The following is a 144,179-nucleotide window of genomic DNA, read 5'->3' on the forward strand; positions in this document are numbered from 1 at the left end:
AATAACTGGAGCCCGTACTTTCTATACTGATGCAAATAAATCAGGGAAAGCAGGTTACAAGTCAGATGAATTGAGTAAGGTGGAACAAAGCCCTTATAATTCTGTCCAGAAGGCAGAATTATATGCCATTCTTATGGTGCTAAGGGATTTTAAAGAACCTCTTAATATAGTTACAGATTCACAATATGCAGAAAGAGTTATCTTGCATATTGAGACAGCTGAATTTATACCAGATGACACAGAGTTGACTTCATTGTTTATCCAGGTACAAGACATAATCAGGAACAGGCTTTGTCCGATGTACATAACACACATCCGGTCCCATACAGGTCTGCCTGGTCCTCTAGCCCAAGGCAATGCTGAGATTGATCAATTATTGATTGGAAGTGTGTTGCAGGCCTCAGAATTTCATAAGAAGCATCATGTCAATAGTAAAGGCCTAAAGAAAGAATTTTCCATTACTTGGCAACAAGCTAAGGACATTATAAAGAGATGTCCTAATTGTTCTTTCTATAATCAAACACCGTTGCCTGCAGGGAGTAACCCAAAGGGCACTAAGAGAAATGAAATCTGGCAGATGGATGTGTTCCACTTTATGGAATTTGGTAAATTAAAATATGTACACCACACCATAGACACGTATTCAGGTTTTCAATGGGCTACTGCCCTGAGCTCAGAAAAGGCTGATTCAGTAATCACACATTTATTGGAAGTTATGGCCATCATGGGTATACCTGCACAAATAAAGACAGATAATGGTCCAGCATATGTATCTAAGAAAATGAAATGCTTTTTTGATTATTATAATATAAAACACATTATAGGTATACCAAACAATCCTACAGGTCAGGCAGTTATAGAAAGATCAAATCGTACTATAAAGGATATGCTGAACAAACAGAAAGGGACTGAAAATACCCCCAGAAATAGATTACATAATGCTTTATTAACCTTGAATTTTCTTAATGCTAATGAGAAAGGAACGACAGCAGCAGAGAGACATTGGATAATGGAAAAGTCTGCTGAATTAAATCAACCGATTTATTTCAAAGATGTGCTGACTTCTCAATGGAAGCCAGGAGATGTGCTACGTTGGGGAAGGGGTTTTGCTCTTGTTTCCACAGGAGAAGAAAAATTGTGGATACCATCAAAATTAATAAAGTTTCGATTTGAAGAGGAGAAACCTCTTGGAAAGGAGAAATGACAACTCATCCACAATGATGATATTCATACAGGTGGTAAGAAAAACATATAGAATGGGGGCAGGGTTCTGTTCTTATCTCCACAGGAAAACACTCATCTTTGAGAAATTCAAGGGACCCTGGATGTTTGGATACTGACAGATGGAAAAATACCTGCCCAATAGGAAATATCAAGAAAACTGAAAGGGTTGTGTAAGTAATATTAAACCATATTTCTAAATTTATAAAGCTGGTTTTGAAGTTGGACTCTGGCTCAGTCCTTCTCCAATTCCAAGCCTGTTAGTAAGAGAAAAACCCAGAGTTTCTGAAGTTTCTGTCTCATGTCAAGAGCCATGATATGGGACAGAAAGAAATATGAGTTTAGAAAACATCTTTGCTTTTCTTCATATCTATCATACTTTTCATTGAACATATCTATCATGCCTTTCAGTGAATATGTATATATATATGTCTATATATGTCTATATGATTAATGTTTAAGTTTTTCACAATGAACAATGAGTTTTTCCTGAAGTGACATTTGAAGTTTCCAGGAAGAAGATGGGGCCCCATAACAACAACTCCACCTGGTTGATATGACGTCATGATACTGATAGCGCTACAACAAGACCTGCTTTGGGTACCAGCTGCACAAGACAGTTCCAACTTGGTTAGCTGAAATGGTGCACATCTTATACAACATTTTGGCCAGACCTGCACAAAATACTCAGAGACTATTGGCAATTTTAAAAGACATTGATCTTGAAATTTAACCATCATTTTACTTTCACAGGATCCCCCAGAAAGAACGTCGCCCCTATGACAGCTGGAAGTAATTTTAGAGGACGACGTCCCCTCTCCCAGTAAAGTTGCCCTTGGGTTTAGGGACATCATTTAGGGGTTGATTATAATTAGTATACGATTGAGGGTTGGGGGAGGAATTTTATAAGCTCAGGGATCATTTTGAAAAAAAAAAAGAGGGATGATGGGATAATAGATTTGTAATTGTGAGTTACTGTTTTTAGACAAATATATTGGTATAGATTCTTGTATATTGATACAAAGTTAAATTATATTGACTATTGTATGCATGCATGTTTCTACCTCTGTTTAAAACATTCTTATGTATTGACATATATTGTATTGATATATATATTGTATATATTTACCATATTGCAGTGTACATTTCTACCTCTGATTAAGATACTTATATAATGTTTGTGTATTGATATATATTTACCTACTGCAATGTATATTTGTACATTGTTTATCTTTGGAGGTCATTGTCCTCATTTGTTTCACAGTCGTTTATTGTCTTAGTCTTTAAGTTAGATAGATATTGAGAATTATATAGACTAATAGTCATCTAAGTTTGTCATTTATAATTAGACTAATCAGGTTCTTTAGATATATAGAGATTATACTCAGTATAGATAGATAATCTTCAACTTCTTCAAAGAGCTGTAGAAAATGGCCTTTAATCTAACTCAGAGTTTTGTGGTAGTGAGACACAATTGCTCCTGGCAACACCACTCTATTCCCGAGAGAATGTTGAGCACCAAAGACACTCCACCTGGAGCATTTCTTTTTGGCAGAACTGGCCTTGGGGCAAAGAAATGCCCATACCTCAACCACTGACAAAGATACAGAGCGTGCATCAATGGATAAAACAGGGCTGTCTTATCCTGCCAAGACAGGGTAAGATAGTTTTGAAAGTTGCTTGCCTTTGAAAATGGTGTGTCAGTTATGTTAGGCCTTAGCCAAAGTTGGTTGCTTCAACGCTGCTAATGTGACTTTGGGTGATTGCCTAGGTAGCTAGTTGTCTCTGTGATTTGTTGCATGTTTTGGAAGTTGTTTTACTGAACTTCCTAATTAACCAGGTAACATTATTTCCCTTCTCAGATCTTCGATGGGGTTGAAGACTATATAGATGTAGTTACTTTTCTCTCATGACTTGGCCAAGTTATTTATTATACAAGACCTAAGCAATTAGAATAGGATATTTGTACTTATTGTATATAATTTCATAGTAGGTTTAGAACTCTCTTATTTAAACAGAAGGGGGAGGTGTTGCGGGAGGTCCTCCCACTCCTCCAGCCTATCGCGGCTGAGATACCAGCCCCTTGGGGCGTGGTCTCTCTCCCTTTAAAAAAGCGGCCACTTCCCTCTCCTCTCTCTCTTCACTTCCTGCTCCGCCGGCGACTAGACTCCTGGTTGCGTTGCGTAGAGGGCCGTTGCCTGGGACAGTGATCTGTAAGTTTTTTCCCCTTTAAATAAATATCACCCTATTAATCATAATCCCACATTGGTGTGGCATTGTTTGTGACTTACGCCTTCAATACCAGGCGAATATACCACCAGTCGCTAATAGCCTCCAATGTCACTGATGAAAACGTCACAGCTTTTTAAATAAGACATGTCTTTTGTGATAAATCTACCACCTCAAGTGTATGGAGGGGATTGGCCAACTTTTCAATACGTGGTCTTGGGATTTTCGGCTATTCCTGTATACAAATGAGGTTTCCTCCTCTCTCACTGTTTTCACACACATGAAAAATCAATTCCATGCTCACTTCAAAGAAGTCATGGTAGATCAATTCATCTCATACTGCACTAGTATTAGAGAAAGCCCAAGAGACAGGAGGACTTCAATGGCTCTGAGAGTAGAGAATGAACATCAGAAACAGGCATTGGCATAACATGAAACAGCAGAATACTGTTGGTCAGTGACCTGTATCCTAAGAGTGGATTTACACTTTCATTTTCTGCTTATCGACAGAGATATTGGCGAGAAGCTTTTCTGATCTCTTCAGGCTGGGCCAACATTTCGAAACAAAGGTCGATTTTGTTCTGGTTCACTTCAGGAAATTAGGAAGGCAGACAAACAAGTGTCCGCATACTTTCTCCTCACACACTCATCTCTCTCTTTCATATACCCCTTCCAGTGAATAAAGTCTGAGAACCAGTGTCTGGCCCACCTGGGATCTCCTGCCTTGACTTTCTGGTCCTTTTCCTAATCATAGAGCTGAGACTGAGTAGTTGCCGGATCCTAGGACATGAACCGTGAATGTGCCATCTTGGGTGTTTCTTAGTTTCCTGTATCTATTGCCTCCTTCATATGGTTAAACACTGAGGGCCCAGGTTGCCTCCTGACCTCACAATGATCAGGATGACTAGGAGGGATGACTAAATCATGGGTAACATCTTAGTTGCTCTGTGACTTGGGAGCTACTTATTCAGCCTCTCTGGGCCTTTCGTTTCTTGTGTACAATGTGGATGGCAACAATACTTATGATAGGGAATCACACTAATAGTGAAGTAAATATATAAATGTACAGATATGTGGAGAATATGTTTGTGTGTGTTTATGTGAGTGAGTGTGTGTGTGCGTGTGTATGTCTTGCTATTTAACATGGGCTTAATAGCTCAGGGTGGCCTCACATTACAGATGGCTCTTAGTAGGTTCTGCAAACCGAACTCAGGTCCTATGACTAAGAGCACTATAGAAATCAATAGTTGTATCATATTATTTCAGGTTTTGTTTATTTTAATTTTATGTGTAGGGATATTTTATCTCTGTGTCTTTGTGGATTTGCCCACATAGGTCATAAGATGGTGTCAGATTGCTTGGAACTAGATAACAGGCAATTGTGAGTCACCATTTGGTGTCTGCAACTGAAGTCAGGTCTTTTGCAAGAGCCATCCCCTCAGACTTGCCTCAAAATATATATTTTACTTTTCATTTTTCCTTATTTTTAAATTTTTCATTCATTTTTATCATATTTTCTCCCTTCCCTAACTTTTCCCAACTTAACCTTATGCTCTTTCTTTTGCTTAAAACAAACAAAAGAGTCTTTTTATAAGTCAAAAACAAAACCATGGCATCCTAGTTATACTGGAAGCAACTGGGCATGGGGCCTGTTCTGTGCTGTGTTTGCTATACCCAGTGTCACTTCATTGAGAAAATTGTTTTCCTTCTCCAAGCAGCTATCAATCACAAATAGCTACTTGGCTAGGTCTAGGGCTTCATGGCCACTTCCCACTTCCATGTTGGGATTTTATCTAGCTTGAGCTCCTTCAGATCTCGTGAGTGATCTCACAGTCTCTGTGAGGTCCTATGTGAATCAGTTCTGTTGGGTCTGGAGAACGTTGTTACTTTGGAGTCATCCACCACCTCCAGAGATTCAGATAGATGCAGACTCTGTGTGTCCTCAACCATGAGAGAGTGGGCTTTTAGTGATACAAGTGCTTTAGAATCACCCCTGTTTCTATAAACTCCTCACCCACAATTTGGTCTGACATGGGTTCCCTACCCAGGAAAAGTGTCACCAATGTCACAATGTCACCAGGAATTGAACCCAGATCCTCTGGAAGAGCAGTCAGTGATGCTGACTGCTGAGCTATCCTCCCAGCCCTCAAACACACTTCTTAATCTCTCTATCTTACTGATAAGGTATTACTGTTCTTGCTTTTGTAACTGTACAGAAAATATTTATCCTTTATTTGTAGTGTTTGATGCATTAATAGCTAATGTATCTGTGGTTATGTTCTATTCTTTATCATTTGCAATCGTATCCCCCATATTTTGTTTCTGTAATTCTTATTTTTAATATTTTAGCTTTAGAGCATTCTCATTTCTCATCAGCCTTTCTGATATGTTTTAGTGATTATAAATTACATGTCCTTACTATTTTATAGTCTACACAGTATTGCTTTTTGCCCCCTTTCTCCAGAAAGTAAATCCTGATGTTAGGTTTGGTGCCTCACACCTGTAATCCCAGGGCTCAGAAAGTGGAAGCAAAGGGTTTGACATGAGTTTGAGCCCAGCCAGGGACACATGGTGAAGTTCAGTACAGTATGGGTTTCAGGGTGAAATCTTATTTTAAAAGTAAAATATTTAACAATAGAAACACTTTTGCCGTTTTTTGAGCTCTTTATTCTACAAAAACCTATAGATAATCTACGTGCATATGTGTTAAGCATACATAAAATATCATCGTTTGCTTTTTAGCATTCACATATATTTTACATTTTGTCCACATGTATTCATGCATGTGTGTCACAATATACACGTGGAGTTAGTAGGCTACTTTTAGGAGTCACTTCTTTCTTTTCACTGTACCCAGGAAGGCAAACTCAGGCTATTGTGCTTGGCGCAAGCATCTATAGGCACAGGGCCATCTTGCCAGGCACTGTGTGTATTATAAAGAAAAACGTGGAAATAGGGAACTTGGTATTAAGATGACATTCATGCGTTCTGATGGTCTTTATTTGCACCAAAGGATATTGTTGTTTCTGGTCTTTTTCTTCAACCAGAAGAATTTCTGATTATTTATATTTGTGTATTTGTGCTTGCTCCCAGGACTCTTACTTTTCTTTCATTCTGAAAACATCTCTGTCACCTTCAGGCATGGAGAATGTTATCAATGGATAAGAGACTGAGTTAACATTTTCTGTCACCACCTTTTAGAGGAAGTTGCCCTCTTGATAGGGTAGCTCGGCCAATCACTTTTGGCTAGGGTGTGGCTGCCTGCTGCCAGGGAAGAAAACCTGGGAGTCCAGCTGCCCTTCCCCTCTTTTGCACTCTTCTTGCCGCATTGGCCAGACCGGTTTTGGACGTGAGAAACTTTACCTGGTCGCGTGAGTTAATCCTTTTCAATTATTGAATTATATCTGTTTTTTTTCAGCTGGTCTGCTTAATTCTAGCTTATTGGTAAAATATGCCCTCCCTCTCGTCTAGGGTCCAAGATCACTGATGAGAAAGTCACAGCGTTTTGAATAAAACACATCATACTAGATGTGCTAGCACCTCAAGTGGATGGATGGGAGTGGCCATCTTTTCAATACGTGAACTTGGAATTTTTGGCTATCCATGTATACAAATGAGGCTTTTTCCCTCACTTTTTCCACTCACACGAAAAATCAATTCCATGGTACCTTTAAAGGAAGTCATCGTATATCAATTCATCTCATACCTGCAGTAGTATTAGAAAGCCCAAGAGACAGGAGGACATTGGTGGCACTGAGAGGAGAGAATGAACATTAGAGACAGGCATTGGCATACCATTACACAGCAGAATACTGTTGTTCAGCAACCTGTATTCCTGAGTGGATTTACACTTTCATTTTGTGGTTATCACTATTGTTTTGGGTTTAGTTTTTGATTCAATGTTTCATTATGTAGCCCAGACCAGTCTGGAATGTGCCTTTCCTTGCCCGTGCCTGCCAACAGGGTGGGCCACAGTAGCAGTTTCTGGTGCTGTTATAAAACACTCCAACACAAAATCAGCTTAGAGAAGGAAGGGTTTTTTTGCACAGGCTTCCAAGTCACAGTTCATCACTGGGGAAATGCAGGCAAGAACTCAAGGCAGGAACCTCGAGGAGGGAAGCCTGGAAGGAAGAGCGCTGTTTCTTTGTCTTTTCTCTGGCTTGCTCATAGGCTAATGCTTCCCTGGTACTTTTATCTAACCCAGAGCCTCCTCCCTAGGAATGGTATTGCCTACAGTGGTCGGGACCTCTTATGTGAGTTAATAATCAAGGAAACCACACACAGATGTGCTTAAAGACCAACCTCCTAATCTGATGTAGGCAGTTTCTCATTAGAGGATTCCCTCTCAGTAGATACTGTGGTAGGTCGACAAATAACTAGGACAGCCACCATGTCTGTGAGGCTTCCAATTCTGGAGGGAGCTTTTATAAAATGAACAATATACAATATGAAGAACTTGATGTTCTCTGCAACCTTGACTGAGGTGATCTACTTCACAGAAGAACTTCTTATGGAAGCCTCATCAAGGTGTAATGTGCGCATGCTCTTCCCAATGGTGACTCCATTGAGATAAAGACAGGAGGGAAGGATGCAACACACTAACGTTTCAATTTACCCTAGAAGTCTAAGAAATGATTCCTCAGCACAAACTACACACACACACACACACACACACACACACACACACACACACAACATGGTCTTACAGGAAAGCCATGTGAACCACTGTTGTATGAATTAGGCTATTCGCAGGATTTTGTAATGGACAATGGTAACGAGTAATGGTAAAACGTAAGGAAATCTCAATAAACCATGGATTCAGTAATTAAGAATGCCTTGATTGGCTCAGTTTTGATACATCTACTCAAAGTAGTAACAAAATAATCAACCAGCTGCATGGCATTTGTGAATATTCTGTCTTTTTTTGCAACTTTTCCGTTAAATATAAATCTCTAAAATTAAAAAAAATTCTTAAAAGGACGTGGCCTTATGCTGGTTAGAGGCTCTGAATGCAGGGTATGTGACACACTGAAGATTATGGATGGCTCAAATGTGAGGTTTAAGGTGTCTGATTTATCTCCCACTAGGGAATATGCTGTCTTAGTTTTAAATTGTAATCACTGTGTTCAAAGTCAAGTTGAAAAGATTTATTTAAGTTTACAGTTGTAGTCCTTTGTGAAAGGAACTCAAGGAAGGAATCTCGAAGCAGGAATCAAAGCAGAGGTGTAACAGAATTATACAAACCCAGAGATAAGTATTGGGGTCCAAGCTGAAGATCAAAAAAGCAAAGCAGCAAACCACTAGAGGGACCTCTTACCCTACCAAGTGTTCAGACTCAAAGGGCGAGGTCCTGATTCCACGAATCCTCAGACTCCACACTCGAGTGAGTGCCTGTCTCTTCTCCTTTATATTCCTCTCTCTGCTCAGCATATTGCTCCTGTCTCCAACTCCCTCTTGCTGGGATTAAAAGTGTGTGACTCCCAAACACTGAGATTAAAGGTGTAAACCAACACCACCTGTATCTGTTTCTGTACAAATCTTGTATATTCCAGGATAGCCTGGAACTCACAGAAATTTGCCTGCCTCTGTATTCCCAGTTCTAGGATTATAGGTGTGTGCCACCCCACCCCCCGCCCTGTCCCGTATAGCTGAGGGGTGTGGCTGCTTTGCCCCCTGATCTTCAGGCAAGCTTTATTCATTTAAACATAAATATACCAGTATACAGAGGCCATGGCGGGAATGCTGCTTACTGCCTTGCTGTCCATGGATTACTCAGCTTCCCTGTTATACACCCTACCACCAACTGCCTCCTGAAGTTTCTTTATACAAGACTTGGGGCCAGATTCATTAGACCATTACCTGAGATTCCCGCCTCTCCTTGAAGTATCTCCTTTTCAGCTGTGTGAGATTCTATCCCAGTTACACGTGGTTCTGAAGCGTCTGGAGACTCTAGAGTACCGAGAGTGTGGAAGGTCAATTGATGGGGCAGGCACTTCCATCTATCCAGCTACAGAGAAGGAATCCTTCTTCCACGCCACAGTCAGTCGCTGCTCTGCACCTCTAAGTAATCCCTCATTCGTTAGCTGTAAGTTTTAAACTTTTGGCTCACCAAGTTGGGTTTTGGTGGAATAATACCTTGGTCTGTTGGAGGCCTAGCTGATTTGGGAAACACTTAACTCTCAGGTTCTAAGTTAATGTTTCAGAATATAGCCACTTTTTTTTTAGTACATCCACTTTTTTAAAAACTACATGTCTGATTATCTTGTATCCCAAATAAAACTTCATCCTAGCATCTGAAGGATAGCTCAGTTAGCAAGGTGCTCTCTTTGCAAGCACGAGGACACAAATTCCACCCCCAGAATCTAAGTAAAAATTCCAGTTCTGGTAGTCTGTACTTAAAATCCAGCACAAAACTGTGCAGTCGTAACGATCCTTGGGTTTACCAGTCAGACCACTTACCCCATTTTGTCAGCTTCAGGCCAATAAAGACCCTGTCTCAGAAAAAAAGAGACAGTACCTGCGATAACACACCCATACATTTCCTTAGGCATCTACTAGAAGTGTGCACAGAAACCCACACCCACCCACGCACACCACTGCCACACACACACCTATATTTGATCACCCGGTGTGGTTATTCTCTTCCCTGGATACGCTGTGACATCATACTAGGAGCTTACATATCCCACACATCACTACAACATCACAACAACCTCCCGCCAACACGCAGAGGATAGAGATGGAGAGAGAGAGAGAGAGAGAGAGAGAGAGAGAGAGAGAGAGAGAGAGAGAGAATGAATTATGTACCTTATGCCCAAGGTCTAATTTGATTAGCCTGAAAGGAGGTCCAGGTATCAGTGCTAAGAAATCAGGTGACACTACTCAACCTAATTCCGGTCTCCTGACTCCTACTTCCAGTTGCCTTGCGGGTTTTCTTATTAAGTGGAGAGGATCTCTCTTTTTCTCTGGTCTTGATCTTAGCAGCAGCCTCTTCCTTTCTCTCTTCTTTCCTTTCTTCTTTCTGTCTCCCTTTCATTCATTTGTTCATTCGATCCCTCTTGTTCTCAAAAGAGAAGAATTATGATAGGATGCAGTAGTTGGTCAAGTACTCAAGAGTGTAAGCACAGCAATGAAGGAGGCAAAGCAAACTATCCAAGTTGAGATGCAGCAACCTGGATTCTAGTGGGCACATAGCCTAAATTTATATTCTCACTGTCCATCTCTCCGTTGTGCTCCCCCTAGGATGGATACTTCTAGAAAAACATTGTGTTTTTCTGAGAAGTCCAGCTTACTTAAAATTCTATCTGTTATAAGTAAGTAGGTGTATAAGATGCAAGAATATGTAAAGAAGTTTAAGAAACAGCTGAAGTTTGTCAGTTATTGTGGTACACGCCATTAATCCTAGCACTCTGAAGGCAGAGACACATGAATCTCTGAGTTCTTGTCCAGTCTGGTTCATAGAGAAAGTTCCAGAACAGCCATGGCTACATAGAGAAACTCAGAAAAAAAAGAAGGAAGGTAGAAATCAAAAAATGAAGAAAGGAAGGAAGGGAGAGAGAGACAAAGAGACACACACACAGAGAGAGAGAGAGAGAGAGAGAGAGAGAGAGAGAGAGAGAGAGAGAACAAAGCTAAGTTGAAAGTTTACTAGGGGATGTGGTTAGAACACTCTGCATGCCACCCTGCAGAGGAAGTCTTGAGACTACTTTGTAGTAATATGGAGCAGCAGCGGGGCTACGTCCCCAAAACCCCAGCCACCTGGCTCAGCTAGCTTATGCCCCGAAATAATTACACAGACACTATATTCTTTTAATCACTGCTTTGGCCCTTTAGCTCCGGCCCTTACTGGCTAATTCTGATATCCCAATCAATCCATCTCTAACAATCTGTGAGCACCGGTCTTACCGGGAAGATTCTAGTTCAGAGCTTCATTGCGTGTGTCTGCCCAGGAGCCGGTAGCATGGCGTCTGCTCCGGAGAGGAGAGCTGCCGAGTCTGACCTCACTTCCTCTTCCTCCCAGCGTTCTGTTCTGTTTACTCCACCCACCTAAGGGTGGGCCTATCCAATGGGCCTAGCAGTTTCTTTTTTTGCTTAGCCAATGAAATCAACAGATTGATATATGACACTCCCACATCCCTTCCCCTTTTTCTGTTTAAACAAAAAAAGGAAGGCTTTAACCTTAACATAGCAAAATTACATATAACAAACAGTTATCAAGTAAAAGTTACATCAGAAACATTTATACATATAACAAAATTGACCGTAAATCTCTATCAATAAAGCAAAATCTGTACTAATGCAAATTATTCATGTCTATATCATATCCCCCTTTAAATGTAAAAGAACATTTATAAACTATATTTGGGAACATGGGCGCAGTTTTTTCTCTCCAAACTGCTTCCTGCTGAATGGGGGCGTCGTTAATTAGGCCTTTCATGGTATAACCTGTTTGCCAGGGTCATCTCAGTTGGCAGTTGAGCAAAGCAATTTTCTGAAGATGTTCACAGCAAACCTTCAGGAGGACGTGGTCCATCATACCAAAATGGAATAGAAGAAATCCATAGAGTCTCATCCTCTGTGAAAACAAAAGAAGACTCTCTCCAAAGCATCATATCCTTAGACCCAAATTCTGGAATTGTAATACCCTTATATCCATTCTGGTTTAGCTTGGCAGCCCATGTAATGAAATGTCTCTCTGTACTTAGCTCCTTCACAGTCAAAAATTTTAAAGAAAACACAATGTACATAATCCAGACTCTCTGTGAATTTTTCATTTTTACGCGGCTTATTTTTATTTATATCTATAACTATCTATACTCTGTCTCTTTAAAGACTTTACTTTTACTTTTTTAACATTAACTTTATTTTCTATATTCTTTTTCTTCTCTCTCCCAAGCCTACGTATATTCATCCAACAGTGTGACTCATTTAGTGGTCTGAATCTGTCCTATTGTGAATCTACAATTTTTTACTATCCAGGAGCACTTTTGATTTGCGCCTTTAAATCACTAGGCGCTTAAGAATCTAAGCTGTGACATTCCTAGGTTAACTTTTTGCTTTTTGAGCGTATATCTGTAGACCAGGCTGTCTTTGAACTCTCGGAGATCCGCCTGTCTCTGCCTCCCAGGCATTGGGATTAAAGGCGTACACTACTACACCTTGAACTCACAGAGATCTGTTTGTCTCTGCCTTCTAGGCACTGGGATTAAAGGCGTGTGCCACCACACCTTGAAGTCACAGAGGTTTACTTTAAGAATTTTAACTTTTAGTCTGCATATATTTTTAACACACAGTAAACCATTCAGAAATTTTCTATCTTTGAATCTCTCTTTACTGTATATCTCTCTTTTTCTGACCACAAGAGCCTTTAATTTACCAAGCAATATCAGTAGGACTAAAGCTGTGGCTTTAACGGCTGGATCCTTAGCTTTCCAGCCTCATGGCTGAGGTACTGGCTGTAGCCGTGTTTATAGCCACAACTGGCTTTTCAAGGTCCCTGCCAGCCAGCAAGCTACAACAGACAACACTCAAGTCCTCTCTCAGTAGCCGGCCCTCCTGCCTCAAACAGTCAGAGTTTGCCCTGGCAGGATGGCCCAGAAAGCCGGCATTTTTAAACGGGCAGCTTTTTTCCTGCTACGGCTAAAAACAGAAAAGCATGCGTTCAGCTTTTTGTAAACACCTTTTAAGTGTTTCGTGGCAGGACCTCTTAATGAGCTACAGGCTTTGCAGCTAAAGCTGAGTCAGGAAGCCTCTCTTAGATGAGGTGCTTGCTTGCCTCTGGCAAGCAGAGTAGACCAGAGAAATTGTCACAATCAAGAAAATATGTTTTACTCTTTCCCAAGCTTTCTCAGGCTTTCAGTGGGTTCAGTTAGCCACACGTCTGGGCGTCATTTGTAGTAATATGGAGCAGCAGCGGGGCTACGTCCCCAAAACCCCAGCCACCTGGCTCAGCTAGCTTATGCCCCGAAATAATTACACAGACACTATATTCTTTTAATCACTGCTTTGGCCCTTTAGCTCCGGCCCTTACTGGCTAATTCTGATATCCCAATCAACCCATCTCTAACAATCTGTGAGCACCGGTCTTACCGGGAAGATTCTAGTTCAGAGCTTCATCGCCTGTGTCTGCCCAGGAGCCAGTAGCATGGCGTCTGCTCCGGAGAGGAGAGCTGCCGAGTATGACCTCACTTTCTCTTCCTCCCAGCGTTCTGTTCTGTTTACTCCACCCACCTAAGGGTGGGCCTATCCAATGGGCCTAGCAGTTTCTTTATTGCTTAGCCAATGAAATCAACAGATTGATATATGACACTCCCACATCACTACTTTAATCTGATCCAGCTATTATGGACCACCACACCCATTGTTGGTCACATCCTGTTTGGAAGGACCTGAGCTGGGCCATCCCTAGTCTCCCACTGCCACTCTCCCACTCTCCTGACCCCAGATAGGCCACCCCATTAACTTTATATCACTTAGGACCCTAGGCTGCCTACCCATTGTTCTATGGCATGTCTTTTGAGGTCTGTTGGTCCTCCCAGAGCTCACGTTATGCCTAATAGCTTCACTGTCAACTGCCATCATACTCAAATCCTAGGTCTTTTTAGTCTTTTTCCTTCAGTACAATGGACACAGGCTGGTGTCCGGACATCTGGCTCAGATCTTGGTTATTCCTCAGCTCATTTGTGGCAGTGCAGCAGCTCTCAGAGAAGAAAGCTGCCAGCGACAGCCAGCAGAGGCTTCCCAGAATCATGCTGAGACAAAAGAGAAGATGATGAAACTGTACAACAGTCAGGGTGAGTCTAGCCATCTGGAAGTTACTTTCTTGCTCATGTTTCAGGCCTGACCAACAAAAGCATTTTAAGCAAGAGTGGGCAACACAGCCTACCTAGGACCATTGGGACAGAACGAGTTGGTCTGGCTGTGGTCGGGAAGGGCACTGAAGCTGACTGCAGTAGTAGATGGACGGCTTCAGCCTGGGAAGGAGGCAGAATCCTCAGACCTTAAACCTGGAAGGTAAGAATGAGGGATTAGTCAGGCCTGAGAAAGGCCCCAGGGATGCCGAACAGAGGGGAGAGCAGCAGGCTGTACTACCAGTTCCTGCTGGCCAAGGAAAGGAGATGGTCCCTACAGAGCAGGTCCTGTAAGATTCTCTGACTCCCAGGGGTGCCCATCTCTAGCCCGGAAGCCCTCCAGAATAGAAAGCAGGAAGCACAGGGCTAAGGCCCTTTCTGTGGTTCCTATCTTCACAAGACCAAGGCTAGATGGGTGGAGACTTTGTCTCTACCTGGAACACATGAATTCATGACTCCAGCTCTAGTTTCAGAAGCTTTGTGACATCAGTTTTCTGTAACATAGCACCCACTGTGGATAACGTGACAACAGTTGCCAGGAAACGCATCAGAGCAGGCCTCCCAGTGACTGGCTGTGTCTTGTTCTCACAGCCCTGTGGCTCTTCTCCCCTTCTGCTCATGGTCCTTCCTGTCCTCACTGTTGGGACCCACAGGAACTTTTTGCGTGAGGTGTCAAACCCATCTACAACCACTAGATGTCCACAGAGATACTGGTGAGAAGCTTTTCTGTTCTTTTCAGGCTGGGCCATTATATCCAATCACAGGTAGATTTTGTTCTGGTCCACCGCAGGAAATTAGGAAGACTGACAAACAAGTGTCCGCGTACTTTCCCCTCACACACATCTCTCTCTTTCATATACCCCTTCCAGTGAATAAAGTCTGAGAACCAGTATCTTGCCCACCTGGGATTCCCTGCCTTGACTCTCTGATCCTTTTCCCAATCATAGAGCTGAGAGTGAGTAGTTGCCAGAGTCTAGGAAATGAGCCATGAATGTGCCATTTTGGGTGTTTCTCAGTCTCCTGTATCTACTGCTTCCTTCATATGGTTATATAGTGTCGGCCCATGTTGCCTCCTGACCTCACAATGTTCAGGATGACTAGGAGGCATGACTAAATCATGGGTAACATCTTAGTTGCTCTGTGACTTGGGAGCTACTTATTTAGCCTCTCTGGGCATTTCGCTTCTTGTGTACAATGTAAATGGCAACAATAGTTATGATATCGAGTCACTCTAATGGTGAAGTAATTGTATAAATGTACAGACTATGTGGAGAAAGCGCGCGCGCGCGCGCTCGCGCGCGCGTGTGTGTGTGTGTGTGTCTTGCTATGTAACATGGGTTGAATAGCCCAGGGTGGCCTCACTGTCACAGATGGCTGTTAGTAGTTTCTGCAAACTGATCTCAGGTCCTCTGGCTAAGAGCACTATCCAGAATCACCCCTGTTTGTGTAAACTCTTCATTCACAATTTGATTTGGCATGGGTTCCCTACCCAGTAATAATGCCACACAATGCCACGACAGTGCTGTTAATGGTGACCGTGGCACATGGTAGAGACTGCTCATGTGGCAGTAGACAGGATGCAAAGCTTACAGATCAGATTCAGTGAGTGGTAAGTGTAACAGCCTTAAAGCTACATGCCTGGGATGCTCCACACAGTCCTCCAACAGTGCCACCTGCTTGGGGCTAAGTGCTCAAACAGCAAACTTGCAAACCCCACCAACAATCTATGTAGACTAAACTGAACTGAGGACAGAAGCTGTTCCTAGCAACCAGCCCTGACTAAATGAGCAGTAAATGATTCTAAAGGCTGTGACAGCATCACCACTGTCGCCAGCATATTTTTCTTCAACTTTAAAGAGAATTACTTATTTTTTTTACAAGTGTGAATTTTTTTCTTGCATGATATAGGCATTTGTGGGAATATTCTGTCGTATATTTGCAACTTCTCCGTAAAATATAAATTTCTAAAATTTAAAAAAATTTTAAAAGCAAGTGGCCTTATGTTGGTTAGGGGCTCTGAATGCAGGGCTTGTGTTACTCTGAATATTATGGATGGCTCAAATGTGAGGTTTAAGGTGTCTGGTTTATCCCACACTTGGGAATATGCTGTTTAAGTTTTAAATTGTAATCACTGTGTTCAAAAGCAAGTTGAAAGGGTTCTTTTAAGTTTACAGCTTTAGTCCATCGTGACAGGAACTCAAGAAAGGAATCTGAAGCAGGAGTCAAAGCAGAGGTGTAGCAGAATAATACAAACCCAGAAACAGGTATTAGGGTCGAATCTGAAGATCAGAAAAGCAAAGCTGCCAACCGCTAGAGAGACCTTTTACCCTACACCAAGCCTTCAGACCAAAAGGGCGAGATCCTATCTCCACAAATCCTAAGACTCCACACTCCTGAGTTCCTGTCTCTTCTCCTTTATATTCCTCCTTCTACTCAGAATATTGCTCCTGTCTGCACCTCCCTAGTGCTGGGATTAAAAGGGTGTGACCCCCAAACCCTGAGATTAAAGGTGTGAACCACCACCACCTGGACCTGTTTCTGGATCAATCTTGTACAGCCCAGGGTAGCCTTGAACTCACAGAGTTTTGCATGCCTCTGTCTCCTGAGTCCTGGGATTAAAGTCATGTACTACCACCATGCTGTCCTGTATAGCTGACGAGCGTGGCTGCTTTGCCCGCTCATCAAACTTTATTCATTTAAACACAAATATACCAGTATACAGTGGCCATGGCGGGAATGCTGCTTACTGGCTTGCTGTCCATGGATCACTCACCATCCTTGTTACACACCCTACCACCACCTGCCTGCTGAAGTTTCTTATAACAAGGGTGTTGGGATTGGGGCAGGTGTTATAGAACTTTCACCTGTGATTCCAGCCTCTCTTTTTTGCATCACCTTTACAGCTGTGTGTCATTCTCTCCCAGTTGCATGTGGTTTCCTCGCCTCTGGAGACTCTAGAGTACCAAGAGTGTGGATGGTCCACTGACATGGCAAGCACTTTCCTCTATCCAGCTACAGAAAAGGAATCCTTCTTCCACACAGCAGTCAGTTGCTGCTTTGCTCCTGTAAGTAATCCCTCATCCATTAGCTGTGAGTTTTAAACTCTTTGGCCCACCAAGTTGGGTTTTGGTGGAATAATACCTTGGTCTTTTGGAGCCTTACCTGATTTGCAAAACACTTAGCACTCACAATCTAAGTAAATGTTTTCAGAATGCACCCCCTCCTCTTTTTAAAAAGTACACCCACGTTTAAAAAACCACATTTCTAACTGATTATCTTGTTCCCCAATTAAAAACTTCATCCTAGGATTTGAGGGGATGGCCCAGTTAACAAGGTGCTTGTTTTGCAATGCCCAGAACCTACATAAAACTCTAGTTGTGGAATCCCAGCACAAAACTGTGGAGACGTAATGTTCCTGGGGTTTACCGGTCGGACAGCTTACACTATTTTGTGAGCTTCAGGCCAATGAAAGACTCTGTCTCAGAAAAAAGTGGACAGACCTGAGAAAACACACCCAAAGCTGTTCTTTGGCATCCACCAAAATTGTGTACAGACACCTGTGTGCGTTCGTGCATGCACACACACACACACACACACACTAACACACCCCTACATTTGACCATCTGGTGTGGAGGTTCTCCTCCCTGGATACCTCACGAAATCATACTAGGAGTTTATATACCACACACACCAATACTACCTCACAACATACCCCCCCTCCCACAAACACAAAGGGTGGGAGAGAGAGTGAGTGAATTTTGGACCTTATGCCCCAAGGCTAATTTGATTTGCATGAACGGAGGTCCATGTATCAATGCTAAGAAATCAGGTGATATTACCCTATCTAATTCCGGCCTTCTGAATCCTACTTCCAGTTACCTCACTGGTTTTTCTTATTTAGTGGAGAGGATCTCTCTTTTTCTCTGGCCTTGATCTTAGCAGCAGTTTCTTTCTTTCTCTCTTTCTTCTTTCATCTTTCTTTGTCTTTCTTTCATTCATTTGTTCATTTGATCCTTCTTGTTTTCAAAAAAGAAGAATTCTGATAGGATGCAGTAGTTGGTCAAGTACTCAAGACTATAAGCAGAGCAATCAAGGAGGCAAAGCAACCTGGCCAAGTCGAGATGCAGCAACCTAGATTCTAGTGGGCACAGGACCTAAATTTCTCTTCTCACTGTCCATCTCTCCTTTGTCCTCCCCCAAGAATGAATACTTCCAGGAAAAGTGTGTCCTTTTCTCAGGAGCCCAGCTTATCTAGAATTCATTCTGTTATAAGTAAGTAGGTGTATAAGATGCAAGAATATGTAAAGCAGTTAAGAAACAGCTGAAGTTTTTCAGGTATGGTGCTGCATGCCTTTAATCCCAGTACTCTGGAGGCAGAGGCAAATGAATCTGAGTTCTTGGTCAGTATGGTTTATAGAGAAAGTTCCAGGACAGCCATGGCTACACAGAGAAACTCAGATAAACAAAAAGGAAGGAAGGAACGAAGGAACGAAAGAAGGAAGGAATGAAGGAAAGAAGGAAAGAAAGAAAGAAAGAAGGAAGGAAGGTGCCATGGACCGGCCCAGTGGAGCCACTCAGACCGTGGGAGAAGCAGTGTCTTGGTAACAGGAAGGCACAAGTTAGGCAAGTGACAGACAGACACAACACACAAGAGAGTGGTTGGAATCTGCTGCAATTTTACTGAATTCAGGTTTTCATTTTATAGTACTCAAACAACGGACAAATCAGAAGGTCATGTATCATTGGGTGGCACAGTATGAAAGCTTCTTTTAGTCATATCAGCGATATTTAAGAAAATTGTACTATCAGGAACAGGTGTTAGACATAAAGCATCCTTAGAAGAGGAAATCTTTTTCTTGGGAATGTAAACCTTAGGCAAGTGGTTTCTTCTTATGAATAGAAAGTTTCTGTCTCATTATCGCTATCATGGCCCTTCCACTTCCTAACCATTTATTTCATTTAGTGACCAAATATACCTAATCATTTCTCTGCACCTGTTGAAATATACTTTTTAGTACCTCCTTATGCAGCAGACACTATGGGGGTTGGGATCTAGGAAGCCTATCCATAAAGTTTAAAGTATAACATAACAGTCTTTGTCTATCAACATGAACCCATCTATTCCCTAGATCATCATACACCCTGTGTATGACAAAGGTTCTGCTGTATTCTTATACATCCCCATATTCTGCTTCCCAATCCCAGAGTTGTTACTGAAGAGATATTCCTTGTCTTGTAGATATAATGAATATCATTATTATATAAGAAATTGTGCAAAGCCCATATCTCGCATAGCCAGCTAATCGAGAAACCCGTCTATGCCTCAAGGCCAGCCTATACCGAGGGTCTGCCATTGACCTCCAGGAAGCCTAGTCCCATAGGACATGTAGCTCTAGTCCGGGATAATGACAGATGTCATGTCACACAGACGACACTGGAGTTGGTGTGGCAGGAAGGACGAAAAAGAAGAAAGGAAGGAAAAAAGAAAGAAAGAGAGAGAGAAAGAAAGATAGAAAGAAAGAAAGAAAGAAAGAAAGAAAGGACAAACCTAAGTTGAAAGTTTACTGGGGAAAGGGTTAGAGCACTCTGCATGCCACCCTGCAGAGGAAGTCTTGAGGCTGTTTTTATCTGATCCAGCTAATATGGACCACCATTCCGCATTGTTGTTCACATCTTGTTTGGAAGGTCCTGAGCTGGCTCTTCCAGAGTCTCTCACTGCCATTATCCTTTTCGCTTGACCCCAGGTAGGCTACCATTATCATCTTAATGCCACATCAGGAACTTAGGCTGCCTACCCATTGTTCTATGGCCTTTCTTTTGTGGTCTGTTGGTCCCTCCCAGAGCCTACCTTATGCCTAATAGCTTCACTGTCAACTGCCATCATACTCAAATCCTAGGTCTTTTTAGTGTTTTTCCTTCAGCACAAAGGAGACAGTCTGGTTTCCGGACATCTGGCTCAGATCTTGGTTATTCCTCAGCTCATTTGGAGCAGTGCACCATCTCTCAGTGAAGAAAGAAGCCAGCAATAGCCAGCACAGGCTTCCCAGAATAATGCTGAGTGGAAAGAGAAGATGATGAAACTGTACAGCAGTCAGGGTAAGTTTAGCCATCTGGAAGTTTCTTTCTTGCTCATGTTTCAGGCCTGACCAACAATAAAGCCTTTTAAGCAAGAATGGGCAACTCAGCCTACCTGGGACCATGGACACAGAATGAGTTGTTCTGGCCTTGGTCGGGAAGGGAACTGAAGCCGCCTGCAGTAGTAGATGGAGGGCTTCAGCCTGGGCAGGAGGCAGAATCCTCAGATCTTAAACCTGGAAGGTAAGAATGAGGGGTTTGTCAGGCCTGAGAAAGAACACAGGGACAATGAGCAGAGGGGAGAGCCGCAGGCTGTACCGCCAGTCCCTTCTGGCTAAGCAAAGGAGATGATCCCAACAGAGCAGGTCCTGTAAGATTCTCTGACTCCCAGGGTGTCCATCTAGCACCAGGAAGCCCTCCAGAATAGAAAGCAAGGAGCACAAGGCTAAGGCCCTGCCTGTGGTTCCTATCTCCACAAGAATAAGTCTAGATGGCTGAAGACTTAGTCTTTACTCAGAACGTATGAATTCATGGTTCCAGCTGTGATTTCAGGAGCTTCCAGACATCAGTTTCATGCATCATGTGCCCAATGTGGGTAACGTGCCAACATTTGCCAAGAAACGTATCAGAGCAGCTCCTCACAGTGACTGGGTGTCTTGTTCTCACAGCCCTGGCTCTTCTCCCCTTCTGACATGGTCCTTCCTGTCCTCACTGCTGGGCTCCACAGGAACATTTTGTGTGAAGTGTCATTCACATCCTTGACTACTATATGTTGAGAGAGATACTGGCGAGAAGATTTTCTGTTCTTTTCAGGCTGGGGCAACATTTCCAATCACAGGTAGATTTTTGTTCCGGTCCACTGCAAGAAATTAGGGAGGCAGACAAACAAGTGTCTGCGTACTTTCTCCACACACTCCTCTCTCTTCTTCATATACCCCTTCCAGTGAATAAAGTCTGAGAACCAAAACTGGCCCACCTGGGATCCCCTGCCTTGACTTTCTGATCTTTTTCCAAATCATAGAGAGGAGAGCGAATACTTGCCAGACCCTAGGACATGAGCCATGAATGTGCCATCTTGGGGTGTTTCTCAGTTTCCTGTATCTACTGCCTCCTTCATATGGTTACATACTGAGTGCCCAGGTTGCCTCCTGACCTCACAATGATCAGGATGACTAGGAGGCATGACTTAATCATGGGTAACATCTTAGTTGCTCTGTGACTTGGAAGCTACTTATTCAGTCTCTCTGGGCCTTTCGTTTCTTGTGTACAATGAGGATGGCAACAATGCTTATGATATGGAGTCACAATAATAGTGAAGTAAATATATAAATGTACAGATATGTGGAGAACGTGTGTGTGTGTGTGACTTTGTATGTATGTCTTGCTATGTAACATGGGCTAAAAAAACATGAACTAAATCGCCCAGGGTGGCCTCACATTACAGATGGCTGTTAGTAGTTACTGAAAACTGAACTCAGTTCCTATGACTAAGAGCACTATCGAAATCAATAGTTGTATCATATTATTTCAGGTTTTGTTTATTTTAATTTTATGTTTTTTTTTTTTTTTTTTTTTTTTTGTTTTTCGAGACAGGGTTTCTCTGTGGTTTTGGAGCCTGTCCTGGAACTAGCTCTTGTAGACCAGGCTGGTCTATTTTAATTTTATGTGCATGGGTATTTTATCTCCGTGTGTTTTTGTGGATTTGCCCACATAAATCATAAGATGGTGTCAGTTTGCTTGGAACTAGATAACAGGCCATTGTTAGTCACCATTTGGGATCTGAGAACTGAAGTCAGGTCTTTTGCAAGAGCCATCCCTTCAACCCCACATCAACATATATATTTTAATTTTCATTTTTCTTTATTTTTAAATTTTTCATTCATTTTTAGCATATTTTCTCCCTTCCCTAACTTTTCCCAACTTAACATTATGCTCTTTCTCATGCTTAAAACAAACAAAACAGTCTGTTTATAAGTTAAAGACAAAACCATGGAGTCCTAGTTATTCTGGAAACTACTGGGCATGGGTCCTGTTCTGTGCTGTGTTTGCTATACCCAGTGTTACTTCGTTGAGAAAACTTTTTTCCCTCTCCAAGCAGCTATCAATCACAAATAGCTACTTGGCTAGCAGTAGGGCTTTGTGGCCACTTCCCCTCCTCCATGCTGGGATTTTATCTGGCTTGAGCTCCTGCAGATCTCGTGAGTGATGTCACAGTCTATGTGAGGTCATATGTGCATCAGCTCTGTTTGGTCTGGAGATTGATGCTGCTCTGTAGCCATCCACCACCTCCGGAGAATCAGATAGATGCAGCATTCGTGGGTCCTCAATAGAGAGAGAGTGGGCTTTTAGTGATGCAAGTGCTTTAGAATCACCCCTGTTTCTATAAACTCCTTACCCACAATTTGTTCTGACATGGGTTCCCTACCCAGGAAAAGTGTCACACAATGCCATCACGGTGCTGTTAATGGGGACCCCGGCACATGGTGGAGACTCCTCATGTGGCAATGGACAGGATGCAAAGCTTACAGATCAGATTCAGTGAGTGCTAAGTGTAAAAGCCTTCAAAGGCCCTGACCTCATGCTACAGGCCTGGGATGCTCCCCACACTCCTCCAACAGTGCCACCTGCTGGGGGCTAAGTGCTCAAACAGCAGACTTGCAAACCCCACCAACAGTCTAAGTAGACTAACCTAAACTGAGAACAGAAACTGTTCCCAGCAACTAGCAGTAAATGATTCTAAAGCCAGTGACATGTTCACAACTGTTGACAGCATCTTTTTCTTCAATTTAAAGAGAATTGCTTATTTTTATTTTACGTGTGTTACTGTTTGACCTGCATGATATAGGCCTGTGTACGGGTGCCAGGTCCCCTGGAATTTTAGTGACAGCCAGCTGCGAGCTGCCATGTTGGTGCTGGGAATTGAACCCTGGTCCTCTGGAAGTGCAGTCAGTGATGCTGACTCCTGAGCCATCCTCCCAGCCCTCAAACACACTTCTTAATCTCTCTATCTTACTGATAAGGTATTACTGTTCTTGTTTTTGTAACTGTTCAGAAAATATTTATCCTTTATTTCTAGTGTTTGATGCATTAATAGCTAATGTATCTGTTGTTATGTTCTATTCTTTATCATTTGCAATCGTATCCCCCTCATATTTTGTTTCTCTAATTCTTATTTTTAATATTTTAGCTTTAGAGCATTCTCATTTCTCATCAGTCTTTCTGATAATTTTTAGTGATTATAACTTATATGTCCTTACTATTTTATAGTCTACACAGTATTGCTTTTTGTCGCCTTTCCCCAGAAAGTAAATCTTGATGTTAGGTGTGGTGCCTCACACCTGTAATCCCAGGGCTCAGAAAGTGGAAGCAAAGGGTTTGACATGAGTTTGAGGCTAGCCGGGGAAACATGGTGAGGTTCAGTAAAGTATGGGTTTCACTGTGAAATCATATTTTAAAAGTAAAATATTTAACCATAGTAATACATTTGCCATTTTCTAGTGCTCTTTATTCTACAATACACTGTGGTTAGTTCATGTGCATATATATTAAACATACCTAAAATATCATTATTTGCTTTTTAGAATTCACATATATTTTATATTTTGTCCACATGTATTTATGCATGTGTGTCAAAATACACACGTGGAGTTAGCAGGTTACTTGTAGGAGTCACTTCTTTCTTTTCACTGTACCCAGGAAGGCAAACTCAGGCCATTGTACTTGGTGCAAGCATCTGTAGGCACAGAGACACCTTGCCAGGCACTGTGTGTATTATAAAGAAAAATGTGGAAATAGGGAACTTGCTATTAAGATGACATTCATACGTTCTGGTTTTCTTTATTTGCATCAAAGGATATTGTTGTTTCTGGTCTTTTTCTTCAACCAGAAGAATTTCTGATTGTTTATATTTGTGTATTCCTCTTGTTCCCAGGACTCTTACTTTTCTTTCTTTCTGAACACATCCCTGTCACCTTCAGGCATGGAAAATGTTATCAATGGATAAGAGACTGAGTTAACTTTTTCTGTCACCACCTTTTAGAGGAAGTTGCTCTCTTTTTTTTAAATTTTTTTTATTGATAAAAGGAGAATAAAGAAAAGAAAGAAAAAAAAAACAAATTTCCACCTCCTCCCAGCCTCCCATTTCCCTCCTCCTCCTCCCATTTTTCTCCCCCTCCTCCCACCCCTCTCCCTTTCCCCCCACTTTTCTCCCCCTCCCTCTCCAGTCCAAAGAGCAGTCAGGGTTCCCTGCCCTGTGGTAAGTCCTAGGTCCTCCCCCCTCCGTCCATATCTAGGAAGGTGAACATCCAAACTGGCTAGGCTCCCACCAAGCCAGTACATTGCGTTGGATCAAAACCGTGTGCCATTGTCCTTGGCGTCTCATCAGCCCTCATTGTTCGTCATGTTCACAGAGTCCAGTTTTATCCCATGCTTTTTTTGGTAACAGTCCAGCTGGCCTTGGTGAGCTCCCAGTAGATCAGCTCCACTGTCTCAGTGGGTGGGTGCACCCCTCGTGGTCCCAACTTCTTTGCTCATGTTCTCCCTCCTTCTCCTCTTCCTTGGGACCTTGGGAGCTCTATCCAGTGTTCCAGTGTGGGTCTCTGTCTCTATCTCCATCCATCGCCAGATGAAAGTTCTAAAATGATATGCATGATATTTGTCAGTATTGCTCTAGGATAGGGTCATTTCAGGTTCCCTATCCTCAGCTGCCCAGGGAAATAACTGGGGACCTCAGCTTGGGCACCTGGGAGCCCCTCTAGGGTCAAGTCTCCTGCCCATCCTAAAGTGGGTCCTTTATCTAAGAAATGGGGTTCCGTGCTCCTCTATCCAACCTTCCTTTATCCCGATCCTCCTGTTTCCCCAAGTCCACCCTCCTTTCCTTCTACCTTTTCTCTCCCCATCTCCCCTTACCCCCATCCCACCCCACCCCCAACATCCCACTTTTCTCCCCGGCAATTTTGTCTACTTCCCTTATCCAGGAGGATAACTATATGTTTTTCCTTGGGTTCACCTTCTTACTTAGCTTCTTTAGATTCGCCTATTGTAGACTCTGTGACCCCTATTTATGGCTAGAAACCAATTATGAGTGAGTACATCCCATGTTCATCTTTTTGGGTCTGGGATACCTCACTCAGGATAGTGTTTTCTATTTCCATCCATTTGCATGCAAAATTCGAGAAGTCATTGTTTTTTACCGCAGCGTAGTACTCTAATGTGTATATATTCCATACTTTCTTCATCCATTCTTCCATTGAAGGGCATCTAGGTTGTTTCCAGGTTCTGGCTATTACAAATAATACTGCTATGAACATAGTTGTACAAATGCTTTTGACATATGATAGAGCATCTCTTGGGTAAATTCCCAAGAGTGTTATTGCTGGGTCGAGGGGTAGGTTGATCCCGAATTTCCTGAGAAACCGAAACACTGACTTCCACAGTGGTTGCATAAGATTGCATTCCCACCAGCAATGGATGAGGGTACCCCTTCCTCCACAGACTCTCCAGCAAAGGCTATCCTTGGTGTTTTTGACTTTAGCCATTCTGACAGGTGTAAGATGATATCTCAAAGTTGTTTTGATTTGCATTTCCCTGATCGCTAAGGAGATTGAGCATGACCTTAAGTGTCTTTTGGCCATTTGAACTTCTTCTGTTGAGAATTCTCTGTTCAGTTCAGTGCCCCATTTTTTAATTGTGTTAATTAGCCTTTTAAAGTCTACTTTCTTGAGTTCTCTATATATTTTGGAGATCAGACCTTTGTCTGTTGTGGGGTTGGTGAAGATCTTCTCCCAGTCAGTAGGTTGCCTTTGTGTCTTAGTGACAGTGTCCTTTGCTTTACAGAAGCTTCTCAGTTTTAGTAGGTCCCATTTATTCAATGTTGCCCTTAATGTCTGTGCTTCTGGGGTTATACCTAAGAAGCGATCACCTGTGCCCATCTGTTGTAGGGTATTTCCCAATTTCTCTTCTATCAGGTTCAGTGTTTTCGGGCTGATATTGAGGTCTTTAATCCATTTGGACTTGAGTTTTGGCACGGTGATAGATATGGGTCTATTTTCATTCTTCTACAGGTTGACATCCAGTTGTGCCAGCACCATTTGTTGAAGACGCTTTCTTTCTTCCATTGTATACTTTTAGCTCCTTTATCGAAAATGAGGTGTTCATAGGTTTGTGGGATTAAATCCGGGTCTTCTATATGATTCCATTGGTCGACTTCTCTGTTTTTATGCCAGTACCACCCTGTTTTCATTACTGTAGCTCGGTAATAGAGTTTGAAGTCAGGGATGGTAATGCCTCCAGAAGATCCTTTATTGTATAGGATTGTTTTGGCTATCCTGGGTTTTTTGTTTTTCCATATAAAGTTGATTATTGTCCTCTCCAGATCTGTGAAGAATTTTGATGGGATCTTGATGGGGATTGCATTGAATCTATAAATTGCCTTTGGTAGAATTGCCATTTTTACTATGTTGATCCTCCCAATCCAAGAGCAAGGGATGTCCATCCATTTTTTGGTATCCTCCTCAATTTCTTTCTTCAATGCCTTAAAGTTCTTGTCAAATAGATCTTTCACTTCCTTGGTTAGATTTACCCCAAGGTATTTTATGCTGTTTGTGGCTATCGTGAATGGAGAAGCTTCCCTGATTTCCCTCTCTGCTTCCATATCCTTTGTGTATAAGAGGGTGACTGATTTTTTGGAGTTGATCTTGTATCCTGCCACATTACTAAAGCTGTTTATCAGCTGTAAAAGTTCTTTGGTGGAGTTTTGGGGGTCGCTTATGTACACTATCATATCATCTGCGAATAACGAAAGTTTAACTTCTTCCTTTCCAATTCGAATCCCCTTGATCCCATTGTGTTGTCTTATTGCTATTGCTAGAACTTCCAGCACTATATTGAAGAGGTATGGCGAAAGTGGACAGCCTTGTCGTGGTCCTGAGTTAAGCGGGATGGCTTTGAGTTTCTCTCCGTTTAATTTGATGTTAGCTGTCGGTTTGCTGTATATAGCTTTTATTATATTTTGGTATGACCTTTGTATCCCTAATCTCTCCAAGACTTTTAACATAAATGGATGTTGAATTTTGTCAAATGCTTTTTCAGCATCTAATGAAATGATCATATGGTTTTTTTTCTTTAAGTTTATTTATATGCTGGATTACATTGATAGATTTTCGTATGTTGAACCAGCCCTGCATCTCAGGAATGAAGCCTACTTGATCATAATGTATAATTTTTCGGATGTGTTCTTGGATTCGGTTTGCCAGTATTTTGTTGAGGATTTTTGTGTTGATATTCATGAGTGAGATCAGCCTGTAATTCTCTTTCCTGGTTGAGTCTTTGTGTGGTTTTGGTATCAGAGTAACTGTAGCTTCATAAAAGGAATTTGGTAATGACCCTTCTGTTTCTATATTGTGGAATACATTGAGGAGTATAGGAATTAGGTCTTCTTGGAAATTCTGGTAGAATTCCGCATTGAACCCATCTGGCCCTGGGCTTTTTTTGGTAGGGAGGTTTTTGATAACAGCTTCTAATTCTTCGTGACTTACAGATCTGTTTAGATTGTTCACCTAATCCTGGTTTAATTTTGGTAAATGGTATTTATCTAAAAAAGTGTCCATTTCTTTCACATTTCCCAGTTTAGTGGCATACAGGCTTTTGTAGTAAGATCTAATGACTCTCTGAATTTCCTCTGTGTTTGTGGTTATGTCCCCCTTTTCATTCCTGATCTTATTAATTTGCGTGTTTTCTCTCTGCCGTTTGATTAGTTTGGATAGGGGTTTATCAATCTTGTTGATTTTCTCCAGGAACCAGCTTTTTGTTTCATTGATTCTTTGGACTGTTTTCTGTGTTTCTATTTTGTTGATTTCAGCCCTCAGTTTGATTATTTCCAATCTTCTACTCCTCCTAGGTGAGTCTGCTTCTTTTTTTTTCCTAGAGCTTTCAGGTGGGCTGTTAAGTCTTCAATATGTGCTTTCTCTGTTTTCTTTAAGTGGGCACTTAGTGCGATGAACTTTCCTCTTAGCACTGCTTTCATAGTGTCCCATAAGTTTGAGTATGTTGTTTCTTTATTTTCATTGAATTCAAGGAAGACTTTAATTTCTTTCTTTATTTCTTCCTTAATCCAGGTATGGTTCAGTAGTTGACTGTTCAGTTTCCATGAGTTTGTAGGCTTTCTGGGGGTAGCATTGTTGTTGAATTCTAACTTTAATCCATGGTGATCTGATAAGACGCAGGTGGTTACTAATATTTTTTTGTAACTGTGTAAGTTAGCTTTGCTACCGAGTATGTGGTCAATTTTCGAGAAGGTTCCATGAGCTGCAGAGAAGAAGGTATATTTTTTCCTGTTCGGGTGGAATAATCTATAGATGTCTGTTAAGTCCATTTGCTTCATTACCTCCATTAATTCTCTAATTTCTCTGTTAGGTTTCTGTTTGATTGACCTGTCCATTGGTGAGAGAGGAGTGTTGAAGTCTCCTACTATTAGTGTGTGTGGTTTGATGGCTGCCTTGAGTTTTAGTAATGTTTCTTTTACAAATGTGGGTGCTTTTATATTAGGGGCGTAGATATTCAGAATTGAGACTTCATCCTGATGAATTGTTCCTGTTATGAGTATAAAATGTCCCTCTCCATCTCTTCTGATTGATTTAAGTTTGAAGTCAACTTTGTTAGAAATTAGAATGGCCACACCTGCTTGTTTCTTAGGTCCATTTGCTTGATAGGCCTTTTCCCAGCCCTTTACTCTGAGTAGGTGCCTGTCTTTGTGGTTGAGGTGTGTTTCTTGTTGACAGCAGAATGTTGGATCCTGTTTTCGTATCCAATCCCTTAGTCTGTGCCTTTTTATAGGTGAGTTGAGCCCATTGACATTAAGTGATATTAATGACCAGTGGTTGTTAACTCCGGTCACTTTTGTAGTAGTAGGGTTTGTGTGTTTCCCTTCTTTGAGATGCGCTGGTGAAAGGTCTCTAGATGACTGAGTTATTGTGGGCATTGTTGGACTCCTTGGTTAATGATTTTCCTTCTATAATTTTCTGTAAGGCTGGATTTGTGGCTATGTATTGTTTAAATTTGTTTTTATCCTGGAAAATTTTGTTTTCTCCATTTATAGTGAACGAAAGCTTGGCTGGATATAGTAGTCTGGGCTTGCATCCATGATCTCTTAGTTTTTGCAGTACATCTATCCAGGACCTTCTGGCTTTCATGGTTTCCATAGAGAAGTCAGGTGTAAGTCTGATAGGTTTACCTTTATAAGTAACTTGGCCTTTTTCCTTTGTGGCTCTTAATATTCTTTCTTTATTCTGTATATTTTGTGTTTTGATTATTATATGGCGAGGGGATGTTTTCTTTTGATCCAGCCTATTTGGTGTTCTGTATGCTTCTTGAACCTTCATAGGTACCTCTTTCTTCAGGTTGGGGAAGTTTTCTTCTATAATTTTATTAAGTATATTTTCTGTACCGTTGAGCTGCACTTCTTCTCCTTCTTCTACTCCAATTATTCTTAGGTTTGGTCTTTTTATTGTGTCCCAGATTTCCTGAATGTTTTGTGATGAGAATTTGTTGGTTTTGCTGTTTTCTTTGATCAGTGTGTTTATTTTCTCTATGGTATCTTCAGTGTCTGATATTCTCTCTTCTATCTCTTGTAATCTGTTGTTATTACCTGTCTCTGTCATTCCTGTTCGTTTACCCAGATTTCCATCTTCATTCTTCCCTCGGTTTGTGCTTTCTTCATTGCTTCCATTTCATTCTTCATGTCTTGAACCGCTTCCCTAACCTGTTTGATTGCTTTTTCTTGTTTCTGTTGGTTTTCTTGCGTGTCTTTGAGCGATTTATTCATTTCCTCTACCTTTTTGTTTGTAATCTCTAATTGTGATAAAAGACTGAGTTAACTTTTTCTGTCACCACCTTTTAGAGGAAGTTGCGCTCTTGATAGGGAAGCTCAGACTATCACTTTTGGCTAGGTTTTGGATGCCTGCTGCCAGGGAAGAAAATCTGGGAATCCAGCTGCCCTTGCTCTCTTTTGCACTCTTCTTGCTGCATTAGCCACACTGGTTTGGGACGTGTGAAACTTTACCTGGTCATGTGAGTTAATCCTTTTCAATTATTAAATTATATCTGTTTTTTTCAGCTGCTCTGCTTAATTCTAGCTTATCGGTAAAATATGCCCTCCCTCTCTTCTAGGGTCCAAGGTCAGTGATGAGAAAGTCACAGCTTTTTGAATAAAACACATCATACTTGATGTCCTAGCACCTGAAGTGGATGGAGGGGAGTGGCCATCTTTTCAATACGTGGTCTTGGGATTTCCAGCTATCCATGTATACAAATGAGGCTTTTTTCACTCACTATTTCCACTCACACGAAAAATCAATTCCATGGTACCTTTAAAGGAAGTAATGGTAGATCAATTCATCTCATACCTGCAGTAGTATTAGAAAGCCCAACAACAGGAGGACTTCGATGACTCTAAGAGGAAAGAATGAACATTAGAGACAGACATTGGCCTACCATGACACAGCAGAATACTGTTGTTCAGCGACCTGTATTCCTAAGAGTGGATTTACACTTTCATTTTGTCGTTATCACTACGGTTTTGGTTTTAATTTTGGTTCAATGTTTCATTATGTAGCCCATATTAGTCTGGAATGTGCCTTCCCTTGCCTGTGCCTGCCAATAGGGTGGGCCACAGTAGCAGTTTCTGGGACTGTTCTAGAACACTCCAACACAAAATCAGCTTTGAGAAGAAAGGGTTTATTTGGCACAAGCTTCCAAGTCACAGTTCATCCCTAGGGATATCAGGGCAGGAACTCAAGGCAGGCACCTGCCAGAAGGAAGCCTGGAAGGAGGAGCGCTGTTAGCTTGTCCCTTCTCTAGCTTGGTAATAGCCTCATGATTCCCTAGGCTAGAAGGATCGAGACTTGGTCTCTCCCGAGAACACATGAATTCATGGCTCCAGCTCTGGTATCAGGAGCTTTGTGACATCACTTTTATGCATTATAATGCCCACTGTGGATAACGTGACAACAATTGCTGGGAAACGCATCAGAGCAGCTCCTCCCAGTGACTGGGTGTCTTGTTCTCACAGCCCTGGCTCTTCTCCTCTTCTGTTCAGGGTCCTTACTGTCTTCATTGCTGGCCCCCACATCCTTGACCACTGGATGTCGACAGAGATCCTGATGAGAAGCTTTTCTGTTCTGTTCAGGCTGGGCCAACATTTCTAAGTACAGGTAGAATTTGTACTGGCAACAATACTTGTGATATGGAATCACTATAATGGTGAAGGAAATATATAAATGTATAGACTGTGTAGACAATGTGTTGTTTGTATGTATGTATGTATGTATGTATGTGTGTGTGTCCTGCTATGTACCATGGTCTAAATAAACATGGGCTAAATAGCCTCTCACAGTTATAGATGGCTGTCAGTAGGTATTGCAAACTGAACTCAGGTCCTCTGGCTAAGAGCACTATCCAGAACAACTGGTATATCTTATTATTATTTCAGGTTTTGTTTATTTTAATTTCATGTGTATGGGTATTTTACTTGCGTATGTACCTGTTGATTTGCCCACGGAGCTCATAAGATGGTGTCAGATCCCTTGGAAACGGAATAACAGGCAGTTGTGAGACGCCATTTGGGTTCTGGGGACTGAAGTCAGGGCCTCTGGAAGAGCCATCCCCTCAGCTTCGCCGAAACATAGATATTTCACTTTTAATGTTTTCTGTATTTTTAAATTTTTCATTTATTTTTATCATATTTCACTCTTCCCTAACTATCCCTAACTCTACGTCATGCTCTTTCACTTGCTTAAAACAAACGAAACAGTCTGTTTATATGTCAAAAACAAAACCATGAAGTCCTATTTATACTGGAAACTACTGGGCATTCTGGAGAGTGTTTTCTGTACTCAGTGTCACTCCATTAAGAAAGCAGCAATCCATCACATATAGCTACTTGGCTAGGTGTAGGGCTTTGTGGCCACTTCCCCTCCTCCATTCAGGGATTTTATCTGGCTTGACCTCCTGCCGATCTTGTGAGTGATCTCACAGTCTCTGTGAAGTCCTATGTGCATCAGCCTTGTTGGGTCTGGACAATGATGTTACTTTGGAGTCAACCACCACCTCCAGAGATTCAGATAGATGCAGACTCCATGAGTCATCACCCATGACCGAGTGAGCTTTTACTGATGCAAGTGCTTTAGAATCACCCCTGTTTCTATAAACTCCTTACCCACAATTTGGTCTGACATGGGTTCCCTACCCAGGAAAAGTGTCACCAATGCCATCAAGGTGCTGTTAATGGGAACCGCGGCACATGGTGGAGACTCCTCATGTGGCAATGGACAGGATGCAAAGCTTACATATCAGATTCAGTGAGTGCTAAGTGTAACAGCTTTCAAAGGCCCTGCCCTCATGCTACAGGCCTGGGATGCTCCCCACACTCCTCCAACAGTGCCACCTGATGGGTGCTAAGTGCTCAAATAGCAAACTTGCAAACCCCACCAACAATCTAAGTAGACTACACTGAACTGAGGGCAAAAGATATTCCCAGCAACCAGCTCTGACTAAATGAGCAGTAAATGATCCTAAAGGCAGTGACAGCATCACCACTGTCGCCAGCATCTTTTTCTTCAACTTTAAAGAGAATTACTTATTTTTATTTTACGTCTGTTAGTGTTTGGCCTGCATGATATAGGCATGTGTGAGGGTGCCCGGTCCCCTAGAATTGTAGTGACAGCCAGCTGTGAGGTGCCATGTGGGTTCTGGGAATTGAACCCGGATCCTCTGGAAGAGCAGACAGTGATGCTAACTGCTGTGCCATCCTCCCAGCCCTCACACACTTCTTAAACTCTCTAGCTTAAGGACAAGGTATTAATGTTCTTGCTTTTGCATGTGTTCAGAAAATATTGATCCTCTATTTGCAATGTTTGATGCATTAATAGCTAATGTATCTGTTGTGACGTTCTACTCTGTGTCATTTGTACTCTTACCCCCTCATATTTTGTTTCTCTAATTCTTATTTTTAATGTTTTAGCTTTAGAACTCTATAATTTCTCATCAGGCTTTCTGATATGTTATAGAGATTATAAATTATATGTCCTTACTATTTTATAGTCTACACAGTATTGCTTTATGTCCCTTCTCCAGACAATAAATCCTAATGGTAGTTGTGGTGCCTCACACCTGTAATCCCAGGACTCAAGAAGTGGAAGCAAAGGGTTTGACATGAGTTTGCGGCCAGCTGGGGCTACATAGTGAGGTTCAGGCCAGTATGGGTTACACGGTAAGATCGTATTTCAAAAGTAAAACTTTTTAACAATAGAAACTCTTTTGCCTTTTTCTAGTGCTCTTTTTTCTATAATACACTGTAGTTAATTCATGTGCATATATGTTAAAAATACCTAAAATATCATTATTTGCCTTTAAGCATTTAATATATTTTACATTTTGTGCACATGTGTTTATGCATGTGTGTCTCAGTATACACGTGGAAGTAGCAGGCAACTTTTAGGAGTCAGTTTTTTCTTCAGTATACACAGGGAGGCAAACTGAGTCCATCATGGTGGGCACATGCACGTGTAGGCACTGGGCCATCTTGCCACGCCCTGTGTGTATTTTAAAGGAAAAAGTGTAAATAGGGAACTTAATATTAAGTTGACATTCAAGCCTTCTGATGGGCTTAATTTGCACAAAAAGATGTTGTCATCTGTGGTATTCTTTTTCTGCAACCTGAATAACCTCTGATTGTTTATATTTGCATACTTCTACTTGTTCCCAGGACTCTTTCTTTTTTTCTTTTTGAAATCATCTACATCACCTTCAGGCAGGAAGAATGTTATCAACGGATAAAGACTGAGTTAACTTTTTCTGTCACCACCTTTTAAAGGAAGTTGCTCTCTTGGTGGGAAGCTCAGACAATCACATTTGGCTAGGGTGTGGCTGCCTGGTAACAGGGAAGAAAACCTGGGAATCCAGGTGCCCTTGCTCCCTTTGGCTCTCTTAGTGCAGTGTTCACAGTGTTCACAGACTGGTTTTGGACATGGGAACCTTTACCACGGTAGTGTTGACTTTCTCCGTTTTCAATTATTAAATTATATCTGTTGTTTTGAGCTGTTCTGATTAATCCTAGCATACCAGGCGAATACACCACCAGTCGCTAAGAGTCTCCAATGTCACTGATGAGAACGTCACAGCTTTTTAAATAAGACATGTCTTGTGTGATAAATCTACCACCTCAAGTGTATGGAGGGGATTGGCCAACTTTTCAATACGTGGTCTTGGGATTTCCGGCTATTCCTGTATACAAATGAGGTTTCCTCCTCTCTCACTGTTTCCACACACATGACAAATCAATTCCATGGTCCCTTTAAAGAAAGTCATGGTAGATCAATTCATCTCATACTGCACTAGTATTAGAGAAAGCCCAAGAGACGGGAGGACTTCAATGGCTCTGAGAGTAGAGAACGAACATCAGAAACAGGCATTTGCATAACATGAAACAGCAGAATACTATTGGTCAGCGACCTGTAATCCTAAGAGTGGATTTACACTTTCATTTTCTGCTTATCGACAGAGATACTGGAGAGAAGCTTTTCTGTTCTTTTCAGGCTGGGCCAAGATTTCCAAACAAATGTCGATTTTGTTATGGTTCACTACAGGAAATTAGGAAGGCAGACAAACAAGTGTCCGCATACTTTCTCCTCACACACACATATCTCTCTTTCATATACCCCTTCCAGTGAATAAAGTCTGACAACCAGTGTCTGGCCCACCTGGGATCTCCTGCCTTGACTTTCTGGTCCTTTTCCAAATCATAGAGCTGAGAGTGAGTAGTTGCCAGATCCTAGGACATGAGCCGTGAATGTTCCATCTTGGGTGTTTCTTAGTTTCCTGTATCTATTGCCTCCTTCATATAGTTAAACCCTGAGGGCCCAGGTTGCCTCCTGACCTCACAATGATCAGGATGACTAGGAGGGATGACTAAATCATGGGTAACATCTTAGTTGCTCTGTGACTTGGGTGCTAATTATTCAGCCTCTCTGAGCCTTTCGTTTCTTGTGTACAATGTCGATGGCAACAATACTTATGATAGGGAATCACACTAATAGTGAAGTAAATATATAAATGTACAGATATATGCAGAATGTGTGTGTGTGTGTTTATGTTTGTGTGTGTGTGTGTGTGTGTGTGTGTGTGTGTGTGTGTGTGTATGTCTTGCTATTTTACATGGGCTTAATAGCCCAGGGTGGCCTCACATTACAGATGGCTGTTAGTAGGTTCTGCAAACTGAACTCAGGTCCTATGACTAAGCGCAGTATCGAAACCAATAGTTGTATCTTATTATTTCAGGGTTTGTTCATTTTAATTTTATCTCCATGTGTCTTTGTGGATTTGCCCACATAGGTCATAAGATAGTGTCAAATTGCTTGGAACTAGGTAACAGGCAATTTTGAGTCACCATTTAGCATCTGGTAAACTAAGTCAGGTCTTTGCAAGAGCCATCCCCTCAGCCTTGCCACAACATATATATTTTACTTTTAATTTTTCCTTATTTTTAAATTTTTCATTCATTTTTATCATATTTTCTTCCTTCCCTAACTTTTCCCAACTTAACCTTATGCTCTTTCTTTTGCTTAAAACCAACAAAACAGTCCTTTTATAAGTCAAAAACAAAACCATGGTATCCTAGTTATGCTGGAAGCAACTGGGCATGGGGCCTGTTCTGGGCTGTGTTTGCTATACCCAGTGTCACTTCGTTGAGAAAATTGTTTTCCGTCTCCAAGCTGCTATCAATCACAAATAGCTACTTGGCTAGGTGTAGGGCTTTGTGACCACTTCCCACTTCCATGTTGGGATTTTTTCTAGCTTGAGCTCCTGCAGATCTTATGACTGTTGTCACAGTCTCTGTGAGGTCCTATGTGCATCAGTTCTGTTAGGTCTGGAGAACGATGTTACTTTGGAGTCATCCACCACCTCCGGAGACTCAGATAGATGCAGCCTCCATGAGTCCTCACCCGTGAGAGAGTGGGCTTTTATTGATAGAAGTGCTTTAGAATCACCCCAGTTTTTTAAACTCCTCACCCACAATTTGGTCTGACATGGGTTCCCTACCCAGGAAAAGTGTCACCAATGTCACAATGTCACCAGGAATTGAACCCGGATCCTCTGGAAGAGCAGTGAGATATGCTGACTGCTGAGCCATCCTCCCAGCCCTCAAACACACTTCTTAATCTCTCTATCTTACTGATAAGGTATTACTGTTCTTGCTTTTGTAACTGTTCAGAAAATATTTATTCTTTATTTGTAGTGTTTGATGTATTAATAGCTAATGTATCTGTTGTTATGTTCTGTTCTTTATCATTTGCAATCGTATCCCCCCATATTTTGTTTCTGTAATTCTTATTTTTAATATTTTAGCTTTAGAGCATTCTCATTTCTCATCAGCCTTTCTGATATGTTTTAGTGATTATAAATTACAAGTCCTTACTATTTTATAGTTTACACAGTATTGCTTTTTGCCCCCTTTCTCCAGAAAGTAAATCCTGATGTTAGGTGTGGTGCCTCACACCTGTAATCCCAGGGCTCAGGAAGTGGAAGAAAAGGGTTTGACATGAGTTTGAGGCCAGCCAGGGACACATGGTGAAGTTCAGTACAGTATGGATTTCAGGGCGAAATCATATTTTAAAAGTAAAATATTTAACAATAGAAACACTTTTGCCGTTTTTTAGAGCTCTTTATTCTACAAAACCCTATAGATAATCCACGTGCATATGTGTTAAACACACATAAAATATCATCGTTTGCTTTTTAGCATTCACATATATTTTACATTTTGTCCACATGTATTTATGCATGTGTGTCACAATATACACATGGAGTTCGCAGGCTACTTTTAGGAGTCACTTCTTTCTTTACACTGTACCCAGGAAGGCAAACTCAGGCCATTGTGCTTGGCACAAGCATCTGTAGGCACAAGACCATCTTGCCAGGCACTGTGTGTATTATAAAGAAAAACGTGGAAATAGGGAACTTGGTATTAAGATGACATTCATGCGTTCTGATTGTCTTTATTTGCACCAAAGGATATTGTTGTTTCTGGTCCTTTTCTTCAACCAGAAGAATTTTTGATTGTTTATATTTGTGTATTTGTGCTTGTTCCCAGGACTCTTACTTTTCTTTCTTTCTGAAAACATCTCTGTCACCTTCAGGCATGGAGAATGTAATCAATGGATAAGAGGCTGAGTTAACATTTTCTGTCACCACCTTTTAGAGGAAGCTGCTCTCTTGATAGGGTAGCTGGGCCAATCACTTTTGGCTAGGGTGTGGCTGCCTGGGGCGAGGGAAGAAATCCTGGGAATCCAGCTGCCCTTGCTTTCTTTTGCACTCTTCTTGCTGCATTGTCCAGACGGGTTTTGGACTTGAGAAACTTTACTTGGTCGGGTGAGTTAAACCTTTTCAACTATTAAATTATATCTGTTTTTTTCTGCTGGTCTGCTTAATTCTAGCTTATTGGTAAAATACACCCTCACTCTCTTCTAGGGTCCAAGGTCACTGATGAGAAAATCACAGCTTTTTGAATAAAACACATCATACTGGATGTGCTAGCACCTCAAGTGGATGGAGGGGAGTGGCCATCTTTTCAATACGTGGTCTTGGGATTTCCAGCTATCCATGAATACAAATGAGGTTTCCTCTTCTCTCACTTTTCCACACACATGAAAAATCAATTCCTTATTCCCTTTAAAGGAAATCATGGTAGATCAATTCATCTCATACTGCACTAGTATTAGAGAAAGCCCAAGAGACAGGAGGACTTCGATGACTCTGAGAGGAGAGAATGAACATCAGAGACAGGCATTGGCATAACATGACACAGCAGAATACTGTTGTTCAGCGACCTGTATTCCTAAGAGTGGATTTACACTTTCATTTTGTTGTTATCACTACGGTTTGGGTTTTAGTTTTTGATTCAATGTTTCATTATGTAGCCAACACTAGTCTGGAATGTGCCTTCCCTTGCCTCTCTCCTCCTCTCTCTCCCTTCTTCTCTCCTCCTCCTCCTCTCTCTCTCCTTCTTTCCCTCTCTTTCTTCTTCTTCTCTCTCTCTCCCTTCTTCTCTCCCCCCTTTATTAATAAACATTTATAACTATTTCCTGTGTTTATATGTCTGAACCGCCGCCACAGCCGCCGACTGTAGCCGCTTGTTCAGGTGCACTGGTGCCTGGCACTGCTGGGACGAGCCGAGTTTGCTATTGTGCGGCCTGACCCCAGGGATATTTTTTAAGAATAAGACTCTGGAAGAGCCATCCCCTCAGCCTCCCCGCAACATATATATTTTATTTTAATTTTTTTCTGTATTTTTAAATTTTTTATTTATTTTTTATCATATTTCACTCTTCCCTAACTATCCCTAACTCAACGTCGTGCTCTTTCTCTTGATTAAAACAAACAAAACAGCCTGTGTATAAGTCAATAACAAAACCATGGAGTCCTATTTATACTGGAAACTACTGGGCATGGTGCCTGTTCTGAGGTGTGTTTGCTATTCGAGTGTCACTCCATTGAGAAAGCAGCTATCCATCACATATAGCTACTTGGCTAGTTGTAGGGCTTTGTGGCCACTTCCCCTCCTCCATGCAGGGATTTTATCTGGCTTGAGCTCCTGCCGATCTTGTGAGTGATCTCACAGTCTCTGTGAGTTCCTATGTGCATCAGCTCTGTTGGGTCTGGAGAACGATGTTACTTTGGAGTCATCCACCACCTCCGGAGATTCAGATAGATGCATAATCCATGAGTCATCACCAGTGACCGAGTGGGCTTTTAGTGATGCAAGTGCTTTAGAATCACCCCTGTTGTGTAAAGTCCACACCCACAATTTGGTCTGGCATGGGTTCTCTGCCCAGGAAAAGTGTGACCAATGCCATCAAGGTGCTGTTAATGGGGACCGCGGCACATGGTGGAGACTCCTCATGTGGCAATGGACAGGATGCAAAGCTTACAGATCAGATTCAGTGAGTGCTAAGTGTAAAGGCCTTCAAAGGCCCTGCCCTCCTACTACAGGCTGGAGATGCTCCCCACAGTCCTCCAACAGTGCCACCAGCTGGGGGCTAAGTGCTCAAACAGCAAAAATGCAAACCCCACCAACAATCTAAGTAGACTAAACTGAACTGAGGGAAGCAGCTATTCCCAGTAACTAGCCCTTCCTAAATGAGCAGTAAATGATTCTAAAGGCAGTGACAGGTTCACAACTGTCGCCAGCATATTTTTTTTTTACTTTAAAGATAATTACTTATTTTTATTTTACGTGTGTGAAGGATTGGCCTGCATGATATAGGCCTGTGTGAGGGTTCCAGGTTCCCTGGAGTTGTAGTGACAGCCAGTTGTGAGCTGCCATGTGGGTGCTGGGAGTTGAACCCTGGTACTCTGGAAGAGCAGTCAGTGATGCTAACTGCTGTGCCATCCTCCCAGCCCTCAAACACACTTCTAAACTCTCCATCTTACTGATAAGGTATTACTGTTCTTGCTTCTGTATCTGTTCAGAAAATATTTATCCTCTATTTGCAGTGTTTGATCCATTAATTGCTAATGTATCTGTTGTTACGTTCTACACTGTGTCATTTGTACTTACCCCCTCATATTTTGTTTCTCTAATTCTTATTTTTAATGTTCTAGCTTTAGAACTCTATAATTTCTCATCAGTCATTCTGATATGTTTTAGTGATTATAAAGTATATGTCCTTACTATTTTATAGTCTACCTGCTGGGGGCTAAGTGCTCAAACAGCACACTGACAAACCCCACCAACAATCTAAGTAGACTAAACTGAACTGAGGGCAGCAGCTATTCCCAGCAATCAGCCCTCAGTAAATGAGAAGTAAATGATTCTAAAGGCAGTGACAGCATCACCACTGTCGCCAGCATCTTTTTCTTCTACTTTAAAGAGAATTACTTATTTTTATTTTACGTGCGTGAGTGTTTGGCCTGCATGATACAGGCCTGTGTAAGGTTGCCAGGTCCCCTGGAATTGTAGTGACAGCCAGGTGTGAGCTGCCATTTGGGTTCTGGGAATTGAACCTGGGTTCTCTGGAAGAGCAGTCAGTGATGCTGACTGCTGAGCCATCCTCTTAGCCCTCAAAAACACTTATTAAACTCTCTAGCTTACGGACAAGGTATTACTGTTCTTGCTTTTGTATCTGTTCAGAAAATATTTATCCTTTATTTGCAGTGTTTGATCCATTAACAGCTAATGTATCTGTTGTGACGTTATACTCTTTATCATTTGCACTCTTATCCCCCTCATATTTTGTTTCTCTAATTCTTATTTTTAATGTTTTAGCTTTAGAACATTCTCATTTCTCATCAGCCTTTCTGATATGTTTTAGTGATTACAAATTGTATGTCCTTACTATTTTATAGTCTACACAGTATTGCTTTTTGACCACTTTCTCCAGAAAGTAAATCCTGATGTTAGGTGTGTTGCCTCATTCCTGTAATCCCAGGACTCAAGAAGTGGAAGCAAAGGGTTTGACATGAATTTGAGGCCAGTGGGGGACACATGGTGAGATTAAGGCCAATATGGGTTACAGAGTGAGATCGCATTTCAAAAGTAAAACCTTTTAACAGTAGAAACCCCTTGCAATTTTTTTAGTCTTCCATATTCTACAATACACGTGCATATGTGTTAAACACACATAAAGTATCATTACTTGCTTTTAAGCATTCACATATATTTTATGTTTTATCTGTGTTTATGTGTTGATGCATGTGTGTCACAATATACACATGAATGTAGCGGGCTACTTTTAAGAGTCACTTCTTTCTTTTTGCTGTATCCAGTGAGGCAAAATCAGGCCATCATGCTCGGTGCAAGCATCTGTATGCACTGAGCCATCTTGCCAGGCACTGTCCATATTTTATTTTTTTTAAATTTATTTGTTTATTAAGGATTTCTGCCTCCTCCCCGCCACCGCCTCCCATTTCCCTCCCCCTCCCCCCACTGTACATATTTTAAAGGAAAAAAAGTGGAAATAGGAAACTTAGCATTAAGATGACATTTAAGCCTCCTGATGTTCTTTCTTTGCAGCAAAGGATGTTTTTATTTCTAGTATTCTTTTTCTTCAACCTGAAAAATTTCTGATGCATCAGAGACAGGCATTGGAATTCCATGACACAGCTAATAATGTTGGTCAGTGACTAGTATTCCTAAAAGTGGAATTACACTTTTATTTTGGGGTTATCACTATGGTTTTGGTTTTACTTTTTGATTCAGTGTTTCGTTATGTAGCCCAGACTAGTTCGGGATGTGCCTTCCCTTGCCCGTGCCTGACAACAGAGTCGGTTACAGTAGCAGTTTCTGGGGCTGTTATAAAACACTCCAACACAAAGTCAGCTTAGGGAAGAAAGGGTTTATTTGCACAGGCTTCCAAGTCACAGTTCATCACTGGGGAAATGCGGGCAGGAACTCAAGGCAGGAACCTGGAGGAGGGAAGCCTGGAAGGAAGAGCGCTGTTTCCTAGTCCTTTCTCTAGCTTGGTCATAGGCTCATGCTTCTCTGGTACTTTTATGTAATTCAGAGCTTCCTGCCTAAGAATGGTATTGCCTACAGCAGACCGGGAACTCTTATGTGACTTAATAATCAAGGAAACGACACACAGATGTGCCCAAAGACCAACCTCCTCATCTGATGTAGGCAGTTTCTCATTAGTCGCTTTCCTCTCAGTTGACTCTGTGTTAGGTAGACAATAAAACTAGGACTGCCACCATGTCTGTGAGGCTTGCATTTGTGGAGGGAGCTTTTATAAAATGAACAATATACACCATGAAGAACTTGATGTTTTCTGCAACCTTGACGGAGGTGATCTACTTCAGAAAAGAACTTCTTATGGAAGCCTCATCATGGTCTAGTGTGCACATGACTTCCCAAAGTTGACTCCATTGAGATAAAGACAGGATGGAAGGATGCAACACACTAATCATGTCAGAAGATCATTGGTTAAATAATAAAGAAACTGCTTCGTCTGATAGGTCAGAACATAGGTGGGTGGTGTAAATAGAACAGAATGCTGGGAGGAAGAGGCAGTAAGGTAAGACATCTCAGACACACGCCATAGCTCTCCTCTCTGAGGGAGAAGCAATGAAGCTCTGACCCAAGATGGCCGTAGGCTAGAATCTTCCCAGTAAGCACACCTCGTGGTGCTACACACATTAATAGAAATAGGACAGGCAGTATTTAAATGAATACACTTTGTCTGTTGTTATTTCGGGGTATAAGCTAGCCAGGCAGTCAGGAGCTGGGTGGCAGGAATGCAGCCCGCTGCCCCTTCCATACACTAACATTTCATTTTACCATAGAAGTATAATAAATGATTCCTCAGCACAAACTACCTATATTAGATAATGGTGGTAGCCTACCTGGGTTCAAGAGAGAAGGGGAATGGCAGTGGGATATTCAGGAAGGGCCAGCTCAGGACATTCCAAACAAGATGTGATCAACAATGGGGGACGGTGGCTCATATTAGTTGGATCAGATTAAAACATCCTCAATACTTCCTCTGTAGGGTAGTATGCAGAGTGCTCTAACCCTTTCCCTAAAACGTTCCTTTGTCTCTTTTTGTCCTTTCTTTCTTACTTTTTCTTTCTTTCTTTCTTTCTTTCTTTCTTTCTTTCTTTCTCTTTCCTTCCTTCCTTCCTTCCATCCTTCCTTCCTTCTTCCTTCTTGTGTATCTGAGTATCTCTGTGTAGCCCTGGCTGTTCTGGAACTTTCTCTATAAACCAGACTGTCCAAGAACTCAGAGATTTATCTACCTCTGCCTCCAGAGTAGTGGGATTAAAGACATGCACCACCATGCCTGGTGAACTTCAGCTGTTTCTTAAACTTCTTTACATATTCTTGCATCTTATACACCTACTTACTTATAACAGATTGAATTCTAGATAAGCTGGGCTTGTGAGAAAAGCACAGCCTTTTCCCAGAAGTATCCATTCTAGGGGGAGGACAAAGGAGAGATGGACAGTTAGAGGAGCAATTTAGGCCCTGTGCCTACCAGGATCTAGTTTGTTGCATCTCGACTCGGCCAGTTTGCTTTGCCTCCTCGATTGTTCTACTTACACTCTTAAGTACTTGACCAGCTACTGCATCCTATCAGAATTATTCCCTTTTGAGAACAAAAAAGATCAAATGAACAAATGAATGAAACAAAGACAGACAGAAAGATGAAAGGAATGAAGAAAGGAGGGAAACTGCTGTTAAGGTCAAGACCAGAGAAAAATAGAGATCCTCTGCACTTGGTAAGAAAACCAGTGAGGTAACTAAAAGTAGGAATCAGAAGGCCGGAATTAGGTTGGGTAGTGTCCCTGATTTCTTGTTTGTTTGTTTTTTTTTTTTGATTTTTCGAGACAGGGTTTCTCTGTGGTTTTGGGGCCTGTCCTGGAACTAGCTCTGTAGACCAGGCTGGTCTCAATCTCACAGAGATCCGCCTGTAACCTCATTTCTTAACACTGATACCTGGACCTCTTTTCAGGCTAATCAAATTATACCTTGGGCTTAAGGTACATAATTCACTCTCTCTCTCTCCATCCCTCTGTGTGTGGTGGCAGAGGGTGTTGTCAGGTTGTAGTGGTGTGTGTGGTATGTAAGCTCCTAATATGATTTCATCGGGTATCCAGGGATGAGAATATCCATACCAGGTGATCAAATGTAGGTGTGTGTTTGATTGTGTGTGTGGGGGGGGAAGTCGGTGGGTTGGTGTTGGTCTGGGTATCTGTGCACACTTGTGGTAGATGCCTAAGGACAGCTTTGAGTGTGTATTCTCAGCTGCGGTCCTCTTTTTTTTTCTGAGACAGTCTTTCATTGGCCTGAAGCTCACAAAATAGGGTAAGCCTTCTCACCAGTAAACCCCAGGAACATTACATCTGCACAGTTTTTTGCTGTGATTTCAAGTGCAGGCTACCAGAATAAGAGTTTTAATTTAGATTCTGGCGGTTGAATTAGTGTCCTCGTGCTAGCAAAGCAAGCACCTTGCTAACTGAGCTATCCCCTCAGATCTAGGATGAAGTGTGTAGCTGGGATACAAGATAATCAGAAACGTAGTTTTTTTTTAAGTAGCTGTACTGAAAAAGAAGGTGGGTATAGTCTGAAAACATTGACTTAGACGCTGAGAAAGAAAGTATGAGAGAGAGAGAGATAAAAAAAGAAAGAAAGAAAGATAAATAGATAGAAAGAAAGAAAGAGATAAAGAAAGAAATAAAGGACAAACCTAAGTTTAAAGTTTACTGGGGAAAGGGTTAGAGCACTGTGCATGCCACCCTGCAGAGGACGTCTTGAGGCTGTTTTTATCTGATCCAGCTAATATGGACCACCATCCCCCATTGTTGGTCACATCTTGTTTGGAAGGTACTGAGCTGGCTCTTCCAGAGTCTCTCACTGCCATTATCCTTTTCTCTTGACGCCAGGTAGGCCACCATCATTATCTTAAAGTCACATCAGGACCTTAGGCTGCCTACCCATTGTTCTATGGCCTTTCTTTTGTGGTCTGTTGGTCCCTCCCAGAGCTCACGTTATGCCTAATAGCTTCACTGGCAAATGCCATCATACTCCAAATCCTAGGTCTTTTTAGTCTCTTTCCTTCAGCACAATGGAGACAGTCTGGTTTCCGGACATCTGGCTCAGATCTTGGTTATACTTCAGCTCATATGGGGCAGTGCACCATCTCTCAGAGAAGAAAACAGCCAGCAACAGCCAGCACAGTTTTTCCAGAATCTTGCTGAGTGGAAAGAGAAGATGATGAAACTGTACACCAGTCAGGGTGAGTCTAGCCATCTGGAAGTTTCTTTCTTGCTCATGTTTCAGGCCTGACCAACAATAAAGCCATTTAAGCAAGAATGGGCAACTCAGCCTACCTGGGACCATGAACACAGAATGATTTGTTCTTGCCTTGGTCAGGAAGGGCACTGAAGCCGCCTGCAGTAGTAGATGGACGCCTTCAGCCTGGGGAGGAGGCAGAATCCTCAGATCTTAAACCTGGGAGGTAAGAATGAGGGGTTTGTCAGGCCTGAGAAAGAACACAGGGACAATGAGCAGAGGGGAGAGCTGCAGGGTGTACCGACAGTCCCTTCTAGCCAAGCAAAGGAGATGATCCCAACAGAGCAGGTCCTCTAAGATTCTGTGACTCCCAGTGTGTCCATCTAGCACCAGGAAGCCCTCTAGAATAGAAAGCAAGAAGCACAAGGCTAAGGCCCTGCCTGTGATTCCTATCTCCACAAGAGCAAGTCTAGATGGCTGAAGACTTAGTCTTTACCCAGAACGTGAATTCATGGCTCCAGCTGTGATTTCAGGAGCTTCGTGACATCAGTTTCATGCATCATGTGCCCAATGTGGGTAACGTGCCAACATTTGCCAAGAAACGTATCAGAGCAGCTCCTCACAGTGACTGGGTGTCTTGTTCTCACAGCCCTGGCTCTTCCCCCCTTCTGTTCATGGTCCTTCCTGTCCTCACTGCTGGGCTCCACAGGAACATTTTGTGTGAAGTGTCATTCACATCTTTGACTCCTAGATGTTGAGAGAGATACTGGCGAGAAGATATTCTGTTCTTTTCAGGCTGGGGCAACATTTCCAATCACAGGTAGTCATTGTTCTGGTCCACCACAGGAAATTAGGGAAACAGAAAAACAAGTGTCTGCGTACTTTCTCCTCACACACTCATATCTCTCTTTCATATACCCCTTCCAGTGAATAAAGTCTGAGAACCAGTGTCTGGCCCACCTCCGATCCCCTGCCTTGACTTTCTGATCCTTTTCCAAATCATTGAGAGGAGAGCGAGTACTTGCCAGACCCTAGGACATGAGCCATGAATGTGCCATCTTGGGGTGTTTCTCAGTTTCCTGTATCTACTGCCTCCTTCATATGGTTACATCCTGAGTGCCCAGGTTGCCTCCTGACCTCGCAATGATCAGGATGACTGGGAGGCATGACTAAATCATGGGTAACATCTTAGTTGCTCTGTGACTTGGAAGCTACTTATTCAGTCTCTCTGGGCCTTTCGTTTCTTGTGTACAATGAGGATGGCAACAATGCTTATGATATGGAGTCACAATAATAGTGAAGTAAATATATAAATGTACAGATATGTGGAGAACGTGTGTGTGTGTGTGAGTGTGTATGTATATCTTGCTATGTAACATGGGCTAAAAAAACATGAACTAAATAGCCCAGCGTGGCCTCACATTACAGATGGTTGTTAGTAGTTACTGTGAACTTAACTCAGTTCCTATGACTAAGAGCACTATCGAAATCAATAGTTGTATCACATTATTTCAGGTTTTGTTTATTTTAATTTTATGTCTATGGGTATTTTATCTCCGTGTGTTTTTGTGGATTTGCCCACATAAATCATAAGATGGTGTCAGTTTGCTTGGAACTAGATAACAGGAGATTTTGAGTCACCATTTGGCGTCTGGGCACTGAAGTCAGGTCTTTTGCAAGAGCCATCCCCTCAGCCCCACCTCAACATATATATTTTACTTTTCATTTTTCCTTATTTTTAAATTTTTCATTCATTTTTATCATATTTTCTCCCTTCCCTAACTTTTCCAACTTAACAGTATGATCTTGCTCTTGCTTAAAACAAACAAAACTGTCTGTTTATAAGTTAAAGACAAAACCATGGAGTCCTATTTATCCTGGAAACGACTGGGCAGGGGGCCTGTTCTGGGGTGTGTTTGCTATACCTAATGTCACTCCATTGAGAAAATGTTTTCATTCTCCAAGCAGCTATCAATCACAAATAGCTACTTGGCTAGGTGTAGGGCTTTGTGGCCACTTCCCACTTCCATGTTGGGATTTTATCTAGCTTGAGCTCCTGCAGATCTTATGACTGTTGTCACAGTCTCTGTGAGGTCCTATGTGCATCAGTTCTGTTGGGTCTGGAGAACGATGTTACTTTGGAGTCATCCACCACCTCTGGAGATTCAGATAGATGCTGAATCCGTTGGTCCTCAACCGAGAGAGAGTGGGCTTTTAGTGACGCAAGTGCTTTAGAATCACCCCTGTTTCTATAAACTCCTTACCCACAAATTGGTCTGACATGGGTTCCCTACCCAGGAAAAGTGTCACAATACCATCAGGGTACTGTTAATGGGGACCCCGGAACATGGTGGAGACTCCTCATGCGGCAATGGACAGGATGCAAAGTTTACAGATCAGATTCAGTGAGTGCTAAGTGTAAAAGTCTTCAAAGGCCCTGCCCTCATGCTACAGGCCTGGGATGCTCCACAGAGTCGTCCAACAGTGCCACCTGCTGGGGGCTAAGTGCTCAAACAGCAAACTTGCAAACCACACCAGCAGTCTAAGTAGACTAACCTAAAATGAGAACAGAAACTGTTCCCAGCAACTAGCAGTAAATGATTCTAAAGGCAGTGACAGGTTCACCACTGTCGCCAGCATCTTTTTCTTCTACTTTAAAAAGAATTGCACATTTTTTATTTTATGTGTGTTACTGTTTGACCTGCATGATATAGGCCTGTGTACGGGTGCCAGGTCCCCTGGAATTTTAGTGACAGCCAGCTGCGAGCTGCCATGTGGGTGCTGGGAATTGAACCAGGATCCTGTGGAAGAGCAGTCAGTGATTCTGACTGCTGAGCCATCCTCCCAGCCCTCAAACATACTTCTTAATCTCTCTATCTTACTTATAAGGTATTACTGTTCTTGCTTTTGTAACTGTTCAGAAAATATTTATCCTTTATTTGTAGTGTTTGATGCATTAATAGCTAATGTATCTGTTGTGACGTTCAACTCTTTATCATTTGCACTCTTAGCCCCTCATATTTTGTTTCTCTAATTCTTATTTTTAATATTTTAGCTTTAGAGCGTTATCATTTCTCATCAGCCTTTCTGATATGTTTTAGTGATTATAACTTATATGTCCTTACTATTTTATAGTCTACACAGTATTGCTTTTTGTCACCTTTTCCCAGAAAATAAATCCTGATGTTAGGTGTGGTGCCTCACACCTGTAATCCCAGGGCTCAGGAAGTGGAAGCAAAGGGTTTGACATGAGTTTGAGGCCAGCCGGGGACACATGGTGAGGTTCAGTAAAGTATGGGTTTCAGGGTGAAATCATATTTTAAAAGTAAAATATTTAACAATAGTAATACATTTGCCATTATCTAGTGCTCTTTATCTACAATACACTGTGGTTAGTTCATGTGCATATATGTTAAACATACCTAAAATATCATTATTTGCTTTTTAGCATTCACATATATTTTACATTTAGTCCACATGTATTTATGCATGTGTGTCACAATATACACGTGGAGTTAGCAGGCTACTTTTAGGAGTCACTTCTTTCTATTCACTGTACCCATGGATTCAAACTCAGGCCATTGTGCTTGGCACAAGCATCTGTAGGCACTGGGCCATCTTACCAAGCACTCTGTGTACTATAAAGAAAAACGTGGAAATAGGGAACTTGGTATTAAGATGACATTCATGCGTTCTGATGGTCTTTATTTGCACCAAAGGATATTGCTGTTTCTGGTCTTTTTCTTCAACCAGAAGAATTTCTGATTGTTTATATTTGTGTATTCCTCTTGTTCCCAGGACTCTTACTTTCTTTCTTTGTGAAAACATCTCTGTCACCTTCAGGCACGGAGAATGTTATCAATGGATAAGAGACTGAGTTAACTTTTTCTGTCACCACCTTTTAGAGGAAGTTGCTCTCTTGATAGGGAAGCTTGGCCAATCACTTTTGGCTAGGTTGTGGCTGCCTGCGGCCAGGGAAGCAAACCTGGGAATCCAGCTGCCCTTGCCCTCTTTTGCACTCTTCTTGCTGAATTAGCCAGACCGGTTTTGGACGTGTGAAACTTTACCTGGTCGTGTGAGTTAATCCTTTTCAATTATTAAATTATATCAGTTTATTTCAGCTGGTCTGCTTAATTCTAGCTTATTGGTAAAATATGCCATCCCTCTCTTCTAGGGTCCAAGGTCACTGATGAGAAAGTCACAGCGTTTTGAATAAAACACATCATACTAGATGTGCTAGAACCTCAAGTGGATGGAGGGGAGTGGCCATCTTTTCAATACGTGGTCTTGGGATTTCCGGCTATCCATGTATACAAATGAGGCTTTTTTCACTCACTCTTTCCACTCAGACGAAAAATCAATTCCATGGTACATTTAAAGGAAGTCATGGTAGATCAATTCATCTCATATCTGTCGTAGTATTAGAAAGCCCAAGAGACGGGAGGATTTGGTCGCTTTGAGATAAGAGAATGAACATTAGAGACAGGCATTGGCCTACCATGACACAGCAGAATACTGTTGTTCAGCGACCTGTATTCCTAAGAGTGGATTCACAGTTTCATTTTGTGGTTATCACTACGGTATTGGTTTTAGTTTTTGATTCAGTGTTTCATTATGTAGCCCATATTAGTCTGGAATGTGTCTTTCCTTGCCCTTGCCTGCCAACAGGGTGGGCCACAGTAGCAGTTTCTGGTGCTGTTATAAAACACTCCAACACAAAATCAGCTTAGAGAAGAAAGGGTTTATTTGCACAGGCTTCCAAGTCACAGTTCATCACTGGGGAAATGCGGGCAGGAACTCAAGGCAGGAACCTCGAGGAGGGAAGCCTGGAAGGAAGAGCGCTGTTTCTTTGTCCCTTCTCTGGCTTGCTCATAGGCTCATGCTTCGCTGGTACTTTTATCTAACCCAGAGCCTCCTCCCTAGGAATGGTATTGCCTACAGTGGTCGGGACCTCTTATGTGAGTTAATAATCAAGGAAAGCACACACTGATGTGTCCAAAGACCAACCTCCTAATCTGATGTAAGCAGTTTCTCATTAGTGGATTCCCTCTCAGTAGACACTGCGGTAGGTCAACAAATAACTAGGACTTCCACCATGTCTGTGAGGCTTCCATTTCTGGAGGGAGCTTTTATGAAATGAACAATATACACCATGAAGAACATGATGTTCTCTGCAACCTTGATGGAGGAGATCTACTTCAGAGAAGAACTTCTTATGGAAGCCTCATCAAGGTGTAGTGTGTGCATGCTCTTCCCAAAGTTGACTCCATTGAGATAAAGACAGGAGGGAAGGATGCAACACACTAACGTTTCAATTTACCCTAGAAGTCTAAGAAATGATTTCTCAGCACAAACTACACACACACACACACACACACACACACACACACACACACGACATGGTCTTACAGGAAAGCCATATGAACCACTGTTGTATGAATTAGGCTCCTCGCAGAATTTTGTAATGGACAATGGTAAAGAGTAATGGTAAAAGGTAAGGAAATCTCAATAAACCATGGATTCAGTAATTAAGAATGCCTTGATTGGCTCAGTTTTGACACATCTACTCAAATTAGTAACAAAAGAAATAACCAGCTGCATAGCATTTGTGAATATTCTGTCTTTTTTTTTGCAACTTTTCCGTAAAATATAAATCTCTAAAATTAAAAAAATTTCCTAAAAAGAATTGGCCTTATGGTGGTTAGAGGCTCTGCATGCTGGGTATGTGACACACTGAAGATTATGCATGGCTCAAATGTAAGGTTTAAGGTGTCTGGTTTATCCCCCACTTGGGAATATGCTGTCTTAGTTTTAAATTGTAATCACTGTGTTCAAAGTCAAGTTGAAAAGATTTATTTAAGTTTACACTTGTAGTCTTTTGTGAAAAGAACTCAAGGAAGGAATCTCGAAGCAGGAATCAAAGGAGAGGTGTAGCAGAATAATACAAACCCAGAGACAAGTATTGGGGTCCAAGCTGAAGATCAGAAAAGCAAAGTAGCAAACCACTAGAGAGACATTTTACCCTACGAAGTGTTCATACTCAAAGGGCGGGGTCCTGACTTCACGAATCCTTGGACTCCACACTCCAGTGAGTGCCTGTCTCTTCTCCTTTATATTTCTCTCTCTGCTCAGCATATTGCTCCCGTCTCCAACTCCCTCTTGCTGGGATTAAAAGTGTGTGACACCCAAACACTGAGATTAAAGGTTTAGAACAACACCACCTGTATCTGTTTCTGTATTAATCTTTTATATTCCAGGATAGCCTGGAACTCACAGAAATTTGCTTGCCTCTGTATTCCCAGTTCTAGGATTATAGGTGTGTGCCACCCCATCCCCTGCCCTGTCCCGTATAGCTGAGGTGTGTGGCTGCTTTGCCCGCTGATCTTCAGGCAAGCTTTATACATTTAAACACAAATATACCAGTATACAGAGGCCATGGCGGGAATGCTGCTTACTGCCTTGCTTTCCATGGCTTACTCAGCTTCCCTGTTATACACCCTACCACCACCTGCCTGCTGAAGTTTCTTTATACAAGTCTTGGGGCAGGTGTCATTAGACTCTCACGTGAGATTCCAGCCTCTCCTTGAAGCATCTCCTTTTCAGCTGTGTGAGATTCTGTCCCAGTTACATGTGGTTCTGTAGCCTCTGGAGACTCCAGAGTACCGAGAATGTGGAAGGTTGATTGACAGGGCAGGCACTTCTATCTATCCAGCTACAGAGAAGGAAACCTTCTTCCACGCCACAGTCAGTCGCTGCTCTGCACCTGTAAGTAATCCCTCATCTGTTAGCTGTAAGTTTTAAACTCTTTGCTTCACCAAGTTGGGTTTTGGTGAAATAATACCTTGGTCTGTTGGAGGCCTAGCTGATTTGGGAAACACTTAACTCTCAGGGTCTAAGTTAAAGTTTTTAGAATATAGCCACTTTTTTTTAATACATTCACTTTTTAAAAACTACATCTGATTATCTTGTATCCCAAATAAAACTTCATCCTAGCATCTGAAGAATAGCTCAGTTAGCAAGGGGCTCTCTGTTCAAGCACGAGGAGAGAAATTCCACCCCCAGAATCTAAGTAAAAACTCCAGTTCTGGTAGTCTGTACGTAAAATCCAGCACAAAACTGTGCAGTCGTAATATTCTTTGGGTTTACTAGTCAGACCACTCACCCCATTTTGTCAGCTTCAGTCCAATAAAGGCCCTGTCTCAAAAAAAAGTGGACAGCACCTGCGAAAACACACCCATACCTTTCCCGAGGCATCTACCAGAAGTGTGCACAGAAACCCACACCCACCCACGCACACCACTGCCACACACACACCTATATTTGATTAAACGGTGTGTTTATTCTCTTCCCTGGATATGCTGTGACATCATACTAGGAGCTTACATATCCCACACATCACTACAACCTCACAACAACCTCCCCCAACACGCAGAGGATGGAGAGAGAGAGACGGAGGTAAGAAGGGAGGAAGGGAGAGAGAGATAGAGGAAGGGAGGGAGAAAAGGAAGGAGAGGGAGGAAGAGAGAGAGAGAGAGAGAGAGAGAGAGAGAGAGAGAGAATGAATTATGGACCTTATGCCCAAGGTCTAATTTGATTAGCCTGAAAGGAGGTCCATGTATCAGTGCGAAGAAATCAGGTGACACCGCTCAACCTAATTCTGGCCTCCTGACTCTTAATTCCAGTTTCCTTGCAGGTTTTCTTACTAAGTGGAGAGTATCTCTCTTTTTCTCTTCTCTTGACCTTACCATCAGTCTCTCCCTTCCTTTCTCTCTTTCTTCCTTTAATCTTTCTGTGTCTTTCTTTCATTCATTTGTTCATTTGATCCTTCTTGTTCTCAAAAGAGAAGAATTATGATAGGATGCAGTAGTTGGTCAAGTACTCAAGAGTGTACGCTCAGCAATGAAGGAGGTAAAGCATACTGGCCAAGTTGACATACAGCATCCTAGATTCTAATGTGCACATGACCTAAAATTGTCTTCTTACTGTCCATCTCTCTGTTGTGCTCCCCCTAGGATGGATACTTCTAGAAAAACGTTGTGCTTTTCTGAGAAGTCCAGCTTACTTAAAATTCTATCTGTTATAAGTAAGTAGGTTTATAAGATGCAAGAATATGTAAAGAAGTTTAAGAAACAGCTGAAGTTTGTCAGTTATGGTGGTACACGCCATTAATCCTAGCACTCTGAAGGCAGAGACACATGAATCTCCGAGTTCTTGGCCAGTCTGGTTTATAGAGAATGTTCCAGGATATTTAGGGCTACACAGAGAAACTCAGAAACAAAAGAAGGAAGGTAGAAATTAAAAAATGAAGAAAGGAAGGAAGGGCGAGAGAGGCATAGAGAGACAGAGAGAGAGAGAGAGAGAGAGAGAGAGAGACAGAGAGAGAGAGAGAGAGATAGAGAGAGAGAGAACAAAGCTGAGTTGAAAGTTTACTAGGGGATGTGGTTAGAACACTCTGCATGCCACCCTGCAGAGGAAGTCTTGAGACTACTTTAATCTGATCCAGCTATTATGGACCACCGCACCCATTGTTGGTCACATCCTGTTTGGAAGGACCTGAGCTGGGCCATACCTAGACTCCCACTGCCATTCTCCTACTCTCCTGACCTCAGGTAGGCCACCACATTAACTTTATGTCACTTAGGACCCTAGGCTGCCTACCCATTGTTCTATGGCATGTCTTTTGTGGTGTGTCGGTCCTCCCAGAGATCACATTATGACTAATAGCTTCACTGTCAACTGCCATCATACTAAAAATCCTAGGTCTTTTTGTGTTTTTCCTTCAGCACAATGGGGAGAGTCTGGTGTCCAAACATCTGGCTCAAACCTTGTTATTCCTTAGATCATTGGGGCAGTGCACCAGCTCTCAGAGAAGAAAGCAGCCAGCAACAGCCAACGCAGGCTTCCCAGAATCATGCTGAGTGGAAAGAGAAGATGATGAAACTGTACACCAGTCAGGGTGAGTCTAGCCATCTGGAAGTTACTTTCTTGCTCATGTTTCAGGCCTGACCAACAAAAGCATTTTAAGCAAGAGTGGGCAACACAGCCTACCTAGATCCAGTGGGACCAAATGAGTTGTTCTGGCCGTGGTCGGGAAGGGCACTGAAGCCGACTGCAGTAGTTGATGGACGGCTTCAGCCTGGGGAGGAGGCAGAATCCTCAGACCTTCAACCTGGAAGGTAAGAATGAGGGGTTAGTCAGGCCTGAGAAAGGCCCCAGGGATGCTGAACAGAAGGGAGAGCAGCAGGTTGTACTACCAGTTCCTGCTGGCCAAGGAACGAGATGGTCCCTACAGAGCAGGTCCTGTAAGATTCTCTGACACCCAGGGGTGCCCATCTCGAGCCCAGAAGCCCTCCAGAATAGAAAGCAGGAAGCACAGGGCTAAGGCCCTTTCTGTGGTTCCTATCTTCACAAGACCAAGGCTAGATGGGTGGAGACTTGGTCTCTACCTGGAACACATGAATTCATGACTCCAGCTCTAGTTTCAGGAGCTTTGTGACATCAGTTTTCTGCAACATAGCGCCCACTGTGGATAACATGACAACAGTTGCCAGGAAACGCTTCACAGAAGCTCATCACAGTGACTGGCTGTGTCTTGTTCTTACAGCCCTGCCTCTTCTCCCCTTCTGCTCATGGTCCTTCCTGTCCTCACTGTTGGGACCCACAGGAACATTTTGTATGAGGTGTCATTCACATCTACAACCACTAGATGGCTACAGAGATACTGGTGAGAAGCTTTTCTGTTCTTTTCAGGCTAGGCCAACATTTCCAAGCACAGGTAGATTTTTTCTGGTCCACTGCAGGAAATTAGGGAGGCAGACAAACAAGTGTCCGTGTACTTTCCCCTCACACACTCATCTCTCTCTTTCATATACCCCTTCCAGTGAATAAAGTCTGAGAACCAGTATCTGGCCCACCTGGGATCCCCTGCCTTGACTTTCTGATCCTTTTCCAAATCATAGAGCTGAGAGTGAGTAGTTGCCAGAGTCTAGGAAATGAGCCGTGAATGTGCCATTTTGGGTGTTTCTCAGTCTCCTGTATCTACTACCTCCTTCATATGGTTATATAGTGTCAGCCCATGTTGCCGCCTGACCTCACAATGATCAGGATGACAAGGATGCATGACTAAATCATGGGTAACATCTTAGTTGCTCTGTGACTTGGAGCTACTTATTTAGCCTTTCTGGGCATTTCGCTTCTTGCGTACAATGTAAATGGCAACAATACTTATGATATCTAGTCACTCTAATGGTGAAGTAAATGTATGTGGAGAACATGTGTGTGTGTGTGTGTGTGTGTGTGTCTTGGTATGTAACATGGGTTAAATAGCCCAGGGTGGCCTCACAGTCACAGATGGCTGTTAGTAGTTTCTGCAAACTGATCTCAGGTCCTCTGGCTAACAGCACTATCCAGATCAAAAGATACATCTTATTATTATTATTTCAGGTCTTGTTTATTTTAATTTTATGTGTATGGATATTTTCCCTGCGTGTGTGTCTGTGGATTTGATGCTGTCATATCCCATGGAACTGGAATAACATGGAGTTGTGAGCCACCATTTGGTGTCTTTGGACTGAAGTCAGGTCCTCTGCAAGAGCCATCTCCTCAGCGCCTCCTCATCATATATATTTTTCTTTTAATTTTTCCTTATTTTTAAATTTTACATTTTTTAAACATATTTCCCCCTTTCCCAACTCTTCCCAACTTAACATTATGCTCTTTCTCTTGCTTAAAACAAATAAAACAGTCCTTTTATAAGTCAACTACAAAACTGTGGAGTCCTATTTATACTGGAAACTACTGTGCATGGGGCCTGTTCTCGGGTTTCTTTGCCATACCCAGTGTCACTAAAGTGAGAAAGCAGCTATCCATCACAAACAGCTACTTGCTAGGTGTAGGGCTTTGTGGCCACTTCCCCTCCTCCAGGCTGGAATTTTATCTGGCTTGAGCTCCTGCAGATCCCATGAGTGATCTCACAGTCTCTCTGAGGTCCTATGTGCATCAGCTCTGTTGGGTCTGGAGAACGATGTTCCTTTGGAGTCATCCACCACCTCCAAAGATTCAGATAGATGTAGACTTCGTGAGTCATCACCCATGACCGAGTGGGCTTTTAGTGATGCAAGTGCTTTAGAATCACCCCTGTTCGTACACCCACACACTGAGACAATGGGGATGTTCTACTGGGAACTCACCAAGGCCAGCTGGCCTGGGCCTGGTAAAGCCTGGGACAAAACCGGACTCTCTGAACATAGCAGACAGTGAGGACTACTGAGAACTCAAGAACAATGGCAATGGGTTTCTGATCCTACTGCACGCACTGGCTTTAGGGAGCCTAGGCAGTTTGGATGCTCAACTTACTAGACCTGGATGGAGGTGTGGGATCCTTGGAGTTCCCACAGGACAGGGAACCCTGATTGCTTTTCGGGCTGAGAAGGGGGGACTTAATTGGGGAAGGGGGAGGGAAATGGGAGGCAGTGGCGGGGAAGAGACAGAAATCTTTAATAAATAAACAAATTAAAAAAAAAAGAAGCACCCCTGTTTGTGTAAACTCTTCATTCACAATTTGATCTGGCATGGGTTCCCTACCCAGTAATAATGTCACACAATGCCACAACGGTGCTGTTAATGGTGACTGTGGCACATAGTGGAGACTCCTCATGTGGCAATAGAAAGGATGCCAAGCTTAAAGATCAGATTCAGTGAGTGGTAAGTGTAACAGCCTTAAAGGCCCTGCCCTCATGCTACATGCCTGGGATGCTCTACACAGTCCTCCATCAGTGCCATCTAATGGGGGCTAAGTGCTCAAACAGCAAACTTGCAAACCCCACCAACAATCTATGTAGACTAAACTGAACTGAGGGCAGCAGCTATTCCCAGCAACCAGCCCTGACTAAATGAGCAGTAAATGATTCTAAAGGCAGTGACAGCTTCACCACTGTCGCCAGCATCCTTTTCTTCTACTTTAAAGAGAATAACATATTTTTTTTTACATGCGTGAATTTTTGGCTTGCATGATATAGGCCTGTGTGAGGGTGTGTGGGAATATTCTGTCCTATTTTTGCAACTTCTCCGTAAAATATAAATTTCTAAAATTTAAAAAATTTTAAAAGCAAGTGACCTTATGTTGGTTACGGGCTCTGAATGCAGGGTTTGTGTTACTCTGAATATTATGGATGGCTCAAATGTGAGGTTTAAGGTGTCTGGTTTATCCCACACTTGGGAATATGCTGTCTTAGTTTAAATTGTAATTACTGTGTTCAAAAGCAAGTTGATATTGTTCTTTTCAGTTTACAGCTTTAGTCCATCGTGACAGGAACTCAAGAAAGGGATCTGAAGCAGGAGTCAAAGCAGAGGTGTAGCAGAATAATACAAACCCAGAAACAGGTATTAGGGTCGAATCTGAAGATCAGAAAAGCAAAGCTGTCAACCGCTAGAGAGACCTTTTACCTACACCAAGCCTTCAGACCAAAAGGGCGAGATCCTATCTCCACAAATCCTAAGACTCCACACTACTGAGTTCCTGTCTCTTCCCCTTTATATTCCTCCTTCTACTCAGATTATTGCTCCTGTCTGCACCTCCCTAGTGCTGGGATTAAAAGGGTGTGACTCCCAAACACTGAGATTAAACATGTGAACCACCACCACCTGGACCTGTTACTGGATCAATCTTGTATAGCCCAGGGTAGCATTGAACTCACAGAGTTTTGCCTGCCTCTGTCTCCTGAGTCCTGGGATTAAAGCCATGTACTACCACCATGCTGTCCTGTATAGCTGACGAGTGTGGCTGCTTTGCCCGCTGATCTTCAGGCAAGCTTTATACATTTAAACACAAATATGCAGTATACAGTGGCCATGGCGGGAATGCTGCTTACCGGCTTGCTGTCCATGGCTCACTCACCATCCTTGTTACACACCCTACCAGCACCTGCCTGCTGAAGTTTCTTATAACAAGGGTGTTGGGCTTGGGGCAGGTGTTATCGAACTTTCACCTGTGAATCCAGCCTCTCTTTGAGGCATCAAATTTACAGCTGTGTGTGATTCTCTCCCAGTTGCATGTGGTTTCCTCGCCTCTGGAGACGCTAGAGTACCAAGAGTGTGGACGGTCCATTGACATGGCAAGCACTTTCATCTATCCAGCTACAAAGAAGGAATCCTTCTTCCACACAGCAGTCAGTTTCTGCTTTGCTCCTGTAAGTAATCCCTCATCCATTAGCTGTGAGTTTTAAACTCTTTGGCCCACCAAGTTGGGTTTTGGTGGAATAATACTTCAGTCTGTTCGAGCCCTACCTGATTTGCGAAACACTTAGCACTCTAGTGCTAAGTAATTTAAGCAAATCTAAGTAAATGTTTTCAGAATACACCCCCTCCTTTTTTAAAAGTACACCCACGTTTTAAAAACAACATATCTAACTGATTATCTTGTTCCCCAATTAAAAACTTCATCCTAGGATTTGAGGGGATGGCTCAGTTAACAAGGTGCTTGCTTGTTATAACATAAAACTCTACTTCTGGAATCCAGGCACAAAACTGTGGAGACGTAATGTTCCTGGGGTTTACCGGTCAGACAGCTTACCCTATTTTGTGAGCTTCAGGCCAATGAAAGACTCTGTCTCAGAAAAAAAGTGGAAAAACCTGAGAAAACACACCCAAAACTGTTCTTTGGCATCCACCAAAAGTGTGCACAGACACCTGTGTGCATTCGCACGCGCACACACACACACACACTCACACACCCCTACATTTGATCATCTGTTGTGGAGGTTCTCTTCCCTGGATATCTCCCGAAATCATACTAGGAGTTTACATACCACACACACCAATACTACCTCACAACATACCCACATACACACACACACACACACACAAAGGGTGTGAGAGAGGGTGAGTGAATATTGGACCTTATGCCCAAGGACTAATTTGATTTGACTGAATGGAGGTCCAGGTATCAGTGCTAAGAAATCAGGTGATGTTACCCTATGTGATTCCGGCCTCCTGACTCCTACTTCCAGTTACCTCACTGGTTTTTCTTATTAAGTGGAGAGGATCTCTGTTTTTCTCTGGTCTTGACCTTAGAAGCAGTCTCTTCCTTCCTTTCTCTCTCCCGTCCTTCATTCTTTCTGTCTGTCTTACTTTCATTCATTTGTTCATTTGATCCTTCTTGTTTTCAAAAGAGAAGAATTCCAATAGGATGCAGCAGTTGCTCAAGTACTCAAGAGTGTAAGCAGAGCAATCACAGAGGCAAAGCAGACTGGCCAAGTCAAGATGCAGCAACCTAGATTCTAGTGGGCAGAGGGCCAAATTTCTCTTCGCACTGTTCATCTCTTTGTGCTCGCCCTAGAATGGATACTCGTAGGAAAAGTATGTCCTGTTCTCAGAGGTCCAGCTTACCTAGAATTCAATCTGTTATAGGTAAGTAGGTGTATAAGATGAAAGAATATGTTAAGAAGTTAAGAAACAAATGAACTTTGTCAGTTATGGTGGTGCACACCATTAATTTTAGCACTGTGAAGGCAGAGGCACATGAATTTCTGAGTTCTTGGCCAGTCTGGTTTATAGAGAATGTTCCAGGACAGCCGGGGCTACAGAGAAACTCAGAATAATAAGACGGACGGAAAGAAGGAAGGATGGGAGAAAGGGAGGGAGGGAGGAAGAAAGTAAAGAAAGAAAGAGAAAGAGAAAGGAAGGAAAGAAGAAAGAAAGAAAGAAAGAAAGAAAGAAAGAAAGAAAGAAAGAAAGAAAGAGAGAGAGAGAGAGAGAGAAAGAAAGGGCAAAGCAAAGTTGAACATTTAATAGGGGAAAGGGTTAGAGCACTCTGCATGCCACCCTGCAGTCTTGAGGCTGTTTTAACCTGATTCAGCTCATATGGACCACTGTCCCCCATTGTTGGTCACATTCTGTTTGGAAGGTCCTGTACTGGCTCCATCCCAAGTCTCCCACTGCCATTCGCCTTCTCTCTTGACCCCAGGTAGGCCACCAAATTATCTTTATACCACTTCAGGAACTTTGGCTGCCTACCCATTCTTCTATGGCCTGTCTTTGTGGTCTGTTGGTCCCTCCCAGAGCTCACCTTATGCCTAATAGCTTCACAGTCAACTGCCATCATACTCCAAATCCTAGGTCTTTTCAGTCTTTTTCCTTCAGCAAAATGGAGAGATGATGGTGACCGGACATCTGGCTCAGATCTCGGTTATTCCTCAGCTCATTTGGGGCAGTGCACCAGCTCTCAGAGAAGAAAGCAGCCAGCCACAGGCAGCACAGGCTTCCCAGAATCATGCTGAGTGGAAAGAGAAGATGATGAAACTGTCCACGAGTCAGGGTGAGTCTAGCCATCTGGAAGTTTTTTTCTTGCTCATGTTTCAGGGCTGACCAACAATAAAGCCTTTTAAGCAAGAATGGGCAACTCATCCTACCTGGGACCATGGACATAGAATGAGTTGGTCTGGCTGTGGTCAGGAAGGGCACTGAAGCCGCCTGCAGTAGTAGATGGATGGCTTCAGCCCGGGGAGGAGACAGAATCCTCAGACCTTAAACCTGGAAGGTAAGAATGAGGGGTTAGTCAGGCCTGAGAAAGGCCCCAGGGATGCTGAACAGAGGGGAGAGTGGCAGGGTGTATTGCCATTCCATTCTGGCCAGGAATAAGATGGTCCCTACAGAGCAGGTCCTGTCAGATTCTCTGAGTCCCAGGGTTGTCCATTGGGCGGCAGGAAGCCCTCCAGAATAGAAAGCAAGGAGCACAAGGCTAAGGCCTTGCCTGTGGTTCCTATCTCTACAAAACCATGCATAGAAGGGTCGAGACTTGGTCTCTTCCGGGAATACATGAATTCATGGCTCCAGCTCTGGTTTCAGGAGCTTTGTGACATCAGTTTTATGCATCATAGTGCCCACTGTGGATAACGTGGCAACAATTGCTGGGAAACGCATCAGAGCAGCTCCTCACAGTGACTGGGTGTCTTGTTCTCACAGCCCTGGCTCTTCTCCCCTTCTGCTCATGGTCCTTACTGTCTTCATTGCTGGCTCCCACATCCTTGACCACTGGATGTCGACAGAGATCCTGATCAGAAGCTTTTCTGTTCTGTTCAGGCTGGGCCAACTTTTCTAAGCACAGGTAGAATTTGTACTGGTCCCCCGCAGGAAAGTAAGGAGGCACACAAAATTGTGTTGTGGATGGCAACAATACTTGTGATATGGAATCACTATAATGGTGAAGTAAATATATAAATGTATAGGCAATGTAGACAATGTGTTGTATGTATTTAAGTATGTATGTATGTATATCCTGCTATGTACCATGGTCTAAATAATCATGGGCTAAATAGCCCAGAGTGGCCTCTCACAGTTACAGATGGCTGTCAGTAGCTACTGCAAACTGAACTCAGGTCCTCTGGCTAAGAGCACTATCCAGAACAACCGGTATATCTTATTATTATTTCAGGTTTTGTTTATTTTAATTTCATATGTATGGGTATTTTACTTGCGTTTGTGCCTGTTGATTTGCCCACAGAGCTCGTAAGATGGTGTCAGATCCCTTGGAACCGGAATAACAGGTAATGGAGGAAGGTCATTGGTTAAATTAAAAGAAACTGCTTGGCTCATTGGTTAGGAGATAGGTGGGAGGAGTAAACAGAACAAAACGCTGGGAGGAAGAGGAAGTGAGGGCAGACTCTGCAGCTCTCCTCTCCGGAGCAGATGCAAGAGAGATGCCATGCTACCTGCTCCAGGGAAGACGCACGCTATGAAGCTCCGACCCAGGATGGACTTAGGCTAGAATCTTTCTGGTAAGACCGGTGCTGTACAGATGATAAGAAATGGGTTGATTGGGATATCAGAATTAGCCAGTAAGGGCCAGAGCTAAGGGCCAAGCAGTGATGAAAAGAATACAGTGTCTGTGCGATTATTTCGGGGCATAAGCTAGCTGGGCAGGCGGCTGGGGTTTTGGGGACGCAGCCCCACCGCCCCTTATTACTACAAATGGCGCCCAACGTGGGGCTAACTGAGTCCACAGAAAGCCTGAGAAAGCTTGGAAAAGAATAGAGTAAAGCATGTTTCTTATGGCAATTTCTTGGGTCTATTCTGCTTGACAGAGGCAAGCAAGTGCCTCATCTAAGAGAGGCTTCCTGACTCAGCTTTAGCTGCAAAGCCTGCACTCATTAAGAGGTCCTGCCACGAAACACTTAAACAGTGTTGATGAAAAGCTGACCGCATGCTTTTCGGTTTTCAGCCGTAGCAGGAAAAAAGCTGTGCCGTTTAAAAATGCCGGCTTTATGGGCCATCGTGCCAGGGCAAACTCTGACTGTTTGAGGCAGGAGGGCCGGCTACTGAGAGAGGACTTGAGTATTGTCTGTTTTAGCTCGCTGGCTGGCAGGGACCTTGAAACGCCATAGAGGTGTGGCTATAAACATGGCTGCAGCCTGTATACCAGCCGTGAGGCTGGAAAGCTAAGGAATGGACTGGATCTAGCTGGCAAAGCCATGCCTTTAGTCCTACTGAGATTACTTGGTAAATTAAAGATTCATGTGGTCAGAAAAAGAGAGATATACAGTAAAGAGAGATTCAAAGACAGAGAAAATTTCTGAATGGTTTACTGTGTGTTAAAAATATGTGCGAGCTAAAAGTTGAAGTTCTTAAAGTAAAAAAGAAAAGGAAGAGAGTTGTTGTGTATACACACCTTTAATCCCAACACTTGGGAGGCAGAGGGAGATTGAACTCTGTGACTTCAAGGCATGGTAGCACACCCCTTTAATCCCAGTGCCTAGAAGGCAGAGACGAACAGATCTCTGTGAGTTCAAGGTGTAGTAGCAAACAACTTTAATCCCAATGCCTGCGAGGCAGAGACAGGCGGATCTCTGAGAGTTCAAAGACAGCCTGGTCTACAGGTCAAAGATGTCCGCTCAAAAAGCAAAAAGTTAACCTAGGAATGTCACAGCTTAGATTCTTAAGCGCCTAGTGATTTAAAGGCACAAATCAAAAGTGCTCCTGGATAGTAAAAAATTGCAGATTCACAATCGGACAGATTCAGACCACTAAATGAGTCACACTGTTGGATGAATGTACGTAGGCTTGGGAGAGAGAAGAAAAAGAATATAGAGAATAAAGTTAATGGTTAAAAAAAAAGGCAGTCTTTAAAGAGACAGAATAAAGTAAAGTGATAGAGTAAAAATAAGCCGCGTAAAGATGAAAAATTCACAGAGAGTCTGGATTCTTTGTATTATTGTGTTTTCTTTAAAATTTTTGACTGTGAAGGAGCTAAGTACAAAGAGACATTTTATTATATGGGCTGCCAAGTGGAACCAGAACGGATATCATGAGGGTATGATTTCAGAATTTGGGTCTAAGGATATGATGCTTTGGAAAGGAGTTTCTTATTTTGTTTTCACAGAGGATGAGACCCTGTTCATTTCTTCTATTCCGATTTGGTATGATGGACCACGTCCTCCTGAAGGGTTGCTGTGAAGATCTTCAGAAAATTGCTTCGCTCAACTGCCAACTGAGATGAAACTAGCACACAGGTTATACCATGAAAGACCTAATTAACGACGCCCCCATTCAGCTGGAAGCAGTTTGGAGAGAAAAAACTGCGCCCATGTTCCCAAAATATGGTTTATAAATGTTCTTTTACATTTAAAGGGGGATGTGATATAGATATGAATAATTTGCATTAGTATTGATTTTGCTTTATTGATAGAGATTTACGGTCAATTCTGTTATATGTATAAATGTTTCTGATGTAACTTTTACTTGATAACTGTTTTGTTATATGTAATTTTGCTATGTTAAAGTTAAAGCCTTTTTTTGTTTAAACCGAAAAAGGGGAAATGATGGAGGAAGGTCATTGGTTAAATTAAAAGAAACTGCTTGGCTCATTGGTTAGGAGATAGGTGGGAGGAGTAAACAGAACAAAACGCTGGGAGGAAGAGGAAGTGAGGGCAGACTCTGCAGCTCTCCTCTCCGGAGCAGATGCAAGAGAGACGCCATGCTACCTGCTCCAGGGAAGACGCACGCTATGAAGCTCCGACCCAGGATGGACTTAGGCTAGAATCTTTCTGGTAAGACCGGTGCTGTACAGATGATAAGAAATGGGTTGATTGGGATATCAGAATTAGCCAGTAAGGGCCAGAGCTAAGGGCCAAGCAGTGATGAAAAGAATACAGTGTCTGTGCGATTATTTCGGGGCATAAGCTAGCTGGGCAGGCGGCTGGGGTTTTGGGGACGCAGCCCCGCCACCCCTTATTACTACAAACAGGCACTTGTGAGCCACTTGTGGGTCTGGGGACTGAAGTCTTGGCCTCTGGAAGAGATATCCCCTCAGCTTCACCGCAACATATATATTTAATTTTTAAATTTTTCCTTATTTTTAAATTTTACATTTATTTTCATGATATTTCACTCTTCCCTAACTATCCCTAACTCAATGTGATGTTCTTTCTCTAGCTTAAAACAAAAAACCAGTCTGTTTATATGTCAAAAACAAAACCATGGAGTCCTATTTATACTGGAAACTATTGGGCATGGGGCCTGTTCTGGGGTGTGTTTGCTGTACACAGTGTCACTCCATTAAGAAAGCAGCTATCCATCACATATAGCTACTTGGCTAGGTGCAGGGCTCTCTGGCCACTTCCCCTCCTCCATGCAAGGATTTTATCTGTCTTGAGCTCCTGCAAATCTCGTGAGTGATCTCACAGTCTCTGTGAGGTCCTATGTGCATCAGCTCTGTTGGGTCTGGAGAATGATGTTACTTTGGAGTCATCCACCACCTCTGGAGATTCAGATAGATGCAGACTCCATGAGTCATCACCAGTGACCGAGTGGGCTATCACTGATGCAAGTGCTTTAGAATCACCCTTGTTGTGTAAAGTCCTCGCCCACAATTTGGTCTGGCATAGGTTACCTACCCAGGAAGAGTGTCACACAATGCCATCACGGTGCTGTTAATGGGGACCGTGGCACATGGTGGAGACTCCTCATGTGGCAATGGACAGGATGCAAAGCTTATAGATCAGATTTAGTGAGTGCTAAGTGTAACAGCCTTTAAAGGCCCTGCCCTCATGCTGCAGGCCTGGGATGCTCCACACACTACTCCAACAGTGCCACCTGCTGGGGGCTAAGTGCTCAAACAGCAAACTTGCAAACTCTACCAACAATCTATGTAGACTAAACTGAACTGAGGGCAGAAGCTATTCTCAGCAACCAGCCCTGACTAAATGAGCAGTAAATGATTCTAAAGGCAGTGACAGCATCACCACTGTCACCAGCAACTTTTTCATCTACATTAAAGAGAATTACTTATTTTTATTTTACGTGTGTTAGTGTTTGGCCTGCGTGATACAGGCCTGTTTAAGGGTGCCGGTTCCCCTGGAAATGTAGTGACAGCCAGCTGCCAGCTCCCATGTGGGTCCTGGGAAGAGTAGTCAGTGATGCTAACTGCTGCGCTATCCTCCCAGCCCTCAAACACACTTATTAAACTCGCTAGATTACGGACAAGGTATTAATGTTCTTGCTTTTGTAACTGTTCAGAAAATATTCCTCCTCTATTTGCACTGTTTGGTCCATTAATAGCTAATGTATCTGTTGTGACGTTCTACTCTGTGTCATTTGCACTCTTACCCCCTCATATTTTGTTTCTCTAATTCTTATTTTTAATGTTTTAGCTTTAGAACTCTATCATTTCTCATCAGCGTTTCTGATATGTTTTAGTGATTATAAATTACATGTCCTTACTATTTTATAGTCTACACAGTATTTCTTTTTGTCCCCTTTCCCCAGAAATTAAATCCTGATGTTAGGTGTGGTGCCTCACACCTGTAATCCCGTTTTCTAGTGCTCTTTATTCTACAATACACTATAGATGATCCACATGAATATGTGTTAAACATACCTAAAATATCAGTATTTGCTTTTAAGCATTTAATATATTTTACATTTTGTGCACATGTGTTTATGCATGTGTGTCACAATATACACGTGGAGATAACAGACAACTTTTAAGAGTCACTTCTTTCTTCAGTGTACACAGGGACGCAAATTGAGGCCATCATCGTGGTCACAAGCATCTGTAGGCACTGGGCCATCTTGCCAGGCCCTGTGTGTATTTAAAGGAAAAGTGGAGATTGGGAACTTGGTATTAAGATGACATTCAAGCCTTCTGATGGGCTTACTTTGCACCAAAAGATGTTGTTATCTGTGGTATTCTTTTTCTGCAACCGGAATCATTTCTGATTGTTTATATTTATATATTTCTCCTTGTTCCCAAGACTCTTACTTTTCGTTCTTTTTGAAAACATCTATGTCACCTTCAGGCAGGATGAATGTTATCAATGGATAAGAGACTGAGTTAAGTTTTTCTGTCAGGAAGGATGTTATCAATGGATAAGAGACTGAGTTAAGTTTTTCTGTCAGGAAGAATGTTATCAATGGATAAGAGACTGAGTTAAGTTTTTCTGTCACTACCTTTAGAGGAAGTTTCTCTCTTGATGGAAAGCTCAGCCAATCACATTCGGCTAAGGTGTGGCTGCCATGGGGCAGGGAAGAAAACCTGGGAATCCAGCTGCCCTTGCTCTCTTTGGCTCTCTTAGTGCAGTGTTCACAGACTGGTTTTGGACATGGGAACCTTTACCCCAGTAGTGTTGAGTTTCTCCGTTTTCAATTATTAAATTATATCTGCTGTTTTGAGCTGGTCTGATTAATCCTAGTATACCAGTCGAATACACCACCACTCTAATAGCCTCCAAGGTCACTGATGAGAAAGTCAGAGATTTTTGAATAAAATGTGTCTTGTGTGATATGCTAGCACCTCAAGTGTATGGAGGGGATTGGACATCTTTTCAATACGTGGTCTTGGGATTTCCGGCTATCCCTGTATACAAGTGAGGCTTTCCTCCTCTCTCACTCGACACACATGATAAATCAATTCCATGGTCCCTTAAAAGGAAATCATGGTTGATCAATTCATCTCATACTGCAATAGTATTAGAGAAAGCCCAAGAGACGGGAGGATTTCGATGGCTCTGAGATGAGAGAATGAACATTAGAAACAGGCATTGGCATAACATGACACAGCAGAATACTCTTGGTCAGCGACCTGTATTCCTAAGAGTGGATTTACACTTTCATTTTCTGCTTATCGACAGAGATACTGGCGAGAAGCTTTTCTGTTCTTTTCAGACTGGGCCACCATTTCCAATCACAGGTAGAATTTGTCCTGGTCCACTGCAGGAAATTAGGGAGACAGACAAAAAAAGTGTCCCCATACTTTCTCCTCACATATTCATATATCTCTTTCATATACCCCTTCCAGTGAATAAAGTCTGAGAACCAGTATCTGGCCCACCTGGGATCCCCTGCCTTGACTTTCTGATCCTTTTCCAAATCATAGAGCTGAGCCTGAGTAGTGGCTCGACCCTAGGACATGAGCTGTGAATGTGCCATCTTGGGTGTTTCTCAGTTTTCTGTATCTACTGCCTCCTTCATATGGTTAAACACTGAGGGCCGAGGTTGCCTCCTGACCTCACAATGATCAGGATGACTAGGAGGCATGACTAAATCATGGGTAACATCTTAGTTGCTCTGAGACTTGGGAGCTACTTATTCAGTCTCTCTGGGTCTTTTGTTTCTTGTATAAAATATGTTTGGCAACAATGCTTATGAGATGGAGGCACACTAATAGTGAAAGAAATATATAAATGTACAGATATGTTTATAATGTGTGTGTGTATGTGTGTGTGTGTGTGTGTGTGTGTGTGTGTGTATGTCTTGCTATTTAACATGGGATTAAGAGCCCAGGGTGGCCTCACAATACAGATGGCTGTTAGTACGTTCTGCAAACTGAACTCAGGTCCTATGACTAAGAGCACTATCGAAACCAATAGTTGTATCATATTATTTCAGGTTTTGTTTATTTTAATTTTATGTGTAGGGATATTTTATCTCCATGTGTCTTTGTGGATTTGCCCACATAAATCATAAGATAGTGTCAAATTGCTTGGAACTAGATGACAGGCAATTGTGAGTCACCATTTGGCGTCCGGGAACTGAATTCAGGTCTCTTGCAAGAGCCATCCCCTCAGCCCCACCTCAACATATATATTTTACTTTTCATTTTTCATTATTTTTAAATTTTTCATTCATTTTTATCATATTTTCTCCCTTCCCTAACTTTTCCCAACTTAACATTATGCTCTTTCTCTTGCTTAAAACAAACAAAACAGTCCTTTTATAAGTCAAAAACAAAACCATGGAGTCCTATTTATCCTGGAAACTACTGGGCATGGGGCCTGTTCTGGCCTGTGTTTGCTATACCCAGTGTCACTTCATTGAGAAAACTTTTTTTCACTCTCCAAGCAGCTATCAATCACAAATAGCCACTTGGCTAGGTGTAGGGCTTTGAGGCCACTTCCCATCCTCCATGCTGGGATTTTATCTGGCTTGAGTTCCTGCAGATCTCGTCAGTGATCTCACAGTCTCTGTGAGGTCCTATGTACATCAGCTCTTTGGGGTCTGGAGAACGATGTTCCTTTGGAGTCTTCCACCACCTCCGGACATTTAGATAGATGCAGAATCCATGAATCCTCACCCGTGATCGAGTGGGCTTTTAGTGATGCAAGTGCTTTAGAATCACCTTGTTTTTGTAAACTCCTCACCAACAATTTGGTCTGGCATAGGTTCCCTACCCAGGAAAAGTGTCACACAATGCCATCACGGTGCTGTTAATGGGGACCGCGGCACATGGTGGAGACTCCTCATGTGGCAATGGACAGGATGCAAAGCTTACAGATCAGATTCATTGAGTGCTAAGTGTAAAAGTCTTCAAAAGCCCTGCCCTCATGCTACAGGCCTGGGATGCTCCCCACACTCCTCCAACAGTGCCACCTGCTGGGGGCTAAGTGCTCAAACAGCAAACTTGCAAACCCCACCAACAGTCTAGGTAGACTAACCTAAACAGAGAACAGAAGCTGTTCCCAGCAACTAGCAGTAAATGATTCTAAGGCCAGTGGCAGGTTCACAACTGTCGACAGCATCTTTTTCTTCAATTTAAAGAGAATTACTTATTTTTATTTTACGTGTGTTAGTGTTTGACCTGCATGATATAGGCCTGTGTACGGGTGCCAGGTCCCCTGGAATTTTAGTGACAGCCAGCTGTGAGCTGCCATGTGGGTGATGGGAGTTGAACCCGGGTCCCCTGGAAGAGTAGACAGTGATGCTAACTGCTGTGCCATCCTCCCAGCCCTCACACACTTCTTTTATTCATTTATTTATTTTTATTATTTTAATTTATTTATTTATTAAGGATTTCTGCCTCCTCCCCGCAACCGCCTCCCATTTCCCCCCCCCTCCTCCAATCAAGTCACCCTTCCTCATCTGCTTGAAGAGCAATCAGGATTCCCTGACCTGTGGGAAGCCCAAGGAACCCCCACGTCCATCCAGGTCTAGTATGGTGAGCATCCAAACTGCCTAGGTTCCCACAAAGCCAGTAAGTGCAGTAGGATCAAAAACCCACTGCGATTGTTCTTGAGATCTCAGTATTCCTCATTGTCCTCTATGTTCAGCTAGTCCGGATTTGTCCCATGCTTTTTCAGACCCAGGCCAGCTGGCCTTGGTGAGTTACCGATAGAACATCCCCATTGTCTTAGTGTGTGGGTGCGCCCCTCAAGGTCCTGAGTTCCTTGCTCGTGCTCCATCTCCTTCTGATCCTGATTTGAACCTAGAGATTTCTGTCCTGTTCTCCTCTGTCTCCTTTCATCGCCTGATGAAGGTTAATATTCATGAGGATGCCTATGTGTTTGTCTTTGGGTTCACCTTCTTACTTAGCTTCTCTAGGAACATGCATTATAAGCCCAATGTCCTTTATTTATGGCTAGAAACCAAATATGAGTGAGTACATCCCATGTTCCTCACACACTTCTTAAACTCTCTATCTTACTGATAAGGTATTAATGTTCTTGCTTTTGTATGTGTTCAGAAAATATTTATCCTTTATTTGTAGTGTTTGATGCATTAATAGCTAATGTATCTGTTGTGACGTTCTACTCTTTATCATTTGCACTCCTATCCCCCACATATTTCGTTTCTCTAATTCTCATTTTTAATATTTTACCTTTAGAACTCTATAATTTCTCATCAGCCTTTCTGATACGTTTTAGTGATTATAAATTATATGTCCTTACTATTTTATAGTCTACACAGTATTGCTTTTTGACCCCTTTCTCCAGAAAGTTAATCCTGATGTTAGGTGTTGTGCCTCACACCTGTAATCCCAGGGCTCAAGAAGTGGAAGCAAAGGGTTTGACATGAGTTTGAGGCCAGCCGGGGACACATGGTGAGGTTCAGTACAGTATGGGTTTCAGGGTGAAATCATATTTTAAAAGTCAAATATTTAGCAATAGAAATACATTTGCTGTTTTTTAGAGCTCTTTATTCTACAATACCATATAGATAATCCACGTGCATATGTGTTAAACACTCATAAAATATCATCATTTGCTTTTAAGCATTCACATATATTTTATATTTCATCTGTGTGCATGTATTTATGCATATGTGTCACAATATACATGTGGAAGTAGCAGGCTACTTGTAGGAGTCACTTCTTTCTTGTTACTGTACCCGGGGAGGCAAACTCAGGCCATCCTGCTCTGCACAAGCATCTGTTGGAACTGGGCCATCTTGCCAGGCCCTGTTTGTATTTTAAAGGAAAAAAGTGGAAATAGGGAACTTGGCATTAAGAAGACATTCAAGTTTTCTGATGGTCTTTATTTGCAGCAAATGGTGTTGTTGTTTGTGGTATTCTTTTTCTTAAGCCTGAAGAATTTCTGATTGTTTATATTTGTGTATTTCTGCTTGTTCTCAGGACTCTTACTTTTCTTTCTTTCTGAAAATATCTATGTCACCTTCAGGCATGAAGAATGTTTTCAATGGCTAAGAGACTGATTTAACTTTTTCTGTCACCACCCTTTAGAGGAAGTTGCTGTCTGAATCGGAAAGCTCAGTCAATCACATTTGGCTAGTGTGCAGCTGCCTGGGGCCAGGGAAGAAAACCTGGGAATCCGGGTGAATTAGCTCTCTTTGTCTCTCTTTGCTTGGTGTTCTTCAGACCTGTTTTGGACATGGGAACTTTTACCCAGGTTGTGTGAGTTTCCCCATTTTCAATTATTAAATTGTATCTGTTGTTTTCAGCTGTTCTGGTTAATTCTAGCATGCTGATCGAATGCACCATCACTTGGTGCCCGTCCTTGGGGCTTTTTAGAGCCCTTTAATGCTCTGGCCAGTTGAGGCCACACCACATTTATTCGTTCATTGATATCAGCACCATCTCATGCCCTTCCTGCAGTCAGCTTTCTCCCACATCCCAGCTGAGAGTGAGGGGACCTAAGAGCCATGAGCTTGTGCCTGTAGGCCACACTTGGTGCTATGTTCTAGGCTCTTTCCTCAGGTCTGGACCTCACTTGTTCAGTGCAAACTGCCATTGGCTCCCCTCCATCTGGCCTGCATGCCAGCTCTGCTCACTCATAATGCTTTATTAACCTTGAATGTTTTAACGCTACTGAGAAGGGGACAATGTCTGCAAAATGACATTGAATAATGGAAAAGTCTGCAGAATTAAATCAACCAGTTGATTTCAAGGTTATGCTGACCTCGCAATGGAAGCCAGGATATGTTCAGGGTTGCGGAAGTGGTTTTGATCATGATTTTACAAGAGAAGAAGAATATTGAGTACCATCAAATAAATAAAGGTTCAGTTTGAAGAGGAGGAATCTCTTGGAAAAAAGAAATGATAGCTCATCCACAATGATGATAATCATACCGATGGTAAGAACAACATATAGGATGGGGCAGGCTTCTCTTCTTATCTCCACAGGAAAACACTCATCTTCAAAGAATTCAAGGGACCTTGGATGTTTGAATACTGACAGATGGAAACTATTTACAACCCAATAAGGATCAGCAAGAAAACTGAATAGTTTCAGTAAATAAATTTTGATAAACATATTTTTAAATGTGTGTTAATGTGCATTTATTTATACATATAGAGAGCTGGTTTTAGAGTTGGACTCTGGCTCAGTTCCTCTCCAATTCCAAGCCTGTTCATAAGATATATCCCAGAGTTTCTGTCTCATGTCAAGAGCCTTGATATGCGACAGAATAATAACAATAATAATGATAATAATAATTTATAAACTTTCTTTTCCTTTCTTCATATCTGTTTCTGTCTTTATTATACCTTTCATTGAATATATATGTCTGTATATGTCTTTATATATAATGCTTAGTTTACCAGAAAAAATAATAAATTTTTTTGACGTGAACTTTGAAGTTTCCAGGAAGAAGATGGGGACACACAATATCGACTCCACCTGGCTAATAAGACATCATCATGTTGCTAGTGCTACTACAAGACCTGATTTTTGGTACCAACTGCACAAGACAGTTCCAAATGGTGCACATCTTTTACAACACCCTGGCCAGACCTCCTCAAAACTCTCAGACACTATTTGCAATTTTTCCAGACCAAATACTAATCTTGAAATTTTACCATATTTACTTTCACAGGAACCCCTAAGAAGAACGTCACCCCCATGACAGCTGGAAGCAATTTTAGGGCATAACGTCCCCTCTCCCAGCAGAGTTTGCCTTAAGGTTTAGGGACATCCTTTTGGGGTTCTTTATAATTGGTATATGGTTGAGGGATGGGGGAAGTATTTCATAGGCTCATGGGTATTCTTGAAAAAAAAAGAGGGAAAATTGGTGATAGGATAATAGATTTGTGTTTGTGAGTTATTGTTTTTAGAAAATTATATTGGTATTGATTCTTGTATATTGATACAAAGTTAAATTATATTGAATATTGTATGTGAGTCTGCTACCTCTGTTTAAATCATTTTTATGTATTGATATATATATATATTATATTGATATATTATCTATCATGTTGCAATGTACATTTCTACCTCTGATTAACATACTTACATAGTGTTTATGTAATGATATATATTGTTTACATTTTGAGGTCATTGTCCTCATTTAGTAGACAGTTGTTAATTCTCTTAGTCTTTAAGTTAGATAGGCATCGAGAATTATAGATCAATAGTCATCTGTGTTTATCCTATTTATGTTTAGGCTAATCAGGTTCTTTAGATACACAGAGATTATATTTAGTATAAATTGTAGAATCTTCAACCTCTTCAAAGAGCTGTAGAAAATGGCCTTTAATCTAACCTAGAGTTCCGTGGTAGTCAGACACAATCACTCCTGGCAACACAGTTCTACTCCCGAGAGAATGTTGAGCACCAAAGACACGCCACTTGGAGCTTGTCTACTTCTTGGCAGAACTGGCCGTTGGGCAAAGAAAAGCCTTTCCTTGACCACTGACAGATCTACAGAGTATCCATAAATGGATAAAAACAGGATTGTCATATCCTGCCAAGACAGGGTAAGATAGTTCTGAAAAGTTTCTTGCCTTTCAAAATGGTATGTCAGTTATGTTAGTCCTTAGTCAAAGTTGGTTGCCTCAACATTGCAAATAAGACTTTGGGTGATTGCTCAGGTCGTCAGTTGTCTCTATCATTTGGCACATTTTGTAAGTATCTTGTTTGTACTTCCTGGTTGCTCAAATAATATTACTTCCCTTCTCAGAATTTTGATGGAGTTGCAGATTAGAGAATTGTAGTTACCCTCCTCACGATTTATCTAAACTTAATTTCAATAAGTTATTTAGACTCCTTGAAATAAAATGCTTAGTTAAACTTTAGTTATGTGTTTCTTAATATTGTATGTTGCTTGTAATTTCATATTTGGTATCTGTTCCTATTGTATATAGTTGTATTGTGTGTGATTTGATCTTGTTTAGACAAAAGGGGGAGATGATGGGGAAGCTCAGCCAATCACATTTGGCTAGAGTGTGGCATCCTGGGGCCAGGAAAGAAAATCTGGGAATCCAGGTGCACTTGCTCTCTTTGAACTGTGCTCGCCAAATCCATTTTGGACATCTGAACATTTACCCAGGTCCTGTGAGTTTCCCTGTTTTCAATTATTAAGTTATATTTGTTGTTTTGAGCTGGTCTGGTTAATTCTATCATACCAATAGAAAATGCCACCACTCTCTTCTAAGGTCCAAGGTCACTGATGAGAAGGTCACAGCTTTTTGAATAAAACCCATCATGCTTGATATGCTAGCACCTCAAGTGTATGGAGGGGAGTGGCCATCTTTTTAATATGTGGTCTTGGGATTTCCAGCTATCCTTGAATACAAATGAGGTTTCCTCCTCTCTCACTCTTTCCACACACATGAAAAATCAATTTCATGGTCCCTCTAAATGAAGGCATGGTAGATCAATTCATCTCATACCTGCAGTAGTATTAGAGAAAGCCCAAGAGACGGGAGGACTTTGGTGGCTCTGAGAGCAGAGAATGAACATTAGAGACAGGCATTGGCATACCATGACACAGCAGAATACTGTTGTTCAGCGACCTGTATTCCTAAGAGTGGATTTACACTTTCATTTTGTGTTTATCAATATGATTTTGGTTTTAGTTTTTGATTCCGTGTTTCATTATGTAGCCCAGACTAGTCCGGAATGTGCCTTCCCTTGCCCGTGCCTGCCAACAGGGTGGGCCACAGTAGCAGTTTATGGTGCTGTTATAAAACACTCCAACACAAAATCAGCTTAGAAAAGAAAGGGTTTATTTGGAACAGGCTTCCATGTCACAGTTCATCACTGTGGAAATTGGGGCAGGAACTCAAGGCAGGAACCTGGAGGAGGGAAGCCTAGAAGGAAGAGCTCTGTTTGCTAGTCTTTTCTCTAGCTTGGTCATAGGCTCATGCTTCCCTGGTACTTTTATCTAACCCGGTGCCTCCTGCCTAAGAATGGTATTGACTACAGCATATCGGGATCTCTTATGTGAGTTAATAATCAAGGAAACCACACACAGATGTGTCCAAAGACCAACCACCAAAGGCAGGTGGTGGTAGGGTGTATAACAGGGAAACTGAGTAAGTCATGGAAAGCAAGGCAGTAAGCAGCATTCCCGCCATGGCCTCTGTATACTGGTATATTTGTGTTTAAACGAATAAACTTGCCTGAAGATCAGCGGGCAAAGCAGCCACACTCGTCGGCTATACAGGACAAGGGGGTGGTAGCACACCCCTTTAATCCCAGGACTTGAAGACAGAGGCAGGCAAATCTCTGTGAGTTCCTGGATATCCTGGGCTACACAAGATTGATCGAGAAACAGATCCAGGTGGTGGTGGTTTACACCTTTAATCTCAGTGTTTGGGATCACTCACTTTTAATCCCATCACTTTGAGTTGGAGACAGGAGTAATATTCTGAGCAGAGTGAGGAATATAAATGAGAAGAGACAGGCACTCACTGGAGTGTGGAGTGTGAGCATTCCTAGTGACAGGACCTTGCCCTTTGAGTATGAACACTTGGTAGAGGTAAAAGGTCACTCTAGGGGTTGGCTGCTTTGCCAACCTTTGCGTGATACTACCCAACCTAATTCCGGCCTCCTGAATCCTAATTCCAGTTACCTCACTGGTTTTTCTTATTAAGTGGAGAGGATCTCTCTTTTTCTCTGGTCTTGATCTTAGCAGGAATCTCTTCCTTTCTCTCTTCTTTCCTTTCTTCTTTCTGTCTCTCTTTTATTCATTTGTTCATATGATCCTTCTTGTTTTCAAAAGAGAAGAATTCTGATAGGATGCAGTAGTTGGTCAAGTACTCAAAGTGTAAGCAGAGCAATTAAGGAGGCAAAGCCACCTGGCCAAGTTGCGATGCGGCAACCCAGATTCTAGTGGGCAGAGGGCCTAAATTTCTCTTCTCACTGTCCATTTCTCCTTTGTCCTCCCCCTAAAATGGATACTTCTAGGAAAAGCATGTGCTTTTCTTAGAAGTTTAGCTTACCTAGAATTCAATCTGTTATAAGTAGGTGTATAAGATGAAAGAATATGTAAAGCAGTTTAAGAAACAGCTGAAGTTTTTCAGGTATGGGGCTGCATGCCTTTAATCCCAGTACTCTGGAGGCAGAAGCAAATGAATCTCTGAGTTCTTGGTCAATCTGGTTTATAGAGAAAGGTCCTGGACAGCCATGGCTACACAGAGAAACTAAGAGAAACAAAAAGGAAGGAAGGAAGGAAGCAAGGAAGGATGGAAGGAAGGAAGGAAGGAAGGAAGGAAGGAAGGTGCCACGGATCGGCCCAGGGGAACCACTCAGACCGTGGGAGAAGCAGTGTCTTGGTAACAAGAAGGCACAAATTCGGTGAATGACAGACAGACAGACACAACACACAAGAGAGTGCTTGGAATCTGCTGCAATTTTACTGATTTCATGTTTTTATTATATAGTATTCAGACAAAGAACAAATCAGAAGGTCATGTATCATTGGTTGGCACAGTATGAAAGCTTCTTTTAGTCACATCATCGATATTTAAGTATATTACCCGGAACAGGTGTTAGACATAAAGCATCCTTAGAAGAGTAAATCTTTTTCTTGGGAATGTAAACCTCAGGCAAGTGGTGTCATCTTATGAATAGAAAGTTTCTGTCTCATTATTGCTATCATGGCCCTTCCTCTTCCTAAACCTTTCTTTCATCTAGTGACCAAATATACCTAATCAGTTCTCTGCACCTGTTGAAATACACATTTTTGTACCTTGTTATGCAGCAGAGAAATGGGGTTTGGGATCTAGCAAGCCTATCCATAAACTTCAAAGTATAACATAACAGTCTTTGTCTATCAACATTAACCCATCTATTCCCTAGGTTATCATACACCCTGTGTATGACAAAGGTTCTGCTGTAGTATTGTACATCCTCATATTGTGTGTCCCTATCCCAGAGTTGTTACTGAAGAGATAATGCTTGTCTTGTAAATATATAGAATATCATTATTATAAAAGAGATCGTACAAAGTCCATATCTCACATAGGCAGCTAATCGAGAAAACCGTCTATGCCTCAGTGGTGGCTAATACAGGGCCATTTGCCATTGTCCTCCAAGAAGCCTAGTCCCATAGGACATGTAGCTCTCCTCTGGGATAATGACAGATGTCATGTCACACAGACGACACTGCAGTTGGTGTAGCAGGAAGGAAGGAAAGAAAAAAAGGAAGGAAAAAAGAAAGAAAGAGAGAAAGGAAGAATGAGAGAGAGAGAGAGCGCACGCGCGCGCGCGCGCGAGAGAGAGAGAGAGAGAGAGAGAGAGAGAGAGAGAGAGAGAGAGAGAGAGAGAAAGACAAACCTAAGTTGAAAGTTTACTGGGGGAGGGTTCGAGCAGTCTGCATTCAACCCTGCAGAGGAAGTCTTGAGGTTGTTTTAATCTGATCCAGATAATATGAACCACCATCCCCCATTGTTGGTCACATCCTGTTTGGAAGGTCCTGAGCTGGCCCTTCCAGAGTCTCCCACTGCCATTTTCCTTTTCTCTTGACCCCAGGTAGGCCACCATCATTATCTTAATGGCACATCAGGACCTTAACTGCCTACCCATTTTTCTATGGCCTTTCTTTTGTGGTCTGTTTGTCCTGCCAAGAGATCACCTTATCCCTAATAGCTTCACTGTCAACTGCCATCATACTCAAATCCTAGGTCTTTTTAGTGTTTTTCCTTCAGCACAATGGAGACAGGCTGGTGTCCGGACATCTGGCTCAGATCTTGGTTAACCTCAGCTCATATGGGGCAGTGCACCAGCTGTCAGCGAAGAAAGCAAGGAGCCACAGGCAGGAGAGGTTTCCCAGAATTACGCTGAATGGAAAGATTAGATGATAAAACTGTACACCAGTCATGATGAGTCTAGCCATCTGGAAGTTTCTTTCTTGCTCATGTTTCAGGCCTGATCAACAATGAAGCATTTTACGTAAGAATGGGCAACTCAGCCTACTTGGGACGATCGGGAGAAATGGGTTGTTCTTGTCGGTGTTGGGAAGGGCACTGAAGCCAACTGCAGTAGGAGATGGACAGCTTCAGCCTGGGGAGGAAATAGAATCTCAGATCTTAATCCTGGAAGGTAAAAATGAGGGGTTTGTCAGGCCTGAGAAAGAACACAGGGACAAGGAACAGAGGGGAGAGCGGCATGGTTTACCGCCAGGCCCTTCTGGCCAAGCAAAGGAGATGATCCCAACAGAGTAGGTCCTCTAATATTCTCTGACTCCCAGGGTGTCCATCTAGCACCAGGAATCCCTCTAGAATAGAAAGCAAGGAGCACAAGGCTTATGGCTTGCCTGTGGTTCCTATCTCCATAAAAACAAGTCTAGATGGGTGAAGACTTAGTCTCTACCCAGAACGTATGAATTCTTGACTCCAGCTGTGGTTTCAGGAGCTTCCTGACATCAGTTTCATGCATCATGTACCTAATGTGGATAACGTGACAACATTTGGCAAGAAACGTATCAGAGCAGCTCCTCACAGTGACTGGATGTCTTGTTCTCACAGCCCTGGCTCTTCCCCCCTTCTGCTCATGGTCCTTCCTGTCCTCACTGCTGGGCTCCACAGGAACATTTTGTGTGAAGTGTCATTCACATCTTTGACTACTAGATGTTGAGAGAGATACTGGTGAGAAGATTTTCCATTCTTTTCAGGCTGGGGCAACATTTCCAATCACAGGTAGATATTGCTCTGGTCCACCGCAGGAAAGTAGGGAGGCAGACAAACAAGTGTCTGCGTACTTTCCCCTCACACACTCATCTCTCTCTTTCATATACCCCTTCCAGTGAATAAAGTCTGAGAACCAGTATCTGGCCCACCTGGCATCCCCTGCCTTGACTTTCTGGTCCTTTTCCAAATCATAGAGCTGAGAGTTAGTAGTTTCCAGAGTCTAGGAAATGAGCCATGAATCTGCCTTCTTGGGTGTTTCTCAGTTTCCTGTATCTACTGCCTCCTTCATATGGTTACACACTGAGTGCCCAGGGTGCTTCCTGACCCCACAATGATCAGGAAGACTAGGAGGCATGAATAAATCATGGGTAACATCTTAGTTGCTCTGTGACCTGGGAGCTACTTATTCATCTTCTCTGGGCCTTTCGTTTCTTGTACAATGTGGATGGCAACAATGCTTATGATATGGAGTCCCATTAATAGTGAAGTAAATATAAAAATATACAGATATGTGGAGAACGTGTGTGCGTGTGCGCGCGTGTGAGTGTGTATGTATGTCTTGCTATGTAACATAGGCTAATAAACATGAACTAAATAGCCCAGGGTGGCCTCACAATACAGATGGCTGTTAGTAGTTACTGCAAAATGAATTCAGGTCCTATGACTAAGCACACTATCGAAATCAATAGTTGTATCATATTATTTCAGGTTTTGTTTATTTTAATTTTATGTGTATGGGTATTTTATCTCCGTGTGTCTTTGTGGATTTGCCCACATAGGTCATAAGATGGTGTCAGTTTGATTGGAACTAGATAACAGGCCATTGTGAGTCACCATTTGGAATCTGGGAGCTGAAGTCAGGTCTTTTGCGAGAGCCATCCCCTCAGCCCCACCTCAACATATATATTTTACTTTTAATTTTTCCTTATATTTAAATTTTTCATTCATTTTTATCATATTTTCTCCCTTCCCTAACTATTCCAACTTAACATTATGATCTTGCTCTTGCTTAATACAAACAAAAGAGTCTGTTGATAAGTCAAAAACAAAACCATGGAGTCCTATTTATACTGGAAACTCCTGGGCATGGGGCCTGTTCTAGGGTGTGTTTGCTATACTTAGTATCACTCCATTGAGAAAAGTGTTTTAATTCTCCAAGCAGCTATCAATCACAAATAGCCACTTGCCTAGATGTAGGGCTTTGTGACCACTTCCCCTCCTCCATGCTGGGATTTTATCTGGCTTGAGCTCCTGCAGATCTCATTAGTGATCTCACAGTCTCTGTGAGGTCCTATGTGCATCAGCTCTGTTGGGTCTGGAGAACGATGTTACTTTGTAGTCATCCACCACCTCAGGAGATTCAGATAGATGCAGAATCCATGAGTCCTCAACCATGAGAGAGTGGGCTTTTAGTGATGCAAGTGCTTTAGAATCACCTTGTTTCTATAAACTCCTTACCCACAATTTGGTCTGACATGGGTTCCCTACCAAGGAAAAGTCTCACCAATGCCATCACGGTGCTGTTAATGGGGACCGCGGAACATGGTGGAGACTCCTCATGTGGCAATGGACAGGATGCAAAGCTTATAGATCAGATTCAGTGAGTGGTAAGTGTAACAGCCTTCAAAGGCCCTGCCCTCATGCTACAGGCCTGGGATGCTCCACACAGTCCTCCAACAGTGCCGCCTACTGGGGACTAAGTGCTCAAACAGCAGACTTGCAAACCAAAAATCTAAGTAGACTAACCTAAACTGAGAACAGAAACTGTTTACAGCAACTAGCAGTAAATGATTCTAAAGGCAGTGACAGGTTCACAACTGTTGCCAGCATCCTTTCTTCTACTTTAAAGAGAATTACTTATTTTTATTTCACGTGTGTTAGTGTTTGGCCTGCATGATATTGGCCTGTGTGAGGGTGCCAGGTCCCCTGGAATTGTAGTGACAGACAGCTGCCAGATGCCATATCGGTGCTGGGAATTGAACCCGGGTCCTCTGGAAGAGCAGACGGTGATGCTAACTGCTGTGCCATCCTCCCAGCCCTCACATACACTTCTTAATCTCTCTATCTTACTTATAATGTATTATTGTTCTTGCTTCTTTATCTGTTCAGAAAATATTTATCCTTTATTTGTAGTGTTTGATCCATTAATAGCTAATGTATCTGTTGATATGTTCTATTCTTTATCATTTGCACTCTTACCCCCTCATATTTTGTTTCTCTAGTTCTTATTTTTAATGTTTTAGCTTTAGAACACATTCATTTCTCATCAGCCATTCTGATATGTTTTAGTGATAATCAGTTATATGCCCTTATTATTTTGTTGTCTACACAGTATTTCTTTTTGACCCCTTTCTCCAGAAAGTAAATCCTGATGTTAGGTGTTGTGCCTCAAACCCATAATATCAGGACTCAAGAAGTGGAAGCAAAGGGTTTGACAAGAATTTGATGCCAGCCCGGGTCACATAGTGAGGTTCGGTACATTATGGTTTATAGCTTGAGATCATATTTCAAAAGTAAAACTTTTTATGAATAGAAATTCATTTGCCATTTTCTAGTGTTCTTTATTCTAAAATACACTATAGTTAATTCATTTGCATATGTGTTAAACATACCTAAAATATCATGATTTGCTTTTTAGCATTCTCATATATTTTACTTTTTGTGCACATGTATTTTGCATGTGTGTCCCAATATACACGTGGAGGTAGCAGGCTACGTTTAGGATTCAATTGTTTCTTTTTACTGTACCCAGGGAGGCAAACTCATGCCATCATCTCGGCACAAGCATCTGTAGGCACTGGGCCATCTTGGGAGGCCCTTGTGTATTATAAAAGAAAAAAGTGGAAATAGGGAACTTGGTATTAAGATGACATTCAAGCCTTCTGATGGTCTTTATTTGCACTAAAGGATGTTGTTGTTTCTGGTCTTTTCCTTCAACCTGAAGAATTTCTGATTGTTTATATTTCTGTATTCCTCTTGTTCCCCGGACTCTTACTTTTCTTTCTTTCTGAAAATATCTATGTCACCTTCAGGCATGAAGAATGTTTTCAATGGCTAAGAGACTTATTTAACTTTTTCCTCTGCTACCTTTTAGAGGAAGTTGCTCTCTCGATAGGAAACCTCAGCGAAACACATTTGGCTAGGGTGTGGCTGCCGGGAGCCAGGGAAAAAAACCTGGGAATCCAGTTGCCCTTGCTCCCTTTTGCACTCCTTGTGGGATGTTCTCCAGAAACGTTTTGGACATGGGAAACTTTACCCTGGTAGTTTGAGTTTCCCCTTTTCAATTATTAAATTATATCTGTTGTTTTCAGCTGGTCTGCTTAATTCTAGCTTATTGGTAAAGTACACACTCACTTTCTTCTAGGGTCCAAGGTCACTGATGAGAAAGTCATAGCTTTTTGAATAAAACATGTCATGCTTGATATGCTAGCACCTCAAGTGTATCGAGGGGAGTGGCCATCTTTTTAATACATGGTCTTGGCATTTCCGGCTATCCATGTATACAAAAGATGCTTTCCTCTCTCACTCTTTCCACTCACACGAAAAACCAATTTCATTATCCTTTAAAGGAAGTCATGGTATATCAATTCACCTCATACCTGCAGTAGTATTAGTGAAAGCCCAAGAAACAGGAGGACTTTGTTGGCTCTGAGAGGAGAGAATGAACATTAGAGACAGGCATTGGCATACCATGACACAGCAGAATACTGTTGTTCAGCGACCTGTATTCCTAAGAGTGGATTTACACTTTCATTTTGTGGTTATCACTATGGTTTTGGTTTTAGTTTTTGATTCATTGTTTGGTTATGTAGCCCAGACTAGTCTGGAATGTGCCTTCCCTTGTCCGTGCCTGCCAACAGGGTAGGCTACAGTAGCAGTTTCTGGTGCTGTTGTAAAACACTCCAACACAAAATCAGCTTAGAGAAGAAAGGGTTTATTTGGTACAGGCTTCCACGTCACAGTTCATCCCTGGGGAAATCAGGCCAGGAACTCAAGGCAGGAACCTGGAGGAAGGAAGCCTGGAAGGAAGAGAGCTGTTTGTCCCTTCTCTAGCTTGCTCATAGTCTTATGCTTTGCCGGTACATTTATCTAACCAAGAGCCTCCTCCCTAGGAATGGTATTGCCTACAGCAGACCAGGACCTCTTATGTGAGTTAATATTCAAGGAAACCACACACAGATGTGTCCAAAGACCAACCTCCTAATCTGATGTAGGCAGTTTATCAGTAGAGGCTTTTCTCTCAGTTGACACTGTGTTAGGTAGACAATAAAACTAGGACAGCCACCATGTCTGTGAGACTTCCATTTCTGGAGGGAGCTTTTATAAAATGAACAATATACAACATGAAGAACTTGATGTTCTCTGTAAGCATGACGGAGGTGATCTACTTCAGAGAAGAACTTCTTATGGAAGCCTCATCATGGTGTAGTGTGCACATGCTCTTGCCAAAGGTGACTCCATTGAGATAAATGATGAAGGAAGGTCATTGGTTAAAAAAATAAAAAAAAACTGCTTGGCTGGCTCTCATAGGTTAAAACATAGGTGGGTGGAGTAAACAGAACAGAATGCTGGGAGGAAGAGGAAGTGAGCTCAGACTTGACAGATCTCCTCTCGGGGGCAGACGCCTCAGAGAGATGCCATGCCCAGCTCCAGGGCAGACACACGCGATGAAGCTCAAACCCACGATGGACGTAGGCTAGAATCTTCCCGGTATGACGGGTGCTCACAGATTATTAGAGATGTATTGATCAGGATATCAGAATTAGCCAGTAAGGGATAGAGCTAAAGGGCCAGGCAGTGTTTAAATGAATACAGTTTGTGTGTTGTTATTTCAGGGCAAAAGCTAGCTGAGCAGGCAGCTGGGGTGCTGGGCACGCAGCCCCTCTGCTCCTATTACTACAAATAAAGACAGGAGGGAAGGATGCAACACACTAACGTTTCATTTTACCCGAGAAATCTTAAGAAATGATTCCTCAGCACAAACTAAACACACACACACACACACACACACACACACACAATACATGGTCTTAGAGGAAAGCCATGTGAAACACTGTTGTATGAATTAGGCTCCTCGCAGGATTTTGTAATGGACAATGGTAAAGAGTATTGGTAAAAGGTAAGGAAATCTCAATAAACCATGAATTCAGTAATTAAGAATGCCTTGATTGGCTCAGTTTTGACACATCTACTCAAAGTAGTAACAAAAGAATCAACCAGCTGCATGGCATTTGTGAATATTCTGCCTTTTTTTGCAACTTTTCCATAAAATATAAATCTCTAATATTAAGTAAATTTTCTTAAAAATAAGTGGCCTTAAGGTGGTTAGGGGCTCTGAATGCAGGGTATGTGTCACGCTGAAGATTATGGATGGCTCAAATGTGATGTTTAAGGTGTCTGGTTTATTCCCCACCTGGGAATATGCTGTCTTAGTTTTAAATTGTAATCACTATGTTCAAAAGCAAGTTGAAAAGATTTATTTAAGTTTACAGTTGTAGTCCTTTGTGAAAGGAACTCAAGGAAGGAATCTCGAAGCAGGAATCAAAGCAGAGGTGTAGGAGAATAATACAAACCCAGAGACAAGTATTGGGGTCCAAGCTGAAGGTCAGAAAAGCAAAGCAGCAAACACTAGAGAGAACTTTTACCTCTACCTTGTGATCAGACTCAAAGGGCAAGGTCTTCTCTACACGAATCCTCAGACTCCACACTCTGGTGAGTTCCTGTCTCTTCCCCTTTATATTCATCCCTCTGCTCAGCATATTGCTCCTGTCTCCAACTCTCTAGTGCTGGGATTAAAAGTGTGTGACACCCAAACAGTGAGATTAAAGGTGTAAACCAACACCACTTGTATCTGTTTCTGTACTAATCTTGTATATTCCAGGATAGCCTGGAACTCACAGAAATTTGCCTGCCTCTGTCTTCCAGTTCTAGGATTATAGGTGTGTGCCAACGCACACCCTGCCCTGTCCCGTATAGCTGAGGAGTGTGGCTGCTTTGCCCGCTGATCTTCAGGCAAGCTTTATTCATTTAAACACAAATATACCAGTATACAGAGTCCAGTGCGGGAATGCTGCTTACTGCCTTGCATTCCACGACTTACTCAACTTCCCTGTTATACACCCTACCACCACCTGCCTGCTGAAGTTTCTTAATACAAGACTTAGGGCAGGTGTCATTAGACACTCACCTGAGATTCCAGCCTCTCTTTGAAGCATCTCCTTTTCAGCTGTGTGAGATTCTGTCCCAGTTACATGTGGTTCTGTAGCCTCTGGAGACTCTAGAGTACCAAAATTGTGGAACGTTGATTGACAGGGCAGGCACTTCCATCTATGCAGCTACAGAAAAGGAATTCTTCTTCCACGCCAGTCAGTCGCTGCTCTGCACCTGTAAGTAATCCCTCATCCGTTAGCTGTAAGTTTTAAACTCTGACTCAACAAGTTGATTTTGGTGGAATAATACCTTGGTCTGTTGGAGGCCTAGCTGATTTGAGAAATACTTAACTCTCAGGGTCTAAGTTAATGTTTTCAGAATATAGCCACTTTTTTTTAATACATCCACTTTTTAAAAAACTACATGTCTGATTATCTTGTATCCCAAATAAAACTTCATCCTAGCATCGGAAGGATAGCTCAGTTAGCAAGTTGCTCTCTTTGCAAGCACGAGGACACAAATTCCACCCCCAGAATCTAAGTAAAATCTCCAGTTCTGGTAGACTGTACTTAAAATCCAGCACAAAACTGTGCAGTCATAATGTTCCTTGGGGTTACCAGTTAGACCACTTACCCCATTTTGTCAGCTTCAGGCCAATAAAGACCTAGTCTAAGAAAAAAAGAGACAGTACCCGCGAAAACACACCCATACCTTTCCTTAGGCATCTACCAGAAGTGTGCACAGAAACCCACACCCACTCATGCACAACACTGCCACACACACACACACACCTATATTTGATCACCCGGTGTGGTTATTCTTTTCACTGGATACACTGTGAAATCATACTAGGAGCTTACATATCCCACACATCACTACAACCTCACAACAACCTCCCCCCAACAAGCAGAGGATGGAGGGAGAGGGAGAGGGAGAGAGAGAATGAATTATGTACCTTATGCCCAAGGTCTAATTTGATTAGCCTGAAAGGAGGTCCAGGTATCAGTGCTAAGAAATCAGGTGACACTACTCAAGCTAATTCCGCCCTCCTGACTCCTACTTCTAGTTACCTCACTGGTTTTTACTAAGTGGAGAGGATCTCTCTTTTTCTCTGCTCTTGACCTTACCAGCAGTCTCTTCCTTCCTTTCTCTCTTTCTTCCTTTCATCTTTCTGTGTCTTTCTTTCATTCATTTGTTCATTTAATCCTTCTTGTTCTCAAAAGGGAATAATTCTGATAGGATGCAGTAGTTGGTCAAGTACTCAGGAGTGTAAGCACAGCAATGAAGGAGGGAAAGGAAACTGGCCAAGTTGAGATGCAGCATCCTAGATTCTATTGTGCACATGACCTAAAATTCTCTTCTTACTGTCCTTCTCTCCGTTGTGCTCCCCCTAGGATGAATACTTCTAGAAAAATGTTGTGCTTTTCTGAGAAGTCCAGCTTACTTAAAATTTAATCTGTTATAAGTAAGTAGGTGTATAAGATGCAAGAATATGTAAAGAAGTTTAAGAAACAGCTGAAGTTTGTCAGTTATTGTGGTGCACGTCATTAATCCTAGCACTCTGAAGGCAGAGACACATGAATCTCTGAGTTCTTGGCCAGTCTGCTTTATAGAGAATGTTCCAGGATAATTCAGGGCTACACAGAGAAACTGAGAAAAAAAGAAGGAAGGTAGAAATCAAAAAAATGAAAAAGGAAGGAAGGGAGAGAGAGAGAAAAAGAGAGAGAGAGACAGAGAGAGAGACAGAGAGAGAGAGAGAGAGAGAGAGAGAGAGAGAGAGAGAGAGAGAGAGAGAACAAAGCTAAGTTGAAAGTTTACTAGGGGATGTGGTTAGAACACTCTGCATGCTACCCTGCAGAGGAAGTCTTGAGACTGCTTTAATCTGATAGAGCTAATATGGACCACCGCACCCATTGTTGGTCACATCCTGTTTAGAAGGTCCTGAGCTGGGCCATCCCTAGTCTCCCACTGCCATTCTCCTACTCTCCTGACCCCAGGTAGGCCACCACATTAACTTTATATCACTTAGGACCCTAGGCTGCCTACCCATTGTTCTATGGCATGTCTTTGTGGTCTGTTGGTCCTCCCAGAGCTCACCTTATGCCTAATAGCTTCACTGTCAACTGCCATCATACTCAAATTTTAGGTCTTTTTAGACTTTTTCCTTCAGCACAATGGAGACAGGCTGGTGTCTGGACATATGGCTCAAACCTAGTTATTCCTCAGCTCATTTGGGGCAATGCACCAGCTCTCAGAGAAGAAAGCAGCCAGCGACAGCCAGCACAGGCTTCCCAGAATCATGCTGAGTGGAAAGAGAAGATGATGAATCTGTACACCAGTCAAGGTGAGTCTAGCCATCTGGAAGTTACTTTCTTGCTCATGTTTCAGGCCTGACCAACAAAAGCATTTTAAGCAAAAGTGGGCAACACAGCCTACCTGGGACCATTGGGACAGAGAGATTGGTCTGGCCGTTGTCGGGAAGGGCACTGAAGCCAACTGCAGTAGTTGATGGACAGCTTCAGCCTGGGGAGGAGGCAGAATCCTCAGACCTTAAACCTGGAAAGTAATAATGAGGCCTTAGGCCTGAGAAAGGCCCCAGGGATGCTGAACAGAGGGGAGAGCAGCAGGTTCTACTACCTGTCCCTGTTGTCCAAGGAAAGGAGATGGTCCCTACAGAGCAGGTCCTGTAAGATTCTCTGACTCCCAGGGGTGCCCATCTCGAGCCCGGAATTCCTCCAGAATAGAAAGCAGGAGAACAGGGCTAAGGCCCTTTTTGTGGTTCCTGTCTTCACAAGACCAAGGCTAGATTGGTGCAGACTTGGTCTCTACCTGGAACACATGAATTCATGACTCCAGCTATAGTTTCAGGAGCTTTGTGACATCAGTTTTCTGCAACATAGCACCCACTGTGGATAACGTGACAACAGTTGCTAGGAAACACATCAGAGCAGCTCCTCCCAGTGACTGGCTGTGTATTGTTCTCACAGCCCTGACTCTTCTCCCCTTCTGCTCATGGTCCTTCCTGTCCCTACTGTTGGGACCCACAGGAACATGTTGTATGAGGTGTCATTCACATCTACAACCACTAGATGTCCACAGAGATACTGGTGAGAAGCTTTTCTGTTCTTTTCTGGCTGGGCCAACATTTCCAATCACAGGTAGATTTTGTTCTGGTCCACCGCAGGAAATTAGGGAGGAAGACAAAGGAGTGTCTGTGCCCTTTCCCCTCACACACTCATATTTCTCTTTCATATACCCCTTCCAGTGAATAACGTCTGACATCCTGGGATCCCCTGCCTCGACTTTCTGATCCTTTTCCAAGTCATAGAGCTGAGAGTTAGTAGTTTCCAGAGTCTAGGAAGTCTAGGAAGTCTAGGAAGTGAGCTGTGAATGTGCCATTTTGGGTGTTTCTCAGTTTCCTGTGGAAACGTGGATGGCAACAATACTTATGATATGGAGTCACTCTAATGGTGAATAAATATATAAATGTACAAACTATGTGGAGAACGTGTGTGTGTGTGTGTGTGTGTGTTTGTGTATATGTATGTCTTGCTATGTAACATGGGTTAAATAGCCCAGGGTGGCCTCACATTACAGATGGCTGTTAGTAGTTTCTACAAACTGATCTCAGGTCCTCTGGCTAAGAGCACTATCCAGATCAAAAGATATATCTTATTATTATTATTTCAGGTTTTGTTTATTTTAATTTTATGTGTATGGATATTTTCCCTGCCTGGGTGTCTGTGGATTTGCCCACTGAGGTCATAAGACGCTGTCATATCCCATGGAACTGGAATAACATGCAGTTGTGAGCCACCATTTGGGGTCTTGGGACTGAAGTCAGGTCCTCTGCAAGAGCCATCTCCTCAGCGCTTCCTCATCATATATATTTTTCTTTATTTCTAAATTTTACATTTATTTTCCCCTTTCCCCAACTCTTCCCAACTTAACATTATGCTCTTTCTCTTGCTTAAAACAAACAAACAGTCCTTTTATAAGTCAACAACAAAACCATGGAGTCCTATTTATACTGGAAACTACTGTGCATGTTGCCTGTTCTCTGGTTTCTTTGCCATACCCAGTGTCACTCCATTGAGAAAGCAGCTATCCGTTGAAACAGCTACTTGCTAGGTGTAGGGCTTTGTGGCCACTTCCCCTCCTCCATGCTGGGATTTCATCTGGCTTGAGCTCCTGCAGATCTCCTGAGTGATCTCACAGTCTCTGTGAGGTTCTATGTGCATCAGCTCTTTTGGGTCTGGAGAATGATGTTCCTTTGTAGTCATCCTCCACCTCCGGAGATTCAGATAGATGCAGACTTCGTGAGTCATCACCCATGACGAAGTGGCCTTTTAGTGATGTAAGTGCTTTAGAGTCACCCCTGTTTGTGTAAACTCTTCATTCACAGTTTGGTTTGGCATGGGTTCTCTACCCAGTAATAATGTCACACAACACCACAATGGTGCTGTTCATGGTGACCGCGGTACATGGTGGAGACTCCTCATGTGACTGTCAGTTGCGAGCTGCCATGTGGGTGCTGGGAATTGAACCTTGGTCCCCTGGAAGAATAGACCGTGATGCTAACTTCTTAGCCTTCCTCCCAGCCCTCAATAATAATAAGGTATTATTGTTCTTGCTTTTGTATCTGTTCAGAAAATATTTATCCTCTATTTGCAGTGTCTGATGCATTAATAGCTAATGTATCTGTTGTGACGTTCTACTCTGTGTCATCTGCACTCTTATCCCCCTCATATTTTGTTTCTCTAATTCTTTTAGTTAATGTTTTAGCTTTAGAACTCTATAATTTCTCAACAGCCTTTCTGATATGTTTTAGAGATTATAAATTATATGTCCTTACTATTTTATATTGTGCACAGTATTGCTTTTTGACCCCTTTCTCCAGAAAGTAAATCCTGTTGGTAGGTTTGGTGCCTCACCCCTGTAATCCCAGGACTCAAGAGGGTTTCATATAAATTTGAGGCCAGCCGGGGCCACATAGTGAGGTTCAGTCCAGTATGGGAGACAGGGTGAGATCATATTTCAAAAGTAAAACTTTTTAACAATAGAAAGTCATTTGCCATTTTCTAGTGCTCTTTATTCTACAATACACTATAGTTAATTCATGTGCATACATGTTAAACATACCTAAAATATCAAAACTTGCTTTTAAACATTCACATATATTTTACATTTTGTGCATATGTATTTATGCATGTGTGTCACAATATACACGTGGTGGTAGCAGTCAAATTTTAGGAGTCAGTTTTCCCTTTTCAGTGTATCCACGGAGGCAAACTCAGGCCATCATGGTGGACTCAAGCATCTGTAGGCACTTGGCCATCTTCGAGGCCCTTGTGTATTTTAAAGGAAAAAAGTGGAAATAGGGAACTTGGTATTAAGATGACATTAAGCCTTCTGATGGTCGTATTTGCACCATAGGATTTTCTTGTTTCTGGTATACTTTTTCTTCAACTTGAAGAATTTCTGATTGTTTATATTTGTGTATTTATTCTTGTTCCCAGGACTCTTATTTTTCTTCCTTTCTGAAAACATCTCTGTCACCTTCAGGCATGAAGAATATTTTCAATGAATAAGAGACTGAGTAAACTTTTTTTGTCACCACCTTTTATAGGAAGTTGCTCTCTTGATGGGGAAACTCAGCCAATCACATTTGACTAGGGTGTGGCTGCCTAGGGCCAGAGGAGAAAACCTAGGAATCCAGCTGCCCTTGCTCTCTTTTGCACTCTTCTTGCTGTGTTCTCCAGACCTGTTTTGGACATAGGAACCTTTACCCGGTCGTGTGAGTTTCCCCGTTTTCAATTATTAAATTATATCTGTTGTTTTAAGCTGGTCTTGTTAATTCTAGCGTACCAGTCGAATATGCCACCACTCTCTTCTAGGGTCCAAGGTCACTGATGCGAAAGTCACAGCTTTTTGAATAAAACCCGTCATGCTTGATATGCTAGCACCTCAAGTGTATGAAGGGGATTGTCCACCTTTTCAATACGTGGGCTTAGTATTTCCGGCTATCCATGTTTACAAATTAGCCTTTCCTCCTCTCTCACCTTTTCCACACACATGAAAATTCAATTCCTTTGTCCCTTTAAAGGAAATCATGGTAGATCAATTCATCTCATACTACACCAGTATTAGAGAAAGCCCAAACAACAGGAGGACTTCGATGATTCTGAGAGGAGAGAATGAACATCAGAGACAGGCATTGGCATACCATGACACAGCAGAATACTGTTGTTTAGCGACCTGTATTCCTAAGAGTGGATTTACACTTTCATTTTGTGGTTATCACTACGGTTTTGGTTTTAGTTTTTGATTCAATGTTTCATTGTGTAGCCCACACTAATCTGGAATGTGCCTTCCCTTGCCTGTGCCTGCCAACAGGGTGGGCCACAGTAGCAGTTTCTGGGACTATTCTAGAACACTTCAACACAAAATCAGCTTTGAGAAGAAAGGGTTTATTTGGCACAATCTTCCAAGTCACAGTTCATCCCTGGGGAAATCAGGGCAGGAACTCAAGGTAGGCACCACCCGGAAGGAAGCCTGGAAGGAGGAGCGCTGTTAGCTTGTCTCTTCTCTAGCTTGGTAATAGCCTCATGATTCCCTAGGCTAGAAGGGTCAAGACTTGGTCTCTCCTGGGAATACATGAATTCATGGCTCCAGCTCTGGTTTCAGGAGCTTTGTGACATCACTTTTATGCATCATAATGCCCACTGTGGATAACGTGACAACAATTGCCAGGAAACGCATCAGAGCAGCTCCTCACAGTGACTGGGTGTCTTGTTCTCACAGCCCTGGCTCTTCTCCTCTTCTGGTCATGATCCTTACTGTCTTCATTGCTGGCCCCTACATCCTTGACCACTGGATGTCGACAGAGATCCTGGTGAGAAGCTTTTCTGTTCTGTTCAGGCTTGGCCAACATTTCTAAGCACAGGTAGAATTTGTACTGGTCCACCGCAGGAAAGTAGGGAGGCACACAAAATTGTGTTGTGGATTGCAACAATACTTGTGATATGGAATCACTATAATGGTAAAGTAAATATATAAATATACAGACTATGTAGACAATGTGTTGTGTGTGTGTATGTGTGTATGTATGTATGTATGTGTGTGTGTGTGTCCTGCTATGTACCATGGTCTAAATAAACATGGGCTAAATAGCCCAGAGTGGCCTCGCACAGTTACAGATGGCTGTCAGTAGGTATTGCAAACTGAACTCAGGTCCTCTGGCTAAGAGTACTATCCAGAACAACCGGTATATCTTATTATTATTTCAGGTTTTGTTTATTTTAATTTCTTCTTTATGGGTATTTTACTTGCGTTTGTGCCTGTTGATTTGCCCATGGAGCTCGTAAGATGGTGTCAGAAACCTTGGAAACGGAATAACAAGCAGTTGTGAGATGCCATTTGGGTTCTGGGGACTGAAGTCAGGGCCTCTGGAAGAGCCATCCCCTCAGCTTCCCCGAAACATAGATATTTCACTTTTAATGTTTTCTGTATTTTTAAATTTTTCATTTATTTTTATCATATTTCACTCTTCCCTAACTATCCCTAACTCTACATCATGCTCTTTGTCTTGCTTAAAACAAACAAAACAGTCTTTTTTTGTTTTTTTGACAGTTTTTAAGTCAAAAACAAAACCATGGAGTCCTATTTATACTGGAAACTACTGGGCATTCTGGAGAGTTTTTGCTGTACTCAGTGTCACTCCATTAAGAAAGCAGCTATCCATCACATATAGCTACTTGGCTAGGTGTAGGGCTTGGTGGCCACTTCCCCTCCTCCATTCAGGGATTTTATCTGGCTTGATTTACTGCCGATCATGTGAGTGATCTCACAGTCTCTGTCAAGTCCTATGTGCATCAGCCTTGTTGGGTCTGGACAATGATGTTACTTTGGAGCCATCCACCACCTCCGGAGATTCAGATAGATGCAGACTCCATGAGTCATCACCCATGACCGAGTGGGCTTTTAGTGATGCAAGTGCTTTAGAATCACCCCTGTTGTGTAAAGTACTCGCCCACAATTTGGTCTGCCATGGGTTCCCTACCCAGGAAAAGTGCCACCAATGCCATCAAGGTGCTGTTAATGGGGACCGCGGCACATGGTGGAGACTCTTCATGTGGCAATGGACAGGTTGCAAAGCTTACAGATCAGATTCAGTGAGTGCTAATTGTAACAGCCTTCAAAGGCCCTGCCCTCATGCTACAGGCCTTGGATGCTCCCCACAGTCCTCCAACAGTGCCACCTGATGGGGGCTAAGTTCTCAAACAGCAAACTTGCAAATCCCACCAACAATCTAAGTAGACTAAACTGAACTGAGGGCAGCAGCTATTCTCAGCAATCAGCCCTGACTAAATGAGCAGTAAATGATTCTAAAGGCACTGACCGCATCACCACTGTCGCCAGCATCTTTTTCTTCAACTTTAAAGAGAATTACTTATTTTTATTTTACGTGTGTTAGTGTTTGGCCTGCATGATATAGGCATGTGTGAGGGTGCCTGGTCCCCTAGAATTGTAGTGACAGCCAGCTGTGAGGTGCCATGTGGGTGCTGGGAGTTGAACCCTGGTCCTATGGAAGAGCAGACAGTGATGCTAACTGTTGTGCCATCCTCCCAGCCCTCACACACTTCTTAAACTCTCTATCTTACTGATAAGGTATTAATGTTCTTGCTTTTGTACCTGTTGAGAAAATATTTATCCTCTATTTGCAGTGTTTGATCCATTAATAGCTAATGTATCTGTTGTGACGTTCTACTCTTTATCATTTGCACTCTTATCCCCCTCATATGTTGTTTCTCTAATTCTTATTGTTAATGTTTTAGCTTTAGAACTCTATAATTTCTCATCAGCTTTTCTGATATGTTATAGAGATTATAAATTATATGCCCTTACTATTTTATTTATGTCCCTTCTCCAGACAATAAATCCTGATGGTAGCTGTGGTGCCTCACACCTGTAATCCCAGGACTCTAGAAGTGGAAGCCAAGGGTTTGACATGAGTTTGAGGCCAGCTGGGGCCACATAGTGAGGTTCAGGCCAGTATGGGTTACATGGTAAGATCGTATTTCAAAAGTAAAACTTTTTAACAATAGAAACTCTTTTGCCTTTTTCTAGTGCTCTTTTTTCTATAATACACTGTAGTTAATTCATGTGCATATATGCAAAAATACCTAAAATATCGTTATTTGCCTTTAAGCATTTAATATATTTTACATTTTGTGCACATGTGTTTATGCAAGTGTGTCTCAGTATACACGTGGAAGTAGCAGGCAACTTTTAGGAGTCAGTTCTTTCTTCAGTGTACACAGGGAGGCAAACTGAGGCCATCATGGTGGGCGCATGCACGTGTAGGCACTGAGCCATCTTTCCAGGCCATGTGTGTATTTTAAAGGAAAAAGTGGAAATAGGGAACTTAATATTAAGTTGACATTCAAGCCTTCTGATGGGCTTAATTTGCACAAAAAGATGTTGTCATCTGTGGTATTCTTTTTCTGCAACCTGAATAACCTCTGATTGTTTATATTTGCATACTTCTACTTGTTCCCAGGACTCTTTCTTTTCTTTCTTTTTGAAATCATCTACATCACCTTCAGGCGGGAAAAATGTTATCAATGGATAAAGACTGAGTTAACTTTTTCTGTCACCACCTTTTAGAGGAAGTTGCTCTCTTGGTGGGAAGCTCAGCCAATCACATTTGGCTAGGGTGTGGCTGCCTGGTGCCAGGGAAGAAAACCTGGGAATCCGGCTGCCCTTGCTCTCTTTGGCTCTCTTAGTGCAGTGTTCACAGTGTTCACAGACTGGTTTTGGACATGGGAACCTTTACCACGGTAGTGTTGACTTTCTCCGTTTTCAATTATTAAATTATATCTGTTGTTTTGAGCTGTTCTGATTAATCCTAGCATACCAGGCGAATACACCACCAGTTGCTAAGAGCCTCCAATGTCACTGATGAGAACATCACAGCTTTTTAAATAAGACATGTCTTGTGTGATAAATCTACCACCTCAAGTGTATGGAGGGGATTGGCCATCTTTTCAATACGTGGTCTTGGGATTTCCGGCTATTCCTGTATACAAATGGGGTTTCCTCCTCTCTCACTGTTTCCACACACATGAAAAATCAATTCCATGTTCCCTTTAAAGAAAGTTATGGTAGATCAATTCATCTCACACTGCACTAGTATTAGAGAAAGCCCAAGAGACGGGAGGACTTCAATGGCTCTGAGAGTAGAGAATGAACATCAGAAACAGGCATTTGCATAACATGAAACAGCAGAATACTGTTGGTCAGTGACCTGTATTCCTATGAGTGGATTTACACTTTCATTTTCTGCTTATCGACAGAGAATCTGGCGAGAAGCTTTTCTGTTCTTTTCAGGCTGGGCCAACTTTTCCAATCAAAGGTCGATTTTGTTCTGGTTCACTGCAGGAAATTAGGAAGGCAGACAAACAAGTGTCCGCATACTTTCTCCTCACACACACATATCTCTCTTTCATATACCCCTTCTAGTGAAGGAAGTCTGACAACCAGTGTCTGGCCCACCTGGGATCTCCTGCCTTGACGTTCTGATCCTTTTCCAAATCATAGAGCTGAGAGTGAGTAGTTGCCAGATCCTAGGACATGAGCCGTGAATGTGCCATCTTGGGTGTTTCTTAGTTTCCTGTATCTATTGCCTCCTTCATATGGTTAAACACTGAGGGCCCAGGTTGCCTCCTGACCTCACAAAGATCAGGATGACTAGGAGGAATGACTAAATCATGGGTAACATCTTAGTTGCTCTGTGACTTGGGAGCTAATTATTCAGCCTCTCTGGGCCTTTCATTTCATGTGTACAATTCGATGGCAACAATACTTATGATAGGGAATCACACTAATCGTGAAGTAAATATATAAATGTACAGATATGTGGAGAATATGTTTGTGTGTATTTATGTGTGTGAGTGTGTGTGCGCGTGTGTATGTCTTGCTATTTTACATGGGATTAATAGCCCAGGGTGACCTCACATTACAGATGGCTGTTAGTAGGTTCTGCAAACTGAACTCAGGTCCTATGACTAAGAGCAGTATCGAAACCAATAGTTGTATCTTATTATTTCAGGTTTTGTTCATTTTAATTTTATCTCCATGTGTCTTTGTGGATTTGCCCACATAGGTCATAAGATGGTGTCAGATTGCTTGGAACTAGGTAAGAGGCAATTGTGAGTCACCATTTAGCGTCTGGGAACCTAAGTCAGGTCTTTGCAAGAGCCATCCCCTCAGACTTGCCTCAACATATATATTTTACTTTTAATTTTTCCTTATTTTTAAATTTTTCATTCATTTTTATCATATTTTCTCCCTTCCCTAACTTTTCCCAACTTAACATTATGCTCTTTCTTTTGCTTAAAACAAACAAAACAGTCCTTTTATACGTTAAAAACAAAACCACGGCATCCTAGTTATACTGGAAGCAACTGGACATGGGGCCTGTTCTGGGCTGTGTTTGCTATACCCAGTGTCACTTCATTGAGAAAATTGTTTTCCCTCTCCAAGCAGCTATCAATCACAAATAGCTACTTGGCTAGGGCTAGGGCTTTGTGGCCACTTCCCACTTCCATATTGGGATTTTATCTATCTTGAGCTCCTGCAGATCTCATCAGTTGTGTCACAGTCTCTGTGAAATCCTATGTGCATCAGCTCTGTTGGGTCTGGAGAACGATGTTACTTTGGAGTCGTCCACCACCTCCGGAGATTCAGATAAATGCAGCATCCATGAGTCCTCACCCGTGAGAGAGTGGGCTTTTAGTGATGCAAGTGCTTTAGAATCACCCCTGTTTATGTAAACTCCTCACCCACTATTTGGTCTGACATGGGTTCCCTACCCAGGAAAAGTGTCACCAATGTCACAATGTCACCAGGAATTGAACCCGGATCCTCGGGAAGAGCAGTCAGTGATGCTGACTGCTGAGCTATCCTCCAAGCCCTCAAACACACTTCTTAATCTCTGTATCTTACTGATAAGGTATTACTGTTTTTGCTTTTGTAACTGTTCAGAAAATATTTATCCTTTATTTGTAGTGTTTGATTCATTAATAGCTAATGTATCTGTTGTTATGTTCTATTCTTTATCATTTGCAAACGTATCCCCCATATTTTGTTTCTGTAATTCTTATTTTTAATATTTTAGCTTTAGAGCATTCTCATTTCTCATCAGCCTTTCTGATATGTTTTAGTGATTATAAATTACATGTCCTTACTATTTTATAGTCTACACAGTATTGCTTTTTGCCCCCTTTCTCCAGAAAGTAAACCCTGATGTTAGGTGTTGTGCCTCACACCTGTAATCCCAGGGCTCAGGAAGTGGAAGCAAAGGGTTTGACATGAGTTTGAGGCTGGCCAGGGACACATGGTGAGGTTCAGTACAGTATGGATTTCAGGGTCAAATCATATTTTAAAAGTAAAATATTTAACAATAGAAACACTTTTGCCGTTTTTTAGAGCTCTTTATTCTACAAAACCCTATAGATAATCCACGTACATATGTGTTAACACACATAAAATATCATCGTTTGCTTTTTAGCATTCACATATATTTTACATTGTGTCCACATGTATTTATGCATGTGCGTCACAATATACACGTGGAGTTAGCAGGCTACTTTTAGGAGTCACTTCTTTCTTTACACTGTACCCAGGAAGGCAAACTCAGGCCATTGTTCTTGGCGCAAGCATCTGTAGGCACAGGGCCATCTTGCCAGGCACTGTGTGTATTATAAGGAAAAACGTGGAAATAGGGAACTTGGTATTAAGATGACATTCATGCGTTCTGATGGTCTTTATTTGCAACAAAGGATATTGTCGTTTCTGGTCCTTTTCTTCAACCAGAATAATTTCTGATTGTTTATATTTGTGTATTTGTGCTTGTTCCCAGGACTCTTACTTTTCTTTCTTTCTGAAAACATCTCTGTCACCTTCAGGCATGGAGAATGTAATCAATGGATAAGAGACATGTACAGCTTTGGGGGAGCCTAGGCAGTTTGGATGCTCACCTTAGGAGACCTGGATAGAGGTGGGCGGTCCTTGGGCTTCCCACAGGTCAGGGAACCCTGATTGCTCTTTGAGCAGATGAGGGAGGGTGACTTGATCGGGGGAGGGGGAAGGAAATGGGAGGCGGTTTCGGGGAGGAGGCAAAAATCCTTAATAAATAAATAAATTAAAAAAAATGAAAAACTCCTCTAAAAAAAAAAAAGAGACTGAGTTAACTTTTTCTGTCACCACCTTTTAGAGGAAGTTGCTCTCTTGATAGGGTAGCTCGGCCAATCACTTTTGGCTAGGGTGTGGCTGCCTGCAGCCAGGGAAGAAAACCAGGGAATCCAGCTGCCCTTGCTCTCTTTTGCACTCTTCTTGCTGCATTGGCCAGATCGGTTTTGGATTTGAGAAGCTTTACTAGGTCGGGTGAGTTAATCCTTTTCAATTATTAAATTATATCTGTTTTTTTCAGCTGGTCTGCTTAATTCTAGCTTATTGGTAAAATACGCCCTCACTCTCTTCTAGGGTACAAGGTCACTGATGAGAAAGTCACAGCTTTTTGAATAAAATCCGTCATGCTTGATATGCTAGCACCTCAAGTGTATGAAGGAGATTGTCCACCTTTTCAATACGTGGGCTTAGTATTTTCGGCTATCCATGTATACAAATTAGGCTTTTCTCATCTCACACTTTTCCACACACATGAAAAATCAATTCCTTGGTCCCTTTAAAGGAAATCATGGTAGATCAATTCATCTCATACCTGCAGTAGTATTAGAAAGCCCAAGAGACGGGAGGACTTTGGTGGCTCTGAGAGGAGAGAATGAACATTAGAGACAGGCATTGGCCTATCATGACACAGCAGAATACTCTTGTTCAGCGACCTGTATTCCTAAGAGTGGATTTACACTTTCAGTTTGTGGTTATCATTATGGTTTTGGCTTTAATTTTTGATTCAATGTTTCATTATGTAGCCCAGACTAGTCCGGAATGTGCCTTCGCTTGTCCGTGCCTGCCAACATGGTGGGCCACAGTAGCATTTTGTGGTGCTGTTCTAAAACACTCCAACACAAAATCAGCTTAGAGAAGAAAGGGTTTATTTGCACAGGCTTCCAAGTCACAGTTCATCACTGGGGAAATGCGGGCAAGAACTCAAGGCAGGAACCTCGAGGAGGGAAGCCTGGAAGGAAGAGCACTGTTTCTTTGTCCCTTCTCTGGCTTGGTCATAGGCTCATGCTTCCCTGGGACTTTTATCTAACCCAGAGCCTCCTCCCTAGGAAAGGTATTGCCTACAGTGGTCGGGACCTCTTATGTGAGTTAATAATCAAGGAAACCACACAGATGTGCTTAAAGACCAACCTCCTAATCTGATGTAGGCTGTTTCTCATTAGAGGATTCCCTCTCAGGAGACACTGTGGTAGGTCAACAAGTAACTAGGACTTCCACCATGTCTGTGAGGCTTCCATTTCTGGAGGGAGCTTTTATAAAATGAACAATATACAACATGAAGAACTTGATGTTCTCTGCAACCTTGACGGAGGTGATCTACTTCAGAGAAGAACTTCTTATGGAAGCCTCATCAAGGTGTAGTGTGCGCATGCTCTTCCCAAAGGTGACTCCATTGAGATAAACACAGGAGGGAAGGATGCAACACACTAACGTTTCATTTTACCCTAGAAGTCTAAGAAATGATTCCTCAGCACAAACTACACACACACACACACACACACACACACACACGACATGGTCTTACAGGAAAGCCATGTGAACCACTGTTGTATGAATTAGGCTCCTCGCGGGATTTTGTAATGGACAATGGTAAAGAGTAATGTTAAAAGTTAAGGAAATCTCAATAAACCATGGATTCAGTAATTAGGAATGCCCTGATTGGCTCAGTTTTGACACATCTACTCAAAGTATTAACAAAAGAATCAACCAGCTGCATGGTATTTGTGAATATTCTGTCTTTTTTTTTTGCAACTTTTCTGTTAAATATAAATCTCTAAAATTAAAAAAAAAATTCTTAAAAGGAAGTGGCCTTATGGTGGTTAGAGGCTCTGAATGCAGGGTATGTGACGCACTGAAGATTATGGATGGCTCAAATGTGAGGTTTAAGGTGTCTGGTTTATCCTCCACTTGGGAATATGCTGTCTTATTTTTAAATTGTAATCACTGTGTTCAAAGTCAAGTTGAAAAGATTTATTTAAGTTTACAGTTGTAGTCTTTTGTGAAAGGAACTCAAGGAAGGAATCTCGAAGCAGGAATCAAAGCAGAGGTGTAGCAGAATAATACAAACCCAGAGACAAGTATTTGGGTCCAAGCTGAAGATCAGAAAAGCAAAGCAGCAAACCACTAGAGAGACATCTTACCCTACCAAGTGTTCAGACTCAAAGGGCGAGGTCCGGACTCCACGAATCCTCAGACTCCACACTCCAGTGAGTTCCCGTCTCTTCCCCTTTATATTCATCCCTCTGCTCAGCATATTGCTCCTGTCTCCAAATCTCTAGTGCTGGGATTAAAAGTGTGCGACTCCCAAACACTGAGATTAAAGGTGTAAACCAACACCACTTGTATCTCTTTCTGTACTAATCTTGTATATTCCAGGATAGCCTGGAAGTCACAGAAATTTGCTTGCCTCTGTCTTCCAGTTCTAGGATTATAGGTGTGTGCCACTCCACCCCCCGCCCTGTCCCATATAGCTGAGGATTGTGGCTGCTTTGCCCGCTGATCTTCAGGCAAGCTTTATTCATTTAAACACAAATATACCAGTATACAGAGGCCAGTGCGGGAATGCTGCTTACTCCCTTGCTTTCCATGGCTTACTCAGCTTCCCTGTTATACATCCGACCACCACCTTCCTGCTGAAGTTTCTTTATACAAGGCTTGGGCAGGTGTTATTAGACTCTCACCTGAGATTCCAGTCTCTCTTGAGGCTTTTCCTTTTCAGCTGTGTGAGATTCTGTCCCAGTTACATGTGGTTCTGTAGACTCTGGAGACACTAGAATACCGAGAGTGTGGGAGGTCCACTGACAGTGTGGCACTTCCATCGATCCAGCTATGGAGAAGGAATCCTTCTTCCATGCTACAGTCAGTCGCTGCTCTGCACCTGTAAGTAATCCCTCATCAATTAGCTGTAAGTTTTAAACTCTGGCTCAACAAGTTGGGTTTTGGTGGAATAATACCTTGGTCTGCTGGAGGCCTAGCTGATTTGGGAAACACTTAGCTCTCAGGGTCTAAGTTAAAGTTTTCAGAATATAGCCACTTTTTTTTAATACATCCACTTTTTAAAAAACTACATGTCTGATTATCTTGTATCCCAAATAAAACTTCATCCTAGCATTAGAAGGATAGCTCAGTTAGCAAGGGGCTCTCTTTGCAAGCACGAGGACACAAATTCCACCCCCAGAATCTAAGTAAAAACTCCAGTTCTGGTAGTCTGTACTTAAAATCCAGCACAAAACTGTGAAGTCATAATGTTCCTTGGGTTTACCAGTCAGACCACTTACCCCATTTTGTCAGCTTCAGGCCAATAAAGACCCTGTCTCAGAAAAAAATAGACAGCACCTGCGAAAACACACCCATAGCTGTTGTTATGCATCTACCAGAAGTGTGCACAGAAACCCACACCCACCCACGCACACCACTGCCACACACACACCTATATTTGATCACCCGGTGTGGTTATTCTCTTCCCTGGATACGCTGTGAAATCATACTAGGAGCTTACATATCCCACACATCACTACAACCTCACAACAACCTCCCCCCAACATGCAGAGGATGGAGAGGGAGAGAGGGAGAGAGGGAGAGAGAGAGAGAGAGAGAGAGAGAGAGAGAGAGAGAGAGAGAATGAATTATGTACCTTATGCCCAAGGTCTAATTTGATTAGCCTGAAAGGAGGTCCAGGTATCAGTGCTAAGAAATCAGGTGACACTGCTCAACCTAATTCCGGCCTCCTGACTCCTACTTCCAGTTTCCTTGCCGGTTTTCTTACTAAGTAGAGAGGATCTCTATTTTTCTATGCTCTTGACCTTACCAGCAGGCTCTTCCTTCCTTTCTCTCTTTCTTCCTTTCATCTTTCTGTGTCTCTCTTTCATTCATTTGTTCATTTGATCCTTCTTGTTCTCAAAAGAGAAGAATTCCGATAGGATGCAGTAGTTGGTCAAGTACTCAAGAGTGTAAGCACAGCAATGAAGGAGGCAAAGCAAACTGCTCAAGTTGAGATGCAGCATCCTAGATTCTAGTGTGCACATGGCTTAAATTACTCTTCTTACTGTCCTTCTCTCCGTTCTGCTCCCCCTAGGATGGATACTTCTAGAAAAACATTATGCTTTTCTGTGAAGTCCAGCTTGCTTAAAATTCAATCTGTTATAAGGAAGTAGGTGTATAAGATGCAAGAATATGTAAAGAAGTTTAAGAAACAGCTGAAATTTGTCAGTTATGGTGGTGCATGCCATTAATCCTAGCACTCTGAAGGCAGAGGCACATGAATCTCTGAGTTCTTGTCCAGTCTGGTTTAAAGAGAATGGTTCAGGATATTCAGGGCTACACAGAGAAACTCAGCAAAAAAGAAGGCAGGTGGAAATCAAAAAAATGAAGAAAGGAAGTAAGGGAGAGAGAGACAAAGAGAGAGAGAGAGAGAGAGAGAGAGAGAGAGAGAGAGAGAGAGAGGGAGAGAGAGATAAAAGCTAAGTTGAAAGTTTATTAGGGTTAGAAAACTTTGCATGCAACCCTGCAGAGGAAGTCTTGAGGCTGTTTTAATCTGATCCAGCTATTATGGAACCACCGCACCCATTGTTGTTCACATCCTGTTTGGAAGGACCTGAGCTGGGCCATCCCTAGTCTCCCACTGCCATTCTTCTACTCTCTTGACCCCAGGTAGGCCTCCACATTAACTTTATGTCACTTAGGACCCTAAGCTGCCTACCCATTGTTCTATGGCATGTCTTTTGCGGTCTGTTGGTCCTCCCAGAGCTCACCTTATGCCTAATAGAAGCTTCAGTGGCAACTGCCATCATACTCAAATTTTAGGTCTTTTTACTCTCTTTCCTTCAGCACAATGGAGACAGTCTGGTGTCCGGACATGTGGCTCAGATCTTGGTTATACCTCAGCTCATTTGTGGCAGTGCACCAGCTCTCAGAGAAGAAAGCAGCCAGCATCAGCCAGGAGAGGCTTCCCAGAATCATGCTGAGTGGAAAGAGAAGATGATGAAACTGTACACCAGTCAGGGTGAGTCTAGCCATCTGGAAGTTACTTTCTTGCTCATGTTTCAGGCCTGACCAATAAAAGCATTTTAAGCAAGAGTGGGCAACACAGCCTACCTAGGACAATTTGTCAGAACAGGTTGGTCTGGCCGTGGTCGGGAAGGGCACTGAAGCCAACTCCAGTAGTAGATGGACGGCTTCAGCCTGGGGAGGAGACAGAATCCTCAGACCTTAAACCTGGAAGGTAAGAATGAGGGGTTAGTCTGGCCTGAGAAAGGCCCCAGGGATGCCGAACAGAGGGGAGAGCAGCAGCTTGCACTACCTGTCCATGTTGGCCAAAGAAAGGAGATGGTCCCTACTGGTCCTGTAAGATTCTCTGACTCCCAGGGGTGCCCATCTCGAGCCCGGAAGCCCTCCAGAATAGAAAGCAGGAACAACAGGGCTAAGGCCTTTTCTGTGGTTCCTATCTTCACAAGACCAAGGCTAGATGGGTGGAGACTTGGTCTCTACCTGGAACACATGAATTCATGGCTCCAGCTCTAGTTTCAGGAGCTTTGTGACATCAGTTTTATGCATCATAGTGCCCACTGTGGATAACGTGACAACAGTTGCCAGGAAACGCATCAGAGCAGCTCCTCCCAGTGACTGGGTGTCTTGTTCTCACAGCCCTGGCTCTTCTCCCCTTCTGCTCATGGTCCTTCCTGTCCTCACTGCTGGGCCCACAGGAATATTTTGTATGAGGTGTCATTCACATCTACAACCACTAGATGTCCACAGAGATACTGGTGAGAAGCTTTTCTGTTCTTTTCTGTCTGGGCCAACATTTCCAATCACAGGTAGATTTTGTTCTGGTCCACCGCAGGAAATTAGGGAGGCAGACAAACAAGTGTCCGCGTACTTTCTCCTCACACACTCATCTCTCTCTTTCATATACCCCTTCCAGTGAATAAAGTCTGAGAACCAGTATCTGGTCCACCTGGGATACCCTGCCTTTATTTTCTGATCATTTTCCAAATCATAGAGCTGAGAGTTTGTAGTTTCCAGAGTCTAGGAAATGAGCTCTGAATGTGCCATTTTGGGTGTTTCTCAGTTTCCTGTATCTACTGCCTCCTTCATATGGTTACATAGTGAAGGCCCATGTTGCTTCCTGACCTCACCATGATCAGGATGAGTAGGAGGCATGACTTAATCATGGGTAACATCTTAGTTGCTCTGTGACTTGGGAGCTACGTATTTATCCACTCTGGGCTGTTTTCTGTTTGTGTAAAACGTGGATGGCAACAATACTTATGATATGGAGTCACTCTATTGGTTAAGTAAATATATAAATGTACAGACTATGTGGAGAACGTGTGTGTGTGTGTGTGTGTGTGTTTGTGTGTATGTATGTCTTGCTATGTAACATGGGTTGAATAGCCCAGGGTGGCCTCACAGTCACAGATGGCTGTAATTAGTTTCTGCAAACTGAACTCAGGTCCTCTGGCTAAGAGCACTATCCAGATCAAAAGATATATCTTATTATTATTTCAGCTTTTGTTTATTTTAATTTTATGTGTATGGATATTTTCCATGCATGGATGTCTGTGGATTTGCCCACTGAGTTCATAAGACGCTGTCATATCTCATGGAACTGGAATAATATGCAGTTGTGAGCCACTATTTCGGATCTTGGGACTGAAGTCAGGTCCTCTTCAAAAGCCATCTCGTCAGCGCCTCATCATCATAAATATTTTACTTTTAATTTTCTTTATTTCTAAATTTTACATTTATTTTTACCATATTTTCCCCCTTCCCCAACTCCTCCCAACTTAACATTATGCTTTTTCTCTTGCTTAAAACAAACAAACAGTCCTTTTATAAGTCAACAACAAAACCATGGAGTCCTATTTATACTGGAAACTACTGTGCATGTGATCTGTTCTCAGGTTTCTTTGCCATACCCAGTGTCACTCCATTGAGAAAGCAGCTATCCATCACAAACAGCTACTTGCTAGGTGTCGGGCTTTGTGACCACTTCCCCTCCTCCATGCTGGGATTTTATCTGGCTTGAGCTCCTGCAGATCTCCTGAGTGATCTCACAGTCTCTGTGAGGTCCTATGTGCATCAGCTCTGTTGGGTCTGGACAATGATGTTCCTTTGGAGTCATCCACCACCTCCGGAGATTCAGAAAGATGCAAACTTCGTGAGTCATCACCCGTGACGGAGTGGGCTTTTAGTGATGTAAGTGCTTTAGAGTCACCCCTGTTTGTGTAAACTCTTCATTCACAGTTTGGTTTGGCATGGGTTCCCTACCCAGTAATAATGTCACACAATGCCACGACGGTGCTGTTAATGGTGACCACGGTACATGGTGGAGACTCCTCATGTGACTGCCAGTTGTGAGCTGCCATATGGGTGCTGGGAATTGAACCTGGTCCCCTGTAATAGTAGACAGTGATGCTAAATGCTGAGCCATCCTCCCAGCCCTCAAACACACTTATTAAACTCTCTATCTTACAGATAAGGTATTATTGTTCTTGCTTTTATAGCTGTGCAGAAAATATTTAGTCTTTATTGGTAGTGTTTGTTCCATTAATAGCTAATTTATCTGATGTCACTTTCTACTGTTTATCATTTGCATTCTTATGTCACTGATATATTGTTTCTCTAATTCTTATTTTTAATGTATTAGCTTTAGAACACTCTCATTTCTCATCAGTCTTTCTGATATGTTTTAGAGATTATAAATTATATGTCCTTACTATTTTATAGTGTACACAGTGTTGCTTTTTGATGCCTTTATCCAGAAAGTAAATCCTGTTGGTAGGTTTGGTGCCTCACCCCTGTAATCCCAGGACTCAAGAGGGTTTCATATAAATTTGAGGCGAGCCGGGGCCACATAGTGAGGTTCAGTCCAGTATGGGATACAGGGTGAGATCATATTTCAAAAGTAAAACTTTTTGCCGGGCGGTGGTGGCGCACGCCTTTAATCCCAGCACTTGGGAGACAGAGGCAGGCGGATCTCTGTGAGTTCGAGACCAGCCTGGTCCACAAGAACTAGTTCTAGGACAGGCTCCATAACCACAGAGAAACCCTGCCTCGAAAAAAAAAACAGTAAAACTTTTTAACAATAGAAATTATATTTGCCATTTTCTAGTGCTCTCTATTCAACAATACACTATAGTTAATTCATGTGCATATGTGTCATACATACCTAAAATATCAAAACTCGCTTTTAAACATTCACATATATTTTACATTTTGTGCACACGTATTTATGCATGTGCGTCACAATATACACGTGGTGGTAGCAGGCAAACTTTAGGAGTCAATTTTCCCTTTTTAGTGTACCCACGGAGGCAAACTCAGGCCATCATGGTGGACTCAAGCATCTGTAGGCACTTGGCCATCTTCGAGGCCCTTGTGTATTTTAAAGGAAAAAAGTGGAAATAGGGAACTTGGTATTAAGATGACATTAAGCCTTCTGATGGTCTTTATTTGCACCAAAGGAATTTCTTGTTTCTGGTATACTTTTTCTTTAACTTGAAGAATTTCTGATTGTTTATATTTGTGTATTTATGCTTGTTCCCAGGACTCTTACTTTTCTTTCTTTCTGAAAACATCTCTGTCACCTTCAGGCATGAAGAATGTTTTCAATGAATAAGAGACTGAGTAAACTTTTTCTGTCACCACCTTTTACAGGAAGTTGGTCTCTTAATGGGGAAACTCAGCCAATCACATTTGACTAGGGTGTGGCTGCCTAGGGTAGGGAAGAAAACCTGGGAATCCAGCTGCCCTTTCTCACTTTTGCACTCTTCTTGCTGTGTTCTCCAGACCTGTTTTGGACATAGGAACCTTTACCCGGTCGTTTGAGTTTCCCCGTTTTCAATAATTAAATTATATCTGTTGTTTTATTCTGGTCTGTTTAATTCTAGAGTACCGGTCGAATATGCCACCACTCTCTTCTAGGGTCCAAGGTCACTGATGAGAAAGTCACAGCTTTTTGAATAAAACCCCTCATGCTTGATATGCTAGCACCTCAAGTGTATGGAGGGGAGTGGCCATCTTTTTAACACATGGTCTTGGGATTTCCAGCTATCCAAGAATACAAATGAGGTTTCCTCCTCTCTCACTCTTTCCACACACATGAAAAATCAATTTCATGGTCCCTCTAAAGGAAGTCATGGTACGTAGATCAATTCATCTCATACTGCACTAATATTAGAGAAAGCCCAAGCAACAGGAGGACTTCGATGACTATGAGAGAGGAGAATGAACATCAGAGACAGGAATTGGCATACCATGACACAGCAGAATACTGTTGTTCAGCGACCTGTATTCCTAAGAGTGGATTTACACTTTCAGTTTGTGGTTATCACTACAGTGTGGGTTTTAGTTTTTGATTCAATGTTTCATTATGTAGCCCACACTAGTCTGGAATGTGCCTTCCCTTGCCTGTGCCTACCAACAGGGTGGGCCACAGTAGCAGTTTCTGGGACTGTTCTAGAACACTCCAACACAAAATCAGCTTTGAGAAGAAAGGGTTTATTTGGCACAATCTTCCAAGTCACAGTTCATCCTTGGGAAAATCAGGGCAGGAACTCAAGGCAGGAACCTGCAGGAAGGAAGTCTGGAAGGAAGAGCGCTGTTAGCTCGTCCCTTCTCTAGCTTGGTCATAGCCTCATGATTCCCTAGGCTAGAAGGGTCGAGACTTGTTCTCTCCCTGGAACAAATGAATTCATGGCTCCATCTCTGGTTTCAGGAGCTTTGTGACATCACTTTTATGCATCATATTGCCCACTGTGGATAACGTGACAACAATTGCTGGGAAACACATCAGAGCAGCTCCTCACTGTGACTGGGTGTCTTGTTCTCACAGCCTTGGCTCTTCTCTTCTGTTCATGGTCCTTACTGTCTTCATTGCTGGCCCCCACATCCTTGACCACTGGATGTCGACAGAGGTCCTGGTGAGAAGCTTTTCTGTTCTGTTCAGACTGGGCCAACATTTCTAAGCACAGGTAGACTTTGTCCTGGTCCACCACAAGAAAGTAGGGAGGTACACAAAATTGTGTTGTGGATGGCAACAATACTTGTGATATGGAATCACTATAATGGTGAAGGAAATATATATATGTACAGACTATGTAGACAATGTGTTGTGTGTATGTATGTATGTATGTATGTATGTATGTATGTATGTATATCATGCTATGTACCATGGTCTAAATAAACATGGGCTAAATAGCCCAGAGTGGCCTCTCACAGTTACAGATGGCTGTCAGTAGGTATTGCAAACTGAAGTCAGGTCCTCTGGCTAAGAGTACTATCCAGAACAACCGGTATATCTTATTATTATTTCAGGTTTTGTTTATTTTAATTTCATGTGTATGGGTATTTTACTTGCGTTTGTGCCTGTTGATTTGCCCACGGAGCTCATAAGATGGAGTCAAATCCCTTGGAAATGGAATAACAGGAAGTTGTGAGCCACCATTTGGGGTCTGGGGACTGAAGTCAGGGCCTCTGGAAGAGCCATCCCCTCAGCTTAGCTACAACATTTATATTTTACTTTTAATTTTTTTCGTATTTTTAAATTATTCGTTTATTTTTATCATATTTCTCTCTTCCCTAACTATCACTAACTCAATGTCATACTCTTTCTCTTGCTTAAAACAAAACAGCCTGTTTATATGTCAAAAACAAAACCATGTAGTCCTATTTATACTGGAAAATACTGGGCATTGGGCCTGTTCTGGGGTGTGTTTGCTGTACACATTGTCACTCCATTAAGAAAGCAGCTATCCATCACATATATCTACATGGCTAGGTATAGGGATTTGTGGCCACTTCCCCTCCTCCATGCAGGGATTTTATCTGGCTTGAGCTCCTGCAGATCTTGTGAGTGATCTCACAGTCTCTGTGAGGTCCTATGTGCATCAGCTCTGTTGGGTCTGGAGAACAATGTTACTTTGGAGTCATCCACCACCTCCGGAGATTCAGATAGATGCAGACTTCGTGAGTCATCACCCATGACAGAGTGGGCTTTTAGTGATGCAAGTGCTTTAGATTCACCCCTGTTGTGTAAAGTCCACACCCACAATTTGGTCTGGCATGGGTTCTCTGCCCAAGAAAAGTGTCACCAATGCCATCACGGTGCTGTTAATGGGGACCGCGGCACATGGTGGAGACTCCTCATGTGGCAATGGACAGGATACAAAGCTTACAGATAAGATTCAGTGAGTGCTAAGTGTAACAGCCTTCAAAGGCCCTGCCCTCATGCTACAGGCCTGGGATGCTCCACACAATCCTCCAACTGTGCCAGCTGATGGGGGCTAAATGCTCAAACAGCAAACTTGCAAACCCCACCAACAATCTAAGTAGACTAAACTGAACTGAGGGCAGCAGCTATTCTCAGCAATCAGCCCTGACTAAATGAGCAGTAAATAATTCTAAAGGCTGTGACAGCATCACCACTGTCGCCAGCATCTTTTTCTTCTACTTTAAAGAGAATTACTTATTTTTATTTTACATGCGTGAGTGTTTGGCCTCCATGATACAGGCCTGTGTGAGGGTGCTGGGTCCCCTAGAATTGTAGTGACATCCAGCTGTGAGGTGCCATGTGGGTGCTGGGAATTGAACCCGGGTCCTCTGGAAGAGCAGACAGTGATGCTAACTGCTGAGCTATCCTCCTAACCCTCAAACACTTCTTAAACTCTCTAGCTTACGGACAAGGTATTACTGTTCTTGCTTTTGTATATGTTCAGAAAATATTTATTCTTTATTTGTAGTGTTTGATCCATTAATAGCTAATGTATCTGTTGTGATGTTCTATTCTTGATTATTTGCACTCCTATCCTTCTCATATTTTGTTTCTATAATTCTTATTTTTAATGTTTTAACTTTAGAACTCTATAATTCTCATCAGCCTTTCTGATATGTTTTAGAGATTATAAATTATATGTCCTTACTATTTTATAGTCTACACAGTATTGCTTTTTGTCCCTTCTCCAGACAATAAATCCTGATGGTAGGTGTGGTGCCTCACACCTGTAATCCCAGGACTCAAGAAGTGGAAGCCAAGGGTTTGACATGAGTTTGAGGCCAGCTGGGGCCAGATAGTGAGGTTCAGGCCAGTATGGGTTGCACGGTAAGATCGTATTTCAAAAGTAAAACTTTTTAACAATAGAAATTCTTTTGTCATTTTCTAGTGCTCTTTATTCTACAATACACTGTAATTAATTCATGTGCTTATATGTTAATCATACCTAAGATATCATTATTTGCTTTTAAGCATTTAATATATTTTACATTTTGTGCACATGTGTTTTTGCATTTGTGTCTCAGTATACAAGTGGAGGTAGCAGGCAACTTTTAGGAGTCAGTTTTTTCTTCAGTGTACACAGGGAGGCAAACTGAGGCCATCATGGTGGGCACAAGCATCTGTAGGCACTGGGCCATCTTTCCAGGCCCTGTGTGTATTTTAAAGGAAAAGGTGGAAATAGGGAACTTGGTATTAAGATGACATTCAAGCCTTCTGATGGGCTTAATTTGCACAAAAAGATGTTGTTATCTGTGGTATTCTTTTTCTGCAACCTGAATAATTTCTGATTGTTTATATTTGTATACTTCTCCTTGTTCCCAGGACTCTTTCTTTTTTTTCTTTCTGAAAAATCTACATCACATTCAGGCAGGAAGAATGTTATCAATGGCTAAGAGACTGAGTTAACTTTTTCTGTCACCACCTTTTAGAGGAAGTTTCTCTCTTGATGGGGAAGCTCAGCCAATCATATTTGACTAGGGTGTGGCTGCCTAGGGGCAGGGAAGAAAACCTGGTAATCCAGCTGCCCTTGCTCTCTTTGGCTCTGTTAGTGCAGTGTTCACAGACTGGTTTTGGACATGGCAACCTTTACCCCGGTAGTGTTGAGTTTCTCCGTTTTCAATTATTAAATTATATCTGCTGTTTTGAGCTGGTCTGATTAATCCTAGCATACCAGTCAAATACACCAGCAGTCTCTATTAGCCTCCAAGGTCACTGATGAGAAAGTCACAGCTTTTTAAATAAAACGTGTCTGTTGTGATATACTAACACCTCAAGTGCATGGAGGGGATTGGCCATCTGTTCAATATGTGGTCTTGGGATTTCCGGCTATCCCTGTATACAAATGAGGCTTTCCTCCTCTCTCACTCTTTCCACACACATGAAAAATCAATTTCATGGTCCCTTTAATGGAAGTCTTGGTAGATAAACTCTTCTCATACTGCAATAGTATTAGAGAAAGCCCAAGAGATTGGAGGACTTCGATGGCTCTGAGAGTAGAGAATGAACATCAGAAACAGGAATTGGCATAACATGAAACAGCAGAATACTGTTGGTCAGTGACCTGTATTCCTAAGAGTGGATTTACACTTTCATTTTCGGCTTATCGACAGAGATACTGGCGAGAAGCTTTTCTGTTCTTTTCAGGATGGGCCAACATTTCCAATCAAAGGTAGATTTTGTTCTGGTCCACTGCAGGAAATTAGGGAGGCAGACAAACAATGTCCGCATACTTTCTCCTCACACACTCATATCTCTCATATACCCATTCCAGTGAATAAAGTCTGACAACCAGTGTCTGGCCCACCTGGGATCTCCTGCCTTTATTTTCTGATCCTTTTCCAAATCATAGAGCTGAGACTGAGTATTTGCCAGACCCTAGGACATGAGCCGTGAATGTTCCATCTTGGGTGTTTCTCACTTTCCTGTATCTACTGCCTCCTTCATATGGTTACATAGTGACGGCCCAGGTTGCCTCCTGACCTCACAATGATCAGGATGACTAGGAGGCATGACTCAATCATGGGTAACATCTTAGTTGCTCTGTGACTTGGGGGCTACTTATTCAGCCTCTCTGGGCCTTTCATTTCTTGTGTACAATGTGGATGTCAACAACACTTGTGATATGGATTCACACTAATAGTGAAGTAAAGTATAAATGTACAGATATGTGCAGAATGTGTGTGTGTTTATGTGTATGAGTGTGTGTGAGTGTGTGTATGTCTTGCTATTTTACATGGGCTTAATAGCCCAGGGTGGCCTCACATTACAGATCGCTGTTAGTAGGTTCTGCAAACTGAACTCAGGTCCTATGACTAAGAGCAGTATCGAAACCAATAGTTGTATCTTATTATTTCAGGTTTTGTTTATTTTAATTTTATGTCTAGGAATAATTTATCTCCGTGTGTCTTTGTGGATTTGCCCACATAGGTCATAAGATGGTGTCAGATTGCTTGGAACTAGATAACAGGCAATTGTGAGTCACCATTTGGCGTCCGGGAACTGAATTCAGGTCTCTTGCAAGAGCCATCCCCTCAGCCCCACCTCAACATATATATTTTACTTTTCATTTTTCCTTATTTTTAAATATTTCATTCATTTTTATCATATTTTCTCCCTTCCCTAACTTTTCCCAACTTAACATTCTGCTCTGTCTCTTGCTTAAAACAAACAAAACAGTCCTTTTATAAGTCAAAAACAAAACCATGGAGTCCTAGTTATACTGGAAACAACTGGGCATGGGGCCTGTTCTGGGCTGTGTTTGCTATACTCAGTGTCACTTCATTGAGAAAATTATTTTCCCTCTCCAAGCAGCTATCAATCACAAATAGTCACTTGGCTAGGTCTAGGACTTTGTGGCCACTTCCACCCTTCCATGTTGGGATTTTATCTTGCTTGAGATCCTGCAGATCCCGTGAGTGATCTCACAGTCTCTGTGAGGTCCTATGTGCGTCAGCTCTGTTGGGTCTGGAGAACGATGTTAATTTGGAGTCACCCACCACCTCCGGACATTCAGATAGATGCAGACTATGTGAGTCCTCACCCGTGAGAGAGTGGGGTTTTAGTGAAACAAGTGTTTTAGAATCACCCCTGTTTCTGTGAACTCCTTATCCACAATTTGGTCTGACATGGGTTCCCAACTCAGGAAAAGTGTCACACAATGCCATCACGGTGCTTTTAATCGGGACTCCGGCACATGGTGGAGACTCCTCATGTGGCAATGGACAGGATGCAAAGCTTACAGATCAGATTCAGTGAGTGGTGAGTGTAACACCCTTAAAGGCCCTGCCCTCATGCTACAGGCCTGGGATGCTCCCCATAGTCCTCCAACAGTGCCACCTGCTGGGGGTAAGTGCTCAAACATTAGACTTGCAAACCCCACCAACAATCTAAGTAGACTAAACTGAACTGAGAACAGAAGCTGTTCCCAGCAACTAGCAGTCAATGATTCTAAAGGCAGTGATAGATTCACCACTGTCGCCAGCATCTTTTTCTTCTACTTTAAAGAGAATTACTTGTTTTTATTTTATGTGTGTTTGTGTTTGACCTGCATGATATAGGCCTGTGTAAGGGTGCCAGGTCTTCTGGAATTTTAGTGACAGACAGCAGTGAGCTGCCATGTGGGTGCTGGGAATTGAACCCTGGTCCTATGGAAGAGCAGACAGTGATGCTAACTGCTGAGCCATCCTCCCAGCCCTCACACACACACTCATTAAACTCTCTAGCTTACAGATAAGGTATTACTGTTCTTGCTTTTGTATCTGTTCAGAAAATATTCATCCTTTATTTGCAGTGTTTGATGCATTAATAGCTAATGTATCTGTTGTGACGTTCTACTGTTTATCATTTGCACTCTTATCCCCCTCATATTTTGTTTCTCTAATTCTTATTTTTAATGTTTTAGCTTTAGAGCTCTTATTTCTCTTCTGCCTTTCTGATAAGTTTTAGTGATTATAAATTATATGTTCTTACAATTTTATAGTCTACACAGTATTGCTTTTTGTCCCCTTTCCCCAGAAAGTAAATCCTGATGTTTAGTGTGGTGCTTCATACTGTAATCCCAGGGCTCAGGAAGTGGAAGCAAAGGGTTTGACATAAGTTTAAGGCCAGCTGGGGACACATGGTGAGGTTCAGTACAGTATTGGTTGCGGGGTGATATCATATTTTAAAAGTAAAATTTTTAACAATAGAAATACATTTGCCGTTTTCTAGTGCTCTTTATTCTACAATACCCTATAGATAATCCATGTGCATATGTGTTAAACACACATAAAATATTACCATGCTTTTAAGCATTCACATATATTTTATATTTCATCTGTGCACATGTATTTATGCATGTGTGTCACAATATACACGTGGAGGTAGCAGGCTACGTTTAGGAGTCACTTCTTTCTTTTTACTGTACCCAGGGAGGCAAAATCAGGACATCCTTTTCCGCACAAGCATCTGTTGGAACTGGGCCATCTTGCCAGGCCCTGTGTGTATTTTAAAGGAAAAAAGTGGAAATAGGAACTTGGCATTAAGAAGACATTTAAGCCTTCTGATGGTCTTTATTTGCAACAAAGGATGTTGTTGTTTCTGGTATTCTTTTCTTCAGCCTGAAGAATTTCTGATTGTTTATATTTGTGTATTTCTGCTTGTTCTCAGGACTCTTACTTTTCTTTCTTTCTGAAAACATCTATGTCACCTTCAGGCATGAAGAATTTTTCAATGAGTAAGAGTCTGAGTTAACTTTTTCTGTCACCACCCTTTAGAGGAAGTTGCTCTCTGGATGGGGAAGCTCAGTCAATCACATTTAGCTAGAGTGCAGCTGCCTGGGGCCAGGGAAGAAAACCTGGGAATCCGGGTGAATTAGCTCTTTTTGTCTCTCTTTGCATGTCTCTCTTTCCCTGTTTTGGACATGGGAATCTTTACCCAGGTCGTGTGAGTTTACCCGTTTTCAATTATTAAATTATCTGTTGTTTTAAGGTGGTCTGGTTAATTCTAGCATGCTGATGGAACGCACTATCACTTGGTTCCCTTCCTTGGGGCTTTTTAGAGCCCTTTAAGGCTCTGGCCAGTTGAGGCCACACCACAAGGATTTGTTCATTGATATCCGCACCGTCTCATGCCCTTGCTGCAGGCAGCTTTCTCCCACATCCCTGCCCAGAGCGAGGGGACCTGAGAGCAAGGAGCTTGTGCCTGCACCAGTGGCCGCACTTGGTGCTATGTCCTGGGCTAGTGCCCCAGGTCTGGACCTCACTTGTTCTGAGCACCCAGCCATTGGCTCCCAGCTCCCAGCTCTGCTCACTCATAATGCTTTATTAACCTTGAGTTTTCTCAACGCTCATGAAAAGGGGACAATGTCTGCAGAAAGTCATTGGATAATGGAAAAGTCTGCTGAATTAAATCAACCAGATTATTTAAAAAATGTGTTGACCTTGCAATGGATGCCAGGATATGTGCTGCATTGGGGAAGTGGTTTTGCTCTTGTTTCCACTGGAGAAGAAAAATTGTGGATACCATCAAAATTAATAAAGGTTCAGTTTAAAGAGGAGGAATCTCTTAGAAAGAAGAAATGACAGCTCATCCACAATGATGATAATCATACTGATGGTAAGAACAACACATAGGATGGGGCCAGGGTTCTCTGCTTATCTCCCCAGGAAAACACTCATCTTCAAAGAATTCAAGGGACCCTGGATATTTGAATACTGACAGATGGAAACTATTTACAACCCAATAAGGATCAGCAAGAAAACTGAATAGGTTCAGTAAATAAATTATAATAAACATATTTTTAAATATGTGTTAATGTGCATTTATTTATAAATATAGAGAGCTGGTTTTGGAGTTGGACTCTGGCTCAGTCCCTCTCCAATTCCAAGCCTGTTCATAAGAGATATCCCAGAGCTTCTTTCTCATGTCAAGAGCTATGATATGGGACATAATAATAATAATAGTAATAATAATAATAATTTATAAACTTTGTTTGCCTTTCCTCATATCTGTTTCTGTCTTTATCATACCATCATTGAATATATATGTCTGTATATGTCTTTATATATAATGCTTAGTTTCCCAGAAGAAATAATGTATTTTCCTGCAGTGATCTTTGAAGTTTCCTAGAAGAAGATGGGGCCCCACATATTGACTCCACTTGGCTAATTTGACTTCATCATGTTGATAGTGCTACTACAAGACATGATTTTTGGTACCAACCGCACAAGACGGTTCCTAATGGTGCACATCTTTTATAACACCCTGGCCAGACCTCCTCAAAACACTCACTATTTGCAATTTTCCCAGAACAAATATTAATCTTGGAATTTTACCACAGAACCCCCTAAGAAGAACGTCACCCCCATGACAGCAATTTTAGAGGATAACGTCCCCTCTCCTAGCAGAGTTTGCCTTCAGGTTTAGAAACATCCTTTGGGGGTTGGTTATAATTGGTATATGGATGAGGGATGGGGGAAGTATTTCATAGACTCATGGGTATTCTTGGAAAAAAAAAGAGGGAAAATTGGTGATAGGATAATAGATTGGTGTTTGTGAGTTATTGTTTTTAGAAATTATATTGGTATTGATTCTTATATATTGATACAAAGTTAAATTATATTGAATATTGTATGTGAGTCTGCTAACTCTGTTTAAATCATTTTTATGTATATATATATATATATAGTATTGATGTACATTACAACATGGTAGATATATATATATATATATATATATATATATATATATATATATACATTTCTAACTCTGATTAAGTTACTTACATAGTGTTTATGTAATGATATATACTGTTTATATTTCGAGGTCATTGTCCTCATTTATTAGACAGTTGTTAATTTTCTTAGTCTCTAAGTTAGATAGGCATCGAGAATTATAGATCAATAGTCATCTAAATTTATCCTATTTATATTTAGGCTAATCAGGTTCTTTAGATACATAGAGATTATATTTAGTATAGATAGTAGAATCTTCAACCTCTTCAAAAAGCTGTAGAAAATGGCCTTTAATCTAACCTACAGTTCTGTGGTAGTGAGACACAATCACTCCTGGCAACACCGTTCTACTCCCTAGAGATTGTTGAGCACCAAAGACACTCCACTTGGAGCTTGTCTACTTCTTGGCAGAACTGGCTTTTGGGCAAAGAAAAGCCCATATCTTGACCACTGACAGAGCTACAGAGTATCCATAAATGAATAAAAACAGGATTGTCATATCCTGCCAAGACAGGGTAAGATAGTTCTGAAAAGTTTCTTGCCTTTCAAAATGGTATGTCAGTTACGTTAGGCCTTAGCCAAAGTTGGTTGACTCAACATTGCAAAGGAGACTTTGGGTGATTGCCCAGGAGTCAGTTGTCTCTATCATTTGGCACATTTTGGAAGTTTCTCGTTTGTACTTCCTGGTTGCTCATATAATATTACTTCCCTTTTCAGAATTTTGATGGAGTTTAAGAATAGAGAATTGTAGTTACCCTCCTCCTGATTTAGCTAAACTTAATTTCAATAAGTTATTTAGACTCCTTGAAATAAAATGCTTAGTAAAACTTTTGTTATGTGTTTCTTAATATTGTTTGTTGCTTGTAATTTCGTATTTGGTATCTGTTCCTATTGTATATAGTTGTAGTGGGTATGATTTGATCTTGTTTAGACAAAAGGGGGAGATGATGGGGAAGCTCAGCCAATCACATTTGGCTACAGTGTGGCATCCGCAGGTAGGAAAGAAAATCTGGGAATCCAGGTGCCCTTGCTCTCTTCGAAATGTGTTCACCAATCCCATTTTGGACATCTGAACATTTACCCAGGTCCTGTGAGTTTCCCTGTTTTCAATTATTAAGTTATATTTGTTGTTTTGAGCTGGTCTGGTTAATTCTATCATATCAATCGAAAACGTCACCACTCACTTCTAGGGTCCAAGGTCACTGATGAGAAAGTCAAAACTTTTTGAATAAACCATGTCGTGCATAATATGCTAGCATCTCAAGTGTATGGAGAGGAATGGCCATGTTTTCAATACGTGGTCCTGTGATTTCCAGCTATCCATGTATACAAATGAGGTTTCGTCATATCTCACTCTTTCCACACACAAGAAAAATCATTCCAATGTCCCTTTAAAAGAAGGCTTGGTAGATCAATCCATCTCATACATGCAGTAGTATTAGAGAAAGCCAAAGAGACAGGAGGACTTCAATGGTTCTGAGAGGAGAGAATGAACATTAGAAACAGGCATTGGCATACCATGACAGAGAAGAATACTGTTGTTCAGCGACCTGTATTCCTAAGAGTGGATTTACACTTTCATTTTGTCCTTATCCCTATGGTTTGGGTTTTACTTTTTAATTCAGTGTTTCATTATGTAGCCCATACTAGTCTGGAATGTGCCTTTCATTGCACGTGCCTGCCAATAGGGTGGTCCACAGTAGTAGTTTTTGGTGCTGTTCTAAAACATTCCAACACAAATTCAGCTTAGAGATGAAAGGGTTTATTTGGAACAGGCTTCCAAGTCACAGTTCGTCCCTGGGCAAATCGGGGCCGGATCTCAAGGTAGGAACCTATAAGAAGGAAGCCTGGAAGAAAGAGCACTGTTTGCTTGTCCCTTCTCTAGCTTGGTCATAGGCTCATGATTCCCTAGTACTTTTATATAAACCAGAGCCTCCTCCCTAGGAATGGTATTGCCTACAGCAGACTAGGACCTCATGTGAGTTAATAATCAAGGAAACCACACACACACGTGTCCAAAGACCAACCTCCTAATCTGATGTAGGCAGTTTCTCAGTAGAGGATTCCCTCTCAGTAGACACTGTGGTAGGTCAAAAAATAACTAGGACAGCCACCATGTCTGTGAGGCTTCCATTTCTGGAGGGAGCTTTTATAAAATGAACAATATACAACATGAAGAAATTGATGTTTTCTGCAACCTTGACGGAGGTGATCTACTTCAGAGAAGAACTTCTTATGGAAGCCTCATCAAGGTGTAGCGTGCGCATGCTTTTCCCAAAGGTGACTCCATTGAGATAAACACAGGAGGGAAGGATGCAACACACTAACGTTTCATTTTACCCTAGAAGTCTAAGAAATGATTCCTCAGCCCAAACTACACACACACACACACACACACATACACACACGACATGGTAAGGAATGAAAACCACTGTTGTATGAATTAGGTTCCTCGCAGGATTTTGTAATGGACAATAGTAAAGAGTAATGGTAAAAGGTAAGGAAATCTCAATAAACCATGGTTTTAGTAATTAGAAATGTCTTGATTGGCTCAACAATTGTGATACATCCACTCCAAGTAGTACCAAAAGAATCAACTAGGAGCAGGGCATTTGGGAATATTCTGTCCTACTTTTGCAACTTCTCCGTAAAATACAAATTTCTAAATTTAAAAAAAATTTTCTTAAAAACAAGTGATCTTATGGTGGTTAGGGGATCTGAATGCAGGGTATGTGTCACGCTGAAGATTATGGATGGCTCAAATGTCATGTTTAAGGTTTTCTGGTTTGTCCCCCACTAGGGAATATGCTGTCTTAGTTTAAATTGTAATCACTGTGGTAAAAGTCAAGATGAAAGGGTTCATTTAAGTTTACAGATGTAGTACATTGTGTAAGGAAATAAAGGAAGGAATCTTGAAGCAGGAATGAAAGCAGAGGTGTAGCAGAATAATGCAAACCCAGATACAGTTATTGGGGTCCAAGCTGAAGGTCAGAAAGGCAAAGCTGCAAACACTAGAGAGACCTTTTACCTCTACCAACTGTTCAGACTCAAAGGGTGAAATCCTGACTCCACGATCCCTCAGTCTCCACACTCCAGTGAGTTCCTGTCTCTTCCCCTTTATATTCCTCTCTCTTCCCAGCATATTGCTCCTGTCAACAATCCCTAGTGCTGGAATTTAAAGTGTGTGACACCCAAACACTGAGATGAAAGGTATAAACCACCACCATCTGGATCTGTTTCTGGGTCAATCTTGTATAGCCCAGGACAGCCTTGAAATCACCGAGATTTGCCTGCCTGTGTCTCCCGAGTCCTGGGATTAAAGGTGTCTGCCACCCCCCCCCCATTCCTGTGTAGCTGACGAGTGTGGCTGCTTTGCCCGCTGATCTTCAGGCAAGCTTTATTCATTTAAACACAAATATACCAGTATACAGAGGTCATGGCGGGAATGCTGCTTACTGGCTTGCTTTCCATGGCTCTCTCACCTTCCTTGTTACACACCCTATCTCCATCTGCCTACTGAAGTCTCTTTATGCAAGGGTGTTGGGCATTGGGCAGGTGTCATTAGACTCTCACCTGTGATTCCAGCCTCTCTTTGTGGCATGTCCTTTTCAGCCGTGTGTGATTCTTTCCCAGTTACATGTGGTTCCGTAGCCTCTGGAGACGCTAGAGTACCGAGAGTGTATAAGTTCGACTGATGGGGCAGGCACTTCCATCTATCCAGCTACAGAGAAGGACTCCTTCTTCCACACCACAGTCAGTCGCTGCTCTGCAACTGTAAGTAATCCCTCATCTGTTAGCTGTAAGTTTTAAACTCTTTGGCTCACCAAGTTGGGTTTTGGAGGAATAATACCTTGGTCTGTTGGAGTCCTAGCTGATTTGGGAAACACTTATCTCTCAGGGTCTTAGTCAATGTATTCAGAATATACCCACATTTTTTTAAAATACATTTACTTTTTTAAAAACTATATTTCTGATTATCTTGTATCCAAATTCAAAACTTCATTGTCAGGGGGCTGGAGAGATTGCTCAGTGGTTAAGAGCATTGCCTGCTCTTCCAAACGTCCTGAGTTCAATTTCCGGCAACCACGTTGTGGCTCACAACCATCTGTAATGGGGTCTGGTGCCCTCTTCTGGCCTGCAGAATACACACAGACAGAATATTGTATACATAATAAATAAAATATAAAAAAGAGAAAAAAACAAAACTTCATTGTCAGATCTGAAAGGATATCTCAGTTAACAAGATGCTTTCTTTGCAATCCCCAGAATCTACATAAAACTCCAGTTGTGGAATCCCCGCAAAAAACTGTGGAGACATAATGTTCCTAGGGTTTACTGGTCAGACAGCTTACCCCATTTTGTGAGCTTCAGGCCAATGAAAGACTCTGTCTGAGAAAAAAATTGGACAGCACCTGAGGAAACACACCCAAAGCTGTCCTTTGGCATCCACTACAAGTGTGCAAAGACACCTTCGCTCGGGAGCGCATGCTTGCGCGCACACACACACACACACACATCCCTACATTAGATCATCTGGTGTGGAGGTTCTCCTCCCTGGATACCTCACGAAATCATACTAGGAGCTTACATACCACACACACCACTACAACCTCAAAACATACCATCCCACTCACACAGAGACACACACACCCACGCACACACACACACACACACAAAGAGGGTGGGAGAGAGAGTGAGTGAATTTTGGACCTTATGCCCAAAGGATAATTTGATTTGCCTGAATGGAGGTCCAGGTATCAGTGCTAAAAAATCAGGTGATATTACCCTATCTAGTTCCGGCCTCCTGACTCCTACTTGCATTTACCTCACCGGTTTTTCTTATTAAGTGGAGAGGATCTTTGGTTTTCTCTGGTCTTGACCTTACCAGCAGTCTCATCCTTCCTTCCTCCCTTCCTCCCTTTCTTCCTTCCTTCCTTCCTTGCTTCCTTCCTTCCTTCCTTCCTTCCTTCCTTCCTACTTTCTGTCCATTTTTCATTCATTTCTTTATTTGATCCTTCTTCTCCAAAGGGAAGAATTCTGATAGGATGCAGTAATTGGTCAAGTACTCAAGAATGTAAGCAGAACAATCAAGGAGGCAAAGCAGACTGGCCAAGTCGAGATGCAGCAACCTAGATCATGGTAGGCACAGGGCTTAAATTTCTCTTCTCACTGTCCATGTCTCCTTTGTGCTCTCCCTAGAATGGATACTTCTAGGAAAATACTGTGCTTTACCCAGAAGCACAGCTTACCTAGAATTCAATCTGTTATAAGTAAGTACGTGTATAAGATGCAAGAATATATAAAGAAGTTCAAGAAACAGCTGAAGTTTGTGGGCATGGTGGTGCATGCCTTTAATCCCAGTATTCTGGAGGCAGAGGCAGATGAATCTCTGAGTTTTTGGCCAGCCTGGTTTATAGAGAAAGTTCCAGGACAGCCATGGTTACACAGAGAAACTCAGATAAACAAGAAGGAAGGAAGGAAAGAAGGAAGGTAGGAATAAAGGAAGGAAAGAGGAAGGAAGGAAAGAAGGAAGGAAGGAAAGGAAGGAAGAAAAGAAAGAAAGAAAGAAAGAAAGAAAGAAAGAAAGAAAGAAAGAAAGAAAGAAAGAAAGAGAAAAAAAGAACAGACCTAAGTTGAAATTATACTAGGGGAAAGAGTCAGCGCACTCTGGAAGCCACAATGTAGAGGACGTCTTGAGACTGTTTTAATCTGATCCAGGTAATATGGACCACCATCCCCTTTGTCAGTCACATCCTGTTTGGAAAGACATAAACTGGCTCCGTCCCAAGTCTCCCACTGCCGTTCTACTTCTCTCTGGACCCCAGGTAGGCCACCCCCATTATCTTTATAGCATCTCAGGACCTTAGACTGCCTACCCAATGTTCTATGGCCTGTCTTTGTGGTCTGTTGGTCCCTCCCAGAGCTCACCTTATGCCTAATAGCTTCACTGTCAACTGCCATCATACTCAAATACTAGGTCTTTTTAGTCTCTTTCCTTCAGCACAATGGAGACAGGCTGGTGTCCGGACATCTGGCTCAGATCTTGGTTATTCCTCAGCTCATTTGGGGCAGTGCACCAGCTCTCAGAGAAGAAAACAGCCAGCAACAGCCAGCGCAGGCTTCCCAGATTCATGCTGAGTGGAAAGAGAAGATGATGAATCTCTACACCAGTCAGGGTGAGACTAGCCATCTGGAAGTTTATTTCTTGCTCATGTTTCAGGCCTGAGCAACAATAAAGTCTTTTAAGCAAGAATGGGCAACTCAGGCTACATGGGACCATGGAAGTAGAACGAGATGTTCTGACTTTGGCCAGGAAGGGCACTGAAGCCAACTGCAGTAGTAGATGGATGGCTTCAGTCTGGGGAGGAGGCAGAATCTCAGATCTTAAACCTGGAATGTAAGAATGAGGGGTTTGTCAGGCCTGAGAAAGACCCGAGGGATGCTGAACAGAGGGGAGAGCAGCAGGGTTCATTGCCAGTCCCTTCTGCCCAAGGAATGAGAAGGTCCCTACAGAGCAGGTCCTGTCAGATTTTCTTACTCCCAGGGGTGCCCATCTTGTGCCAGTAAGTTCTCCAAAATAGAAAGCAAGAAGCACAAGGCCAAGGCCCTGCCTTTGGTTCCTATCTCCACAAGACCACTGGTATATGTGTGGAGTCTTGGTCTCCACCCAAAACACACGAATTCATGGCTCCAGCTCTGGTTTTCAGGAGCTTTGTGACATCAGTTTTATGCATCATAGTGCCCACTGTGGATAACGTGACAACAATTGCCAAAAACGCATCAGAGCAGCTCCTCACAGTGACTGGGTCTCTTGTTCTCACAGCCCTGGCTCTTCTCCTCTTTGCTCCTGGTCCTTAGTGTCCTCACTGCTGGGCCCCACAGGAACATTCCATGTCACGTGTCATTCACATTACTGACCACTAGATGTTGACAGAGATTCCAGTGTGAAACTTTTCTGTTCTTTTCATGCTGGGCCAAAATTTCCAATTACAGGTAGACTTTGTACTGGTCCACAGCAGGAAATCAGGGAAGCAGAAAAACTAGCCTTCTCACTCTTTCCCATCACACATTTATATATCTCTCTTTCATATACCCCTTCCTGTGAAGAAAGCCTAGAACCAGTATCTGACCGATCTCAGATCCCCAGCCTTTACTTTCTGATCCGTTTCCAAATCATAGAGCAAGAGTGACCAGTTGTCAGAGTCTTGGAAATGAGCCGGGAATGTGACATGTTGGCGTTTCTCAGTTTCCTGTATCTATTGCCTCCTTCGTATGGTTACATGGTGAGGGCCCAGGTTGCCTCCTGACCTCACAATGATCAGGATGACTAGGAGGCATGACTTAATCATGAGTAACATCTTAGTTGCTCTGTGACTTGGGAGCTACTTATTCAGCCTCTCTGTGCCTTACCATTTTCATGATAAATGTAGACGTCAACAATACTTATCATATAGAATCACAATAATAGTGAAATAAATATATAAATGTACAGACTATGTGGAGAACGTGTGTTTGTGTGTCGGTATATGTGTGTATGTCTTGCTATGTAATAAGGACTAGATAAACATGGGCTAAATAGCTCAGGGTGGCCTCACAGTTACAGATGGCTGTTATAGGTACTGAAACTGAACTCAGGTCCTCTTTATAAGAGCACTATCCAGGCCAACAGGTATATCATATTATTTTAGGTTTGTTTATTTTAATTTTATGTGAATGGGTATTTTACCTGCCTGTGAGTCTGTGGATTTTCCCTCAGAGGTCAAAAAGATGGTGTCAGATCCCTTGTAATTGGAATAACAGGCAGTCATGAACCACCATTGGTGGTCTGGGGACTGAAGTTAGGTCTTCTGGAAGAGCCATTCCCTCAGACTTGCCTCAACATATTTATTTTACTTTAATGTTTTCTTTCTTTTTAAAATTTTTGTTTATTTTTATATTTTCCCCTTCCCCACCTCCTTTCAACTAAACATCATGCTCTTTCTCTTGCTTAAACAAAACAATCTGTATGTAAGACAAAAACAAAACAATGGAGTTCTATTTATACTGGAAAATACTGCACATGGGGCCTCTTCTGGGGTGTGTTTGCCATACCCAGTGTCACTCCATTGAGAAAGCAGCTATCAATCACAAAAGCTATTGGCTAGGTTTAAGGCTTTGTGGCCACTTCCCATCCTCCATGCAGGGATTTTTTCTGGCTTGAGCTCCTGCAGATCCCGTGAGTGATGTCACAGTCTCTGTGAGGTCCTATGTGCTTCAGCGCTGTTGGGTCTGGAGATCGATGTTACTTTGGAGTCATCTACCACCTCCGGACATTCAGATAGATGCAGACTATGTGAGTCCTCACCCGTGAGAGAGTGGGGTTTTAGTGATGCAAGTGCTTCAGAATCACCCCTGTTGTGTAAAGACCTCACCCACAATTTGGTCTTACATGGGTTCCCTACCCAGGAAAAGTGTCACACAATGCCATCACGGTGCTGTTAATGGGGACCGCAGCACATGGTGGAGACTCCTCATGTGGCAATGGACAGGATGCTAAGCTTACAGATCAGATTCAGTGATTGCAAAGTGTAACAGCCTTCAAAGGCCCTGCCCTCATCGACAGGCCTGGGATGTTCCACACACTTCTCCTACAGTGCCACCTGCTGGCGGCTAAGTGCTCAAACAGCAGACTTGCAAACCCCACCAACAATCTAAGTAGACTAAATTGAACTGAGGGCAGCAGCTATTCCCAGCAACCGGCCCTGAGTAAATGAGCAGTAAATGATTCTAAAGGCAGTGACAGCATCACCACTGTCGCCAGCATCTTTTTCTTCTACTTTAAAGAGAATTACTTATTTTTATTTTACGTGTGTAAGTGTTTGGCCTCCATGATACAGGCCTGTGAAAGGTTGCCAGGTCCCCTGGAATTGTAGTGACAGCCAGCTGTGAGCTGCCATGTTGGTTCTGGGAGTTGAATCCGGGTCCTCTGGAAGAGCAGACAGTGATGCTAACTGCTGTGCCATCCTCCCAGCCCTCAAACACACTTATTAAACTCTCTAGCTTACGGACAAGGTATTACTGTTCTTGCTTTTGTATCTGTTCAGAAAATATTTATCCTTTATTTGCAGTGTTTGATGCATTAATAGGTAATGTATCTGTTGTGACGTTCTACTCTGTGTCATTTGCACTCTTATCCCCTCATATTTTGTTTCTCTAATTCTTATTTTTAATGTTTTAGCTTTAGAACATTCTCATTTCTCATCAGCATTTCTGATATTTTTTAGTGATTAGAAATTATATGTCCTTACTATTTTATAGTCTACACAGTATTGCTTTTTGACCACTTTCTCCAGAAAGTAAATCCTGATGTTAGGTGTGATGCCTCATTCCTGTAATCCCAGGACTCAAGAAGTGGAAGCAAAGGGTTTGACATGAATTTGAGGCTAATGGGGGACACATGGTGAGGTTAAGGCCAATATGGGTTACAGAGTGACATCACATCTCAAAAGTAAAACTTTTTAACAATAGACACCCCTTGCGATTTTTTAGTGTTCCATATTCTACAATACACTATAGCTAATCCACGTGCATATGTGTTAAATACTCATAAAATATCATTACTTGCTTTTAAGCGTTCACATATATTTTATGTTTTATCTGTGTTTATGTGTTGATGCATGTGTGTCACAATATACACATGGATGTTGCAGGCTACTTTTAGGAGTCAGTTCTTTCTTTTTGCTGTATCCAGGGAGGCAAACTCAGGCCACCATGCTCGGTGCAAGCATCTGTACGCACTGAGCCATCTTGCCAGGCACTGTATATATATATTTTTTTAAATTTATTTATTTATTGTCCGCTATGTTCAGAGAGTCCGGTTTTATCCCAGGCATTTCCAGACCCAGGCCAGCTGGCCTTGGTGAGTTCCCAATAGAACATCCCCATTGTTTCAGTGTGTGGGTGCACCCCTCGCGGTCCTGAGTTCCATGCTCGTGCTCTCTCTCCTTCTGCTCCTGATTTGGACCTTGAGATTTCAGTCCTGTGCTCCAATTTGGGTCTCTGTCTCTGTCTCCTTTCATCGCTACTGAGAACTCAAGAACAATGGCAATGGGTTTCTGATTCTACTGCGCGCACTAGCTTTGTGGGAGCCTAGGCAGGTTGGATGCTCATCTTACTAGACCTGGATGGAGGTGGGGGTTCCTTGGACTTCCCACAGGACAGGGAACCCTGATTGCTTTTCGGGCTGTGGGGAGACTTAATTGGGGGAGGGGGAGGGAAATGGGAGGCGGTGGCAGGGAAGAGACAGAAATCTTTAATAAATAAATTAATTAAAAATAAAATAAAATAAAATAAAAAAAATATTTATTTATTAAGGACTTCTGCCTCCTACCCGCCACCGCCTCCCATTTCCCTCCCCCTCCCCCCACTGTACATATTTTAAAGGAAAAAAAGTGGAAATAGGAGACTTGGCATTAAGATGACATTCAAGCCTCCCGATGGTCTTTATTTGCAGCAAAGGATGTTTATATTTCTAGTATTCTTTTTCTTCAACCTGAAGAATTTCTGATTCATCAGAGTCAGGCATTGGAATTCCATGACACAGCTAATAATATTGGTCAGCGACCAGTATTCCTAAGAGTGGATTTACACTTTTATTTTGGGGTTATTACTATGGTTTTGGTTTTACTTTTTGATTCAGTGTTTCGTTATGTAGCCCAGACTAGTCTGGGATGTGCCTTCCCTTGCCCGTGCCTGACAACAGAGTCTGTTACAGTAGCATTTTCTGCTGCTGTTCTAAAACACTTCAACACAAAGCCTCTTAGAGATGAGAGGGATTATTTGGCACAGGCTTAAAATTCACAGTTCATCCCTGGGGAAATGGGGGCAGGAACTCAAGAGAGGAACCTGGAGGAAGAAAGCCTGGAAGGAAGAGTGCTGTTTGCTAGTCCCTTCTCTGGCTTGCTCATAGTCTCATGCTTCCCTGGTACTCTTATCTAACCCAGAGCCTCCTCCCTAGGAATGATATTGCCTACAGTGGAGTGGGACTTCTTATGTGAGTTAATAATCAAGGAAACCACACACAGAGGTGTCGAAAGACCAACCTCCTCAGTTTCTCAGTAGACACTTCCCTCTCAGCTGACACTGAGGTAGACAATAAAACTAGGACAGCCACCATGTCTGTGAGGCTTCCATTTCTGGAGGGAGCTTTTATAAAACGAACAATATACAACAAGAAGAACTTGATGTTTTCTGCAACCTTGATGGAGGTGATCTACTTCAGAAAAGAACATCTTATGGAAGAATCATTATGGTCTAGTGTGCACATGACTTCCCAAAGTTGACTCCATTGAGATAAAGACAGGATGGAAGGATGCAACACACTAATCATATCGGAAAGTCATTGGTTAATTAATAAAGAAACTGCTTGGTCTGATAGGTCAGAACATAGATGGGTGGTGTAAATAGAACAGAATGCCGGGAGGAAGAGGCAGTAAGGTAAGACACCTCAGACACACGCCATAGCTCTCCTCTCTGAGGCAGAAGCAATGAATCTCCGACCCAAGATGGACAGAGGCTAGAATCTTCCCAGTAAGCACACCTCGTTTTGCTACACACATTAATAGAAATAGGCCAGGCAGTATTTAAATGAATACAGTTTGTCTGTTGTTATTTCAGGGTATAAGCTAGCCAGGCAGTCAGGAGCTGGGTGGCAGGAATGCAGCCCGCTGCCCCTTCTATACACTAACATTTCATTTTACCATAGAAGTATAATAAGCGATTCCTCAGCACAAAGTACCTATATTAGATAATGGTGGTAGCCTACCTGGGTTCAAGAGAGAAGGGGAATGGGAGTGGGAGATTCAGGAAGGGCCAGCTCAGGACATTCCAAACAAGTTGTGATCAACAATGGGGGACGGTGATTCATATTGGTTGGATCAGATTAAAACAGCCTCAATACTTCCTCTGTAGGGTAGTATGCAGAGTGCTCTAACACTTTCCCTAAAACATTCCTTTGTCTCTTCTTGTCCTTTCTTTCTTACTTACTCTTTCTTTCTTTCCTTCTTTCTTTCTTTCTTTCTCCTTCCTTCCTTCCTTCCTTCCTTCCTTCCTTCTTTCCTTCCTCCTTACTTCTTGTGTATCTGAGTATCTCTGTGTAGCCCTGGCTGTTCTGGAACTTTCTCTGTAAACCAGACTGTCCAAGAACTCAGAGATTTATCTACCTCTGCCTGCAGAGTAGTGGGATTAAAGACATGCACCACCATGCCCGGTGAACTTCAGCTATTTCTTAAACTTCTTTACATATTCTTGCATCTTATACACCTACTTACTTATAACAGATTGAATTCTAGATAAGCTGGGCTTGTGAGAAAAGCACAGCCTTTTCCCAGAAGTATCCATTCTAGGGGGAGAACAAAGGAGAGATGGACAGTTAGAGGAGCAATTTAGGCCCTGTGCCTACCAGGATCTAGTTTGTTGCATCTCGACTCGGCCAGTTTGCTTTGCCTCCTCGATTGTTCTACTTACACTCTTGAGTACTTGACCAGCTACTGCATCCCATCAGAATTATTCCCTTTTGAGAACAAAAAAGATCAAATGAACAAATGAATGAAACAAAGACAGACAGAAAGATGAAAGGAATGAAGAAAGGAGGGAAACTGCTGTTCAGGTCAAGACCAAAGAAAAATAGAGATCCTCTGCACTTAGTAAGAAAACCAGTGAGGTAACTAAAAGTAGGATTCAGAAGGCCGGAATTAGGTTGGTTATTATCACCTGATTTCTTAGTACTGATACCTGGACCTCCTTTCAGGCTAATCAAATTAGACCTTAGACATAAGGTCCATAATTCACTCTCTCTCTCTCCATCCCTCTGTGTGTGGCGGCAGAGCGTGTGGTCAGGTTGTAGTGGTGTGTGTGGTATGTAAGCTCCTAGTATGATTTCACAGGGTATCCAGGGATGAGAATATCCACACCACGTGATCAAATGTAGGTGTGTGTTTGATTGTGTGTGTGTGGGGGGTCGGTGGGTTGGTGTGGGTCTGGGTATCTGTGCACACATGTGGAAGATGCCTAAGGTCAGCTTTGGGTGTGTTTCCTCAAGTGTGGTCCTCTTTTTTTTTTTGAGACAGAGTCTTTCATTGGCCTGAAGCTCACAAAATAGGGTAAGCCTTCTCACCAGTAAACCCCAGGAACATTACATCTGCACAGTTTTGTGCTGGGATTTCAAGTACACGCTACTAATACTAGAGTATTTAGATTCTGGAGGTTGAATCTGTGTCCTCGTGCTAGCAAAGCAAGCACCTTGCTAACTGAGCTATCCCCTCAGAATTAGGATGAAGTGTGTAGCTGGGATACAAGATAATCAGAAATGTAGTTTTTTTTTTTTTAAAGTGGATGTACTAAAAAAGACGGTGGGTATAGTCTGAAAACATTGACTTAGACCCTGAGAGTTATGTGTTTCCCAAATCACCTAGGCCTCCAACAGACCAAGGTATTATTCCACCAAAACAGAACTTGGTGAGCCAAAGAGTTTAAAACTTACAGCTAACGGATGAGGGATTACTTAGAGGTGCAGAGCAGCGACTGACTGTGGCGTGGAAGAAGGAGTCCTCTGTAGCTGGATAGATAGAAGTGCCTGCCCTGTCAATCGACCTTCCACACTCCTGGTACTCTGGAGTTTCCAGAGGCTACAGAACCACATGTAACTGGGACAAAATCTCACACAGCTAAAAAGGAGATTTTTCAAGGAGAGGCGGGAATCTCAGGTGAGAGTCTAATGACACCTGCCCCAAGTCTTGTATAAAGAAACTTCAGCAGGCAGGTGGTGGTAGGGTGTATAACAGGGAAGCTGAGTAAGTCATGGAAAGCAAGGCAGTAAGCAGCATTCCCGCCATGGCCTCTGTATACTGGTATATTTGTGTTTAAATGAATAAAGCTTGCCTGAAGATCAGCGGGCATAGCAGCCACACTCGTCGGCTATACAGGACAAAGGGGTGGTGGTAGCACACCCCTTTAATCCCAGGACTCGGAAGACAGAGCCAGGCAAATCTCTGTGAGTTCCAGGCTATCCTGGGCTATGCAAGATTGATCCAGAAACAGATCCTGGTGGTGGTTTACACCTTTAATCTCAGTGTTAGGGATCACACACTTTTAATCCCATCACTTTGAGTTGGAGACAGGAGTAATATTCTGAGCAGAGTGCGGAATATAAATGAGAAGAGACAGGCACTCACTGGAGTGTGGAGTCTGAATATTCGTGGTGACAGGACCTCGCCCTTTGAGTATGAACACTTGGTGGAGGTAAAAGGTCTCTCTAGGGGTTGGCTGCTTTGCCAACCTTTGGGTGATACTACCCAACCTAATTTCGGCCTCCTGAATCCTACTTCCAGTTACCTCACTGGTTTTTCTTATTAAGTGGAGAGGATCTCTGTTTTTCTGTGGTCTTGACCTTACCAGCAGTCTCTTCCTTTCTCTCTTCTTTCCTTTCTTATTTCTGTCTCTCTTTCATTCATTTGTTCATTTGATCCTTCTTGTTTTCAAAAGAGAAGAATTCTGATAGGATGCAGTAGTTGGTCAAGTACTCAAGACTGTAAGCAGAGCAATCAAGGAGGCAAAGCAACCTGGCCAGGTCGAGATGCAGCAACCTAGATTCTAGTGGGCACAGGACCTAAATTTCTCTTCTCACTGTCCATCTCTCATTTGTCCTCCCCCAAGAATGAATACTTCTACGAAAAGTGTGTGCTTTTCTCAGAAGCCCAGCTTATCTAGAATCCATTCTGTTATAAGTAAGTGGGTGTATAAGATGCAAGAATATATAAAGCAGTTTAAGAAACAGCTGAAGTTTTTCAGGTATGGTGCTGCATGCCTTTAATCGCAGTACTCTGGAGGCAGAGGCAAATGAATCTCTGAGTTCTTGGTCAGTCTGGTTTATAGAGAAAGTTCCAGGACAGCCATGGCTACACTGAGAAACTCAGATAAACAAAAAGGAAGGAAGAAGGAAGGAAGGAAGGAAAGAAGGAAAGAAGGAAAGATGGAAAGAAGGAAAGAAGGAAGGAAGGAAGGTGCCATGGACCGGCCCAGTGGAGCCACTCAGACAGTGGGAGAAGCAGTGTCTTGGTAACAGGAAGGCACAAGTTAGGCGAGTGACAGACAGACACAACACACAAGAGAGTGGTTGGAATCTGCTGCAATTTTACTGAATTCAGGTTTTCATTATATAGTACTCAAACAACGGACAAATCAGAAGATCATGTATCATTGCGTGGCACAGTATGAAAGCTTCTTTTAGTCACATCAGCGATATTTAAGAAAATTGTACTATCAGGAACAGGTGTTAGACATAAAGTGTACTTAGAAGAGGAAATCTTTTTTTGGGAATGTAAACCTTAGGCAAGTGGTTTCTTCTTATGAATAGAAAGTTACTGTCTCATTATCGCTATCATGGCCCTTCCACTTCCTAACCATTTATTTCATCTAGTGACCAAATATACCTAATCATTTCTCTGCACCTGTTGAAATATACTTTTTAGTACCTCCTTATGCAGCAGACACTATGGGGGTTGGGATCAAGGAAGCCTATCCATAAAGTTTAAGGTATAACATAACAGTCTTTATCTATCAACATGAACCCATCTATTCCCTAGGTCATCATACACCCTGTGTATGACACAGGTTCTGCTGTATTCTTATACATCTCCATATACTGCTTCCCTATCCCAGAATTGTTACTGAAGAGATATTCCTTGTCTTGTAGATATAATGAATATCATTATTATATAAGAGATTGTGCAAAGCCCATATCTCGCATAGCCAGCTAATTGAGAATTCCGTCTATGCCTCAAGGCCAGTCTATACCGGGGGTCTGCCATTGACCTCCAGGAAGCCTAGTCCCATAGGACATGTAGCTCTAGTCCGGGATAATGACAGACGTCATGTCACACCGACGACACTGGGGTTGATGTGGCAGGAAGGACAGAAAGGAAGAAAGGAAGGAAAAAAGCAAGTAAGGAAGCAAACAAGCAAGCAAGAAAGAATGAAAGAGAGAGAAATAAAGAAAGGAAGAAAGAAAGATAGATAGAAAGAGAGAGAAAGAAAGAAAGAAAGAAAGAAAGAAAGAAAGGAAGGAAGGTAGAAAGAAAGGACAAACCTAAGTTGAAAGTTTACTGGGGAAAGGGTTAGAGCACTCTGCATGCCACCCTGCAGAGGAAGTCTTGAGGCTGTTTTTATCTGATCCAGATAATATGGACCACCATCCCTCATGGTTGGTCACATCTTGTTTGGAAGGTCCTGAGCTGGCTCTTCCAGAGTCTCCCACTGCCATTCTCCTTCTCTCTTGATCCCAGATAGGCCACCATCATTATCTTAATGCCACATCAGGACCTTAGGCTGCCTACCCATTGTTCTATGGCCTTTCTTTTGTGGTCTGTTTGTCCTGCCAAGAGATCACCTTATGCCTAATAGCTTCACTGGCAACTGCCATCATACTCCAAATCCTAGGTCTTTTTAGTGTTTTTCCTTCAGCACAATGGAGACAGGCTGGTGTCCGGACATCTGGCTCAGACCTTGGTTATCCTCAGCTCACTTGGGGCAGTGCAGCAGCTCTCAGAGAAGAAAGCAGCCAGCGACAGCCAGCACAGGCTTTCCAGAATCATGCTGAGTGGAAAGAGAAGATGATGAAACTGTACACCAGTCAGGGTGAGACTAGCCATCTGGAAGTATCTTTCTTGCTCATGTTTCAGGCCTTAACAATGATAAAGCCTTTTAAGCAAGAATGGGCAACTCAGCCTACATGGGACCATGGACACAGAATGAGTTGTTCTGGCCTTGGTCGGGAAGGGAACTGAAGCCACCTGCAGTCGTAGATGGACGGCTTCAGCTTGGGCAGGAGGCAGAATCCTCAGATCTTAAACCTGGAAGGTAAGAATGAGGGGTTTGTCAGGCCTGAGAAAGAACACAGGGACAATGAGCAGAGGGGAGAGCCGCAGGCTGTACCGCCAGTCCCTTCTGGCAAAGCAAAGGAGATGATCCCAACAGAGCAGGTCCTATTAGATTCTCTGACTCCCAGGGTGTCCATCTAGCACCAGGAAGCCCTCCAGAATAGAAAGCAAGGAGCACAAGGCTAAGACCCTGCCTGTGGTTCCTATCTCCACAGGAACAAGTCTAGATGGCTGAAGACTTCGTCTTTACTCAGAATGTATGAATTCATGGTTCCAGCTGTGATTTCAGGAGCTTCGTGACATCAGTTTCATGCATCATGTGCCCAATGTGGGTAACGTGACAACATTTGCCAAGAAACGTATCAGAGCAGCTCCTCCCAGTGACTGGGTGTCTTGTTCTCACAGCCCTGGCTCTTCTCCCCTTCTGACATGGTCCTTCCTGTCCTCACTGCTGGGCTCCACAGGAACATTTTGTGTGAAGTGTCATTCACATCCTTGACTACTAGATGTTGATAGAAATACTGGCGAGAAGACATTCTGTTCTCTTCAGGCTGGGGAACATTTCCAGTCACAGGTAGATTTTTGTTCTGCTCCACCACAGGAAATTAGGGAGACAGACAAACAAGTGTCTGCATACTTTCTCCTCACACACTCATATCTCTCTTTCATATACCACTTCCAGTGAATAAAGTCTGAGAACCAATATCTGGCCCACCTGGGATCCCCTGCCTTGACTTTCTGATCCTTTTCCAAATCATAGAGAGGAGAGTGAGTACTTGCCAGACCCTAGGACATGACCCATGAATGTCCCATCTTGGGGTTTTCTCAGTCTCCTGTATCTACTGCCTCCTTCATATGGTTACATAGTGACGGCCCATGTTGCCATCTGACCTCGCAATGATCAGGATGGCTAGGAGGCATGACTAAATCATGGGTAACATCTTAGTTGCTCTGTGACTTGGAATCTACTTATTCAGTCTCTCTGGGCCTTTCGTTTCTTGTGTACAATGAGGATGGCTACAATGCTTATGATATGGAGTCACACTAATAGTGAAGTAAATATATAAATGTACAGATATGTGGAGAACGTGTGTGTGTGTGTGATTGTGTATGTATGTCTTGCTATGTAACATGGGCTAAAAAAACATGAACTAAATAGCCCAGGGTGGCCTCACATTACAGATGGCTGTTACTAGTTACTGCAAACTGAACTCAGTTCCTATGACTGAGAGCACTATCGAAATCAATAGTTGTATCATATTATTTCAGGTTTTGTTTATTTTAATTTTATGTGTTTGGGTATTTTATCTCCGTGTGTTTTTGTGGATTTGCCCACATAAATCATAAGATGGTGTCAGTTTGCTTGGAACTAGATAACAGGCCATTGTGAGTCACCATTTGGGATCTGAGAACTGAAGTCAGGTCTTTTGCAAGAGCCATCCCCTCAACCCCACCTCAACATATATATTTTACTTTTCATTTTTCTTTATTTTTAAATTTTTCATTCATTTTTATCATATTTTCTCCCTTCGGTAACTTTTCCCAACTTAACATTATGCTCTTTCTCATGCTTAAAACAAACAAAACTGTCTGTTTACAAGTCAAAGACAAAACCATGGAGTCCTATTTATCCTGGAAACTACTGGGCATGGGGCCTGTTCTGGGGTGTGTTTGCTATACCTATTGTCACTTCATTGAGAAAATTGTTTTCATTCTCCAAGCAGCTATCAATCACAAATAGCTACTTGGCTAGCAATAGGGCTTTGTGGCCACTTCCCCTCCTCCATGCTGGGATTTTATCTGGCTTGAGCTCCTGCAGATCTCGTGAGTGATCTCACAGTCTCTGTGAGGTCCTATGTGCATCAGGTCTATTTGGTCTGGAGATTGATGCTGCTCTGTAGTCATCCACCACCTCCGTAGATTGAGTTAGATGCAGCATCCGTGGGTCGTCAACCGAGAGAGTTGCTTTAGAATCACCCCTGTTTCTTACCCACAATATGGTCTGACATGGTTTCCCTACCCAGAAAAATCGTCAGACAATTCCATCACGGTGCTGTTAATGGGGACCGCGGCACATGGTGGAGACTCCTCATGTGGCAATGGACAGGATGCAAAGCTTACAGATCAGATTCAGTGAGTGCTAAGTTTAACAGCCTTCAAAGGCACTGCCCTCATGCTACAGGCCTGGGATGCTCCACACACTCATCCAACAGTGCCACCTGCTGGGGGCTAAGTGCTCAAAGAGGAGACTTGCAAACCCCACCAACAATCTAAGTAGACTAACCTAAACTGAGAACAGAAACTGTTCCCAGCAACTAGCAGTAAATGATTCTAAAGGCAGTGACAGGTTCACAACTGTTGCTAGCATCTTTTTCTTCAATTTAAAGAGAATTGCTTATTTTTATTTTATGTGCATGAGTGTTTGGCCTGCATGATACAGGCCTGTGTACGGGTGCCAGGTCCCCTGGAATTTTAGTGACAGCCAGCTGTGAGCTGCCAAGTAGGTGCTGGGAATTGAACCCGGATCCTCTAAAAGAGCAGTCAGTGATGCTGACTGCTGAGCCATTTTCCCAGCCCTCAAACACACTTCTTAATCTCTCTATCTTACTGATAAGGTATTACTGTTCTTGCTTTTGTAACTGTTCAGAAAATATTTATCCTTTATTTGTAGTGTTTGATGCATTAATAGCTAATGTATCTATTGTTATGTTTTATTCTTTATCATTTGCAATCGTATCCCCCTCATATTTTGTTTCTCTAATTGTTATTTTTATCTTTTAGCTTTAGAGCATTTTCATTTCTCATCAGCCTTTCTGATATGTTTTAGTGATTATAACTTATATGTCCTTACTATTTTATAGTCTACACAGTATTGCTTTTTGTCCCCTTTCCCCAGAAATTTAATCCTGATGTTAGGTGTGGTGCCTCACACCTGTAATCCCAGGGCTCAGGAAGTGGAAGCAAAGGGTTTGACATGAGTTTGAGGCCAGCCGGGGACACATGGTGAGGTTCAGTACAGTATGGGTTTCAGGGTGAAATCATATTTTAAAAGTAAAATATTTAACAATAGTAATATATTTGCCATTTTCTAGTGCTCTTTATTCTACAAGACACTGTGGTTAGTTCATGTGCATATATGTTAAACATACCTAAAATATCATTATTTGCTTTTTAGAATTCACATATATTTTACATTTTATCCACATGTATTTATGCATGTGTGTCATGAGTTAGCAGGCTACTTTTAGGAGTCACTTCTTTCTTTTCACTATACCCAGGAAAGCAAACTCAGGCCACTGTACTTGGCACTAGCATCTGTAGGCACAGGGCCATCTTGCCAGGCACTGTGTGTATTATAAAGAAAAACGTGGAAATAGGGAACTTGGTATTAAGATGACATTCATGCGTTCTGATGGTCTTTATTTGCACCAAAGGATATTGTTGTTTCTGGTCTTTTTCTTCAACCTGAAGAATTTCTGATTATTTATATTTGTGTATTTCTCTTGTTCCCAGGACTCTTACTTTTCTTTCTTTCTGAAAACATCTCTGTCACCTTCAGGCATGGAGAATGTTATCAAAGGATAAAAGACTGAGTTAACTTTTTCTCTCACCACCTTTTAGAGGAAGTTGCTCTCTTGATAGGGAAGCTTGGGCAATCACTTTTGGCTAGGTTGTGGCTGCATGCAGCCAGGGAAGAAAACCTGGGAATCCACCTGCCCTTAGTCTCTTTTGTACTCTTCTTGCTGCATTAGCCAGACAGGTTTTGGACGTGTGAAACTTTACCTGGTTGTGTGAGTTAATCCTTTTCAATTATTAAATTATATCTGTTTTTTTCAGCTGGTCTGCTTAATTCTAGCTTATTGGTAAAATACGCCTTCTCCCTTCTAGGGTCCAAGGTCACTGATGAGAACCTCACAGCGTTTTGAATAAAACACATCATACTAGATGTGCTAGCACCTCAAGTGGATGGAGGTGAGTGGCCATCTTTTCAATACGTGGTCTTGGGAATTCCGGCTATCCATGTATACAAATGAGGCTTTTTTCACTCACTTTTTCCACTCACACGAAAAATCAGTTCCATGATCCCTTTAAAGGAAGACATGGTAGATCAATTCACCTTATACCTGCAGTAGTATTAGAAAGCCCAAGAGGCGGGAGGACTTTGGTGGCTCTGAGAGGAGAGAATGAACATTAGAGACAGGCATTGGCCTACCATGACACAGCAGAATACTGTTGTTCAACGACCTGTATTCCTAAGAGTGGATTTACACTTTCATTTTATGGTTATCACTATGGTTTTGGTTTTAGTTTTTGATTCAGTGTTTCATTATGTAGCCCAGACTACTCCGGAACGTGCCTTCCCTTGTCCATGCCTGCCAACAGGGTGGGCCACAGTAGGAGTTTCTGGTGCTGTTATAAAACACTCCAACAAAAAATCAGCTTAGAGAAGAAAGGGTTTATTTGCACAGGCTTCTAAGTCACAGTTCATCACTGGGGAAATGAGGGAAGGAACTCAAGGCAGGAACCTGGAGTAGGGAAGCCTGGAAGGAAGAGCCCTGTTTCTTTGTCCCTTCTCTGGCTTACTCATAGGCTCATGCTTCGCTGGTACTTTTTTCTAACCCAGAGCCTCTGACCTAGGAACGGTATTGCCTACAGCATTCGGGACCTCTTATGTGAGTTAATAATCAAGGAAACCACACAGATGTGCCCAAAGACCAACCTCCTAATCTGATGTAGGCAGTTTCTCATTAGAGCATTCCCTCTCAGTAGACACTTTGGTAAGTCGACAAATAACTAGGACAGCCACCATGTCTGTGAGGCTTCCATTTCTGGAGGGAGCTTTTATAAAATGAACAATATACAACATGAAGAAAATGATGTTTTCTGTAACCTTGACGGAGGTGATCTACTTCAGAGAAGAACTTCTTATGGAAGCCTCATCAAGGTGTAGTGTGCGCATGCTCTTCCCAAATGTGACTCCATTGAGATAAAGACAGGAGGGAAGGATGCAACACACTAACGTTTCATTTTACCCTAGAAATCTAAGAAATGATTCCTCAGCACAAACTACACACACACACACACACACACACACACACACACACACACACACGACATGGTCTTACATGAAAGCCATGTGAACCACTGTTGTATGAATTAGGCTCCTCGCGGGATTTTGTAATGGACAATGGTAAAGAGTAATGGTAAAAGGTAAGGAAATCTCAATAAACCATGGATTCAGTAATTAGGAATGCCTTGATTGGCTCAGTTTTGACACATCTACTCAAAGTAGTAACAAAAGAATCAAACAGCTGCATGGCATTTCTGAATATTCTGTCTTTATTTTGCAACTTTTCCGTAAAATATAAATCTCTAAAATTAAAAAAAAAATTCTTAAAAGGAAGTCGCCTTATGGTGGTTAGAGGCTCTGAATGCAGGGTATGTGACACACTGAAGATTATGGATGGATCAAATGTGAGGTTTAAGGTGTCTGGTTCATCCCCCACTTGGGAATATGCTGTCTTAGTTTTAAATTGTAATCACTGTGTTCAAAGTCAAGTTGAAAAGATTTATTTAAGTTTACAGATGTAGTCCTTTGTGAAAGGAACTCAAGGAAGGAATCTCGAAGCAGGAATCAAAGCAGAGGTGTAGCAGAATAATACAAACCCAGAGATAAGTATTGGGGTCCAAGATGAAGATCAGAAAAGCAAAGCAGCAAACCACTAGAGAGACCTCTTACCCCACCAAGTGTTCAGACTCAAAGGGTGGGGTCCTGACTCCATGAATCCTCAGACTCCACACTCCAGTGAGTGCCTGTCTATTCTCCTTTATATTCCTCTCTCTGCTCAGCATATTGCTCCTGTCTCCAACTCCCTCTTGCTGGGATTAAAAGTGTGTGACTCCCAAACACTGAGATTAAAGGTGTAGACCAACACCACCTGTATGTTTCTGTACTAATCTTGTATATTCCAGGATAGCCTGGAACTCACAGAGATTTGCCTGCCTCTGTCTCCCCAGTCCTGGGATTATAGTTGTCTGCCACCCCACCTCCTGTGTAGCTGAGGAGTGTGGCTGCTTTGCCCGCTGACCTTCAGGCAAGCTTTATTCATTTAAACACAAATATACCAGTATACAGAGGCCATGGCAGGAATGCTGCTTACTGGCCTGCTTTCCATGGCTTACTTACCTTCCTTATTATACACCCTACCACCACCTGCCTGATGAAGTTTATTTATAGAAGGGCGTTGGGCTAGGGATGGGTGTCATTAGACTCTCACCTGAGATTCCAGCTGCCCCTTGAAGCATCTCCTTTTCAGCTATGTGAGATTCTGTCCCAGTTACATGTGGTTTTGTAGCCCCTGGAGACTCTAGAGTACCGAGAGTGTAGAAGGTCGATTGACAGGGCAGGCACTTCCATCTGTGCACTACAGAGAAGGAATCCTTCTTCCACGCCACAGTCAGTTGCTGCTCTGCACCTGTAAGTAATCCCTCATCAATTAGCTGTAAGTTTTAAACTCTTTGGTTCACTAATTTGCGTTTTGGTGGAATAATACCTTTGTCTGTTGGAGGCCTAGCTGATTTGGGAAACACTTAACTCTCAGGGTCTAAGTTAAAGTTTTTAGAATATAGCCACTTTTTTTTAGTACATCCACTTTTTTAAAAACTACGTGTCTGATTATCTTGTATCCCAAATTAAACTTCATCCTAGCATCTGAATGATATCTCAGTTAGCAAGGTGTTCTCTTTGCGAGCATGAGGACACAAATTCCACCCCCAGAATCTAAGTAAAAACTCCAGTTCTGGTAGTGTGTACTTAAAATCCAGCACAAAACTGTGCAGTCCTAATGTTCCTTGGGTTTACCAGTCAGACCACTTACCTCATTTTGTCAGCTTCAGGCCAATAAAGACCCTGTCTCAGAAAAAAAGTGGACAGCACATTTGAAAACACACCCATACCTTTCCTTAGGCATCTACCAAAAGTGTGCACAGAAACCCACACCCACCCACGCACACCACTGCCACACACACACCTATATTTGATCACCCGGTGTGGTTATTCTCTTCCCTGGATACGCTGTGAAATCATACTAGGAGCTTACATATCCCAAACATCACTACAACCTCACAACAACCTCCCCCCAACACGCAGAGGATGGAGAGAGTGAGAGAGAGGGAGGGAGGAAGGGAGAGTGGGATAGAGGGAGGGAGGGAGAGGGAGGGAGAGGGAGAGGGAGGGAGGGAGGGAGGGAGGGAGGGAGAGGGAGAGGGAGAGGGAGAGAGAGAGAGAGAGAGAGAGAGAGAGAGAGAGAGAGAGAGAGAGAGAGAATGAATTGTGGACCTTATGCCCAAGGTCTAATTTGATTAGCCTGAAAGGAGGTCCAGGTATCAGTGCTAAGAAATCAGGTGACACTGCTCAACCTAATTCCGGCCTCCTGACTCCTACTTCCAGTTGCCTTGCGGGTTTTCTTACTAAGTGGAGAGGATCTCTCTTTTTCTCTGCTCTTGACCTTACCAGCAGTCTCTTCCCTCCTTTCTCTCTTTCTTCCTTTCATCTTTCTGTGTCTTTCCTTCACTCATTTGTTCATTTGATCCTTCTTGTTTTCAAAAGAGAAGAATTCTGATAGGATGCAGTAGTTGGTCAAGTACTCAAGAGTGTAAGCACAGGAATCAAGGAGACAAAGCAAACTGGCCAAGTTGAGATGCAGCATCCTAGATTCCATTGTGTACATGACCTAAAAGTCTCTTCTCACTGTACTTCTCTCCGTTGTGCTCTCCCTAGGATGGATACTTCTAGAAAAACTTTGTGCTTTTCTGAGAAGTCCAGCTTACTTAAAATTCAATCTGTTATAAGTAAGTAGGTGTATAAGATGCAAGAATATGTAAAGAAGTTTAAGAAACAGCTGAAGTTTGTCAGTTATGGTGGTACATGTCATTAATCCTAGCACTCTGAAGGCAGACACACATGAACCTCTGAGTTCTTGGCCAGTCTGGTTTATAGAGAATGTTCCAGGATATTTAGGGCTACACAGAGAAACTCAGAAACAAAGAAGGAAGGTAGAAATTAAAAAAATGAAGAAAGGAAGGAAGGGAGAGAGAGGCATAGAGAGACAGAGAGAGAGAGAGAGAGAGAGAGAGAGAGAGAGAGAGAGAGAGAGAGAGAGACAAAGCTAAGTTGAAAGTTTATTAGGGGAAAGGGTTAGAACACTCTGCATGCCACCCTGCATAGGAAGTCTTGAGGCTGTTTTAATCTGATCCAGCTATTATGGACCACCGCACCCATTGTTGGTCACATCTTGTTTGGAAGGACCTGAGCTGGGCCATCCCTAGACTCCCACTGCCATTCTCCTACTCTCCTGACCCCAGGTAGGCCACCACATTAACTTTATGTCACTTAGGACCCTAGGCTGCCTACCCATTGTTCTATGGCATGTCTTTTGTGGTCTGTTGGTCCTCCCAGAGCTCACCTTATGCCTAATAGCTTCAGTGGCAACTGCCATCATACTCAAATCCTAGGTCTTTTTGTGTTTTTCCTTCAGCACAATGGAGACAGGCTGGTGTCCGGACATCTGGCTCAGATCTTGGATATTCCTTAGCTCATTTGGGGCAGTGCACCAGCCCTCAGAGAAGAAAGCAACCAGCAACAGCCAGCACAGGTTTCCCAGAATCATGCTGAGTGGAAAGAGAAGATGATGAAACTGTACACCAGTCAGGGTGAGACTAGCCATCTGGAAGTTACTTTCTTGCTCATGTTTCAGGCCTGACCAACAAAAGCATTTTAAGCAAGAGTGGGCAACACAGCCTACCTAGTACCATTGCGACCAAATGTTTTGGTGTGGCCGTGGTCAGGAAGGGCACTGAAGCTGACTGCAGTAGGAGATGGACGGCTTCAGCCTGGGGAGGAGGCAGAATCCTCAGACCTTAAACCTGGAAGGTAAGAATGAGGGGTTAGTCAGGCCTGAGAAAGGCCCCAGGGATGCTGAACAGAGGGGAGAGCAGCAGGTTGTACTACCTGTCCCTGTTGGCCAAGGAAAGGAGATGGTCCCTACAGAGCAGGTCCTGTAAGATTCTCTGAGTCCCAGGGGTGCCCATCTTGAGCGCGGAAGCCCTCCAGTATAGAAAGCAGGAAGCACAGGGCTAACGTCCTTTCTGTGGTTTCTATCTTCACAAGACCAAGGCTAGATGGGTGGAGACTTGGTCTCTACCTGGAACACATGAATTCATGGATCCAGCTCTAGTTTCAGGAGCTTTGTGACATCAGTTTTCTGCAACATAGTGCCCACTGTGGATAACGTGACAACAGTTGCCAGGAAAAGCATCAGAGAAACTAGTCACAGTGACTGGCTGTGTCTCTTTCTTACAGCCCTGCCTCTTCTCCCCTTCTGCTCATGGTCCTTCCTGTCCTCACTGCTGGGCCCCACAGGAACATTTTGTATGAGGTGCCATTCATATCTACAACCACTAGATGTCCACAGAGATACTGGTGAGAAGCTTTTCTGTTCTTTTCAGGCTGGGCCAACATTTCCAATCACAGGTAGATTTTGTTCTGGTCCACCACAGGAAATTATGGAGGCAGACAAACAAGTGTCCGTGTACTCTCTCCTCACACACTCATCTCTCTCTTTCATATACCCCTTCAAGTGAATAAAGTCTGAGAACCAGTATCTGGCCCTCCTGGGATCCCATACCTTGACTTTCTGATCCTTTTCCAAATCAAAGAACTGAGAGTGAGTAGTTGTCAGAGTCTATGAAATGAGCTGTGAATGTGCCATTTTGGGTGTTTCTCAGTCTCCTGTATCTACTGCCTCCTTCATATGGTTACATAGTGACGGCCCATGTTGCCTCCTGACCTCACAATGATCACGATGACCAGGAGGCATGACTAAATCATGGGTAACATTTAGTTGCTCTGTGACTTGGGAGCTACTTATTTAGCCTCTCTGGGCATTTCGCTTCTTGTGTACAATGTAAATGGCAACAATACTTATGATATCTAGTCACTCTAATGGTGAAGTAAATGTATGTGGAGAACATGTGTGTGTGTCTTGGTATGTAACATGGGTTAAATAGCCCGGGTGGCCTCACAGTCACAGATGGCTGTTAGTAGTTTCTGCAAACTGATCTCAGGTCCTCTGGCTAAGAGTACTATCCAGATCAAAAGATATATCTTATTATTATTATTATTTCAGCTTTTGTTTATTTTAATTTTATGCGTATGGATATTTTCCCTGCGTTGGTGTCTGTGGATTTGCCCACTGAGGTCATAAGATGCTGTCATATCCCATGGAACTGGAATAACATGCAGTTGTGAGCCACCATTTGGTGTCTTGTGACTGAACTCAGGTCCTCTGCAGGAGCCATCTCCTCAGCGCCTCCTCATCATATATATTTTTCTTTTAATTTTTCCTTATTTTTAAATTTTACATTTTTTAACATATTTCCCCCTTCCCCAACTCCTCCCAAATTAACATTATACTGCTTCTCTTGCTTAAAACAAACAAAACAGTCCTTTTATAAGTCAACAACAAAACTGTGGAGTCCTATTTATACTGGAAACTACTGTGCATGGGGCCTGTTCTCGGGTTTCTTTGCCATACCCAGTGTCACTAAAGTGAGAAAGCAGCTATCCATCACAAACAGCTACTTGCTAG

The sequence above is a fragment of the Microtus pennsylvanicus genome, chromosome X (assembly GCF_037038515.1).
Source record: "Microtus pennsylvanicus isolate mMicPen1 chromosome X, mMicPen1.hap1, whole genome shotgun sequence".
In the NCBI taxonomy this organism is placed as follows: Eukaryota; Metazoa; Chordata; class Mammalia; order Rodentia; family Cricetidae; genus Microtus; species Microtus pennsylvanicus.